The sequence below is a fragment of the Bos grunniens genome, chromosome 13 (genome assembly GCF_055505025.1).
Source record: "Bos grunniens cultivar Pamir isolate PY7600 chromosome 13, Bosgru_T2T1.0, whole genome shotgun sequence".
Taxonomy (NCBI): domain Eukaryota; kingdom Metazoa; phylum Chordata; class Mammalia; order Artiodactyla; family Bovidae; genus Bos; species Bos grunniens.
The window spans coordinates 56,383,855-56,528,033 of NC_141177.1; the positions used below are offsets into that span (position 1 = coordinate 56,383,855).

General features: G+C 41.4%; 1 long non-coding RNA gene across 2 annotated transcripts; it reads right to left on the bottom strand.

The window, feature by feature from the left end:
* Positions 1-9,773: 9,773 nt before the first annotated feature.
* LOC147361035 (uncharacterized) lies at positions 9,774-100,017 on the bottom strand. 2 transcript variants are annotated; one of them, XR_015138776.1, is made up of 3 exons: positions 99,530-99,952; positions 17,811-17,904; positions 9,774-13,516 (listed from the first exon to the last, which is right to left on the bottom strand). It is a non-coding gene; the product is annotated as an uncharacterized LOC147361035 (long non-coding RNA). The 2 variants fall into 2 exon arrangements; XR_015138777.1 differs by having other exon boundaries at positions 12,637-13,516; positions 16,852-17,904; positions 99,530-100,017.
* Between the last annotated feature and the right edge of the window lie 44,162 nt (positions 100,018-144,179).

The following is a 144,179-nucleotide window of genomic DNA, read 5'->3' on the forward strand; positions in this document are numbered from 1 at the left end:
AGCGTAAGCACATCCTAAATATTGCTTGCGGCATGCTGCTGCTGCTGCTGTGTCGTTTCAGTCGTGTCCGACTCTGTGCAACCCCCTAGACGGCAGCTCACCAGGCTCCCCCGTCCCTGGGATTCTCCAGGCAAGAACACTGGAGTGGGTTGCCATTTCCTTCATACTTATACAAAAAATTGTTCACTGTTTATCCAAAATTCAGGTATAATTTTGTATCGTTTTTATTTGCTAAATCTGGCAAATTTACCTGTGATACTTATGAAATAGGGTATGTGTTTTTTATATGCCCACTCCCCAAAGCACCCTGAATTCATATTTGAATAAGTTTAGCCAATACCTGTGTGTAGAACCATAAAGATTAAATATTATTTATGAGATGAAAATCCAGGCGAGGTTTTCTAAGAAGTTAATTATAAGAGTCACTTTGGGGAATTGAATTTCCTGAGGTTTGTGCTTTATAACTATCTGGGGAGTTTTAAAAATCCAGGTTGCAGCTCAGACTGATTAAACCAGAACCTCTGGGTGGGACACAGGCATCTGCACATTTTAAAACTCCACAGTGAATTACGGCTGCCAAGGCGAGAATCACTGCTCTAGACTGATTGGTCTGACCTGCCAATCTGTGATCACAAAAACAAAAGATGAAAACGGAGCTCATGCTTCCAGGCTGTCATTCAGGGTAGTGCAAGCTTTGGGGCTGCTTTTTCCCCTTCCTGCTTTAGAATTTATAAGAACATTCACATTTAGCTGCGGATGGGAGACACATGAAGAGCTGAGAAATAGTGAAGATGAGAAGATTTTTGAAAAGTCTACATATTCATCAAGTGCACATATACTTATATATAATGGAATATTACTCAGCTATCAAAAAGAATGAAATCATGCCATCTGCATCAACGTGGGTGGACCTAGATATGGTGTTAAGTGAAGTGAGTCAGAAAGAGAACAAGTACCATTTAATAGCACTTATGTGTGGAATCTAAAACGTGGCACAAATGAACAAAACAGAGAAAGACTCACAGACGTAGAGATCAAACTTGTCATTGCCAAGAGGGAGGGAGGCGGAAGAGGGATGGATTGGGAATCTGAGGCTTGCAGATGCAAACTATTACATTTCGAATAGATAAACAACAAGGTCCTATGTATAGCCCAGGGAACTATGTTTAACATCCTGTGATAAACCATGATGGAAAAGAATATGAAAAAGAATATATATATATAACTGAGTTACTTTGCTGCACAGCAAAAATTAGCACAACACTGTAAATCAACTATACTTCAATAATTTTTTTAAAGGAAAGTCTACATCTTCAAATATAGTAGCCTATGAACTTTGTCAGACTGAGTTTTATGGACGCAACTGTTAAGGAAAGTTAAACACCCATAAATCTCTGCTCTTATCGAGGGATTAAAACTATATGGAGACATATATATTTACATTTACAGGGTACAGATAGAAGTCACAAAGTATATATTTCAAGTACATACTTCCCCATTGTTGTTTTGTCTGCCAAAACATTACCTATCAGCATCAGCTACAGAATTCTGAAAATAGACCAAGAGATCCAAACAAATTCACTGCTTTTAATTCAAAGTATGGGCTCCTTCAACTCCAGTATGCACTTAAATTACTAAAAGTTACAGAGATCACTAAGATTGGGTTTTTCTGTAATTGTAGTTTTTCTGTTGTTTTTTCCTAACAATGAATTGCCTGAAGATGAACATAGAACCATTTTTTCTGTATTTGTCCTGGAAGTTGACTGATAAACAGGCTGCAGTGCTGCATGCTTTCACGTCTTCCTCGTCAGAAAGCCTGAAGAATTGTTATGTTATTAAAACCCCAATCCTAACACTTATAAGGAGAGTTCCAAAGCCAGCATCCATATCTTATCGCATACCACTGGCTCTCCACAGTGCATTTTGATACAGACTATATTTACTTTCAACACCGACAACATTCCCCTAGCTCTCTTCATATGCCATAAACTCTCCCAGATTTATGAACCCCATGTATACTTCTCAACAAATTACTTTTGTAATGTCAACCCTGAAAGGGATAAAGAGCTAACTATATGTTTCATTAATAATTAAGGACTGAGAGTCTATAGAAACATGATAGAGTTTTTAGTTCATCTGGCACAAAAGAGGAGTTAAAGACTAGAAATCTTAAAATTATTTCATGTTTTACTTCATCTCCAGTCCACTATGAATATTAAGCTCCACCTATACTTAATGCAAAGTGCTTTCCGTTGATGCAATTGTGCCTTAAATAGTAAGAAGCACATCTTGGTTAAGAGAAACAAGAATTCATTTGTCACCAGGTTCATCCCCCACAGCATGTGATCACTGTTGCTTCGGTTCCACATCCTCTGTATGTTCTTTTTTATTTTTAATCTATTTTTTAAATCTATTTTTCTTTTGGATTTATTCATGTATTTGGCTGTGTCAGGTCTTAGTCGTGTCACATGGGATCTTTCGTTCCATCTCTTGGATTCTCTGGTTGAGGAGCGTGGGCTCAGTAGTTGGGGCATCTGGGCTTAGTTTCCCCATGACAGGTGGGATCTTAGTTCCCCAAGCAGGGATAGAACTTGTGCTCCCTGCATTGCAAACCAGATTCCTAACTACTCTACCACTAGGGAAGACTCCCTCTCTACGTTCTTCACCAAATCTGTAATCATCTCCTACGTGTGTGTGTATTACCCTCAAGTGAGTATTTCCGTCTCAAAATTCTCTTTATTACAATTTCATTTTTCCTGTGGTCCACGGACTATATCTCAGTTCTGTAGACTCAAAATCTTAAGGAAGTTTGAATACATCACCGTTCACATTAACCAACAAGCTTCCTCACCCATTCTCCTTTCACAAGGGCTCCCATATACATCCTTTCATATACATATTCCTAACTGCCAACTCCCCGTGTCAGGCTCCATGAGCTCATAACCAAACTATTACTGTAACTTCCTACTTGGTCTCCCTTTATCTACCCCATATGGAATCCTGATAAGGACACTCCCAGGGACAAAGGATTTTATAATTTTAGGATATTCTGTTTATCCACTGAAGAAATAGCACCCTGCTTAAGATACAGAAACTAGAGTCTGGAAATAACAGTGGAGAAGGACTCTAGCAAATAGAATCTCAGTGAGAATGGTGAAAGTTTATATTCTAGGAGTGTGGAACAACCAGAAGTTGACTTAGTCATCAAAAACTGCAACCCACTCTTTGAGTACATCCAATTCCTGATCAGGTTAATGTCACCTGACCCTACTGTATGGTTCTAGCAAAGGCTAGAGCAAACCTTCTTAGGAAAAAAAAAGATAATATCCCCCAGAACCCATACAATACCATCATTTAATTAAAAATTTGCTTGGCATACCAGAAATCACAATCAAGAGAAAACTAAAAAATAAGTACTCAGGAGATATTTGGTAATCGAATGACTCAATCAATATTCTCTACAACTTTGCACCATATTTGAAAACCTTGGGCACTAATCAAGATAACTTTCAGTACCCAGATACATTCTTAAGGAAATGACAGACTGAGATGAAAAATCTATGCCTATTTGGGGGGAAGGGAAGAAGGGAGGAAAGGAGGGGATAGAAATTCACACAGTGTTTTGGCACTAACACCAAGGAAGAGAAGGGTAAGAGGTCAACCATATTGTACCCTCCAGTCCTGATTTGTTAGAAAAAAAACTTTGTAGCTCTGGTGCAGAAAAGGCAATCAGGTTTCCCTTTGGAAACATTTAGCCAGTTCCATTTCTGGACCAATACTTCTTACAAGCTCACAGTGACAATTTTAAGGGTAACACAGTAAGGTTAATAATGCCCCCAATGAGATTTATCATCAAGAAAAGGAATGGAGGATAGTGCATATGTTAGCAGGTTTGTAATCAGTGAGACTCGCTCTGTTATCCTGTGAAGTTGGAATGGAATGGCTGTTGCTGTAAGTGGATAATGTGGCTCCCTGCTACCATCACCTCAGGGTGCCAACAGCACGGCACTGCGATTATCATTCTAGGGTGGTCATGAGCTCTGCTATTTTCTTCTGCAAGTTTGGGGAAGATATATTGCTGTGACAACAGGGAAATAGTAGACAGGTGTCACAGTATTACACAGTCAGGCAGGGAAAAAAGAAGCAGACTTAGTTCTTGAGAAAATGAACCACAGCCTCTGTTATAAGTTTCAAAAATAAGTGGTTGGTGAAAAAGAGCTTAAAATTCTTAGGTCTTTCATTTAATTGAGTGTTGCATGCTTACTCTGGCATTTGGATAATAAGAAAGAATATGTAGATTACATGTTATGGAATTGGGCAGAAAATAAACCCCCAATAAGTGTAGTAGCTCCCTTTAAACCACTGAAGGTTCAGATAGTTGGTGCTCATGTTTAAATAATGCACCAACTTCATGCATAAAAAGCAAATACCTAACTGCTTCTAATATTTCTGGTTTAAGTTTAGATTATTTAAGAATTGCACACTAGTCTAGCATGAACTGAGCTCAAGTAATGATCGGTTCAGTTCAGTTCAGTCGCTCAGTCGTGTCCGACTCCTTGAGACCCTAGGGACTGCAGCACGCCAGGCCTCCCTGCTCATCACCAACTCCCGGAGTTTACTCAAACTCATGTCCATTGAGTTGGTGATGCCATCCAATCATTTCATCATATCCTTCCCTTCTCCTTATGCCTTCAATCTTTCCCAGCATCAGGGTCTTTTCAAATGAGTCAGTTCTTACCATCAGGTGGCCAAAGTATTGGAGTTTGAGCTTCAGCATCAGTCCTTGCAATGAATATTCAGGACTGATTTCCTTTAGGATGGACTGGTTGGATCTCCTTGCAGTCCAAGGGACTCTCAAGAGTCTTCTCCAACACCACAGTTCAAAAGCATCAATTCTTCGGCGCTCAGCTTTCCTTATAGTCCAACTCTCACACCCATACATGAGTACTGGAAAAACCATAGCTTTGACTATAAGGATATTTGTCAGCAAAGTAATGTCTCTGCTTTTTAATATGCTGTCTAGGTTGGTCATAACTTTTCTTCCAAGGAGCAAGGATCTTTTAATTTAATGATAATTCTTTCAAATTCTATTCTTTGCTCTATATTTCTGTAAACAGATTTTGGAAAGCACACACACACACACACACTATCCTGTATAAAGTCCCCACCTAGGATCTTCCTCATTAGTAACTGGCATGCTTTCATAATTCTTTCTCAACCAGTGAGCTTGGTAGATTAGTCATCTTAGACTCACTTCTGTCCTTGTTTGTCATGTCTAGGTCACAAGAGTGTTGGAAGGATTAATTAGTTAACATGCAAAATTCTTTGAAGATAAAAAGCCCAGTGAAATTGCAAGTGCTCGCATTCCTTCATAGGACATATCTTTCCTTTTATATTTGTAAAAATTCATCCACCTCCTTTTAACCCTTTATGCTAACTTTATGTACTCAGATTTCTTTTTTTACAAATTGACTAGCCTTATCTTCCCCCCTTCACAAAGCTCAAGATAGTTGTTTACCTACGCCCTCATCTCTCTCCTCCATATTGTTGTTGTTATTATTATTCAGTCTCTAAGCCATGCCTGACTCTTTGCGACCTCATGGACTGCAGCATGCCAGCTCCTCTTTTACTCCTCACTTTGACTAAATATCAGTTTTCTTTCTTACAGAGAGATCCTGATACCATTTATGAAATCCTATTTCCTAGTTATTTTTTCCTACTTACATGTTTTGGTATTCATTGGAACTGTGGACTGGTATGCCTAAAGGTCACTAATGAGAAGGAAAAGTCACTATTCCTAACTATCAGAGGCTTAGGACATGAGAATCATTCATTTGGATCAAATGTTAGAGTCCAAAGGGCAGGTGAGTCTGTGTAGTTTACTGAACAAGAAAGGGGAAATTGTTTTTTCCCCCAAATTGAAATGTTTTTATAATAAGGAATTGCTTTAAATGTCCTTTATGACATGAAATATACATTCTAGGAAATCTGATGAAGTGTGTCCCCTGAAGCCCCCACCTCTTAACAGCTTCTGAGCCTGGATGCAGCTAAGGGTACCAGCAGCCTGTGAGCTGAAGCTCTGAGTGTCAGAAGAGATCTTCCTCCAGCAGAAGAATCTGTACTTAAAAGGCTCATTTCCATTAAGAACCTAATAGAGAGACATTCTCCTAGAGCTATCACAATTATTTTAACTGCTGAAATCTGTAGAACAGATGTGGTCATCTATGATGAAATCCTGGGGTACCCTCCACAGTCTGGCTATGAAAAACCACAGTCATTATTTTTCCACTATTTTTTGACACTTTCTATTTTGATTATAAAGTCAGACCTTGAGATATTTAAATGTATCAGCTTTTTAAAAGAGCTGTTCTTCAAATGATTCCTAAATGATATCTTCTTCAAGAGATTATGGAACTGACTAACAAGGATGAGATGGTTGGATGGCATCACCAACTCAATGGACGTGAGTTTGAGCAAGGTCCAGGAGTTGGTGACGACAGGGAAGCCTGCTGTGCAGCCGTCCATGGGGTCATAGAGTCGGACATGACTGAGCGACTGAACTGAACTGAAACAAAGGTTACAAAACACCATGACACGCAAATGCTTTTCACTTTGTCGTGAACTTAATTCCGCTCATCCAGGTCTTTTGCGTTGCAGGCAGATTCTTTACCATCTGAACCACCAGGGAAGCCTTTTAAACAGATTAAAATGATATATTTCATATGCTTCCTATCTCAAATAGCATGAGCAAAATCTATGAAATATCCTCAAAATGAAATGAAATGGAAAGTGATCTTGGAACAATATATGTATTATTATTGTATATGTTATATATATATATATATATATATATATATATATATATATATATAAAGTATGCGTGTGTGCTTAGTCATTCAGTTATGTCCAGTTCTTTGCGACCCTATGGACTGTAGTCCACCAGGCTCTTCTGTCCATGCGATTTTCCCAGCAAGAATACTGGAGTAGGTTTCCATTTCCTCCTCCAGGGGATCTTCCTGATCCAGGAATTGAACCCATGTCTCCCACGTCTCCTGCATTGCAGGCGGATTCTTTACCACTGATCCACTGGGGAAGCCCAAATATAATATATGCATGTGTGCATGCCAAGTCACTTCAGTTGTGTCTGACCTTTTATGACCCTATGGATTGTAGCCCACCAGGCTTCTATGTACGTGGGATCCTCCAGGTAAGACTACTGGTGTGGGTTGCCTTGCCCTCCTCCAGGGAATCTTCCTGACCCATACCCTCACCCTTAATTATAATGTTATTATAAGAAAGCATATTTATTTTATTTTATTTTATTTTTAAACTTTACATAATTGTATTAGTTTTGCCAAATATCAAAATGAATCCATCACAGGTATACATGTGCTCCCCATCCCGAACCCTTCTCCCTCCTCCCTCCCCATACCGTCCCTCTGGGTCGTCCCAGTGCACTAGCCCCAAGCATCCAGTATCGTGCATTGAACCTGGACTGGCATCTCGTTTCATACATGATATTTTACATGTTTCAATGCCATTCTCCCAAATCTTCCCACCCTCTCCCTCTCCCACAGAGTCCATAAGACTGTTCCATACATCAGCGTCACTTTTGCTGTCTCGTACACAGGGTTATTGTTATCATCTTTCTAAATTCCATATATATGCGTTAGTATACTGTATTGGTGTTTTTCCTTCTGGCTTACTTCACTCTGTATAATAGGCTCCAGTTTCATCCACCTCATTAGAACTGATTCAAATGTATTCTTTTTAATGGCTGAGTAATACTCCATTGTGTATATGTACCACAGCTTTCTTTTCCATTCATCTGCTGATGGACATCTAGGTTGCTTCCATGTCCTGGCTATTATAAACAGTGCTGCGATGAACAGTGGGGTACACGTGTCTCTTTCCCTTCTGGTTTCCTCAGTGTGTATGCTCAGCAGTGGGATTGCTGGATCATAAGGCAGTTCTATTTCCAGTTTTTTAAGGAATCTCCACACTGTTCTCCATAGTGGCTGTAATAGTTTGCATTCCCACCAACAGTGTAAGAGGGTTCCCTTTCCTCCACACCCTCTCCAACATTTATTATTTGTAGACTTTTGGATCGCAGCCATTCTGACTGGTGAGAAAGCATATTTTAAAAGATATTTCCTTTCTTTTTCTTTTTTTGAGTTGTACATACTTAATATACACAATTTGATGAGTTTGGAAGTAAGCAAACACCCATGGACCCATCACCACAGTCTATGCCATAAAACCTATCCAAAACCTCCTCTTCTCACCTTCTTCTTTCTCCTCCTCCCCTTTCCTCCTTTATTTTCTCCTCTTTCTTCTACTATAATTATTAATGCTATTAGTATTAGTATTCTCACTCCTTGAGCAATCAAACCAAGCATTATATATGTAGTCTGTATCTTAGAGAAGGCAATGGCACCCCACCCCAGTACTCTTGCCTGGAAAATCCCATGGACGGAGGAGCCTGGTAGGCTGCAGTCCATGGGGTCGCTAAGAGTCGGACACAACTGAGCAACTTCACTTTCCCTTTTCACTTTCATGCATTGGAGAAGGAAATGGCAACCCACTCCAGTATTCTTGCCTGGAGAATCCCAGGGACAGAGGAGCCTTGTGGGCTGCTGTCTACAGGGTCTCACAGAGTCAGAAATGACTGAAGCGACTTAGCAGTAGCAACAGCAGTCTGTATCTATTACATGTATTGCTAGGTGGAAGAATATATATATATTTATATATATTATTTATATATATACAGATATATATGCATTATGATATACATGATATATATGTATTAATATATTATTAACTATGATATATATACACATATGTATTAGTATGTGGAGTCTAGAAAAATGGTACAGATGAGCCTAGTTCCAGGGCAGGAATAGAGATTCAGACATTAGAATGGGTGTGTGGACATAGATCGAGAAGAGGAGGGTGGGATGAATTGGGAGATTAGGTTTGACATAAATACACTACCATGTGTAAAATAGATCACTAGTGGGAACCTGCTGTATTGCACAGGAAGCTCAGCTTTGTGCTCTGTGATGACCTAGATGGGTGAGAATGGGGAATGGTGGGAGGCTCTAGAGGCAGGGGATATATGTATATATGTATATATATAGCTGATGCATTTCTTTGTACAGCAGAAACTAATACAACACTGTAAAACAATTATATATCAATAAATTTTTTTAATAAATATAGTCAACCAAAAAAAAAAATAGAGTCCATAACTGTGACTGCTCATGTTACCAGCCATTTGTGGAGAAGCAGAAAATAAAGATGCAACAAATGATTAGGTAATCTTGTTTCCTGCAGGATGTATTCTCAAGTGGGTTTATATGGCCCGTCTTGTTTTGAATGAGTCAGGACAGGGAGTCATTCAGCACAGCTACCCAGGGAAATCTACCCTGTGTCAGAAACAGAGCACCTGCAGTGATGCAGTCACACGTACGGGCCAGATGGACTGAGAAACAGAAATGACCCTTTGGGGAGAAAAAGAGAGACAGGGAAACAAGTTTCTGAAAAAGTATCCTTTGACACCAGTACACGGTGTCATTTCCCATGATGAAAAAGACCTCGACTCTGTAAGAGACTATTTTTTCCAATTCTAAATTCTGAGCCATTTCACCTTCATTCAAGATGGTCATGACACAATGGGGATTTAAGGAACAGTCAGCCAGACCCCCTAAATCCAAAAAGACTTTCTGGGGCTGTATAGAAAGATGAAAAAAATGATTCATACTGCAAAAATCAAGAAAATAATTTAATTCATCTACGTGTGACTAGGCAAACACAGTGAGCCACAATGCAAAAATCTAGTACTAAATTGTCATTATTACCAAATTCTGCTTCTTCTATACCAGGATGATCCTTCTTCTAAGATTCACTTCCTTTGATTTTTTTTTTTTAAGCAGCAAATAGATAGTGAAGGATGAACTTTTTAGTTGCTTGTCTCTCACCAACTTGAGACCTTCACATAGTTTGAGAGAAAGTCGCTCATTCGTGTCCAACTCTTTGCTAATTCTCTGGGCCAGAATATTGGAGTGGGTAGCCTTTCCCTTCTCCAGGGGATCTTCCAAACCCAGGTTTAGAACCCAGGTCTTCCATATTGCAGGCAGATTCCTTACCAGCTTATCCACAAGGGAAGCCCTAATCACATAGTTTACACTTCATTTATAGGGTGCTGTGCTATGCTCTCGGAGAAGGCGATGGCATCCCACTCCAGTACTCTTGCCTGGAAAATCCCATGGACGGAGGAGCCTGGTAGGCTGCAGTCCACGGGGTCGCTAGGAGTCGGACACGACTAAGCGACTTCACTTTCACTTTTCACTTTCATGCACTGGAGAAGGAAATGACAACCCACTTCAGTGTTCTTGGCTGGAGAATCCCAGGGATGGGGGAGCCTGGTGGGCTGCCGTCTATGGGGTCGCACAGAGTCGGACACGACTGAAGCGACTTAGCAGCAGCAGCAGCAGTGCTATGCTCTGACAATAACTGTAAAAATCAGATCATAATAGAGATGGTTAGATAGCATCACCGCCTCAACAAACATAAACTTGAACAAACTCCAGGAGACAGCGAAAGACAGAGGAGGGTGGTGTGCTGCAGTCCATGGGATCACAGAGAACTTGACATGACTTAGCAACTGAACAAAATACTACTGCTAATAATAGTTAATATGTTTGAATATTTACTATTATTCTAAATATTAAATTACCTTTTTTAATTCTCACAGTGAAATTCACATTCCTGGCTGTAGGACCTTGGGCATAACGGGTACCTCAATTCTCTAGTCTACAAAACAAATGAAGATGACTGTAGTTAGACAGTCTAACTCAAGAAATTGTTATGAAAAGTCAAGTTAGTCAATGTATATGAAGCCCTTAGAACAGTGCCTGTCACACAGAAAGTGTTATTGAAGTGTTAGCTATTATTATTATAGGTTATATAATTCAGATCCACAGGGGCTTTAGGTGTCATCTCTATGCTCATAACTTCCAAATCCAGGTACTAGTCTTTACCTCTCTGCATAACTTTATTCATATTTCATAACTTTATTCATATTTCAAATTAGCTGATTTCATCTTCCTACAGATGTATAGCAGCTGTCTCCAAATTAATATAGCCAACAACAGGATTCTGATTTCCTCTCCTCTTTCAAAGAAAAGCCCAACTCTTCTGCCAGTAGATCCAGTAAATGAGAGTCCATATAATGCAACATTGAAGTGTACAGATTACACGGCTGAGAAGCCTGGGTTCAAACCCATCTTGTAGCTAGTTGTGTAACTTTGGGCAAATTACTTCCTGTCTCAATGTCCTAGCTTCCTTATCTGTAAAGACTAGAAATAATAATAGTACCTTCATAGAGTTGTGATGATATTCAAGTTAGAATATGAACAGATGTTTTACTATTTTTTTAAGATTTCTTTTAATGTGGACCATTTTAAAAGTCTTTATTGAATTTGTTGCAATATTGTTTCTGTTCTATGTTTTAGTTTTTTGGCCAGGAAGCATATGCGATTGCTAACCAGAGATGGAACCCACACCTCCTGCACTGGAAGGTGAAGTCTTAACCTCTGACCACCAGGGAAGTTTCAATACACAGATGTTTTAAACAGTGCCTGGCACACACAATCAATACCATATGAATGTCATGTACTGTTGGGTTGGCTAAAAAGTTCATTAGGTCTTTTCTGTTTTCCATAAGGTGTTACAGAAAACTTGAACAAAATTTTTGGCCGACCCAATATCATCATACTCATCTATGAAGATGAACTATTAACCAACAGCTAATAGTTATCTTTGATTCTCTCCCTTGGTGGTGGTGGTGGTTTAGTCACTAAGTCGTGTCCAACTCTTGTGACCCCATGGACTGTAGCTAGCCAGGCTTCTCTGCCCATGGGATTCTCCAGGCAAGAATACTGGAGTGGGTTGTCACTTCCTTATCCAATTCTTTCCTTTACCTTCCCTAATCATGGATTACTGTTCCATCAGTAAATTTTATTTGGTTTGTTCCAAAGCACACCCCAAACCCCATCACACATGCATGCACTCTTACCATGGTCCTATATGGAGACCAGCATTCATTGTGTGACTCGGTGCTTGACCATCACGATCACCTCCCAGTGGAGAACATAGAGCCAGATTGCATGGTAAGCCCAGAACCCAGGTATTAAACATTCTGTATCCTGGTTTCCTCACCTTCACATTGAATGGGGATCATTCCAGTGCCCATAACACAGGCTGGTATGAAGATAACAGGGATTCATAGATGCAAAATGCTCATCATGGTGCCGACACATAGCCTGCTTAATGTTTCCATCGTGTTCCCTGCTTCCTCTTCTTCCAGCCCTCACTCTCCCCATTACCTGCTACTCTCCAGACACTTCTTTCCATCTGCTCTTTGAAGAAGCCAAGTTTGCTCCTTCCTTGGGACTTTTAAACTCGTTGTCCTTCCCACTCAGAATGTTCTTCCAGAGTCAGATCTTCATGCTCTTGGCTCCGTCTTGTCTGAATGAGCTAAAATGTGTCTACAAAGCCTGCTTCCCTGACCACCCAATCTAAAGTAGACAGCATTATTCCCCACCACATAATCCAATTTGAATTCTCTGGATAGCACTTATCTAATTTTATTTTTTAAGTTAATTAATTTGTAATTGGAGGATAATTGCTTTACAATATTGTGTTGGTTTCTGCCATATGTTAACATGGATCAGCCATAGGTATACATACGTTCCCTCCATCTTGAATCTCCTTCCCACTTCCCACCCCAAGTATCTAATTTTATACATAAAGATTTACTTGTCAGTTTACTAACATACACACACACACACACACAGACATACACAAAGAGGAATCCATACTATGTGAAAGCCAAGATTCTGCTTGTTTTGACTTGTCCTCTGCTATTGCTATATCTTCAAAGTCTAGATAAGTCCCTGTTCTATATTGAGTGCTTGATAAATATTTATATTTTTCTGACAGGACATTTTATTTCAGGATACCTTTAAATATTTAATACTAACATTAGCGAAGACTAATAATGTCTTTGAAAAGTTGACATGGCAATGGCAGGGGTTGATGAATGTACGGACAGTAAAGATGTTTCCATCTCGTGCATGTTTGGGGTGACTGTATCATACGGCACAAATGTCAAATATGCATCCTCTTTCTACTGAGGTGCTTTTTGGCACAAGATTTTACTTAATCCATGAGCTGCATAAAATCTCTCTCTAAACATAATGTCAATAGACAAATCAATAAATATGTAGCATAGTGTGTATGCATATCCAAGCCTATCTACTTTTCTTGCCAATTCTGAGTCTGAGCTGCAGTCCTCTGGGGTGGCTGACAAGCAAAAGGAATCTGCTGGGTGGTATTCCTGAGGCTGGATTCAGTTGCAAATGGTTTTCTGTCCTTGCAGATGTGAATCAGCCGAGGTGTGAAGTCATCCCCATACTTTGGCACAGGACTGAAGAGCTTGGTTGGAGGATTTCTAAAAAAGTAAGCAGAGAATTAAACTGTGGGACAGCTTGCAGTGCAGCTGGAAATAGCAGTCTCTGACGAGCTTGCTGCACCAATCACCAAAATTAAATAATGCTCTGAAAAGCCACCCTGCCTCAAGCGCTCCATTGCACGGCTCCTCTGACATCCCCTGCTAAGGTCAGGAGCCAGAATAGACTGAACGTTTATGAATACTGCCCTTCAAGATTGACATGGAGCCAAATTTAAAACTACATGCCTCCTTGGGAGGGAAATTAAGAGGCAGCCTGAAACACGTTATATGAAAATCTTATTTATTTGATCATGCATAACTGAAACTCCAACTACTTCAGTCTCAAAATTGTCTTGAGTCATAAGGAGGGATGCTGTGAACGGATCCAGCAGGAATGAAGTGAAGTGTTGTGTGTTGATACAAGATGAACAACCACACTGCAATATCTCATGAGGGTGTATAGAAAAAATCAAGAGTCAGTAATCTGCTAACCAAAAAGAGTTTTGCCTTTTAATGCTTTGTAGACTTTTATGGAGACATTAATGCTTTAGAAATCTCAAAATGGGCTCATGCATTCTGTAAAGGAGATATTTCCTGATTTTATCTTTTTGTGAGGAAAAATTTATTTTTATATTATTTATAAAATATTTTTATTTTATATTATATTTTATTTTAGTATAGTGAATTAACAATGTTGTGTTAGTTTCAGGTGTACAGCAAAGTAATACAGTTATACAAATAGATGTATGTATTATTTTTCAAATTGTTTTCCTATTTAGGTTGTTACATAATATTGAGCAGAGTTCCCTGTGCTATATAGTAGGCCCTTGTTGGTGATCCATTTTAAATATAGCAGTGTATACTTAATTTTCTAAGATGAACATCTTTCTTCAATAAAGGACCCTTGGAAAACCTCTTTGTTCTTGATAACTTCATTTAGAAACAACCCACCTAAAGGTACAGATGATAAGGGTACAAGATTTACATACATTCAATATCCCTGGCGGTCCAGTGGTTAAGGCTCTGTTTTCTAACGTGGGGACTGAGGGTTCAATTCCTGGTCGGGGAGCTAAGACCCCACAGGCCTCAGAGCCAAAAAATGTAAAACAGAAGCAATGTTATAACAAACTGAATAAAGACTTTTAAAATAGTCCACATCAAAGACTTATTTATAAAAAGAAAAGAAAAGCCCTCTTGGTACTAACATAATATTTGTAACTAAGTGAATTGCATTTTTTTAGCTATAAAACTTATAATACAGACAGAATATTGCCTTTTTCAGTGAAACTTATTTTCTCACCTCTAACATGCAAAAATGGGCTCTCATTTTACAAAGTACCACCTCTGTTTTCATAAAACCTTCCTCCACATCTTTCCCTGGAATGTGGGCCAGACTGCCTTTCCTCTAAGTAGGGGGAAAGTGGTTGCAATTTTTCCACTGAATTCTGGCCTGAGTGGGTGGAGAGGATCATTCAACCAATATCTACTTATGATTCTCTGTGCTCTGATGTGTTTTTAGGCATTAAGCACTATGACTAGGCACTGGGCTATATCGATTCTATACCTAGGTTTACACTCAGGCCTTAGACTTGATGGAGACTAGATATTTCTAGTCCCCAGGAATCTACATTGTATTTCTTCTGGTACAGCATAAATTTGAACCCACATATAAATGGACAATAATTATTAGCAAAACTGAGTGACAAAATCAAAAGTTCTCAATAAGGCTCTGCAATCATAATAATGTGTCAGAAACATTAAAATGTGTTTCCATATATAAAAATGAGTATGGAAGTGAGGGTTGAGGACATTTTAGGACATTTCTTGAATCCACAATCTTAAGTTATTAAATTTTGACAAGTTCAAATACAAGTCAAAACCTTAAAATTTATTGTGATTTATTTCCAATCATTTTCACAGAGCACCATTTGAATTATTATGTTTGAAGCTTATTAAAGACAAATGAATGGCACATTTATAGTCTATATAAATGCACAGCCTCTTTCGGGAAACAGAAAATCCACAGTAATTCTTTGTCACAGACTTCGTTTCTGAGCTGAAGGTGAGAGCTGGCCAGGATGATTGATCAAAGTGACCAAAGATGCTGGTGAAGTTCAGGGCAGGTAGACAAGTGTCTCCTGTTGTCTAGAAACACCTGCAAATGTCTAAACTGTGCTGGTCCTGGTTCTCAGATGCTGTTTCTTCCTCTTTCTGCATTAGGAATTCCTATGACCTGGTTAAGCAAATACTCAGTGGAAGGACAGTCCAATATTTCATGATGAAATGCAGGGGAAAATAATACTCACCTTGTCTTTCTATGACTAATGCAAAAATCTAATCATTCCCTCCATTCCATGACCCACACTGGGTTTAAACAGCTAGTCTGTCTGCCAGGTAAAAAGACTTAATGTCCCTCTTGAGAAGAAATTAACTGCTAAAACAGACTCAGGTGAAATGGAGTTCTGTCTTCTGTCCTCAATGCCACCATTTTTCTCTTTGAATCTGGCTCTTCCGTTCAAGTAGAATGAAAACTTGGATTTTTGCCTTGAGCAAATTTTACTTCCTAGGCTCAAATTCTGGGACTCTGTTTAATTGCAGAGGTGAGTTTGCCTTGTAGCAACTCTGAAATCACTCTTAAATTCACCATTTAAGAGCAGGAGGGGGCTGAAGTGGTATTCCACTTCCTTAGTTCTGTGTTGCTCCTGAGGGAACCCCCTGCCTGTTTTTCTTATTCAACACAACTTTACTGGATTAGTTAACACTGAAAAGTTAACAAGACCCAGGCAGCTGAGTAGTAGCAAACCAAATGGACTCAGGAGTGTGACTTGGGCTTCTCTAGCCAGCACGGCTCTGCTTCTGATCCTGGGATATCAGGAAGGAGGAAGCTGGGTTCTAAAAAACTAGAAATGTTTGTTTACTAAACAAGATTATAAAACAAAATTAAAAAACCAAAACAAAAAAGTAAACCCGATGTATTAATAAGAAACAGAACAAAAAAGATATTATTTCAATCCAACTGCATTCTAGAAAAAGTAAAGCTATTAATAGGATAATAGTTCAGCAGTTTCCATGAGTTTGGAGAATGGGTGAAGCATTGCAAGGGTGAACCTCGGGGGATATTTTACACCAGTGAAACTATTCTATATGATGATGTAATTTTGGATACATGATGCATTTACAGCACTAAGTGTGATCTCAACACAGCTAATTTTTAAAAATTGTTCAGGAGTTTGGCAGATACAGGATAGAATGCAAAATGAGGGAGAAAAAGAATCTAACTCTACAAATGTATGAAACAATTTCACTGAGGGGAGTGGAGAGGGAAAGATGCTGACCTCAGCAACTCTGGAAATGTGTGGACTCCGTGAGACTGAAGGCAAAGGAAACGACACATAAGTGCTGTACTCCGGTTGATGCAGTACTTTCACACAGGGGTCCAAGTTAACAATTCTGATGCTGCTATGCATGTTTACTGAAAGCAAACACACAATTGAATATGAACGGTGATGATGGAAGTCAGCTTTCTCTCCATAAGATTTAAAGTTTACAGGTAAGCGGGGAGAGGAGGTTGTAATGATCCATGTTGTAATAAACCAAAGCCAGAGACTTAAGCATGAAGTCAGATTTAGCTTAATATGGCTACATGTACAAATATGTATAAATATGTATAAATATGTATGTGTAAACAGTTAGTATACATACGTATGTTTCCTGCCTCTGTCATCTCAGTGGACCTAGAAGTAACAACACAGCGTAGCAGTGAACACATTTTCCAATAAAAGGAAGTGATTCTTGGGGGAATTACTGGTTTGTGGACTGAATCAAGAAACACATGAGTGAAGTATCTGGTAGTGCCATAAAGTAAGGAGTGTCCAAAATAAAATAAGAGATGGAAGTAGGTCAAAGGAACACAGAATCCAACCTACAGAGTTCCCAGTTACCAAAGCTGGAAAAATTTACACAAAAAATAAGTAATATACTACTGGATTTACAATAACTCAAAGCATAAAATAAATGTCTGTGAGTCTATTTTGATAAAAGTATTGTGTGCTTAGTCATTCAATCATGTCTGACTCTTGGATGGTCTATGGGCTGTAGCCTGCCAGGCTTCTCTGTCCATGGGGATTCGCCAGGCAAGAATACTGGAGTGGATTGCCATGCCTTAGTCCAGGGGATCTTCCCAACCCAGGGATAGAACTCAGGTCTCCCGCATTGCAGGCGGATTATTTACCATCTGAGCCACCAGGGATATAAGCATAGGATTGAAAAAACAAATGATGTAGAAGGAACATACCTCCTATGCAAAAGAATTCCAAATCATTTATATAGATACTCTGTTCCCAAGGAGGTGGCCTCCTGAAGTTTGAGTTGCACATTATAACTTCTCTCTAAAGAGGGAAAAAAAGAAAAAAAAAAAGAGTAACTTTGCAGTGGACGAACCTAACAAACATAATCTCAGCCAGGTGATCAAGGTCAACATAACAGTGATTAGTCATGTTGACCGTATGGGCCCAGAATGGGTAGTGGTGAAAACGGTATTTTATCTCTGTGACCTTCCTCCCCCAAATCCATAACCTCAGGCTGATTTTGAGAAAAACTAACAGACAAACCCCACTGGAAGTTTATTCTACAGAATATCTAACCACTACTCCTCAACTCGGTCAAGGTCATCTAAATAAAGAAAATATGAGAAACTGTCATAGCCCAGAGGAGCCCAAGAAGATATGATGATGATGTGATGTAGTGTCCTGGTTGAGATTCTTGGATAGAAATAGAACATTAGATGAAAACTGAGAAAAGCTGAATAAGAGATGGACTTTAGATAACAATAAATATCAATATGGATACATTTCATTTTAATAAGTGTACCAACAAGTGGAGGACATTTTTAATGGAGGAGACTGGGGTAACTGGGGACTCTCTGTGCTACCTTCACAATTTCCCAACAAATATAAAAATGTTCTTTAAAAAGTTATTAAAAAGAGAATTTCCCTGGTAGCTCAGCTGGTAAAGAATCTACCTGCAATGTAGGAGACCACAGTTTGATTCCGGGGTTGGGAAGATCGCCTGGAGAAAGGAGAGGCTACCACTCCAGTATTCTTGGGCTTCCCTGGTAGCTCAGACAGTAAAGAATCTGCCTGTAATGCAGGAGACCCGGGTTCAGTCCTTGGGTTGGGAAGATCCTCTGAAGGAGGTCATGGCAACCCACTCCAGTATTCTTGCCTTGATAATCCCCATGGACAGAGGAGACTGGTGGGCTACAGTCCATGGGGTTGCAAAGAGTCGGACATGACTGAGCAACTAAGCATACACATCATCTAGTTACATGTTCTCTTGAAATTTTATTCCAAGACTGCCATTGTAGTAATAAAGACTACTATCCAAAACTCTAATATTTTGAAATATTATTTCTTTTAAGGAGTCAATCACACTGATTAATTATTAATAACTCATCTTCTCCCAATTTCTTTTAGGAGATTATTTTTTAAAAACTAATTTCAAGGGAAAAATCTGAAAATTCCATTTATGTCAGAAGTTACCATGACTCCTGTAAATGGAAGAGACAATTTCAGACCAGTCATATACAAAAAAATTTTTTTTAATAATTCTCAATGACAATTTATTTCCCATGCTCTAATGCTTTTTAGTATTATGTTGCACAAAGTGAAATGCCAAAGGAACATACAATAGAATAAGTATAAGAAGCCTAAGTAATTTACAAAGGCTTTGAATTTACTTATCTAATCTTATTGCTGTCAGATAAGACCACATAAGCAACTAGGGACTTTTCTCGTGGTCCAGGGGTTAGTACTCTATGCTTCCAAAACAGGGGGCACTGGTTTGATCCTAGGTAGGGGAACTAGGATCCCACATGCCAGAGGTGGCATGTGCATGTGTATGTGTGTTAGTCGCTCAGTCGTGTCCAACTCTACGTGACCCATTGGACTATAGCATGCCAGGCTCCTCCGTCCATGGAATTCTCCAGGCAAGAATACTGGAGTGGGTTGCCATTCCCTTCTCCAGGGCATCTTCCAGACCCAGGCACTGAACCCAGGTCTCCTGCATTGCAAGCAGACTCCTTACCACTTGAACTACGAGGGAAGCCTAAAGGTTGCAAGGCCAGGCCAAAAAAAATAAAAAATAAGTAACGAAACAATGGCCCATCTTACCCTTGTTTAACCTCTAGTGAAGACACTCTGAGTCTCCTCCGTATATTTAATAATCCCTCAGTCAAGGTACTCTTTAAAGTATGAATTCAATCTTTTATGCTGCTGCTAAATCCCATATTTTCCTACTATTTTTTCAAAAATAGAAAACAGTTCTGGCCATTTCCTGTGTAGCAACCATGCATGTGTATATGAAGATTATCATTAAATAACCATTTTCTTAGGATTAAATGAGTATAGTCTCTTTAATCTTTTCAATTCAAAGCCAATAGTTTTGCCTTTTTGTGGGTGGTTATTATCTGAATACTTTTCTAATTTGCTATCATCTTGTCTTTAATCCAATACCAAAGACTTAAACTTGACATTCAAGACAATAGATTTGAAAACCTCTGTGAGATCTTGAAGGAAAATTGACTAGGAAAAGAAGAAGGTTACTCCATTTTAACATTCAGAATGAATTTTATGGAAAACATTTCTAATTAGAATTTTAACCTTCCTTTGGTACATTTGGATACAAAGAGAATGTAAAATCTGATATAACTTTTCAAAGAACATCTCCTGCATGTGACTATGAAGACACAGGATATTTATTGGGACACTAGTAGGTTGGGTTGGGTTGTGTTGTTTGGCAGTGTGTTTCAATATAAAGAAGTAATGGAAAGAAATAGTTGATATTTTGCCATCCCAGGCAGCTCTCATTTCAGGCAACAAGGTTCCTTGAGCCGTGAAAAGGCTTTTCTACTGCTCACAGTATAGCCTTAGGAACAAAATTTACTGCTTTTGTCAAATGGGCCTAAAGAGACACATCACCCTGTCCTCGGGGCTCTTCAGGGATCCTCCCCTTAGGAAAGCTTGGTCATTTCAGCCTCCGTGAATAGGATTAATTCATTGCTTTCATAAATGCAATGAGTTACTTTCGTGACCACAAAGGAAAATCTATGTAAAGCACTTAGCTCAGGCCTGGCATCTACTTAGGATGCTAAAGAAAAGCTACCTCCTATTTTAAAATGGAATTTGTGAATTATAAAATTTGAGGCTTTGTAACCATGGTAGAAAGATTTTCTTTTTATTCCATTTTGAAATAAGAATTTTTCTTCTTATAGTTACTCTGCTTATATATTTTAAAATATTATTGCAATATAGTTGATTTACAATGTTGTGTTAGTTTCAGATATACAGCAGAGTGAATCAGTTATATATATATTCAGGCTTCTCTCCTAACTCAGTTGGTAAGAATCTGCCTGCAATGCAGGAGACCCGGGTTTGATTCCTGGGTGGGGTGATCCGCTGGAGAAAGAAATAGCAACCCACTCCAATATTCTTGCCTGGGAAATCCCATGGACAGAGAAGCTAGGTGGGCTACCGTCCATGGGGTTGCAAGAATTGGGCATGACTTAGCAACTAAACGACAGTGCATATATATTCATTCTTTCTCAGATTCTTTTCTCATATAGGTTATTGCCTAATGGGTAGAGTTCTCCATGCTATACAGTAGGTCGTTGTTGGTTATCTCTGTCTGGTTATTATTTGGAATTTATTTCTGCTGTCCATGGGTCTGATATAACTCAGAGGTGAAGCAGAAGTGAAGCTAACTTGCCCAATGTCAGATCTCCATGGTGCCATACACTTAACCAGCTTGCAAAACCACATTAAAAAAAAAATATATTTATTTTAATTGGAGGCTAATTACTTTACCATGTTGTATTGGTTTTGCCATACATCAACATGCATCTGCCACGGGTGTACACGTGTTCCCCATCCTGAGCCTCCCTCCCACCTCCCTCTCCATACCATCCCTCTGGGTCATCCCAGTGTACGAGCCCCAAGCATGCTGTATCATGCATTGAACTTGGACCGGCGATTCATTTCACATATGATATTATACATGTTTCAATGCCATTCTCCCAAATCATCCCACCCTCGCCCTCTCCCACAGAGTCCAAAAGACTGTTCTACACATCTGTGTCTCTTTTACTATCTCGCATACAGGGTTATCATTACCATCTTTCTAAATTCCATACATATGTGTTAGTATACTGTGTTGGCGTTTTTCTTTCTGGCTTACTTCACTCTGTATAATAGGCTCCAGTTTCATCCACCTCATTAGAATTGATTCAAATTCATGCTTTTTAATGGCTGAGTAATAATCCATTGTGTATATGTACCACAGCTTTCTTATCCATTCATCTGCTGATGGACGTCTAGGTTGCTTCCATGTCCTGGCTATTATAGACAGTGCTGCGATGAACATTGAAGTACATGTGTCTATTTCAATTCTGGTTTCCTCAGTGTGTATGTCCAGCAGTGGGATAGCTGGGTCATATAGCAGTTCTATTTCCAGTTTTTTAAGGAATCTCCACACTGTTCTCCATAGTGGCTGTAATAGTTTGCATTCCCACCAACAGTGTAAGAGGGTTCCCTTTTCTCCACACCCTCTCCAGCACTTACTGCTTATAGACTTTTGGATAGCAGCCATTCTGACTGGCGTGAAATGGTACCTCATTGTGGTTTTGATTTGCATATCTCCGATAATGAGTGATATTGAGCATCTTTTCATGTGTTTGTTAGCCATCTGTATGTCTTTGGAGAAATGTCTGTTTAGTTCTTTGGCCCATTTTTTTGATTGGGTTGTTTATTTTTCTGGAATTGAGCTGCAGGAGTTGCTTGTATATTTTTGAGATTAATTCTTTGTCAGTTGCTTCATTTGCTATTATTTTCTCCTATTCTGAAGGCTGTCTTTTCACTTTGCTTATAGTTTCCTTTGTTGTGCAGAAGCTTTTAATTTTAATTAGGTCCCATTTATTTATTTTTGTTTTTATTTCCAATATTCTGGGAGGTGGGTCATAGAGGATCCTGCTGTGATTTATGTCGGAGAGTGTTGTGCCTATGTTCTCCTCTAGGAGTTTTATAGTTTCTGGTCTTACATCTAGATCTTTAATCCATTTTGAGTTTATTTTTGTGTATGGTGTTAAAAAGTGTTCTAGTTTCATTCTTTTACAAGTGGTTGACCAGTTTTCCCAGCACCACTTGTTAAAGAGATTGTCTTTTCTCCATTGTATATTCCTGCCTCCTTTGAAGAAGATAAGGTGTCCATAGGTGCATGGATTTATCTCTGGGCTTTCTATTTTGTTCCATTGATCTATATTTCTGTCTTTGTGCCAGTACCATACTGTCTTGATGACTGTGGCTTTGTAGTAGAGCCTGAAGTCAGGCAGGTTGATTCCTCCAGTTCCATTCTTCTTTCTCAAGATTGCTTTGGCTATTCGAGGTTTTTGTATTTCCATAAAAATTGTGAAATTATTTGTTCTAGTTCTGTGAAAAATACTGTTGGTAGCTTGATAGGGATTGCATTGAATCGATAAATTGCTTTGGGTAGTATACTCATTTTCACTATATTGATTCTTCCGATCCATGAACATGGTATATTTCTCCATCTATTAGTGTCCTCTTTGATTCCTTTCACCAGTGTTTTATAGTTTTCTATATATAGGTCTTTTGTTTCTTTAAATAGATATATTCCTAAGTATTTTACTCTTTTTGTTGCAATGGTGAATGGAATTGTATCCTTAATTTCTCTTTCTATTTTCTCATTATTAGTGTATAAGAATGCAAGGGATTTCTGTGTGTTGATTTTATATCCTGCAACTTTACTATGTTCATTGATTAGCTCTAGTAATTTTCTGGTGGGGTCTTTAGGGTCTTCTATGTAGAGGATCATGTCATCTGCAAGCAGTGAGAGTTTTACTTCTTCTTTTCCAATTTGGATTCCTTTTATTTCTTTTTCTGCTCTGATTCCTGTGGCCAAAACTTCCAAAACTATGTTGAATAGTAGTGGTGAGAGTGGGCACCCTTGTGTTGTTCCTGACTTTAGGGGAAATGCTTTCAATTTTTCACCATTGAGGATAATGTTTGCTGTGGGTTTGTCATATATAGCTTTTATTATGTTGAGGTATGTTTCTTCTATTCCTGCTTTCTGGAGAGTTTTTATCATAAATGGATGCTGAATTTTGTCAAAGGCTTTATCTGCATCTATTGAGATAATCATATGGCTTTTATTTTTCAATTTGTTAATGTGGTGTATTACATTGATTAATTTGCGGATATTGAAGAATCCTTGCATCCCTGGGATAAAGCCCACTTGGTCATGATGTATGATCTTTTTAATGTGTTGTTGGATTCTGATTGCTAGAATTTTGTTAAGGATTTTTGCATCTAAAGTCATCAGTGATATTGGCCTGTAGTTTTCTTTTTTTTGTGGTCATCTTTGTCAGGGTTTGGTATTAGGGTAATGGTGGCCTCATAGAATGAGTTTGGAAGTTTACCTTCCTCTGAAATTCTCTGGAAGAGTTTGAGTAGGATAGGTGTTAGCTCTTCTCTAAATTTTTGTTAGAATTCAGCTGTGAAGCCGTCTGGACCTGGGCTTTTGTTTGCTAGAAGATTTCTGATTACAGTTTCAATTTCCATGCTTGTGATGGGTCTGTTAAGATTTTCTATTTCTTCCTGGTCCAGTTTTGGAAAGTTGTACTTTTCTAAGAATTTGTCCATTTCTTCCACGTTGTCCATTCTATTGGCGTATAATTGCTGATAGTAGTCTCTTATGATCCTTTGTGTTTCTGTGTTGTCTGTTGTGATCTCTCCATTTTCATTTCTAATTTTATTGATTTGATTTTTCTCCCTTTGTTTCTTGATGAGTCTGGCTAATGGTTTGTCAGCAAAACCACATTTTAACCTGGTGGTTAAAGTACTTCAAGTGCTCTGACCTTTGACAATCCCTTCCCCTGAACAACTCTCCTGAGACCTCAGCTCCTGACTGTGGCCCTGGGAACCCCCTGCAAAGGCCTCACCCCCAATCTGTGTCTCGGCCTCCAGCTCCTCCCTCCTTCCCTCCCAAGCCCTGGAATTCAGCCTCTGCTTCTCCCTCCTGCAGAACCTCAGCACCTCACTCTTCTAACTTAACATGGTCCCACTTGGTCCACCATATAGGGAGACACACCACCAAAGCTAGTGCAGCCAGGACTGGGATCAGGATTATGTGTGTGTGTGTGAACAACAGAGAAATGAGCACTGGACACACTGATGGAACATAACATGCCCAGCAGAGTCCCTGACCAAACACTCAAATTGAGGATGTTTACCCATCTCCTCTTGGACTTAAAATGGAGTTAAAATGCCCCAAAGACATGACCCACGTCATTTAAGTACCCTGCAGATCCTCCCATAATATAGCATTTCACATCTCCAAGGATATGATAATTAAGGAGAAGCCATCTAATAGTGCTGCAGAGTGGGAAGGAAGTGATTAAGCACAGCAGTTCTCTAGGTCTCTGTTCATCAACATATTTACCTGTTAACAAGGTGAAGGTGAGGTAATAACTGCAAATCTACAAAATACTTCTGGCTAACTTATCCAGGTAATGGTGATAGACTTGACATTTGTTGCATGAGACATCTTGACAACAAAACTTTTCAGGAGCACTCACTGTGAATTTCCTCTTTAGAAATGTTCCTTTTTCAAGAATGGTTTTGTTTTTCTTGTTTAAAACTCATCTCCTCCAACTTCTTCCACAGGCACGGACATGCTCCAACTGGAATGCACAAGCCCACACCTGGGGCTGACTAATAAGTCTGCCCTGAGAATACTTTTTAAAACCATATTCAGACTTTATAAAAGATATATTTAAAGTTCATCTTTGGATTTTCAGTATATTTCAGTCTTCAAGATGGAAGGGCTATGTCACAATATATGGCTCATGTATAAGATTCTCAACAAGGCAGCCCATGAGGGGAGTTAAAAAAAAAAGAAAGAAACAGCTACAGCACCAGGAGCCCAAATTTCTGTTTCAGGGTTGGATTTCTAGCTTTGATATCACCCCTTGAAAAGCCTGATCAATGGAAAGGAACCTGGTGTGAGAGCCTGGTCTCCTCCTCGCTCCCAGGAGCTGTGTTTGGAATAGTGGTGTACCTAGCAGGAAATCCTGCTTTAGAAGCACAGGCAACTTCTGCTCAGAAAACCAAAATGGTACACAGGGAGCACTGCTCCCAACCAGACTTACATCTTTGTACAAAGAGATTGCATTTTTTTTAAACGATGCTAAGAAGGCATTTAAACCACCTGTCTCCGGCTTCTCGCTTACCTGTTACAGAGAGTCATCTGACTCAAGAAAGGAAGTATTTCCATTTTATAAATAGAAAGAGCATTACAAATAGATTCCGCCTAGAGAAAAATATTAATGAGATAAATAACCCAAATTTTGATAAAGTGTCAGCCAAAATATGTTCATCACTGTCAATCTGAGTCAGCCAGCCAGTATTCTCAAGTTCAGAACAGCTTGAGGCTGTTGCTATATTGGGATTGTAAAGGATGCCTTCACACTCAGAGGCTCTATTTCTATGTAAGAAGCAGGATGAATTTCCTCTGTATAAAAGAAGGACTGCAAATTACCTGGAGGAAAGGCTACTTCTGTTTTATTTTAGATGAAATCACTACCTCCTCCCTCCCCAACCACCACTGCCTCTGGAAGTAACTATTCTGCTCCACAGATGGAAGATACAATGATGACTTTGTCTGGAGCCCAGTTGCCTGGATTGGAATCCTGACTCTCCTGGGTGACTCTACGACGGGTAGCAAATCACTTAACTTCCCTGTACCTCAGTTATCATCATCTATAAAATGGAGATAAGAATAACAAACTCAGGGCTTTTATAAGGGTCAAAAGGAATAACCTGAAGTTCTTAGATGAATGCTTTGCACAGAGATCAATAAAGATGAGCTGTTTTTAATAGAAATGCACAAAGCATGTTCTCTGAGCCTCTCTAATAGAACACACCACTCACATGCTGGATTTCAGGTCTTATCCCCTCAAAACATTGTGAGGGTCTGCATTGAGAGCTTTTTGAAATCTATCCAGCCTTGGTCTCAAAGCCATGCTCACTCTTTGTGAAACAAACTGATGACTCTCTTTTGTCCCTTGCAGTGAAAAGTCTTAGTCAAATATTTTACAAACCTCTGAAAACATTTACTTAATGAGGACAGTATTCTTTTAGTCTAATTATTGATCACTTCTTCTAGGTCAAAATTCACCAATATGTGATTTCAAAATTGTTAGATTTTAAATTATTGAATTTTTGAGGCCAACATGAAACCTTTCTATATAATTATGAAAATTGGAAATGGGGACCCTGCTCTGTCCAGAATGAGTAGGGTGTAGAGAAAGGTGCCTGGGGATGAAATTCCTCACCAACCTGGCCCCAACATTGCAAAGTCTACACCTTTTCTGGAGGTGACTTTGCTGAGTGATGCTTGGGCAGGACAGTCAATCCTCAGTGCAAAGGCAGCTTGTCAACCACAGCAAGTATTTAGCAAATACCTACAGTTCTCTACAGAACTTGCTATGTGTCTAAGAAATACAGGGTTTATAATTAATGTATTCACCTTCATACTTAAAATAATATTGTAATAATAATATTTTTGTTTTATTGTTTGGAAACATAAATATTTCTTGGTCAGTATAGTCAACATATATGTCTTAACATATATGTTAAGTAACTAAGTTAACGCACTAACACAGTCGCTAACACAGCTCATTTTCTTGCTCACATGAATCAACTAAGGAAACAATGAGACAGATGCCTGAACACGTGTATTCCCTGATGAGAAGGGGAGGTTTGGACCAGGAAAGATTTCTGCCGTCGTTCTCTGTGGATTTTTTCCCATGAGGCATCAAAACTGTGTGAGAGAAATCCCACACAACTCAGGAAATAGAATACTCTTTACTCATACTATAAATAATTTTATCTTTGGGGGATAGGATTTTGTTTTTAATTTAGAATAAATAAAGCAGCATAACAGGTTCCCTGGTTGCTCAGTGGTAAAGAATCTGCCTGCCAATGCAGAAGACACAGGTTCAGTCCCTGGGTCAAGAAGCTCCCCTGGAGTTGGGAATGGCAACCTGCTTCAGTATTCTTGCCTGGGAAAGCCCTGGACAGAGGAGCCTGGTGGGCTATAGCCCATGGGGTTGCAAAAGAGTCAGACACGACTTAGCAACTAAAACAACAAAGCAGCATAATGCAGACTAGCCTACCCGGAAAGAAATGAGATTTGGTGGCAATCGTTAATTAAATTTTATTTTTTAAATAAAACCTATAACTATAGTATAAACTATAGTTTATACTATAGTTATAGGAGTAATTATGAAAATTCTCACCAATTTACTCTAGAAAGTTTCAGTTAGGCCTTTAGACCACTAAATATTATTTTTAACTTAGTTTAAAGTTCATGTGATAAAGGGGAAGCATGGCCACTTTTTTTGTTTGTTTTATTCATTCTTTTTCTCAGAAATATCCAACACCTGTTTGAAAGCTCAGTTGATAAACAATACTTTCTCCCTAGTAACTTGATACTTTGTACATAAAGCAACCAGAGGACTATTACTTATGCCTTTGGATAAAATAAGAAAATACACAAAACACACAGACAGAGATACAAACACACAGAGTCACTGATCAAGAGTTCAGTGCTGGCCAGGCCCAAAGTCAGAGGACGAGTTGCTCCAATTTTCCAAAATTAAACCAGGCCAGGGTTGACACCAACTCAGCCGACAGCTGTCATCAGAGGCTTTGAAGACGCTCTACTGGATGTGTTCCAAATTGTTCTCTGCTGCTGCTGCTGCTGCTGCTGCTAAGTTGCTTCAGTCGTGTACAACTCTGTGAGACCCCAGAGACAGCAACCCACCAGGCTTCCCCGTCCCTGGGATTCTCCAGGCAAGAACAGTGGAGTGGGTTGCCATTTCCTTCTCCAATGCATGAAAGTGAAAAGTGAAAGCGAAGTCGCTCAGTCGTGTCCGACTCTTAGCGACCCCATGGGCTGCAGCCCACCAGGCTCCTCCATCCATGGGATTTTCCAGGCAAGAGTACTGGAGTAGGGTGCCATTGCCCTCTCTAGCCCCTAGCAAAGGCACACTGAATGATCAGTGGGGTTTAAAAGACATTTTCCTGATGATATAACCTTTAAAGGACAGGGACATTATTACTTTGGCCTTTAAAACCCCCTCCAATTACCCAGCTCAGTGTGATGGCTGTTCCAGGTGTCTACACTGCCCAACAAATCGTCCAAAACTTGGTGGTTTAAAACACAGTCATCATTTCCCCATCTCAGCTTCTGGAAGTCAGACTTCCAGGGCAGCTTGGCTGATCCATCCTGCTTCTGGTGCCTCTCTGGTGATGCAGTCAGGTGGTCACTCAGGCTAAGATATGGCCAAAGTTCTCATCTGACTGGTGTCAGGGCTGGGAAGACCCAAACAGCTGGGGTACCTCTCTCCAGCCTGGTGTGTTCAAAGGAGCAGGACTTCTTGGGTGTTGACTCAGGGCTTCCAAAGTGTGTTTCCCCACAAGTTCAGGAGCTCGCAGGTCACACAGCATCACTTGCATCATGTTCTAATCATTAGAAGCAAGTCATGAGTTCAGCACTTGTTAGGAGAGAGGAATCAGACTCCATTGTTTTGAAGGTAGTGTGTAAAGAATACCCAGATGTATTTTACAATCATTCCAGGGTTATGCTTAATAATTACCTATTTTCATAGTTATTGGTTGGGTTTACCCAACATAATAGCAAGTACAGATGTTTCTTCCCTTAAAAAATTCAAGTTTAAAATACATATGTCAAACCAAAGATTGAGAATTCTCCATAGGACAACATCATCACTCAAGAGTGTTGTATTTTTCTGATGGGTAGAAAATTTAGCTACTCATATCCATGACTGGTGATGTGGGAAAGTAAAAATGAATGCAAATGTTTTCCAAGTTAAAAAAACATATGTGCCATATTTCTTTATTTTTTAAAGTATTTTTCACACTCTCATATCTTTTCTTATTTTTCTTTTTGACCACACCATGCAGCATGTGGGATCTTAGTTCCCCACAAGAGATGAAGCCTTTGCTCCCTGCAGTGGAAGCAGGAAGTCTTAACCACTGGACCACCAGGGAAGTCCCTCTTTATTTTTTATTATATGCTGAAATAATTCTTGAGCAAATCCTTTGTGAAATAAGCAGAGCTATAAATACATAGAATAAATAAAATACGCACATAAATATATGGATGAAGTGTTCATAAAGATGTCAGAAGGATGGCTCAGAAAATGTTCTAAGTCCCATGTGCCACTCTTTTACTATTCCTCTGAATATTATCTCTCAGAGAAGATAAAGGCTGGTGCCTTAAGCAGTAATATTCACAATTTTAGGCATGGGTAGAATGATGGATGTTAAAAATATGCATCCTTCTACATTCTTACAAAATCATTGCCCCCAAACCACTGAGACTCTTTCTTGGACAGCTTGACTTTGAAAATCATTCTCATTTGATGCTGATGGAAACTAGAGTAATTGTTCATTCAAATCCAGTAAGCAATAATTAATTTTTGCCTTCTTGTTTATGCCTCATAAAGAATTTCTGCAATCAACCGATATGCCACCACCTGGGTTTAGCACTAAGATGTTTGGTTGGTATTCGACAGGTGTTAACATTGACTAAGAATCAGAGCCTTTTAATTAGCAAAACTCATTTTGTGGAGGGCAAGTTAGGCTTTTATCAATTAAAAAAAATCCTTTTTGAATAATAATGAAAATTTAGCCCAGCGCTTGAATTTTGCCAAAGAGGTAACAGTAGGAAAAAAATCCGGTAACCCCAGAAAAGAAGAAATTTAAGCCAGTGTTCATATCCCTTCCATGGTTCTTCCAGAAAGAACTCTGGAGAATTTCTTACAGGGAGGTTAAAACCTAGAATTCTAAATAGGGTAGCAAAAAGCAGACAGGAAATATGGAAACGAACACCAACCTACGATTATAAAGAGTTTGTTGAAAGGAAAATACACATACTGAGAATTTTTTTAACATTTTATTTTGAAGGTGATATTTGCCACAGGTCATGGAATCCACGTACTGATCTATTATTTCAGGTCATTTCCGAATTTTTCGACACTAAAATCTGACCAAGAAATTAAGGAGGGAGAAGTTCTCAGTTCTAAATGTGCTTTACATTTGCCAATGTCAGCCACACTAAAACAATCAAAATAATTTAAGAAACAAAGAAAGACTCATGTCAGGGGGACAGACATCCTCACCTGCCAAGTCTTACTGAGGAAACAGTACTAGCTCTTGTGGGGAAGTCAGGGCAGTGGTCAGAAGCCTCAGAAGAACTGTTTAGTAAAGGCTTTTGGTTTTGATAGAAGCAAAAGAGAGAAATTACAGAATTAACTTGCCAACTGTACCAAATAAGTAACCTTGTTCCTATTGTGGATAATGAAGTTATTTCCAAAGCTCAATATTTCCTTCAGATGTATCCTCTCCTATTCTCCACAGGTAGGAGGCAGGTTGGATCCAGTGGCTCTTTCACATGGCATGTTAGAACAAACAGGCTCCTGATCTCTGAATTCATACACTGACATAAAGGTCCCTACCCCCCAGAGACTTTGTCATATATCTAAGGTTTTAATTAGTATCCTTTTAAAATCCAATCAAAGCTGAAAATATATTTCTAGCTATCTCCAGTAAAAAGCCACCATGGAGCCAGGACTAAAATGAGAAGAGAGAGACTCAGCTCGGTTCACTTTTATTTCCCACGTAACTCAAGAGCCCCAGAAAGGAAGTGATGGTTCCAAGTTCTTAATCTTCTGGACATCAGCAAGCTCTGGGCCATGGGACCAGACTCACCCTCCCAGGTCCCGCAGCTCTGAATCTGTAAACTTGACCTAATCATCGAAGGCCCCCTCCAGCTCTCAACTCTCAGGATGATTTGAAACTAATCCTTAGGACTTCTGTCATAAACTCTAAAACCTAAAATCAAATACCAAAAATAAGATCATTGAGAAACAAACTTTATTTAAATCCCCCTTTTGAGATTCTCTCCGACTCTGACACCCGGGGCCTAGCACATGAAGACCAGCAAGTGTCTATGCTGAGTAGATATTTTTACAAGGTAACCATTATTTCAGCCATAAAACATTAATCGAGATTCAGCTAGATATAAAACATGGCAGCAGATGCTCAGAAAGAGGCAGGTGTGAGTCTCAGTTCCTCCCAGGAGTTGCTGACAGCACTGCACAGCAATCTGAGATAAGCATACCTCAAAAGATAAAACAATTAGAAGATAAAACAAATGGTTGTGATACTGGGGTAGTGATGCACAGAAGCAGACATGTCTAATCTTTTTGTTAAAGCAATAACTGAGGCTGGGATCAGGGCTTGAGTCTACATGTCATTTCCTTCTGCTCCCTGAAAAGTCGTTGCAAACATCAAACCTACACAAGACACAGCGCGCTTGCCGGGCAAGTGCAGTTTCACAGTGAGACCCGGGTTTCCTGCTTCCAACCAATTAATCATCCCAATGGCATGATCCACAAATAAAAATACTGGATGTGGTCACCTTTTAAAGAAACAAAGTTTAATTGGTCAGTGACTGATCGATTCACAATTCCGGGCTTGTAACAACTAGCCTGACTTAGCATGCATTAAAAACAGTGAGCAGGATATTGAGAGTGCCACCTAAAGTGAAAAATGGATAGTTGTGTCCCTGTGACAAGGAAGATTTATGAAACCGGGTCAGGAATTTAGAGCAACGCATTAGACACAGGAACCCAGTCAAAAGTCTCTCCTTCAGTCACGAAGGTCCTTTTCCACACAGCTGCCCTGTTTCCAAACTGTGCAAATTATAAACACATCGTGACTGACTTACCCAGTCTGCCCTGACGAGATGAACAGGTAAATTCTGTGGAAATCGAGAAAGGATATTTTTGTTCACGTTCTAGTTTTTACTGTGTGTGGTCCACTAGCTCATGGAGTGTTTATTCAAATAGTTGTTTTCACTTTCTTCCTCCTCTTTCCTCTTCTTTACCCTGGGCCACAGACCTCAAGGGCCCCAACCAGAAGGGCTCGTTTGTGGGACAGGAGGAGCAGGGCTGGGATACAGGAGGCAGAGAGACAGGACAAGCCTGGCTACAGCCACTGAGGATGTGATATCCTGTCCCATGGGCAACCAGAGCGCTTAGATGTCACGGGAGGGGAGTGGTGGGGATGGGAGGGCGAATCATCTCTAGTGAGTACCTCTCCTCCATCTCTCAGACCTCAGGATGGAGACTGCCTGGTTCTGGTCCACAGGGGACCATGGAGCTGTCTCCTCGGAGGGCAGGCAGATTGAATGGGACGGTGGGGAGCTTGAACTTGGCAGATGACTTGGAGCGGGGTGGACAGAGCAACTTAAGAGAGGCTTTGGAAGCAGAATCAACAGGTCTGTAGACAGACTGCATTGTGGGCAAGGGGGGTTGGTGAGTTATAGGTAAGTCACTCTCTTCTAACAGACCTCCTCGCCCTTGCTCTGTTTGTGGGGCCCCCTCAGTAGAAAGAAGCTTCCCAGTGGTTCAGCAGTAAGGAATCCGCCCACAATGCAGGAGACACAGGTTCCATCCCTGGGTAGGGGAGGTCACTTGAAGGAAGGCATGGCAACCTACTCCAGTATTCTTGCCTGGAGAATCCCATGGACAGAGGAGCCTGGCAGGTAACAGTCCATGGGGTCGCAAAGAGTCAGACATGACCAAAGCAACTTAGCATGCATGCATGGCATCGGTGGAAAGAGGTGCAACTTGGATGTAAGATGTGGAGGTGGGGCCCACCTTTCCATGTAAGACCTAACGTCTTACATCGATTTTTAGCATGAGGACCCAACTTTAGATCGAACACAGGATCAAATCCTTCTTATCATTAAAAGAAAATACTTTTTAAACGATTCACAACAATAAAGCCCTCTGTTTTCATCTGCTATCACCATGCCTGTTTCTCAGAAGGTTTTGAAACTGAAATTTCAAAATATCCTGAGTAATAAGACTCTCTTCTGTTACTGACCACATGGAAGCAAAAATAATGAGAGGGCTGAGAATCATCATGTTTACAGACCAATTCTTAAAAAATAAGATTAAGTATTTGATGTTTTGAAGCTCTTTTCAAAGGGAGCCACATTACTTCCATTTAGAAATCATGAACTTTGGAGGACTTCCTAGTTAATGTTGGCAGTATTCAAGTCTATGTTCTACAACCCGTTCTCTTTGAGGGCTTTATGCCTGTTTGTTTTTCATGGTGCCTAGCCACAGTTCAAATAGCCTGGATTTTGACAAATAACACACGTGTCTGGCATAAGAGTTTTAAGGGAGAGTGCATTATCACCATTGCTCTATGGAGATTAATCTCCCCCATTGAAGTTTTACATCCAGAAAGTATTTACTTCCATCAAAAATGTAAACAGTATTAATAACTAAGTAATATGAGGATGAGATTTTGGTGAAATAGTCCTAGAAGATGATCACATTCTCCAAGCATAAACTCCTTGAAACTAACAAAGCACGATGGATGTAAATTCTCAAAGTGTCAAAGAATTATCCTCAAATAACATAATACTAGGAAGTAGAAAGAGCGAAACGGTGAACAAATCCAATTTTCCCTGGAAAAATCTTAGGAGGTCATTTTCCACGGGCACTTTTCATGAGAAAGATTTGAAATGGTTTACAAACACACACGAAGGCCAAAAACTACATCAAAGCAGGATGAAGAAGATAGATAGCAAATGTGAAATGCACGGCACTCCCGGGAAGGTACCAGTGGTGCTCCAGCCCTCCTCCTCCCCTTAGGGGCCTGTGGAAGATCCTCGTCTCAGCCCCTTGAGGAGAGCAGTCCACTGAAATAAGAGGGAGGTGGTCTAAGCCCTTCCCAGTTGAGACAATGAACACCCCACATGAAATTCTCAGGGTCTTCTCCTTCCTGCCAGGTCATACACCGAATAATGGAGAAGTTAATCAATACATCTAATAATGTCATCCATTTAACAATGGAAGAAATATATCTCTAATAATGGAGAAATTTCAAGTAATAAAGAAATTATTGTTTATATGTGAAATTTGGATAGCAAGAATCAAGTACTAATATGCCAAGGGACAAAACCTTGAAAATTATTTTTTTCTTGAATTTCTTTGCAACAATTAGTGTTTGATTAAATTCACATGCCAAGCTAGAGAGAAGTAGAAATTTAAGCGTTAACTAGGAGAAATGACATGGCATTTTCCATGGAAGATCAATAATGATGTAATATAATTACAACATTTAGAGAAAGGCTCCAGGCTCTATAAGAACTTGCCTCACATCACTAGGATGACCGCAAGCTTCAGTCACACTGACATTTGGCTGACTATAACTGTTTTTGCTGGGGGTACAATACAAATATTAATGTAATTTTTTCACCATGTTAGGTGGTTAGGGTCAGATATCCCCAGCAGGCACTAGAGCATTTGCCCACTGACCTTCACTTTTCTGAGCAATGTGAAGGAGCCATGATAACTAGATATCCACTGAGCTTTGATCCTGACCCTTCACACTCCCCAAACCCCCACTCCCAGCAGTGCATTTAAATCCCAGCCATTAAAAGAAAAATGAACCTCTACCAGTGGATTGACATCATGAGATTTGTGCCAGCCTGAAGGAAAACTTGATCAATTCTGATGGAGGAAAGATGTGGTAAAAAGCCATGGGTAAGATGGTCAGCAGAGGAAGAGCTGACCAAATCCAAATAAATCTTGGATTTATTTTCTCTCCAGCTTTAACTTATGTTTTCTTGACTTTGACTTGACTTATGTTTCTTTGACTTTTTCTTTCTTTCTTTAAATTTTATTACATCTTGCGCTTATGTACACTTTCAGTTTATGAACTGCGTTTACATAGATGACCTTGTTGATACTCCCAACTACTCTGTGAGTTAAAGAGTCAAGGTCAATTTTAACCTTTTTTAAAATGAAACTACAATTTTTGTCCTTAATTATGAGGAGGGAACATCAGGGGTTGTGGCATGATGCATCAGTCCCAGCCCTGTACATAATAGGGTGAGCTCCCCAGACCATGGGTTGCTCTAGTGCCATTTTGACCATTCCCAACCAGTACTTCCAACCATGGGCAGGGAGCTGAGTGATGTCCTCTAATTAACGTCTGAGCATGAAATATCGAAGTTTCCCTTCACACTGCCTCATCTCACACCACAGACAACTTGCCATAGGTCAGGTCTTCTGCTTTCCTTTACGCATCAGCTTCTTTCTAAAGCTTAACATGTGGGGGATGCAGAGAGACCTGTTTTCAACTGATTACTATGGACAGACCTCACCTCTGTCATTTCCCACAACTCTGAGAAGACACAAAGGATATAATGCAGAAGCAATTACATGTTTATCTCTCTGTGATTTGGCTTCCTTGTCTTTAAAATAAGGAATTAGGGAGACTTCCCTAGCTGTCCAGTGGTTAAGATTTCACTGTCCAATGCAGAGGGTGTGGGTTCGATCCCTGGTCAGAGAGCTAAGATTCCACATGCCTTGCAGCCAAAAAAAAAACAACAAAACATAAAACAGAATCTATATTTTAACTGTTCAATAAAGACTTTAAAAATGGTCCAGATTAAAACAAAAATTCTTGAAAAAAATTACAATGAGGAGCTGGACCAAAGAAATCTCCAAGATCTAGGCCAGTTCAAACATAAAAGGTTTGCAGTTTGGTAAAAATATTGGTAAGTCAATAGTCTTATGAAACCTAAGAGAGAGTCTTTAGAGGTTCCATGAATTTGTACTTTCACGGCCAATGAATATCGCCCTCCAAACTCACATCTCAACAATCCCAGAGCTATTATTTCAGATTCATAAAGGGTAACCGATGTGCTAGGAGAGACACCCCCTACCTATAAAAGACTCAGAAATATCAACAGCGTGTGCAAACGCCCCTTCCTCCCTGGTCTCCTCACCTTTGGACCCCCTGGTGCTATTGCCAAAAAAGCCATCCAGGCAGGCAGAAAGCTTTAGAGAAATTGGAGGTTCAGAAGTAAAGAAAGGAATGAGACTGAAAAAAGGAAATTCAGCATGGAGCTGACCAGGGACAGGTGCACAGAACGAGCTGACCTTCACCAGCCCAAAAATATCTTTCCCCCACTGTGCCTGGAGTTTTGACTTCACTTTGGCTGGCTGGCTGAAATCACCTCACTGAGACATGCTTGTGGGATAATAAGCAATTTTTTTAAAATGCCACTAACTCTAGGAGAGTTCAGAGACTGTCAAGCCCTTCCTGCATTTGTGTGGGTTGATTCAAACAGATTGTTTTTTGTCCTAACAGCCAGCTGAGAGCAACAAGGCTGAGTTAATCAGAGCTTTGAATAGCTGGAAAGGAAAGGCGGGTAATTTGGGTGAAAGATAATTTGAGGGAATGGGCTCCCTTTGGCTGATGGAGATAGAGATGTGGAGATGTCTGTAAATTAGAGCACTGGAAAATGGAGCAGCTGCAGAAAGTTCCTGCTCAAGAAACAGGACTGGACGACACCAGATGCTGTTTGCTTACAAGACTTAGGAAATATTCTCTCTTGCACAGTGAGGAAACTGAGACTCAGAGAGACACAGAAACCTGCTCAGGATCAGAGTCAGACCACATTACTGCCACTGTTACATGTTTCTGCATTCTCTTTCTTACCTTTCTTTTTGTTTTCTTACCATTTTCCTCTTCATGCCCACCAGGACTTAAATGTCAAGACCATTGAAGAGAAACATGTCATTCAGCTGCAATTTCTATGATCGAAGAAAATATATTGAGGGTTTCAAACAGCTAATTTGCAATTGAGCTATTAAGATACAGTTGTTCGTAAGCTGAGTAATTCATATACTTTAGTTTTTTACATAAATAAACTGATATAGACTGTAGAAAGAATTCCTTCTTTGTAATCTTCTCAACCGTTACCTTAGATTGTGGTTGGTATTGACTTGTGGTACTGCTGGGCTACAAACTCTTCAAGCAGAGACTCTCCTGCACTGGCCATACTAAGAATGCAGTAAATATTTGGACAGAATTAATAAATGTGAATGACTAAAGCCTAATCAAAATGGCCTGCTCAATGACATAGTTGTGTGTACTTATTTGTGAGATCAGACAACACAGGAGCCCATGGACTGTCTTTGACTCTGGCTACCAAAAAAAGGTCAGTCAAAAGCAACTACAGGAAGCCTAATCTTTTTTTTTTTTTTTGGTTTAAAATGAACAGTCAGGACTTGAATCTGTTTAATATCTTACTGGATTTGTGTTTCCCCTCCTTTTTATTGGGTTTATAGTTTTTATTTTTCCAAGAGTTTCTTTTGACCATAGAGTTGACAATAAAGGAATAATTCTGGGACCAAAACATGAAGAATTAAACTTGGCACCTTTTGATAATTTTGGAATCAGGAAAACACACAGAAGGAACATTAAATCATTCATTATGAATTTTAAAATGTCACATTCAGTCAGGTTACTGAGATGTTAATCAAACAATACAATTTTAGATCTTTGGTGGTGGGGCAGGCAAAGCTTAAATCTTCTCTTTCCTTGATCAGCCTTGGATCTGGTCTTTGAATTCAACAAGAGAAGGCTGAGCATTGGGCGATGGTAGATCTTCTGTCAACTGAACTATCTGAAGCAGCAGCTCAGAAACCACGCTTAGGAATTAGGAAGTGTCTGGAGTAAAATCAATATTTCCAGGGCAAGATTTACATGTGGGAGAACAAGACAAAGGTGATTGGAATCATGACACTCATGCCTGAAGGAAGGTACAAAGATGCTCCATCAGAATATAGGAACTGGGTGGAGATGAAAGAATTCCCGGAAACCTGGGAATAGATCTCTGCGTACTTAGGAGCTAGGCAGAAGAATGGCATGGGTTCAAGCCCCAGGCCTACCCCATTCTACCTGTGCCATCCTGGGGCAAATTATTTAAACTATTTCTAAGTGGGAGCTAATATCCTGAGAGAGAAATCTTGAGGCCTAAAGTAGTAAATAAGTGGAAAAGTACATAGAAAAGAGTTTGAATAGAGCCAATATCACATCTCCATATGCCTGAGTCCTCAGTCAAAATCTCTGAACTGCATTTGTCCCATAAAGATGATCCAGTGATCTTAGCATAGCCCAAGGGCAAGCTCTCCAAACAGAATCAGTGACCCTTCCGAGGAGAAGAGGTGAGAAGTAATAGCCTAGCCTGCCAGGCTCCTCTACCCAGGGATTCTCCAGGCAAGAATATTAGAGTGGGTTGCCATTTTCTTCTCCAGGGGATCTTCCCCACCCAGGGATCAAACCCGTATCTCCTGTGTCTCCTGCACTGGCAGGCGGATTCTTTACCACTGAGCCACCCAGGAAGCCCCCTCAGAAGTACAATGAAGGATTAAAGCGAGGGAGATTATAAAGCTCACAGCAAATATTTCCCTGTTCACCAGGAAGGTTTCTGAGCTGTTGCCTCAAATAGTTCAATTACAAGACATCTACTCACTGGTGGTCAGACTGTTTCTCCCTTAGTTTGGAAATGTGAAGTCTTGGCCAAAGATTGCCCATGGAACTGGAAATTGAAGCTTTTACTTCTAAAATAGTTCTAAGATGGTATCATTTAAATCAACGCCTCGGCTGCTTCACCGCGATGACTGACGTGTGACTGTATTTTTTTAATTCCTGATTTATGATTCAATGCACCCACTGAAATTTTCTATGCCCTTAAAATTCCAAATTTAACTCTCTCTCTTTGCCTCAGTAATGTCCTTCCCTGAAAGCATTCCTTTACATACCCGTGAATTTCACCTCCAGTCACAATCCGTTGCCCTTACAGTCACTCCAGAGGCTGAGTCTGTCATAACCTCTCTATGTATAACTCTCCCATCATCATTTCAGCTCAGAAAATTCCAGTCACAATTGCCTTCTGGGGCTCTAAATCAGGTTATGGTAATGTGACAGCTCATTCAACATCCCCAAACTCCCTAGCTTCTTGCTATCAACTCCCATTCACAAATTCATATTTCACAGAAAAACTTTAAATGAAAGTTTAAATTAGGCAAAGATTGTAGTTTGGTCCAGATATCTACTGAGATTCAGATTCTCCTTGGAGGAATCTAAGTTCTGTACAGCCATTAAACACATGCACTATTACTTAGAAGTTGGGGTTTCTCTGGAAGGACAGTTTGACTGAATCTGGGCACAGTCAGTCTGGAACTTCTGTTTAGAACACTCCAACTCACAGATTTCAGCTTTCAGATTTATCTTCCAACAATGTGGCTGTGCCCCAGCGCTTTGAGTCCAGGAAGAAAATGTCCATGTCTAGATACTCAGGTGGGTCACACTTTTGAGAATCTTGGGATAGTTGACCAGAGAAGGAGCATCACATGTGGGCAGACTGCTGGGTGGACATCCTGAAGTTTGAATCAATGGGCTTTGCCTCTAAACCACTACATGGCTGTGTGCCCTCAGCTTGTCACAATCTCTTCGCATCCTCCTCCTCATCAGTGTGATAAGGATTAGGACAAGATGGGTTCAGGGTCCCACCCCTATATCCTGCGTTGAAGGGCTTTCTGCACATATTCAGTGTCCAAGTCCAGTGGGAAAGTCCTAAAAGGCCAGAATGTAAATTTAATTCTCTTATTGAAACTTGGGTCACCCTGAAGGTTTTATGTTTCTCCACTCTTCTTTGGATGTGTATTTATGAGACACAATCATTGTCTTCCTTACCTTAACACCAAATTGGTATACATTATTACCATAGTTTTCTCTTTTATAGGAGCAACAAGATGGGTTTTCAGTTTTGAAAGCATATGTGAACACAGACTTACTGGTTGTATCCAAAAAGCCCATGACAATGGAGCTTCCTGAAAGAAAGTGAAAGTCACTCAGTCATGTCCAGCTCTTTGTGACCTCGTGGACTATACAGTCCATCGAATTCTCTAGGCCAGAATACTGGAGTGGGCAGCCTTTCCCTTCTCCAAAGGATCTTCCCAACCCAGGGACAGAACCCAGGTCTCCTGCATTGCAGGTGATTTCTTTACCAGCTGAGCCACAAGGGAAGCCCAAGAATACCGGAGTGGGTAGCCTATCCCTTCTTCAGTGGATCTTCCTGATCCAGGAATTGAACCAGGGTCTCCTGCATTGCAGGCAGATTCTTTACCAACGGAGCTATCAGGGAAGCCCATACTCATGATATCGCTATTTCACCAGGACGCTAGCAACTAAGGGAGACACGGGTATGGTAGAAGCGACATAGGCTGAACTGTAGAAAATCTAATCCTAGTTCTTCATCCTGGACAAGTGGCTTCATAACTGTGTCACTCAGCTTCCCAGTAGAGATGTCAGGATGATCTTTAATGTACCTTCCTGCTCAAAGATTCTCTTAGTCTGGAAATGAAATTCCGCTCACTTCAGTCTTTTTTGTTTGTTCGTTTTAATTTATTTTAGTTGTACTGGGTCTTTGTTGCTGCATGAGGGCTTTCTCTAGATGCAATGCATGGGTTTCTTATTGCGGTTGTGTCTCTTGCTGTGGGCTCTAGGTGCTCAGGCTCAGTAGTTGTGAAGCACAGGCTCTAGAGCGGGTGCTCAGCAGTTGTGCACAGGCTTAGGTTGTCTTGAGGCATGTGGGATCTTAACCACTAGACGGATTCTAAACCACTGGACCAGGTATCAAATCTGTACCTTCTGCATCAGCAGGCGGATTCTTAACCTGGACCACCAGGGAAGCACCCCTCTTCATTTCAGTCTTGAGTCTTGGTAATCTCAAGTGGTAAGAAGGAGTCAGATACATAGAAAGCTGCTATGTATAAATACTAGTTTGATATAGAGCAAGTGGAGAAGACTTTTCCACACATTTTCCCCTGGCTCAAACTCTTTATAATCACTGAGGAAGAGGTTTCAGAAGAGAAATAGAAAGGTGTACCATTGCTTTTTCTGGTGACTCATTCACTATGCACCTACAAGTTCCTTTTAGGAGTGTATCTCTTCCACAGTGAACTTAGATGACTTGCATGCTATGTTTGCAGCTAAACTGAATATTTTCTGGAAAATTATGTTGTGTGCTGTGATTTCTGCATTATCAGAAGATGGTTCCCAGAGCTCTGCCCCTTGAAATCTGCACCTCCTGTCATGCGTGGCTGCTGAAAGATTCAAGGAAGCTTGTTGTAGTGTCCAGGGTTGTTCAAGAAAAAAACTGACCAAACCAGAACTGAAGCCAAAGAAATCTTAGCTTTCAGAACGGGTCCTTTTCATGGTCTGGTGAAAAGGTCACCTGTAAAATTTCTTGTGTTTTCTGGGGAGAGACGCAAACAGGCTGTGTGACCTTGGGCAAGTCACTTACCTTCCTGTGCATAAAATCAGGAACTTAAACCAGATACTGTTCCCAGCTTTAAAATTCTGTATATCTTCTTGGAGATGAAGTTTAATCTTGTCATAGATGGGCTTGTTCTTATGATACAGTCAGCTCAGATATAACCCAAACAAAATCAGGTCTCCCACAGCACAAAAACAATGTCAGAGCAAGCTTGATTTACATGGGAATTAGACCAAGACTTAGATTTCAGCATTACGATGATGGGTTCCCACCAGTGCCCTGGGTTATCCCCCACCCTGTTCAACTGTGCAGTAAATTTTCAGGATGTGAGATCAGGACTTGCTCAGATAAATAAATGAATCAACCTTAAGCAAAAGCCGTAAATCATCAGCTGCCCTGTCCTCCGTCTCCCTTCCCTGCCAAATTCCTATGGAAACAAACAAACAAAAAAATCCAGAAGAGAAAGGACAGCAGAAAATCTTTTCGGCCCACTGCATGACGTGCTGGACCGAGACTGCCCTACATTTTATCAGCCTGGCCTCTACCTGCCTCCCACCTAGCAGGACTATTTTCAGCACACAGGCCAGGGCTGATTTCTGGGGATGTATTAAACCACATCTTCTGTCAGGCAAGTTTTTGTGAAGGAAGTTATTCTTTAAGCCCATCCAGCTGTTTTCTCAAGTGTACCTTTAGGAATAACGGGACAGGAAGCCCAAGACATAGCTAGCTCTGCACAGCTCCTCACAACTACAACCCAAGAAAAATAACTCCAAGGAACGTACCTTGAGAATTGCAGAGCCGCAGCACCTCCTTGTATGAAGGACGGTCATCGCGTTTCTTTCCTTGGCCATTGTAAGTCCCGGATAATTACTTTTCTCATTCTCATTTAATTTGCATTAAGCCTAGTGTGTTTAGTTTTTGAGACCTAACACTCAAATCTGGCCTGTGGTTAGGAATGCAAGACTCCTGGGAAAACATCTGGTCTTATTCGGAATTTACTTTATTCTCCTCAAAAACCCCCTCTGAATGTCCTTCCTAATGAAGTCTATGCTGCACAATACATTATTTAAAAATAAAAATATATTCACAAATGACCATTGAGAGAATAGCAAGAGGAGAATGTTTGCTACTGTATCACGAATCAAAAATTAAAATGATTCCTAACATGATGCTATTTTTTGAAAGAACCACATGCCAACTCAAGATATTCCAATTTGACAAATGAATTTTGAATGAATTACAGCCCTTTTCAACTCTCTCCTTTATTCTCACATTGTCAGCCTTTAACTTGATTGAGCCACTGTTATAACTGCAGAGGGGAAGGTGTGGATAAACTTTCTATACAGTACCTTTGGGTCCTGAGGGGTACAAACCATAATGGAAAAAAGTATAGGAATATTTTAGCTGTAAAGTAACTAATAGTCACTTAATATATACTGTTAATATATACTGTTTGCCTTTTGCTAGCAAACATGTACACATATGTATAAGGTATATACGTGTGTGTGTATATATGTATGCATCTGTGTATACATACAAGTGGGTGTGTACATGTACACATTGAACAATAAATTGGGAGTTTTTCTATCTTGATTTGTGGGCTATGTTTGAGAAAAACCACTTTCTCTAAACACACATTGATGCATCTCTAACTATAGCAAGAATACTGTGTATCTACCCCCTCTATTGTATAGAGTTAAAACCTCCAAGAAAACACTCACTTAATTCTAAGTATTTACTTTTGCTTAGTGCTGGAAAGCTGAGAGACTCTACATGCTTAAGTGATAAAATGTTGCTGAACATCATCCGACATAAGTAGGCGCAGAGCTTACTGGAATTTATTGAAAGCAGGCATGGTCTAACCCTTGTACTTCTAGATTTATTCAGTAATTCTCAGGAGTTAACATCAGTTCTATTTTAATTTGATGTGGGCTTATATTTTATGGAGTGATATTTTATTATTTTATTTATTTATTTTTGCAGAAAAAGTAAATAGAGTAACATTTTTTTACTCCATTCTGTTTTTTCAGGAAGTTTCCACAGCAGGTACTCATGTGAAATACCACCATGGCATATGTTATATTCATCTTTTCTAGCACTCCTGGAAATATTTAAAATATGTAAGAAGTTACACAGAAAGACCTTATTAACAGAAATCCAAGTACTACATCTTCTAATATTTAGTGTGGACTGCAAAGAATGACCAAGAATTCCTGAGTGACTTAGCTCATGAAAGTCATCTCATCTCAGCACATCACATCTCATCTCAGTGTGTGATGCTGGAGACACATGCCTGTTTTCTCATTTTCCCCAGACTTCCCTGAAGTTAGTCCTCTTCACGAGGTACACTGACCATCTCATTGGCATGCATTTCTCAATCCTTCCTCTCCCTCATCTAAGCCACTGAAATCTAGAGACTGTCAAAAATATCCTCTCTGTGGGACATGCTTGTAACTTTTCTGACCTTGTGTTCCTACTGCAGTCATTTCAATATCAGGTTCTTTGACACTGCCATAGGGTATTTTGATTACAGACATTTTGACCCAACTTAAAAATAATAAAATATTGTAAGATAAGCTTTTATGTTAGTTGCATATATACTTGAGCATTCCTTACCCATTTCAGTCTTACAGCCTGTAAGTGAGCATCAGAGGTCTCTGAGATAGCAAGAACATGGAAGCAACCTAAATGTCCATTGACAGAGGAATGGATAAAGAAGATGTGGCACATATATACTATGGAACATTCAGTTCAGTTCAGTTCAGTCGCTCAGTCGTATCCGACTCTTTGCGACCCCATGAATTGCAGCACGCCAGGCCTCCCTGTCCATCACAAACTCCCGGAGTTCACCCAGACTCACGTCCATCGAGTCAGTGATGCCATCCAGCCATCTCATCCTCTGTCGTCTCCTTCTCCTCTTGCCCCCAATCCCTCCCAGCATCAGAGTCTTTTCCAATGAGTCAACTCTGCGCATGAGGTGGCCAAAATACTGGAGTTTCAGCTTTAGCATCATTCCTTCCAAAAAAAAATCCCAGGGCTGATCTCCTTCAAAATGGACTGGTTGGATCTCCTCGCAGTCCAAGGGACCATCAAGAGTCTTCTCCAATACCATAGTTCAAAAGCATCAATTCTTCGGCGCTCAGCCTTCTTCACAGTCCAACTCTCACATCCATACATGACCACAGGAAAAACCATAGCATTGACTGGACGGACCTTTGTTGGCAAAGTAATGTTTCTGCTTTTGAATATGTGACCTAGGTTGGACATAACTTTCCTTCTGAGGAGTAAGCATCTTTTAATTTCATGGCTGCAGTCACCATCTGCAGTGATTTTGGAGCCCAGAAAAATAAAGTCTGACACTGTTTCCACTGTTTCCCCATCTATTTCCCATGAAGTGATGGGACCTGATGCCATGATCTTCGTTTTCTGAATGTTGAGCTTTAAGCCAACTTTTTCACCCTCCACTTTCACTTTCATCAAGAGGCTTTTTAGTTCCTTTTCACTTTCTGCCATAAGGGCGGTGTCATCTGCATATCTGAGGCATACTCTGCCATAAAAAAGAACAAAACTGGGTCATCTGCAGAGATGTGGATGGACCTAGTGACTGTCATACAGAGTGAATTAAGTCAGAAAGAAGAAAAAATACATATTTTAATGCATATATGTGGAATCTGAAAAAACTGATAAAAATGTTCTTATTTACAAAGCAGAAATAGAGACATAGATGTAGAGAACAAATGCATGGACACCAGGGGGAAAACTGGGGATATGTGATGAATTGGGAGATTGGGGTAGACATATGTACACTATTGATACTATGTATAAAATACATAACTAATGAGAACCTACTGTATAGCTCAGGATACTCTACTCAGTGCTCTGTGGTGACCTGAATGGGAAGGAAATCCAAAAAAGAGGGGATGTACGTATACATATAGCTGATTCACTTTGCTATAAAGTAGAAACTAACATGACACTGTAAAGCAACTATACTCCAATAAAAAAAAAATTTAAGTCACTAAAAAATAAAACAAATAATATGGGCATCAGCCAAGAGGTGTGAGTGAATCAAGGAGTGGTCAGAGGTTGGACAAACTACAGGTCACTGGGAGTCAAATTCAGCCACAGACTCTCACCCCCAAAAGAGACCACCACCTGCTCTGAACAAACTCTCTGTTTTTTGTTTGTTTTTTTTTTTCTGAAAAATCGCTTATATTTTGAAAGCGCCACATCACGACTTCTCGGATTTCTCCCTTATATTCAATAATACATAACTAGAAGGAAGAAGCTAGAGCAATGCCATTTGGGTTGCACAAGAAATCTGCAATAACTTCTCTCTCAATAACATAGTTCATGTATAAAAAACATCTTTGGTTTTCGAGAATAGGACTTATAACCCATCTGGAGGCAAATCCACTTTGCAAATGAGATTCCACTTCTGGCACAGTGTGAGACCCACTCCCCAGCAAAACTGGTCAAAATTATTAAATATATGGATATATATAAAACAAGACAAATTATTACATTATTTCATGGTTATATGTAAATTATTAATATATTTAAAATTTTATACTTGTATGTATATACACACATGAGTCTTCTTTTAAGATTTTTTTTTATTTTTTGGTGTGGACCATTTTTTTTAAAACTTTTTACTTTGTACTGGAGTATAACTGATAAACAATGTTGTGATAGTTTCAGGTGGACAGCAAAGGGACTCAGTCATACATATACACATATCCGTCCTCCCCTAAACTCTCCTCCCTTCCAGGCTGCCACATAATGTTGAGCAGAGTGATATGGGCCATTTTTAAAGTCTTTATTGAATTTGTTATGATATTGCTTCTGTTTTTATGTTTTGGTTTTGTGGCCCCAAGGCATGTAGGATCTTAGCTCCCTGACCTGGGATCGAACCCATACTGCCTGCATTGGAAGACAAAATCTTAACCACTGGCCCATCAGGAAAGTCCCCACACGTAAGTCTTAATTTCCCTTGTCTCAGCTGTAAAGATGGAGGTTCCACACTCAGCGAGAAGCCCTCAAGACCTGAGGCTATTACCCTGTGTTCTGCACTGAGTACTAGTTATGGTGTGATACAGGGTGATGCATGCACTGTCTGGTTCCCAGCCCTGGAGCCATGGCACAGCGATTCTGCCTGAAAGGAGAAGGAGACCCTGGAACAGCTTATATTCTCTTCGCAAAGAACTGACCTCTTTTGAAACAAAGAGCTGAGAAGTTCAAGCCTCAGGACCGTCTTACAAGCAGTAGAGGTTGCAGTGATGGGTGACTGGGAGGAGGTCAGTGCTCCACATCACTAATCATCAAATACAAATCAAAGCAACAATAATATGCTACTTTATCCTCATTGGAGAGCTATAATCAAAATGTCAAATAATAACAAATGTTATAAAGGATGTGGAGAAATCCTTTACACACTCACGGTGGAATTTAAAATGGTGGAGCCACATTGAAAACTAGTCTGGCTGTTCCTCAGGTGGTTAAGCTTAAAGCTAATGTTGCTGCTGCTGCTGCTAAGTCGCTTCAGTCGTGTCCGACTCTGTGCGACCCCATAGACGGCAGCCCACCAGGCCCCGCCGTCCCTGGGTTTCTCCAGGCAAGAACACTGGAGTGGGTTGCCATTGCCTTCTCCAATGCATGAAAGTGAAAAGTGAAAGTGAAGTCGCTCAGTCGTGTCCAACCCTCAGCGACCACATGGACTGCAGCCTACCAGGCTCCTCTGTCCGAGGGATTTTCCAGGCAAGAGTACTGGAGTGGGTTGCCATAGCAATGTCACTCTGAGATGTAGACCCAAGAGAAATAAAGTATGTCCTTGCAAAAACTGGCGCACCCATCTTCACAGCAGCATTGTTCAAAGCAGCCTGAAGGTTGAAACAATCTGAAGGCCATCAATGGATTAATGGATAAACACCACGTGTCTAGCCATAAAACGGAATATCGTTTGACTGTGAGAAGTAACAAGGTACTGGTATATACTGTAACATGGATGAATCCTTCTTTTTTTAGAAAGCAGGTTGTTGTTTTATTTTATTTTATTTATTTATTTTTGCCTGCGCTGAGCCTTTGTTGCTTTGCTCGGGCTTTCTCTAGTTGTGGTGGGGGGTGGAGGCTACTCTTCATTGCAGTGCTATGGGCTTCTCACTGCAGTGGCTTCACCTGTTGCAGAGCACAGGCTTTAGGCGTGAGGGCTTCAGTAGTTGTGGCACTTGGGCTTAGCTGCCCCTCCACATATGAGATCATCCCAGGCAAGGGATCGAACCCGTGTCACTTAGTTGGCAGGCACATTCTTTTCCACTGCTTCCACCAGGGAAGTCCAACATGGATGAATCTTCAAAACATTGTTTTAGTGAAAGAAGCCAGTTACAAAACCCCACACGTCACATGATTCCATTAAAAAGAAATTTCCAGAATGGGCAAACCTATTGAGAGAAAAATTTAATTTGTGGTTGTGGAGAGCTGGGAAGATGAAGCATGGCAAAAGGTAGCTGAAGAATAGGGTTTTCTTTTTGAGATAATGAAAATTTTCTAAAATTGATGGTGATATCAGTGATAGCAGTTTCAGTATCTGTTAATATACTTAAATCCCTAAACTATATATGTTAAAAAGGTGAATTTTATGGAATATGTACTATATCTCAATAAATATATTAAAATCTATGAACTCCAAAAGATATTTTTTGTTGTTAATGGAAAAGAGAATATTATTTTAGTCATATTTGTGGATAATTGTGGATATTCCTCTTTATTTTCAGTGTAACCAACAAGTCAGTTCAGTCAGTTCAGTTGCTCAGTCGTATCTGACTCTTTGCAACCCCATGGACTGTAGCACACCAGGCTTCCCTGTCCATCACCAACTCCTGAAACTTGCTCAAACTCATGTCCATCAAGTCAGTGATGCCATCCAACCATCTCATCCTCTGTCATCCACTTCTTCTCCTGCCTTCAATCTTTCCCAGCATCAAGGTCTTTTCCAATGAGTCAGTTCATTAGAACCAACAAGTATTAACTTCTTAAAAAGTAATTGAAATGCAGACTCTGAAACCATATCCATGAACTTTTCATCCTCTTTAAAGCTTACTTGCCTATCTTGCATTTTCAGTGGTTCTTTAATCATGAATGATTTTTGTGATCATCAGTCTTTTGGAAAATATTGGTTTTAGTAAGTTATGCAAATTTTCCATATCTTGTCACAATTTATTATCTAACAGCAAATATAATATTTAATATTTTTTTTAATCATTGGCCATAGTGGATCTTCACTGAAGGCTTTCTCTAGGCAAGAGCGCTTCTCTTGTTGCAGAGCACAGGCTCTAGAATACAAGGGTGCAGTAGTTGCTGTGCCTGGGCTTTCTAGCTGTGGCGCACAGGCTTAGTACCCCTCAGGACAAGGAATCTTAGTTCCCTGTCTAGGGATTGAACCTGTGTCCCCTGCATTGGAAGGTGCATTCTTAACCACTGGACCAGCGAGGAAGTCCCATGGTGGGACATTTCAAACAGGTTATAGCAAGTCAATGTAGTTTCTCACTTTAGACACAGGTTGTTATAAAACAATCAGTGGTATGTTACTCAATTTGGGTTGTAAAAAATATCTTTATTGTCTTTTCTGATTATAAGTTAAAGTATTATATTATGATTGTGTTATATAATTCAGTATTGGTAATAAAAATAGCTTTAAATATCTTTAAAATGAATAAAATGTAGTTAAACTAAAAGAAAGCAATAGTTGTAACAATACAAAAATGAATAAAAAGGTGCATAATCTTGGTGGGTGTGGGTAGGTGAAGTGGCAGGGTTATAACTTTAAAATGTAGCTTTATACCTTGATGGGGTCATTTTCATACAGTAATGTCAAAACTGATGGTTTAAAACGGCCTTGTCAGTATGCCCCACATTGCTATGGAATTGCCCTCTTTGTTGCAATCAATTCATCTCCTGGATTTTTGATCTGCTAACAGCTATTGTCGCCACCTCCCAAGAATCCATGACCTGTTCTTTCATTTCAGGCCATTAAATCAGCTTTTTAAAACCCACGATTCAGCACCATTAAATTTCTACTGATTTTATTGAGGAAAGAGAGTGAGTTGTCTTACCCTAAAACCTAATCATTCTCTCTTCTCTTTGCTTTTCTGGCCAAAGACTCACATTCTGTTTGCTTTGAGTTTTGTTTTTTTTCTTTCTTTCAGTCTATCCTCCAGGACACTCTGCCCATATTTTTCTAATTCTATTTCTCTTTATTGCGAATATTTACATATGTATTTTAAAATAAAATATTAAAATTTTAACATCTTAATTAAATAATCATAGACATATTTATATAAAATTGTTATATAATTCTATTCAGTAATAACAGTGTACATTTTAGCAATGTGTTCTATTAAAATAGAACCCTAGACTAAAGGGAAAGGCTAGACTAAAGGAGATGAAAAAAAAAAAAAGAGCATAAATCCAAAAGGTCACACAGTTTGTCTTTTTATAAACCAGGAAAAGACTCGTTTGGATTTAGCTTGTAAAACTTTACATGTGGCATAGTTGCTTGCAAGGTACACTTCTCCTGTCACTGGACACTTACAAGGACTTTTTCAAGAAACCATGGCTAAGCATGTTCTCAGCTACTGAGAGAGTTTCGTTTGGTTTGTTTTTGGCTTTAATTGGTCTTTGGAGTTCTTTCTCCAATTACCAAAAAAATGCATCCATTGCTTAACTCTTATGTAAAAATGCTACCAAGATTATTTCTGCTCTGATAGCATTATTTAACATGATTCTGAAAGTGTTGCAACAGTAAAACCAATTGCATATGATTTCAGAGCTAATGCTATGGAAAGGACACAAATTCAAGAAAGATTATAGGCGAATGGGAAGAAACCCAACACAGGTGTTTTAAATAAAAGTACTTTAATGAGGGAGTTACACGGAGAGCTGCAGCCAGGAATACTGAGATATCCAGACTTGAAATTGTTAATACCAGTAGAGCTGAAGGGACAGGAAAATGGGGGTGTGCTACTGAAGCCCTGGCATCAGTCTGTAGTGCAGAGACACCCAGAAGAACTCCGATCACTCAGGGACACAGACAAAGGAGAAAGGAAGAGGGACGTCATCCCAGATCTCCTTCTTTCCTTTGGTCTTTGACTTCTGGCAAGTGTCTCCCACTGCTCAAGTATAAGGGGAAAAAAAACTGCCAACCAGGGATCCCAGGGAATGAACCCTATAAGTCCATATTAAGAGAGGTCCGGGACAGGACATTTACCCGTGAAGGTAAATGTAGACTCAGATACTCAGGGACTGGGAGAAAGGAGCCCAGGGACCTCAAGAAACATTCTCGTGCCAAATATCCAGGACCCAGATGAAACTGCCAATTTTCAGCTCTTCTGCAAAAACAGCATAGCTTTTAAGATGTATTGCCACTGGTGAGTCGAACCTGCATTTCCCTTTGCTATCTCCTCATGAGTTCATTTCTGGGGAAGATCCCTTCTTTCAAGGTGATCTAGTTACCTAGATTTTGCATTAAAATTTCCTCAGGAAGAGATTCAGAAATGGAAACAGGCAAATTAGCATTCTTTTCACAGAGTCTGCATAGAAAACTGGAATGCTCTACTGGGCCAGGGAAGTCAGTTTATTGGTCAAGAGGTCACAGCCTACCCTTTTTCTTGAGGTTGCTGCCTGTACATGGAATAATTATCTCTGGCATCCTTACCTCATTTTCATCTCAAAAGGTAGGGCTACTAGTCAGTTCAGTTCAGTTCAGTTGCTCAGTCATGTCCGACTCTTTGCAACCCCATGAATCACAGCATGCCAGGCCTCCCTGTCCATCACCAACTCCCAGACTTCACTCAGACTCATGTCCATTGAGTCGGTGATGCCATCCAGCCATCTCATCCTCTGGCGTCCCCTTCTCGTCCTGCCCCCAATCCCTCCCAGCATCAGAGTCTTTTCCAATGAGTCAACTCTTCACATGAGGTGGCCAAAGTATTGGAGTTTCAGCTTCAGCATCAGTCCTTCCAATGAACACCCAGGGCTGATCTCATTCAGAATGGACTGGTTGGATCTCCTTGCAGTCCAAGGGACTCTCAAGAGTCTTCTCCAACACCACAGTTCAAAAGCATCAATTCTTCAGTGCTCAGCTTTCTTCACAGTCCAACTCTCACATCCATACATGACCACTGGAAAAACCATAGCCTTGACTAGACGGACCTTTGTTGGCAAAATAATGTCTCTGCTTTTCAGTATGCTATCTAGGTTGGTCATAACTTTTCTTCCAAGGAATAAGTGTCTTTTAATTTCATGGCTGAAGTCAACATCTGCAGTGATTTTGGAGCCCCCCAAAAATGAAGTCTGACACTGTTTCCACTGTTTCCCCATCTATTTCCCATGAAGTGATGGGACCAGATGCCATGATCTTCGTTTTCTGAATGTTGAGCTTTAAGCCAACTTTTTCACTTTCCTCTTTCACTTTCATCAAGAGGCTTTTGAGTTCCTCTTCACTTTCTGCCATAAGGGTGATATCATCTGTATATTTGAGGTTATTGATATTTCTCCCGGCAATCTTGATTCCAGCTTGTGCTTCTTCCAGCCCAGCGTTTCTCATGATGTACTCTGCATAGAAGTTAAATAAGCAGGATGACAATATACAGCCTTGACGAACTCCTTTTCCTATTTGGAACCAGTCTGTTGTTCCATGTCCGGTTCTAACTGTTCTTCTTGACCTGCATATAGGTTTCTCAAGAGGCAGGTCAGGTGGTCTGGTATTCCCATCTCTTTCAGAATTTTCCACAGTTTGTTGTGATCCACACAGTCAAAGGCTTTGGCATAGTCAATAAAGTGGAAATAGATGTTTTCTGGAACTCTCTTGCTTTTTCCATAATCCAGCAGATGTTCAGTACCTTATAGTTATGGTAATAACTAAGGCATTATTGTTGAGTGGTACCACCGTCATCAGCAAACAGATTCAAATCTGTATAGTGCTTACAGCCCTGATTGTAAGGGAAGTGTTCATGAAGTACATCATACTGCCTGGTCTGTCATATGACATCAGTATCATGTGTCTGTGTCAGCCAGGGCCACAGTAAGAAAAGAATCCCACTCTGATGACTCATCAGAAGAGTTTTTAATGAGATTATTTCAGGGGTGTGCTCAGAGTTAAGGGTACCTACAAAGGATGCTGAAGCACCCAGAAGTTTAACCATTGGAAGCTGATGGGACAAAGGTAGGTGGTGTGTAATGCAGCAAGATCCTTGTGAGAGTTGCTTGTAGATAAGAAACAAGGAACACACTAGCTCCTTCTGCTGCCATCTCTGGTTGATCCCACCCCTGGCTGCACCTCACTACTGGCCAGTGGCAAAGGGGCTCAATCTGTGTGGCATTGGGGCAGCCTGCCTTGTAGGAACAAGGCAGAGAACAGCAATTTGGGAGAAGAAGGTGTCAAACTGAAAACAGCTAGCACAGATAGCAACTCTCCATAATAACTCACTAATTTGCTTAGTCAACTGTTCAGTCATGTCTGACTCTTTGGACTGTAGCACACCAGGCTCCTCTGTCCATTGGATTTTTTCCTCTGTCCAGGCAAGAATACTGGAGTGGTTTGCCATTTTCCTCTTCCAAGGGATCTTCCTGACCCAGGGATTGAAACTGTGTCTCCTGCATCGCAGGCGGATTCTTGCAATGGATTCATTGCAGCCATTATATAACAGGGAAAATATTGGGAGAAGTCTTAATTTGCATCGTTTTCAGGGGGACTCAACTACTGAAGTGCCAAATGATCTTGCTATTTATATAAAAATACCTAGCCAGACTGGAAAACAACATCAGAGTTTCCATCTTAGTGCTAACAGTATGGTTCAGGCACAGAAAATACTACTAATACAATTTGTTTTGTAGAATTTGCTGTATTAAATACATATATATCATATATCTTCCATCTTTGTCTTATCAGCAACCTCTTTCAAAAATGCTCAGCTTTTTCCCATAAACCCCCTAAAATCTAGTACATGCTTTCAAAAGAGTAGGATTGTTAATTTATGGAAAATCCTTCAAATATAAATTGAGTACTATTATTTAGCATCAAAGCACAGTGGCTAGGGATTTGCTGTGCCACCTTTTTTTCCTAGTTAGTATGCACAAATTTATATCTCCTCCCCATTCTAGTTTCATTGTATTAATATCCGTCACATCACAAACAATATGGTCAATCACAGACTGTCCCTATGGTCAAGTGTATTGTTTTTCTTAATCTGGTATTTTAATTGCTTTTCATTTTAAAACATGAACAGAAAAATTGATTCCAGACCCCCAAAGTAAACCATATTAGTAACTTGTAAGAAGAAACATCACTTTGCAAATGAAAATTTCACCAAGTAAAGTTTCACTGAATCATAGCCTTTGTAAGGACAGCATCCTTCCAATTCAATCTTCAGATACAATTGTTGCCATGCCTTCGGCTCTCTTGCTGTTAGAACTGCATCTAATGAGGTTAACTCTCCCTTTGATATCATTTGAAGCAAGCTATTTACACAGTTGTAGCTATAATGACTCCAGAGACTTTCCACTTCTCCATATTTTTATTAACGTTGTAATATCTAGGACTAAAAGTAAAATATATTTTACATTTTAAATATTTACTTGGATCTTTTATGATTGGTAATTTTACAATCTCATGTGTTTTCAGAGAAAAAAAAGTAATTTAAATATATCTTTCCTTAGAACACAATGCAACTTTATAAATGGCTTCTCCTTCAAGACGTCCACATTCACCTTTCCACTTTTCCCAAATCCCACTGACTGGTACCTCTCAAGCACACACACACACACACACACACACACACCCCCATTATAGCACTACAAAAAAATGAGCGGATCAGGCTCATATTAATGATTCAGAAACTGTAATTTCTATAAAATAAAAACAAAGGGATCATATTGCCAGGCATCTAATTATAGATGAATGTCCTAAGACTCAATCCAGGTCAAAGAAGGGAATTCGGGATAAGGTAAATAAATGCATTTTCTGAACTAAACTCCAACAAAGGTTCCACTTTGAGCCTGCCCTGGAACATTCTGCAAGCCTGGGGCTGTGTTCTGCTCTGCTCTGCGTGTCCAGGGTGCAGCTGAAGCATGTGTCACATATTGACTGGCTCCTTTCTGTAAAATGAGACCCATCCCAGTGACCCACTACATGGATGGGTGAGGATGGAGATGCATGAAGTGGTCATCCATCTAACTTGAGGCTTTTCATACACCCGCCCTCAGTGAGCAGTAACTTGCCAGAGACGGTAATGAAATCTCTCAAGCTTTCCTTGTGTAGAGGCCCTTCCCCAACTATCAGCATGCTCTCAACCCTAACCCTAACCCTTTCAACACCTGAAGAGAAACAAGCCAACCAACCAATCACCAGGACTACAAAGCCACCTGTAGGCTCAGTCCTTACACTTGTTCTCCATCTACATTTTGGTGACTCCATAGCTTTAAACACTATTGTGAGTATATCACTTACACATTAACGTCTTTACCCTGGTGTCTCCCATCCTCACATGTACATACCCAAATGCCTTTGGTATATATAACTATATTTTAAAACAAATGAGCATACTACATTATATTTATGCACTCAGATATTGTAAGATTGATTTATAATTGCTAATTAATCTTGTACGTTAATTTGAAACAAGATCTATGTATTTAGCAAATGGAACCTGGCTTATATTAACGATTGTGTGAGAAAGTGTGAAATAACTGTAATTGAAAGAATAAATTATATACGTATGTGCTATGCTTAGCCACTCAGTCATGTCCAATTCTTTGTGACCCCATGGACTGTAGCCTGCCAGGCTCCTCTGTCCATGGGGATTCTCCAGGCAAGAATACTGGAATGGGCTGCCATGCCCTCCTCCAGGGGATCTTCCTAACTCAAGGATGGAAGCCAGATCTCCCACATTGCAGGCGGATTATTTACCATCTGAGCCACCAGGGAAGCCCAAGAATATTGGAGTGGGTACATGATCCCTTCTCCAGGAGAGCTTCCTGGCCAAGGAATCGAACCGGGCTCTCCTGCCTTGCAGGTTGATTCTTTACCAGCTGAACTACCTGGGGAGTCCATATATATGTTTATGTATATATATCTTATATACCTCCTTATTGCAAAATTCAGACTTAAATTGAAGAAAGTAGGGAAAACCACTAGACCATTCAGGTATGACCTAAATCAAATCCTTTATGATTATACAGTGGAAGTGAGAAATAGATTTAAGGGATTAGATCTGATAGACAGAGTGCCTGATGAACTATGGATGGAGGTTCATGACATTGTACAGGAGACAGGGATCAAGACCATCCCCATGGAAAAGAAAGGGAAAACCACTAGACCATTCAGGTATGACCTAAATCAAATCCTTTATGATTATACAGTGGAAGTGAGAAATAGATTTAAGGGATTAGATCTGATAGACAGAGTGCCTGATGAACTATGGATGGAGGTTCATGACATTGTACAGGAGACAGGGATCAAGACCATCCCCATGGAAAAGAAATGCAAAAAAGCAAAATGGCTGTCTGGGGAGGCCTTACAAATAGCTGTGAAAAGAAGAGAAGCGAAAAGCAAAGGAGAAAAGGAAAGATATTCCCATCTGGATACAGAGTTCCAAAGAATAGCAAGGAGAGATAAGAAAGTCTTCCTCAGCGATCAATGCAAAGAAATAGAGGAAAACAACAGAATGGGAAAGACTAGAGATCTCTTCAAGAAAATTAGAGATACCAAGGGAATATTTCATGCAATGATGGGCTCAATAAAGCACAGAAATGGTATGGACCTAACAAAAGCAGAAGATATTAAGAAGAGGTGGCAAGAATACACAGAACTGTACAAAAAAGATCTTCACGACCCAGATAATCACGATGGTGTGATCGCTCACCTAGAGCCAGACATCCTGGAATGTGAAGTCAAGTGGGCCTTAGAAAGCATCACTATGAACAAAGCTAGTGGAGGTGATGGAATTCTAGTTGAGCTATTCCAAATCCTGAAAGATGATGCTGTGAAAGTGCTGCACTCAATATGCCAGCAAATTTGGAAAACTCAGCAGTGGCCACAGGACCGGAAAAGGTCAGTTTTCATTCCAATCCCAAAGAAAGGCAATGCCAAAGAATGCTCAAACTACCGCACAATTGCACTCATCTCAAATGCTAGTAAAGTAATGCTCAAAATTCTCCAAGCCAGGCTTCAGCAATACCTGAACCGTGAACTTCCTGATATTCAAGCTGGTTTTAGAAAAGGCAGAGGAACCAGAGATTAAATTGCCAACATCCACTGGATCATAGAAAAAGCAAGAGAGTTCCAGAAAAACATCTATTTCTGCTTTATTGACTACGCCAAAGCCTTTGACTGTGTGGATCAAAATAAACTGTGGAAAATTCTGAAAGAGATGGGAATACCAGACCACCTGACCTGCCTCTTGAGAAACCTATATGCAGGTCAGGAAGCAACAGTTAGAACTGGACATGGAACAACGGACTGGTTCCAAATAGGAAAAGGAGTACGTCAAGGCTGTATATTGTCACTCTGCTTATTTAACTTATATGCAGAGTATATCATGAGAAACACTGTGCTGGAAGAAGCACAAGCTGGAATCAAGATTGCCGGGAGAAATATCAATAACCTCAGATATGCAGATGATACCTCCTTATGGCAGAAAGTGAAGAGGAACTCAAAAGCCTCTTGATGAAAGTGAAAGAGGAGAGTGAAAAAGTTGGCTTAAAGCTCAACATTCATAAAATGAAGATCATGGCATCTGGTCCCATCACTTCATGGGAAATAGATGGGGAAACATGTCAGACTTCATTTTTGGGGGCTCCAAAATCACTGCAGGTGGTGATTGCAGCCATGAAATTAAAAGACACTTATTCCTTGGAAGAAAAGTTATGACCAACCTAGATAGCATATTCAAAAGCAGAGACATTATTTTGCCAACAAAGGTCCATCTAGTCAAGGCTATGGTTTTTCCAGTGGTCATGTATGGATGTGAGAGTTGGACTGTAAAGAAAGCTATGCGCTGAAGAATTGATGCTTTTTTGTGTGTGTGCAAATACTACTTTTTTTATAATATTATACATGTTTTAATGCCATTCTCCCAAATCATCCCACCCCCTCCCTCTCCCACAGGGTCCAGAAGACTGTTCTATACATCTGTGTCTCTTTTGCTGTCTCACATACAGGGTTATCGTTACCATCTTTCTAAATTCCATATATATGCGTTAGTATACTGTATTGGTGTTTTTATTTCTGGCTTACTTCACTCTGTATAATTGGCACCAGTTTCATCCACCTCATTAGAACTGATTCAAATGTATTCTTTTTAATGGCTGAGTAATACTCCATTGTGTATATGTACCACAGCTTTCTTATCCATTCATCTGCTGATGGACATCTAGGTTGCTTCCATGTCCTGGCTATTATAAACGGTGCTGCGATGAACATTGGGGTACACATGTCTCTTTCAATTCTGGTTTCCTCAGTGTGTATGCCCAGCAATGGGATTGCTGGGTCATATGGCAGAATTGATGCTTTTGAACTGTGGCGTTGGAGAAGACTCTTGATGGTCCCTTGGACTGCAAGGAGATCCAACCAGTCCATTCTAAAGATCAGTCCTGGGTGTTTTTTGGAAGGGCCGATGCTAAAGCTGAAATTCCAATACTTTGGCCACCTCATGCAAAGAGTTGACTCATTGGAAAAGACTCTGATGCTGGGAGGGATTGGGGGCAGGAGGAGAATGGGATGACAGAGGATGAGATGGGTGGATGGCATCACCAACTCGATGGACATGAGTTTGCGTGAACTCCGGGAGTTGGTGATGGACAGGGAGGCCTGGTGTGCTGCGATTGATTCATGGGATCGCAAAGAGTCAGACAGGACTGAGCGACTGAACTGAACTGAACTGAACTGATATATATCTTACCAATTACTTGGAAGTTTCCCTGTATTTTTCATTCCTCTAAGTATCCCATGGAATTCCACTGTCCTGAGATCCCCTTTTCTTATCCATTGATAACCAACAAAAGACATGGTTAATGGGCAATTATGTTCCCAGGGATTTTTGCTTTTGTAGATATCTATTAATCAAGATTGCCGGGAGAAATATCAATAACCTCAGATATGCAGATGACACCACCCTTACAGCAGAAAGTGAAGAGGAACTCAAAAGCCTCTTGATGAAAATGAAAGTGGAGAGTGCAAAAGTTGGCTTAAAGCTCAACATTCAGAAAACGAAGATCATGGCATCCGGTCCCATCACTTCATGGGAAATAGATGGGGAAACAGTGGAAACAGTGTCAGACTTCAGTTTTTGGGGCTCCAAAATCAGTGCAGATGGTGATTGCAGCCATGAAATTAAAAGACACTTATTCCTTGGAAGAAAAGTTATGACCAACCTAGATAGCATATTCAAAAGCAGAGACATTATTTTGCCAACAAAGGTCCATCTAGTCAAGGCTATGGTTTTTCCAGTGGTCATGTATGGATGTGAGAGTTGGACTGTAAAGAAAGCTATGCGCTGAAGAATTGATGCTTTTTTGTGTGTGTGCAAATACTACTTTTTTTATAATATTATACATGTTTTAATGCCATTCTCCCAAATCATCCCACCCCCTCCCTCTCCCACAGGGTCCAGAAGACTGTTCTATACATCTGTGTCTCTTTTGCTGTCTCACATACAGGGTTATCGTTACCATCTTTCTAAATTCCATATATATGCGTTAGTATACTGTATTGGTGTTTTTATTTCTGGCTTACTTCACTCTGTATAATTGGCACCAGTTTCATCCACCTCATTAGAACTGATTCAAATGTATTCTTTTTAATGGCTGAGTAATACTCCATTGTGTATATGTACCACAGCTTTCTTATCCATTCATCTGCTGATGGACATCTAGGTTGCTTCCATGTCCTGGCTATTATAAACGGTGCTGCGATGAACATTGGGGTACACATGTCTCTTTCAATTCTGGTTTCCTCAGTGTGTATGCCCAGCAATGGGATTGCTGGGTCATATGGCAGAATTGATGCTTTTGAACTGTGGCGTTGGAGAAGACTCTTGATGGTCCCTTGGACTGCAAGGAGATCCAACCAGTCCATTCTAAAGATCAGTCCTGGGTGTTTTTTGGAAGGGCCGATGCTAAAGCTGAAATTCCAATACTTTGGCCACCTCATGCAAAGAGTTGACTCATTGGAAAAGACTCTGATGCTGGGAGGGATTGGGGGCAGGAGGAGAATGGGATGACAGAGGATGAGATGGGTGGATGGCATCACCAACTCGATGGACATGAGTTTGCGTGAACTCCGGGAGTTGGTGATGGACAGGGAGGCCTGGTGTGCTGCGATTGATTCATGGGATCGCAAAGAGTCAGACAGGACTGAGCGACTGAACTGAACTGAACTGAACTGATATATATCTTACCAATTACTTGGAAGTTTCCCTGTATTTTTCATTCCTCTAAGTATCCCATGGAATTCCACTGTCCTGAGATCCCCTTTTCTTATCCATTGATAACCAACAAAAGACATGGTTAATGGGCAATTATGTTCCCAGGGATTTTTGCTTTTGTAGATATCTATTAATCAAGATTGCCGGGAGAAATATCAATAACCTCAGATATGCAGATGACACCACCCTTACAGCAGAAAGTGAAGAGGAACTCAAAAGCCTCTTGATGAAAATGAAAGTGGAGAGTGCAAAAGTTGGCTTAAAGCTCAACATTCAGAAAACGAAGATCATGGCATCCGGTCCCATCACTTCATGGGAAATAGATGGGGAAACAGTGGAAACAGTGTCAGACTTCAGTTTTTGGGGCTCCAAAATCAGTGCAGATGGTGACTGCAGCCATGAAATTAAAAGACACTTACTCCTTGGAAGGAAAGTTATGACCAACCTAGATAGCATATTCAAAAGCAGAGACATTACTTTGCCAACAAAGGTCCATCTAGTCAATGCTATGGTTTTTCCTGTGGTCATGTATGGATGTGAGAGTTGGACTGTGAAGAAGGCTGAGCGCCGAAGAATTGATGCTTTTGAACTGTGGTGTTGGAGAAGACTCTTGAGAGTCCCTTGGACTGCAAGGAGATCCAACCTGTCCATACTGAAGGAGATCAGCCCTGGGATTTCTTTGGAAGGAATGATATTAAAGCTGAAACTCCAGTACTTTGTCCACCTCATGCGAAGAGTTGACTCATTGGAAAGGACTCTGATGCTGGGAGGGATTGGGGACAAGAGGAGAAGGGGACGACAGAGGATGAGATGGCTGGATGGCACCACTGACTCGATGGACGTGAGTCTGAGTGAAGTCTGGGAGTTGGTGATGGACAGGGAGGCCTGGTGTGCTGTGATTCATGGGATCGCAAAGAGTCAGACACGACTGAGCGACTGGTCTGATATGATCTGATTTCACTCTATCTTATATTCTTCAAATCATAAAAGATTCTCAGGCATATCATTCATCATTTATTTCTACCTATTAATATTTATGGCTTTAGTGAAGTGTTTATTTTTAGGAGAATATATCTTCTCAGAATATTTATTTTATATCATACATATATTGGAATCCCACTAGACATAGTGTAGGTAGAAAAATCATTTGTAACACTATGTACACCAGTATAAAGCAAAAGAGCAGTTACTCTTGTAATGTAAATTTTAAATATTCAAATCAAATGACATAAGTTTAACTTATTTTATTGCTTACAATGATGGCTGTCACAGTGAATAAAACACATTTCACATATATGTTCATTCACTTATTTAGTTTTACAACAGACACACCTAATACACATATGTACACATACTACCCTTCCTAGTTTCTAGTTCTTTTTTTGTTTGTTTTGGCTTTATTTTTTTTTAATTTCAGTGGACTGTCGTTCATTTACAGTGTTGTGTTAGTTTCAGGTATACAGCAAAGTGATTCAGTTTTACATATACATGTATTCATTCTTTGTCTCATATATTCATTCACTCTTTTCTCATATAGATTTTCACGGTTCTTAATTCAACTGAATTAAAGTCAGCATTTTAACAATTTCACAGCTACTCCTTTACACAAAATAGAGATAATTGATTATACACTAGTGTCACAGTTACTCAAGGCTTCCCAATATAAGGTGACTGGATGAAAGAATCCATAGTTTTACACTTTAAACATTTAGGTGAAAGATACACTATAAGATCAACGCCAAATTGCTGGGGGAAAATAATGTATCGAATAGTTTTCCATCTATGGATCTCCTGTGATCATCTCAGGTAGGCAATCTCACATCAATCCAGTCTTCCTTTCTCTATATAGTATGAAGAGTCTCTTGGTGCTGGAACACTTCTTTGAACCAATGTTCAGGTAAGACCCTCATGCTTCTCGACGGTTTTGTCTGATCATTGAACACCCACTGAGTGTAGCCTTTGTTGTCTTTCCATTAGCAAAGTCCATATAACATCCATACTCAGTGACAGTCAGCATCCCCATCAGATTCTTTTCACAATCTTCCGAGGTAGGGAAGAGGTCACCAGGTGTACATTTCCCATTCTACATTGTTTTAAAGCTCTCTTCACTTGTAATAAATACTTTCATATCTTTCGGCTTCTTTAGTAGAGTGAATCTCTTGAGATTTCTTTGAAAGAGGTATCCTCAGATTAAAATCAGTTCTTTCAGTGATTCACTAACAGAAGTGAAAGGAATTAAGTGGTGAATATCATCTAACTTGGCTGAAAATATAGCCGGTGACTTCTGAAGTGATCCGAGTGTTCTGTGCTCAGACCCAGTGCATACCATGTGCTTTCCCCCAAGGTCAGAGCTCAAAGCAGAAGAGCCATAGTCTAAGTTTTGTGTGTGTGTGTGTGTTTTTCAATTACAATAATTTCATGGAATGTGTGCAAATTACTAAAGTAATTACAGCTTATACTATCCTTCCTCTGTTATCTTCCTTGAATAAACACTTAGATGGTTGCTTGGAGTGGGGAGAATAGGGGGAAGAGATAGGGAGCCTGGGATGGACATGTACAGACTGCTATATTTAAAATGGATAACCTACTGTATAGGACTTACTGTACAGCACAGGGAACTCTGCTGAGTGTTATGTGGCAGCCTGGATGGGAGGGGACTTTGGTGGAGAATGGATACATGTATATGTATGGCTGAGTCCCTTTGCTGTCCACCTAAAACTATCACAACATAGTCAATTGGCTATACTCTATTGTAAAGATAGAAGTTTAAAAAAAACACAGATACATTTTCTGTTTTGAAAACAACTCATTTACTCAAAGAACAGGTTCCAATTGCTTCCCAAGGATATTTAGAGAGATGGTGAGGCCCACTGACCGACAGGTGTGATTTGACACCGAGGGAACATCAAACTGTGTTTAGTTGTTGCCACCTATTGTTCACCTAAGGTGGCCGGATAATATACACGTACAAGAGAAAAGCAGAGAAAGGGAGTCTGCAGTGTGGAAAAGAGCCTGCCTTAACAGATAACCCAATATCAATCCTCTCACCTTTTCCTTGTACATTTTTAAGTTCCCTGGACATACACTTCTCTCATTCCACAAAGAACCATTGAGCAGCTACTCTGTCAGAGACTGCACCTCCTGAAGATACGCAGAGAGCAAAGACAGGACTAGTCATTTTCACAGGATCGCTGGTGCCCAGGTGACAGGGCTATTCCTCTGGTCGCTCCTGTGAGGCCCTGATGGGCATGACCATCACCATGGGCCACACCTGGTGTGCACATTAAAATGTATCTGGCTCAGCAGCCGGGAAACCTGGTATCAAGAGACTTCAGTAAAAAGGTTAAAATATAAATTTAGGATCTTTCTTCTCTCTCTCCAAAAGCTGCCTGTCAGATGATTTCTACAAAGTTCTAGCAAATCCCAGAAACCAGAGATAAACAACTTTCCCATGAGATCCATAAATTTTGAGAAACACTAAACTGGAGAAAACTGCCAAGTTTCCAAAAGTTACACATTTTTCTAAGCTTTATCTGAAATTCTGATCATACCATGAGGCCGGATAGAAAATTAAAAATAATCTATCCATTAGACCTAGAGACTGTTATACCAAGTGAAGTCAGAAAGAAAAAAAAATATTGTATAATATTGCTTGTATGTGGAATCTAGAAAAAATGATACAGAAGAACTTACTTACAAAGCAGAAATAGGCACACACACTAGAGAGCAAATTTATGGCTATCAAAGGGGGAAGAAGAGGCTGGGATGACTGGGAGATTGGGATTGACGTATACACACTATTGATACTATATATAATACAGGTTGGAGACGGGCATGGCAACCCACTCCAGTATTTTTGCCTGGAGAACCCCCCAGACAGAGGAGCCTGGCAGGCTACCGTCCATGGGGTCACAAAGAGTCAGACACGACTGAGCAACTAACACACACACACATGTGGTTTAATTAAGTGTGTGTACATCTGTTATCACTGTTATAATATAGGCAGCTAATGAGAACCTACATTATACCACAGTGAACTTGACTCAATGCTCTGTGGTGGCCTAAATGGGAAGGAAAATCCAAAAAAGAGGGGATATGTATACACATAACTGATTCACTTTACTGAATAGCAGAAACTAGCTACCAACGCTGTAAAATGACTATATTGCAATAAAAATTAATTTTAAAAAAAGATTCAGTTAAGAAATGCTGGTGTAATATTGATGGGTGTAGCTTTACTTAGGGTGGTTTTAAGAATTCCACATCTGGAAACTGTATACACTAAGATGCTAAACATGGCACCGTTGAACATAGCAAAAGCAATTTAAAAGCTAAACATCTACCACTTAGTTATATTAAAAACTGAACAAAGTCATGCTTTGTTCAAGGCTTCAAAATGTTTAACTATTATGATCTTACATATATATTTAGCATTTATAATGAGGAACTATTTACCTTGCCAAGCAGAGACATATTTTAAAACTATTTCTATAATAAATCAACGTAAGAAAAGTGAAGAGAGAAAGCAAGCAAAATAGCAATGTTTCTGGAAAGATGCTTGCCAAACTATTAACTTACAGGTGTTCATATATTTTAGTTATGTAAATATTATGACATTCGAGTGATCACTAACTACATGCATTGCCTTTTCTGATACACAGCCATGTTTGCAAGCCAGTGATTTATAGAACAAGATCCTCACGTGTGCATGTCTATAGACTTAACTGCAGTGCAATGATTATTTGCTGGATACAAACATACATGAGTAAGTGAAGTTTTGAACAACATTATAAAAACATCATACAGTTTATCTGGAGAAAAAGCAGCTAATTGTCAATCATGGTAGATAAGAAAACCTGACACGAGGCAAGATCGCCTTTTGAGTTGAGAAGATGAACAGCCAGACTAAGCTATGGGTTGTTTTTTTTTTTTAATTTAATCTTTATCTTACATTATAGTTGATTCACAATGTTGTGTTAGTTTTAGGTGTACAGCAAAGTGATTCAGTTATACATATACATCTTGAATAAAGTTTAGAAATAGATAGAGGTGTATTTTGCATCCTGCCTTTTCTCCACTCAGTTTCATATTCAAACACTCAGGGCTCTCCTATTCTCTCCCACTTTTAACAAAACCTGCTTTCAGGAAAGTATTAGGTACCTGTCATGTCCATGTTGACATGAATCCCATTCATTGTTCCCCGTCCCAGGTGTCGTGGTGAGATTTAGTTTGAATAATCTCCTTCCACTTTGTAGTTAGGCTCTTTGGTCATCAGACTTCCAAAATCATGCCGATGAGCCTAAGATGTAAAGCTGGCTGATGCAACTTGCTTAGAAGACAGCAGCTTAGGCACTAATGCTATGTTTGAAATGAATGGGAATAGATGGTTTTCAGTTATGTGTTTTAAAAGAATTGATGGGTTTGTTCACATAAGCAGCCTCAAGCTTAGTGCTTAGACCCCACTGATGTGAAAAAATGGTTTAGTAACTACCTACATGGTCCCTGCAAATGATGTTGGATGATCTGACCCCTGACACCTGACCACTCTCACCAGAGGTGAGCTGGTCGGGAGTAAGTCCAACTGGTTGCATGGGAGAGAAGGGGAAAAGACTGGGTTTCAAAGCCAGTTGAACTCCACAAGACCTACACCAGAGCCCAGCTTGCTATGCCATGCCCTCACTGGAGATTTACCTGAGCATTCTGTGTAGAATAACAGTCCCTCAGCCACTAGGATTTTCTATTTTCCTTTTGCTGCCTTAATATTCTTCATAACACCCCTTAGCATGTGATCTCCTCCATATTTTTAATTCATCTTATTTATTGTCCATTTGCCTTCATGGAAGCATAAGCCCCATGAAGGCAGGATTCTTTGTCATTTCATTTACCATTGTGATATCTGTGTCTTAAACTGTTTGGTACATAATAGGTGCTCAATATTGAGTTCAGTTCAGTTCAGTCGCTCAGTAGTGTCTGACTCTTTGTGACCCCATGGACTGCAGCACGCCAGGCCTCCCTGTCCATCACCAACACCTAGAGTTTACTCAAACCCATGTCCATTGAGTCGGTGATGCCATCCAACCATCTCATCCTCTGTCAACCCCTTCTCCTCCCACCCAGGGTCTTTTCCAATGAGTCAGTTCTTCGCATCAGGTGGCCAAAGTATTGGAGTTTCAGCTTTAGCATCAGCCCTTCCAATGAATATTCAGGACTGATTTCCTTTAGCACGGACTGGTTGAATTTCCATGTGTTCAAGGGACTCTAAAGAGTCTTCTCCAATACCACAGTTCAAAAGCATCAATTCTTCTGTGCTCAGTTTTCTTTATAGTCCAACTCTCAATCCATCCATGACTACTGGAAAAACCATAGCCTTGACTAGATGGACCTTTGTTGGCAAAGTAATGTCTCTGCTTTTTAATATGCTGTCTAGGTTGATCATAACTTTTCTTCCAAGGAGCAAGCATCATTTAATTTCATGGCTGCAGTCACCATTGGCAGTGATTTTGGAACCCCCAAAAATAAAGTCTGTCACTGTTTCCACTGTTTGTCCATCTATTTCCCATGAAGTGATGGGACCAGATGCCATGGTCTTCGTTTTCTGAATGTTGAGCTTTAAGCCAACTTTTTAACTCTCCTCTTTCATCAAGAGACTGTTTAGTTCTTTGCTTTCTGCCATAAGGGTGGTGTCATCTGCATATCTGAGGTTATTGGTATTTCTCCCAGCAATCTTGATTCCAGTCTGTGCTTCATCCACCCCAGCATTTCTCATGATGTACTCTGCATATAAGTTAGATAAGCAGGGTGACAATATACAGCCTCGAGGTACTCCTTTCCTGATTTGGAACCAGTCTGTTGTTCCATGTCCAGTTCTAACTGTTGCTTCTTGACCTGCATCCAGATTTCTCAGGAGGCAGGTCAGGTGGTCTGGTATTCCCATCTCTTGAAGAATTTTCCCAGTTTGTTGTGATCCACACAGTCAAAGGCTTTGGCATAGTCAGTAAAGCAGAAGTAGATATTTTCCTGGTACTTAGTAAGTGCTCAAAATAGGTGCATTAAATAAACTGTTGACAAAATAATTCATAATTGCCATAAATAGTCCCTGGTATGAGTATGATGATGGAGAAAGCTAAATCAGTTTGTTGGGAGGGGATGGGGCACTTGGCAGAGTATGTGATAGTTGAGGATGAGTAATTGACAAGAATTAGCCAGGTGGAAGGGTAGAGGAGGTACATTAGTTAAAGTGCGGCTGTGAGGCTGGGAATCTGTGGCCTGAGACCCAAAAGAAGGTGGCTGCTTCCAGGAAGTGAGCCAAGCAGAAGGCAGCTTGGATCTGGATAGATATGTGGGCGAAAGCCAGACATGAAGGCATGTCAGCCATGTAGGAATTGTGGAGTCTGTCCTACAAGGAAGGAGGGGTCAATTCATCATTTTAAGTGGAAAAGTCATGTGATTAGATCAACAATTTCACTGTTTGACTTTGACTCCAATATGGAGAAAGACTGGAGGAGAGCAGGACCAAGTAGGAGATCCCTACTCTCATAGAGCATATGTTCCCTGCAAAGAGAGAAAATGAATAAAACAAATTTTCTATTTCATCAGTTCATTGCTTGAGCATCCTCACAACATGATAGCTGACTGCAAACACTGTATCCTCTTTAGAATGTAGTCTTGGAGGTCACACAGCATCCACTTGTTGCATTCTATTCATGAGAAGTGAGTCACTAAGTCAAGCCCACATCCAGAGGGAGGAGAATCAGATTCCACCTTCTGCAGGGAAATTTTGTGGGAAGGTTTAAAACCACTGGAACCACACTGATAATAAAGACCATCTTTCAGGTACCTAACAGATGTTAAGATCTGTGCTATTTTATATACATTGTCTAATCTTCATCCTCAAACCTGCATCTTGCAGATAGGGTTACTGACGTTCAGAAGGTTCACTGACTTGTCACTGTATCAAGGCTGGAAAGTGACAGAGACAGTGTTTAAATCCAGGCAGTCTAACTGGGATTCCAAAGTGGCTGTTGTTTTGCCCCATAACCAGCAGACCTTCACCCTTTCCCCAGACCACACAGAGAACTTTAAGAAAAAAATGTGGCATTTTGATCATGTATAATGCATCAGGTATTTGTTTTAAATTATCTGCTATTCAGAAACAATGACCACTTTGTTGCAAATATGAAATTATATTAATTTGAACTTCACTATTTAGAATTTGCAATAATCATTAAAGCTTGTGACATCATTGAAACCTTTCAAACAAGTCGATGGTATACATAAGACTGCATTTTATTTATTTAATTTAAAATGTTTATTTATTTATTTATGGGTCTTCGATGCTGTGCAGTCTTTTCTCTCATTATGGAGAGTGAGGGTTACTCTTTAGTTGCAGTGTGCTGGCTTCTCATCATGGTGGCTTTTTTTGTTGTGGAGTACAGGCTCTAGGCAATGGCACCCCACTCCAGTACTCTTGCCTGGAAAATCCCATGGACAGAGGAACCTGGTGGGCTACAGTCCATGGGGTCGCTAGGAGTCAGACACGACTGACAACTTCACTTTCACTTTTCACTTTCATGCACTGGAGAAGGAAATGGCAACCCACTCCAGTGTTCTTGCCTGGAGAATCCCAGGGACAGGGGAGCCTGGTGGGCTGCTGTCTCTGGGATCGCACAGAGTCAGACACGACTGAAGCGACTTAGCAGCAGCAGCGGCACAGGCTCTAGGGCTTTTGGGCTTCAGAAGTTGCAGCACATGGGCTCAGTAGTTGTGGCTTGCAGGCTCTAGAGCACAGGCTCAGTAGTTATGACATATGAGCTTAGTTGCTCCGCAGCATGTAGGATCTTCCCGGATCAGGGATTGAACCCATGTCTCCTGCATTAGCAGGCAGATTCTTTTCCATTGAACCATCAGGGAGCCCAAGATTACACTTAAAATGTGATCATTTTCACAGATGTTTATTACGCAAAATTCAAAATCATATTTTTATTAAAGCAGCTTTGGCAAAATTCATATGCTCTAAAGCTTCTTGGATGAGAATTTATGTCTCTTTTCATACCGGAAATGATTAATGTGAATATTTTCCCTAAGATAAGCGTTTTGACTGGTTCACTGTTTCCAGCTGATAGTCTTCTTTATTCCCAAAGGGATATGGAGTCTTAGACTTTATGTTTTTCCTATTTTTATTTAAATATGGCACAATTGAGAATATCTCGGTGCTCACCCTGAATCCAAACTACTAAAAATAGGGTGCTAATAAAGAAGTGTCTTTTTAGGGGTACCTTCGACACTTGTAGGGCTTCCCTGGTAGCTCAGATGGTAAAGCATCTGCCTGTAAAGCGGGAGACCTGGGTTCAATCCCTGGGTCAGGAAGATCCCCTGGAGAAGGAAATGGCAACCCACTCCAGTACTGTTGCCTGGAAAATTCCATGGATGGAGGAGACTGGTAGGCTACAGTCCATGGGATCACAAAGAATCGGACACGACTAAGTGACTTCACTGGTTCCCTGGTTCGACACTTGTAAATATGCAAGAAATATAAGCTACAGCTGCATACAGAAGCCACGCTAAGAGTCTGTGATGTGCTTGCTATAAAAAAAAAAAAAAAAAAAGCTTAGTTTGGAGGATCCTGAACCTCTGTCCTGAACAAGCCTGACACAAAGGAAAATGCAATGGAATAGAGACTCCTTTGCTCTGAGAAGACCTTGATGATGAGAAAGAATGAAGGCAACAGGAGAAGAGGGCAGCAGAGGATGAGATGGCAAAATAGCATCACTGACTCAATGGACATGAATTTGAGCAAACTCTGGGAGATAGTGAAGGACAGGGAAGCCTGGTGTGCTACAGTCCACAGGGTTGCAAAGAGTCAGCCACAACTTAGCGACCAAACAACTACAAGCTCTGAGAAAATGAGTTAGAGGCATGCTCTCCCATTTTGCTCTCCCTCTGCCAATGGCAGGCACCTGCCTTACAAATCAGCTCAGATCTATGTCTGCGTGAGGCCCAGGCTGGCTTGGGAGAGGCCAGAGTCAAGCCCATGAGCTTCTGGGGTTCCTTTCAGGATCAACCACTGGAAGTTTCCTGTCTTGCCCAGAATGCATTTTCTTCTGTTTTCTGCCAGGTCACTACTCTCTCTCCTCCCTGAAGTTTTACCTAATTCATATATAGTACATATTTTGTCCTTTATTTTCTGTCTCATACTCTGTCTCTTATCCTTTACTTAAACACAAACACAAACTCACTATTGGGAAAGAGCTGCTTTTGTCTGCCTGCTTTAGTTACAATATCTACCAATTATGTGTTTATTTGGCATTGGGTCTTAGCGGCAGCACACGGGATCTTTCATTGTGGCACATGGGCTCTCTAGTTGCGACTCTCAGGATCCAGAGCTCCTGCGCTCAGTAGTTGCAATGAACGAATTTAGTTGCCCCAAGGCATGTGGGATCTTAGTTCCTGGACCAGGGCTTGAAGCCACGTACCCTGCATTTCAAGACAGAGTTTTAACCACTGGACCACCAGGGAAGTCCCCAGTATCTACTAATTTTGAAAAGAAAATCTATTCTGGAAAATCCTGACTACAACTAGCTAACACCTCACCCTCTGTCATAGAACTCACAGTGGCAGAGCTGAGGTTCAAACCCCCGTTCTTGATATCTCTGCCCCAGCTGCCTCGCCAGCAGCCTCTGGCCTGCATGCAGGCAACATGATATCTGAGTGCTAAAAGGTTTTAAATTTGATCTCCAGGGGACAGATTATTTTTGCTCTTTCAGCTCTACATTAAAGAAAAGTTATAATCCTCTTATTGTGTGGCTCATGATTCCATGGATTTGAATAGAACATGGATCAAATCAAACCCCTCAAAACACAATGACACAAAAGCCAGTTAAAGACTAGTATACATGGTATATGTTAATATCAGCATTGCCTTCAACGCTATAGCATCTGATATGTGTATTTTACATCAGAGAGAAAGAAGCAATTTGACCTGAGCAAACATCCTGTGAAATCTTGGGGAGGAGGTGGACCGATGTGGCCTTGGAGGCAGAGGGCCTGGGTTTGAGTTCCTGTCCCACCACGTTCAAGTTGCTTGCTTTCTGTGCCTCAGCTTTCACATCTGTAAAATGGGCATAATAAAAAGACCTATTTTGTAGGCTTGAAGATTGAAGGAGTTCATCTATATCAAGCTTCTGGGACAATGCCTAACATGTCATAAGCTCCTAAAAATGTTAGCAACTATTTCACTTGAGCAGGAATTATTCTCACCACATTGTTTAGATAAGAAGACAAGGGGAAAGTAAAGTTGGCTGATTTGCACCAATCCCACAGCAGTCAGTTAAAGCAATGTTTGACTTCAAATATGCTTTTTACGACCCACAGTCTTTTGGAGAGGCTAACAGGAAGCAACTGCATTTTACAATTTGCCCTCATAGTCTCACATTTCCCTGGTCCTCCCTCCACTCCATCTCCTCAAACGCCACGTGATGGTGTCATTTCACCCTCAGAATCATCGTAATGAAGGCAGGGAAGTTGCTGATTTACCATGTACACTTTCTGGAAATCCCCAGCAAGGCTAACATTTAACATTTCCCAAGAATATAAGCTCCCCCAGATTGAGATCCACTATCTTAAATTATTAAATAGTCCACAGCGAATTCCTTCCTTTCCAACACCATTTTTAGAAACTCTGCTGAGTGACAGCCTGTCGTCAGAGGCAGCCAGAGGATAAGAGGTGGAGAGAGCAGCCCAGCCTAGGGGATGCTGACCTTTTCCTCTTGCCTGTGGCTGGGTGGTGACTCCATCCGAAGATCCCTGGTAGAGGCAGCCCATGGAGCAGGGGTTCATGCTCCACCAGGGCTGCAAGTACACTCAGGATCAGCTGATAAACCCCTGAAGCAAGTTTACCCTCACTAACATATATCAGGCAACTGTGGGAGACACACTGTCCCCTCTAAGCTGCTTATGCCTCGAGCCTTTTGATTTCACCTGGGCACAGATACGTGGGCTGGGGTGGGGGGACAGAACAGGAAAGCCATCAGTTTTCAGTACAGCTCTATATAAATCATAGATCTTTAAAATGTGCCACGTTCAACAAGGATAGAATGTTAAAGAGTGCAAATTCTCCCCTAGAAACTTACAGAAGGCTCGGGGCAATGAGACTAAATTCAATTTTGCAAAAATGGAATCAAACAGAAGCTGAGTTCATGTGTAAACAGGAGAAGTACTTTGTAGAGGGTAGACCTTGAAATTTGACCTTCATATTGAGGGAGGAGTGGGCACCAAAAGATTGTTCCCAAACGGGAAGAATGAACCTTGGGACAGAAGGCTGGACCCAAGAAGTTGAAGTACTTAGGAGCCAAGGCGCTCGTCAGTGGTTTGGATGTCAATGGTGAGGAACTAAAGATGCAAACGGGGACTTTCCTGATGGTCCAGTGCCTCCACGCTTCCAACAGAGGGGTCACTGTCCCATCCCTGGTCAGACCACACATGTCACACAGCTTATCCAAAAAAAAAAGAAGAAAATGCAGAAGTGCACGGTTGTGGGAAAACAAATGGATGATTTTTCAATGGAAAATCAATTTCATTTGGAAGCCTTTAACACTAAAAAGCCTTCAAAATGCTAAGTCGAGACATTCCAAAGATTCCTCTCTCCTTCGGAAGAGCTTCATGATATGAGTGTTACCCAGGGCAGGCCAACATCCTGCATCTGAGAGAATGATCATTATAAGTTCATATAAATGCTTCCTAATTCCACATTCCATCTTGACTAATTGTGAAAATGATATTTTTGTTAATCCAATAACTTAAAGAGAGGATAATCAAACATTCACTGACATGGGCTTTGTGATTTAATTAATTCAAACAGAAGAGATGCAGCCGCTTCCTGTTTTTTAATCTATTTCTGAAAAGCCTTCATTTGATTTGATACCTTTAAATCCATTTGAGGGCATGTTTTACATAGCTTTTCTTAGACACTGGGTCAGAAGATTACCTCTCAAAATCAACTGAGAGAAGCATTCTCTACCCCTCACAATGTCCTAAGATATATAAATATAAAAAACATTTATATTATATATGATATATATAATATATATAAATATAAAAAAAAACCAATGTCCTAATATAAATAATAGTGTACAAAATAGAAATCAGGGTTAAAAAAAAACACAAAACTGAATCTTAACAAGAGAGGGATATTCCACAAATGATAAAATTCATCAAGATGTGATTCAAAAATCTTTGTATTAATAGTTTTCATTTTAATATGGTTTCTTTGATTATTTTATAATAAAAATAGCTTCTATTTTCTCCAAATAAAAGTAGAATGTGATTCATATCTGAGAGTATTTCCTATACGCATGGATTTTGATTTAAGGGAAAAATCCCTACTTGGGGATAAAAGCTGGAAAAGCCATATAAATGCACTAGAGCTAATATTCAATTTATGTATCCATTAAAAGTATGTGTGTGTGTGCGTGTGTGTGTGTGTGTGTTAGCCGCTCAGTTATGTCCAACTCTTTGCGACCCCATGGACTGTAGCCTGCCAGGCTCCTTGTCCATGGAATTCTCCAGGCAACAATACTGGAGTGGGTTGCCATTTCCTTCTCCAGGGGATCTTGCCCACCCAGGGATTGAACCCGGGGTTTCCTGCATTGCAGGCAGATTCTTTTACAGCTGAGCACCAGGGAAGCCCCATTAAAAGAGCAAATTTGTGCATAATGTTCCATGAAGCTAAAAAATCTTACACAAGTACATTCTTTGTACCACTCTATCTAATAACTAAACCTTAAACACACACACTCAGAAAACGAAGATCATGGCATCTGGTCCCATCACTTCATGGGAAATAGATGGGGAAACAGTGGAAACAGTGTCAGACTTTAGTTTTTTGGGCTCCAATTAAATTAAAAGACGCTTACTCCTTGGAAGGAAAGTTATGACCAACCTAGAGAGCATATTCAAAAGCAGAGACATTACTTTGCCAACAAAGGATCATCTAGTCAAGGCTATGGTTTTTCCTGTGGTCATGTATGGATGTGAGAGTTGGACTGTGAAGAAGGCTGAGCACCGAAGAATTGATGCTTTTGAACTGTGGTGTTGGAGAAGACTCTTGAGAGTCCCTTGGACTGCAGGAAGATCCAACCAGTCCATTCTGAAGGAGATCAGCCCTGGGATTTCTTTGGAAGGAATGATGCTGAAGCTGAAGCTCCAGTACTTTGGCCACCTCATGCGAAGAGTTGACTCATTGGAAAAGACTCTGATGCTGGGAGGGATTGGGGGCAGGAGGGGAAGGGGACGACAGAGGATGAGATGGCTGGATGGCATCACTGACTCGATGGATGTGAGTTTGAGTGAACTCCGGGAGTTGGTGATGGACAGGGAGGCCTGGCGTGCTGTGACTCATGGGGTCGCAAAGAGTCAGACATGACTGAGCAACTGAACTAAACTGATCTGAAGCACATACACAAGTCCCAAAGTCATATAGATAATTAACCATCCGGTTATATGAGTTCCTCTTCTCAAATCCTGACCTTCCCCTCAGCTCACACTAACTTCATTTTTAGGATATTTTAGGCCAAAAGAAGAATCGTTTTTGGCTAGCTTCTCAAAGATCATAGGCTCATTTCCCGTCCCTCACATGACACAGCCCCAGGTTGGTTGGGCAGGGCAAGTGACAGGCTCAGTGTCACCTCTCCTTTCCTGATAACGATCCTCGGTACCAGCTTAGCTGCCTCCTCCAGAAACCCGCGGTGTTTTGCCTCAGGCTCTCTCTTAAAGGAAATTGGACACAGCTTTAAGATTTGATTATTCTGACTTCCACAGCTCATTAAGATAACACCTAAAGCACCGAGTCCTGGAACCTCCACGAGCGTCCTGAGTCCTTACCGGCGTTTAGCTTCAACTTCCGGTCATCTGCATTTTCCGGGACGGTGGACCGCATTGCCCAGTGGTGGGCATCACACGCAGCAACCCTTCATTTGATAGAACAGAGATGGTCCCGTCGCTGCTCAAATCTGGTAATTATCTCCTCTTCCTACACCGCATGGTCCCTTCTCATGCCATGTCAGATGAATAGTCAAAAGAGAAAAAGAAAGCGACAAAGCGGCATGCATAGGGCTAACAGGTGTTACAAGCAACTTTATGTTCCCTGTCTGTCGGCAACATCAGAATCTCCTCCAGTGTGATGGGCTGGCAGGTACGATGGACCAGGGGGCCGGAGAGCTTCACCTGCTCGCCAGGGTCTGTCTTCACTGTCCTCTCCTACTAGAATCTGTTGACAGTTCTTCCGAAAAACACTTTTTTGAAGCGAGAAAAGGGGCTTAATACATCATCAGTTCAAAGCTCTAGTCAAAGTACATACACTGACAATTCTTCCAAACCATCACTTCTCCTCTGTTTATTGCTTTCCACTGATATTTTCATTGCTATCTTTTCTCCAAAATGGCACACTTCAGCTCCCTAAAACTGGATTGTTGCCAGCTCCCTGGTTACCTCCCTTTCCCCCATCAGCTGACTACACAGGAAGTAAGTGCCCTGGTGAGGCATCACTGACCTATGGCAGAGTCAGTTTCCAGTTGCTCTGGAAAAATGAGAGAACTCAATTTATCAGAGTTCCAGCCTGCAGGGAAAACAAATTCAGACCCTGCCAGAAAGATCCAGTCCCCCGACCAGTCGTGTTCTATTAGCTAGTATATTTAAATGATCGCTCAATATCTTGGCGAAAAAAGGGGAAAAGACCCCCTGATTTTTTTTGTGTGTGGCAATTCCACAGTTAAAGAGAATCACAGACCAGGATGCAGGAAGGTCTCCTGGCTGACCTTCTCTCCATTTCCTGCCAAAGGAGGAGTGGGCTCCTGAGACCATCCAGCAGAATGAGGAGGAAGTCAGGGCTGCACGGCTTCAAAAATCTCAAGGCTGAGCAAGCTTTCTCCACCGGGACAAATCTTGGTGCGTCTGACCAGGTCATTGTTTTATTAGAAAAGATATCAGTGCTTGAAATTTCACCATGGATTCAGAGTTAAAAGGCAAGAGGACCAAAAAAAAAAAAAAAAAAAAAATTCCTTACAGACAACAAGCTTTAGAAATATAAAGAAGCTCCTATGTAGAGCAGGGATCTTCCAGATGAGTCAGTAGAGAGCGGAACTTGATAATTAGTCAGTGTTGGACGTGAGACAGAACTTTTACTATGTGGCTGCTGTACAGGATAGTTTCATTGCCTTTCCTATAAAGGGAAAGGAACTGAATGCCTTTCTGGTACTATCATCTCCCACCCTCCCTCTGATGGTGCCTTGGTTTAGTTAAAAAAAAAAAAAAAGCATAAGCATTTATTTATTCAACAGAATTTTAATAGAATCACAAAGCCAGCATTTATATGGTAGATTTGTCCTTGTAAACAATATGACCTGTGAACAACTACAACAACTACAATGCTGTTTTAACCATTGAGGAAATTATAAAAGGAGGCTGATTAAAGTCCAATTTCAGGTAAAAGGAATGGATCTGCCCCCTGCCTGGAATTGGAAACGCAGCTGATTCGTCCCTTCTCAAAATCTCTGCTGACCAGTGTCCACTGACTTCCGAGGAATATCCCACTGACCTCTTCAGCAAAGATTATTTTGGTTTCCTAAGTGTTTGCATATCTTCTTCCTCCATGTCTCAGTGTTCTCCCTCCCTAAGCACCAAACTTGAGTCTGGATCACTCTATTTTTAGTGCCTGTATACAACCTAAGTGGGCCTTCCCTGGTGGCTCAGTGGTAAAGAATCTATCTGTGATGCAGGATATGCAGGTTCAATCCCTGGGTTGGGAAGATCCCCTGGAAGAGGGGCACGGCAACCCACTCCAGTATTCTTGCTTGGAGAATCCCCATGGACAGAGGAGCCTAGAGGGCTACAGTCCATGGGGTCACAGAGTCAGAAACAACTGAAGCCACTTAGCACACCCGGACACAGGTTGCTTGCTATCCTTTGTTGATAATGAGAAACTTTATTGGTAAGGACAAGTTAAATCTACCAGCAGTATTTTGAATTAAAAAAAAAAAAAACTCCTAGTGAAGAATAAAAAAATAGTAAAAGAAATAAAAAAGCAAGTGATAATAAACAGACCTGAACATCTTACTATCACTAAACATGGGTGGAGTTTGTTTTAAAAAATGTTAAATAACCATAGTATCATCCTATTTAACAAGTGGGTATGCAGCTTTGATTATAAAATGTAATATTTTCAGGAGGGCAACTTAGAATCGCTGACTATACAGTAGATCCTTGTTGATTATCCGTTTTATACACAACAGTATAGTAGTGTGTGTCTGTAAATCCCCAACTCCAAATTTATCCCTCCCCATCCCTCTACTTTGTGGGGTTTTTTTAAAAACTCAGGCTTGTAGTAGTAGTGCTCAGTCACTCAGTTGTGTTTGAGTCTTTGGGAACCCCATAGACTATAGGCTGCCAGGATCCTCTGTCTATGGGATTTCCCAGGCAAGAATACTGGAGTGGGTTGCCATTTCCTTCTCCAAATACAGGCTATAACCCACCAATTTATTTCAGGACCCACGTTTTGATCAACACTGACTTTGAGGGGGAAAAAAAAAAAAGCCCTAATAATTTAGCATGATTAGGACCACCGAAAATTCTGTGGTTCCTCTCCTATTATTATCTCTCCATCCATCTTACTCTCTAGTCACAGGAAATCATTTGCCAGCCTCCAGTATTTGTCCTTCATGTCTCCACACAGGGTCCAGATCTCCTGAGACTGTTCTTATCTTCTTATTCTAGGCAAACAGTCATTCTTTAGTATTAACTCAGGGCCTATTTTCTAACACCTCAACCAACCACATCCTCTGACTCTCATAGCAGCTTGCACCCACGTATCAGTTCAGTCATTCAGTCGTATCTGACTCTTTGCAACCCCATGGACCACAGCATGCCAGGCTTCCCTGTCCATCACCAATTCCTGGAGCTTACTCAAACTCACGTCCATCAAGTTGGTGATGCTGTTCAACCATCTCATCCTCTGTCGTCTCCTTTGCCTTCCACCTTCAATCTTTCCCACCATCAGGGTCTTTTCAAATGAGTCAGTTTTTTGCATCAGGTAGCCAAAGTATTGGAGTTTCAGCTTCAGCATCAGTCCTTCCAATGAATATTCAGGACTGATTTCCTTTAGGATGGGCTGGTTAGATCTCCTTGCAGTCTAAGAGTCTCTCAAGAGTCTTCTCCAACACCACAGTTCAAAAGCATCAATTCTTCAGCTCAGCTTTCTTTATAGTCCAACTCTCACATCCATACGTGTCTACTGGTAAAACCATAGTTTTGACTAGATGGACCTTTTTGGCAAAGTAATGTCTTTGCTTTTGAAAATGCTGTCTATTTGATCATAGCTTTTCTTCCAAGGAGCAATCATCTTTTAATTTAATGGCTGCATTCACCATATGCAGTAATTTTGGAGACCAAATAAAAGTCTCTCATTGTTTCCATTGTTTCCCCATCTATTTGCCATGAAGTGATGGGACCAGATGCCATGATCTTCGTTTTCTGAATGTTGAGCTTTAAGCCAACATTTTCACTCTCCTCTTTCACTTTCATCAGGAGGCACTTTAGTTCTTCTTCACTTTCTGCCATAAGGGTGGTGTCATCTGCATATCTTAGGTTATTGATTCTCCCAGAAATCTTGATTCCAGCTTGTGCTTAATCCAGCCCTGCATTTCGCATGATGTACTCTGCATGTAAGTTAAATATGCAGGGTGACAGTATACAGCCTTGATGTACTGCTTTCCCGATTTGGAACCAATCTATTGTTCCATGTCCAGTTCTAACTGTTGCTTCTTGACCTGCATACAGATTTCTCAGGAGGCAGGTCAGGTGGTCTGATATTCCCATCTCTTTTAGAATTGTCACAGTTTGTTGTGATCCACACAGTCAAAGGCTTTGGCATAGTCAATAAAGCACAGCTAGATGTTTTTCTGGAACTCTGTCGCTTTTTCAATGATTCAACGGATGTTGGCAATTTGATCTCTGATCCTCTGCCTATTCTAAATCCAAATTGAACATCGAAAGTTCAAGGTTCACATACTGTTGAAGCCTGGCTTGGAGGATTTTGAGCATTACTTTGATAGCATGTGAGATGAGTTCAGTTGTGGGGTAGTTTGAACATTCTTTGGCATTACCTTTCTTAAGGATTGGAATGAAAACTGATATTTTTCCAGGCCTGTGGCCACTGCTGAGTTTTCCAAATTTGCTGGCATATTGAGGGCAGCACTTTCACAGCATCATCTTTTAGTATTTGAAATAACTCAACTGGAATTCCATCACCTCCACTAGCTTTGTTTGTAGTGATGCTTCCTAAGGCCCACTTGACTTCTCATTCAGGATGTCTGGCTCTAGGTGAGTGATCACACCATTGTGGTTATCTGGGTCATGAAGATCCTTTTTGTATAGTTCTTCTGTGTATTCTTGCCACCTCTTCTTATATCTTCTGCTTCTGTTAGGTCCATACCATTTCTGTCCTTTATTGTATCCATCTTTGCAGGAAATGTTCCCTTGGTATCTCTAATTTTCTTGAAGTGATCCCTAGTCATTCCCATTATATTGTTTTCCTCTGTTTCTTTGCATTGATCACTGAGGAAGCTTTCCTATCTCTCCTTACTATTCTTTGGAATTCTGCATTCAGATGGGTATACCTTTCCTTTTCTCCTTTGCCTTTAGTTTCTCTTCTTTTCTCAGCTATCTGTAAGGCCTCCTCAGACAATCATTTTGCCTTTTTGCATTTCTTTTTCTTGGGGATGACCTTGATCACTGCCTTCCGTACAATGTCATGAACCTCAGTCCATAGTTCATCAGGCACTCTATCAGATCTAATCCCTTAAATCTATTTGTCATTTCCATTGGTAAGGGATTTGATTTATATCTTACCTGAATGGTCTAGTGGTTTTCCCTACTTTCTTCAATTTAAGTCTGAATTTGGCAATAAGGAGTTCATGATCTGAGCCACAGTCTACTTCCAGTCTTGTTTTTGCTGAGTATAGAGCTTCTCCATCTTTGGCTGCAAAGGATATAATTAATCTGATTTCGGTGTTGACCATCTGGTGATGTCCATCTGTAGAGTCTTCTCTTGTATTGTTTGAAGAGGGTGTTTGTTATGACCAGTGCGTTCTCTTGGCAGAACTCTATTAGCCTTTGCCCTGCTTCATCTGTACTCCAAGGCCAAATTTGCCTATTACTCCAGGTGTTTCTTGACTTCCTGCTTTTGCATTCTAGTCCCCTATAATGAAAAGGACATCTTTTTTGGGTGTTAGTTCTAGAAGGTCTTGTAGGTCTTCATAGAACTGTTCAACTTCAGCTTCTTCAGCATTACTGGTTGGGGCATAGACTTGGATTACCATGATATTGAATGGTTTGCCTTGGAACTGAACAGAGATCATTCTGTCCTTTTTGAGATTGCATCTCAGTACTGCATTTTGGACTCTTTTGTTGACTATTATGGCTACTCCATTTCTTCTAAGGGATTCGTGCCCACAGTAGTAGATATAATGGTCATCTGAGTTAAATTCACCCATTCCAGTCCATCTTATTTCGCTAATTCCTAGAATGTCTATGTTCACTCTTGCCATCTCCTGTTTGACCACTTCCAATTTGCCTTGATTCATGGACCTAACATTCCAGGTTCCTATGTAATATTGCTCTTTGCAGCATTGGATTTTACTTCCATCACCAGTCACATCCACAACTGGGTGTTGTTTTTGCTTTGGCTCTGTCTCTTCATTCTTTCTGGAGTTATTTCTCCACTCTTCTCCAGTAGCATATTGGACACCTATCAACCTGGAGAGGTCATCTTTCAGTGTCCTATCTTTTTGCCTTTTCATATTGTTCATGAGGTTCTCAAGGCAAGAATACTGAAGTGGTTTGCCATTCCCTTCTCCAGGGGACCACTTTTTGTCAGAACTCTCCACCATGACCCGTCCATCTTGGGTGGCCCTACATGGCATGGCTCATAGTTTCACTGAGTTAGACAAGGCTGTGCTCCATGTGACCAGTTTGTTTAGTTTCCTGTGATTGTGGTTTTCAGTCTGTCTGCCCTCTGATGGAGAAGGATAAGAGGCTTATGGAAGCTTCCTGAGGGGAGAGACTGACTGAGGGGGAAACTGTGTCTTATTCTGATGGGCGGGGCCATGCTCAGTAAATCTTTAATCCAATTTTCTGTTATGGGCAGGGTGGGTTCCCTCCCTGTTGCTTTACCTGAAGCCAAACAAGGGTGGAGGTAATGAAGATAATGGTGACCTCCTTCAAAAGATCCCATGCAAGCACTGCTACACTCAGTGCCCCTGACCCTGCAGCAGACCACCGTCAATCATGCCTCTGCCAGAGACTCCCGGACACTCACAGGCAAGGCTGGGTCAGTCTCTTGTGGGGTCACTGCTCCTTTCTCCTGGGTCCTGGTGCACACAAGATTCTATTTGTCCCCTCCAAGAGTCTGTTTCCCCAGTCCTGTGTAAGTTCTGGCAGCTCTGTGGTGGGGTTTATGGCGACCTCCTCCAAGAGGGCTTATGCCTTACCCAGGTCTGCTGCACCCAGAGCCCCTGCCCCTGAGGCAGGCCACTGCTGACCTATACTTTGACAGGAGACACTCAAACACAATTCTGGCTGCATCTCTGTGGGGTCTCTGGGTCCTGGAGTGCACAAGGTTTGTTTGAGCCCTCTGAATGTCTCTGGTGGATAAGGGGTTTGATTCTAAACTCCTTTCTCATGATTTCGCCCCTCCTACTATCTTGCTGGGGCCTCTACTCCATTTCGTCTGTTTCATCTCCCAGTCATGTCTGACCTTGCCCTTCAGAACTCAGCAGTGCTTGCTGGGAGACAAAAGGCATGCTCAACCTTGGGTGCCCAGGACTTGTACAACCTTGGGACAGAGTCTCTCAATACATGCTGAACAAAGGAGTGAGTAAGAGATGGAGATGGGAAATACGTCAGCCTTTGCCTACTTTTATCTATCTTCTGACTGAAAACTAGTGGGACAATCTCTATGGAGGTCTTTTGTGTACGTTAATCACATTTGAGTTTATTCTGGTACCAAACATGTCTTCAATGTAGAAAATTTAGAAATACAGCCAAGTTAAAAATTAGAAAAGAAAACCACCATTAATCTCACTCCCCAAAGATGATCACCACTAATATTTTGATGTTTTCTTAAAGTGTTTTTATGGTTTTTATAATATATATATGCATATATATATCCGTATATATGTATATGTATCTTTTTTTCCAAGATACATTTAATAATAAACATCTATTCATGATAAAAGCTTTTTGAAAACTAGGAATAGAAGAAAGTTTCATTACTTTGATAGGAAGAGTATTTTCTGCTTTTCAATTTCTGGTTGAGTAAGGTATTCTTCCATTTTATTTCTTTTTCTCTTGCCTTTTTTAAGGCTATTTTTCTCTTTCTGTGTTTTGTTTTGTTTGCTTTTTATTGAAGTGTAGCTGACCTACAATGCTATGTTACTTCCACGTACACAATATGTGCTTCTAATTCGCTTCAGTCATGTCCAACTCTTTGGAATTGTGTCCGACTCCTGTCAGGCTCCTCTGTCCATGGGATTCTCCAGGCAAGAATACTGGAATGAGTTGCTGTGCCCTCCTTCAGGTGATCTTCCCAGCCCAGGGATCAAACCTGTGTCTCTTAAGTCTCCTGCATTGGCAGGTAGGTTCTTTACCATTAGTGCTGCCTGGGAAGCCCAACAATGCTGTATTACTTCCAAGTAATTACTTCCAACATAGTGATTCACTATTTCTATACATTACAAAATGATCACCACAGTACCTCCAGTTACCATTTGCCCCATACAAAGTTATGACAATGTTATTTTTTTTTTTGACAATGTTATTGACTGTATGTTTTATCTCCATGACTCATTTATTTTGTAACTGAAGTTTGCATCTTAGTCTCAGTCGCCTATTTCACTCAACCCTTCCTCCTCCTCTTCTCTGACAACCACCTGTTTGTTCTCTGTGTCTATGAATCTGTTTCTGTTTTGCTATGTATATTTGTTTTGTTTTAGATTCCACAAGTAAGTGAAATCATGATATTTTTACTTCTCTGTTGGACTTATTTGACTTACCTTAATACTCTCTACGTTCATTTATGTTGTCAAAAATAGCAAGATTTCATTCTTTGTATGGCTGAGTAATATGCTACATTACTTGGATATTCTATATTACTTGAATATTCAATTAATATTGAATATGCATTGGAAGGATATTTGGCCAATATACTTTGGCCACCTGATGTGAAGAACAGACTCATTGGAGAAAACCCTGATGCTGGGAAAGATTGAAGGTGGGAGGAGAAGGGGAAGACAGGATGAGATGGTTGGATGGCATCACTGACTCGATGGACATGAGTTTGAGTAAGCTCTTGGAGTTGGTGATGGACAGGGAAGTCTGGTGTGCTGCAGTCCATGGGGTCGCAAAGAGTCAGACATGACTGAGCAACTGAACTGAACTGAATATTATATATATATATTCCTCCTCCAGGGGATCTTCCTGACCCATGGATAGAACCCATGCCTCTTGTGTCTCCTGAATTGACAGGTGGATTCTTTAACACTAGTGCCACCTTTAAAGCCATACCTTTATATATATATACATATACAAATGTATATGTATATATATATAAAATTTTCTCTATTTGTCTATCAATGGACACTTACGTTGCTTACATAGCACGGCAATTTTAAGTAATGCTGCCATGAACATAGGGATGCATGTAGCTCTTCAAATTAGTATTTTCTTTGGAAAACTAGCCAGAAGTGGAACTGCTGAATTATATGCTGGTTCTATTTTTAGTTTTTTCAGGAACCTCCATACTGTTTTTCATACTGGCTGTACCAATTTACATTCTCATCAACAGTGCACAAGGGTTCCATTTTCTCTACATCCTCATCAACATTTGTTATTTGTTGTCTTTTTGATAATAGCCATTTGGACAGGTGTGAGGTGTTACAGCATTGTGCTCTTGATTTACCTTTCCCTGATGATTAGGGATGCTGAGCATCCTTTCATTTGTCTATTGGCCATCTATTTGTCTTTTTTAAAATGTCTAATCAGGTCTTCTGCCAATTTTTAACTGGATTGTTTGTTTTATGTTAAGTTGTATAAGTTCCTTCTATATTTTGGAAAAATGTCTAATCACAGCAGCCACAGGGACCCTCCAGGACTGGTTCAGTATGAAAGAAACACCCCTAGACCCACTTTTCCTGCTAGGCAGGAACCAGATACCCTGAGAGCACTTGGGCAGCCTCACAGGTGAGAAGACCCTGGAATTCCACCTGCTCCCAGGACCCAAAGCAAGGATGAAATCAGCTACCCCTAACTTCTCTCTCTCTCTCTTCAGAGGACCTGTTCCTCCTTCCACAGGCAAACATAAACACTACCTCTTTCCTGGTTAAAAGGAGAAGATAAATATCACATTGGTTTTTAAGAGTATTGAAATAGGTGTTAGGACTGGGTTCCAACCATAGGGCTGCCATTCCTTAATTGTGTGAGGACAGACACAAGACTGGATGTCATTATTTCTTCAAGATTTCTTTTGCCCCCAAAGGATGATATTCTTTGGTTGTAGTTCAGTCACTAAGAATTGTCCAACTTTTTGTGACCCCGTGTAGTGCAGCACACCAGGCTTCCCTGTCCTTCACCATCACCTGGAATTTGCTCAAACTCATGTCCATTGAGTCGGTAATGCCATCCAACCATCTCATCCTCAGTCATCCCCTTCTCCTCCTGCCCTCAATCTTTCCCAGAATAGGGGTCTTTTTCAATGATATTCCTAGTTTTTCAATGATATTCCTAGAACAGAATGAGAATGACATGAGCTCATCATGATAAGCATACCCTGCAAAGAGGTAGCATTGTCGCACATGACAGACAGTCACAGGTGGAGGGTAGCATTTTCACAGGTCGGGGTTGCATCGCAGCAGGTACGCAGTAGCATGTTCCTCCACATCGTGCACACACCCCTTCCCAGCCTGGAACCCCGGCTGGGATGGGAAACACCCCTCGGAGCCACTGCAATGGGTAAAGAATGAACGCCCACATTCACATCCCTTGTATCTTTGCTGCCCAGCACACTTATTCTCCATGTGGTGCTGACTGTCATTGTGCCCAAAAGTAAAAATAGCTCCACTTCTCAGCTTCACCTCAATAAATTAGGACAAGGGTCAGAGGCCAAGGATCTCACAGAGGGAACCTTGGTAGCGACAATGGGCGAGCCCTTCAGACCAAGGAGAGGTTAGTCCTGGGGCACAACCTTCACTAATTTGCCTTCACTCACTTCATCTCTCTATGACAGCACCACCCACCTAAAGATCAGATGCACGTTCCTGGATACTGAATGGTCTTTGAAAAAATGAATATGTTCAACAGAGTCTATTTATCTTAGGGGGAAATGAATATAACTCCAGTCAGTTTCAAAAGATATTATTTTTTTTAACCAGTACAGTAGCCTATGCTTAAGGTAAGGTAACGTGTCAAACCAACGTCTTTTGTGAATCCAGGGCAGAGCTCTTTTTTTCCCAATGACATAAGGTAATTATGAATAGAAGGGTGATCCTCCTTCAAGTCCAGCAGGAGCTCAATTCTGACTATTCATATTGGCCATACCCACTTGGAATGACAAAATCATTTGATGGACGGTGGATAGACATGCATTATTCACAGAGGCATCTTCAAAGAATTCCATAAATTATAGGTTTCTGGAAACTGAACGTTCCATTGAGCTGGCGGTGAATGCCAGGGGTGAAGAGGTGTAATCAGCATGAATATTGTTCCTGGTTAATTTGTCCCTTATAGGTGGCTGCATTTGATGCCCCAGGAAGAAAGACTGTCTTTGTGCTTTCTCAGCACTGCCTTTCCCTCTGGAAAATTCACTGGTCCTTGACCCTGGCTTTGCACTTGGATAGCCCTGGAGCTTTTAAAACCCCAGTCCTGGATCAAACACTAGAGATTCTTCATTTTCTGGTGTGGGGCCTAGGCATCAGAATTTTTAGTCTCCCCCGTTGATTCTAATATGCTGCCATGGGCTTGAAATATTAAACTCATCACTACAATTCCTTAAAAGATGTGCATAATTTTTTAACCTAAAGAGAGTTGTTGTGAGAACCAAATAGTAGTTTCCCAGTAAGCTTAGATTCCAGTGCACTTAAGTTAGGGTTCAGAGAAACCAGCAGAACCAATAGAATGTGTCCATGTATATATGTTTATGGAGAGAGAGAGGGAGAGAGAATTATTTTAAGGAATTGACTCCTGTGATTGTGGAGGATGTCAATTCTTAAATTTACAGGACAGAAGACTCAGGGAAGAACTGATATTGCAACACAAGTCCAAAGGCAGACTGAAGGCAGAAATTCTTCCTCCTTGAGAGACCTCAATCTTTTCTCTTAAGGCCTTCAACTGATTGGATGAGATCCACCCACGTTATGAAGGCTAATTTAGTTTACTTAAAGTCTACTGATTTCAATGTTAATCGCATCTAAAAAGAACCCTCAGGACCCTCACAGCAAAATATATAACTAGTGTTTGACCTAACAACTTTGCACCATAGTCCGGCCAAATTAACTCAAGATTAACCACCGCAGTGACCTTCAAATGGTGTGTCTAGCTAACAACAGAGATGTCTCAGCTCTGGGTCCATCCATAAAAGTGCTTCAATTCTGCTCCTCCCACCTTTATTCAATTATTTAAACTATTTACTAGCATTGGAAAAGACCCTGATTCTGGGAGGGATTGGGGGCAGGAGGAGAAGGGGACGACAGAGGATGAGGTGGTTGGATGGCATCACCAACTCGATGGACATGAGTTTGAGTGAACTCCAGGAGTTGGTGATGGACAGAGAGGCCTGGCGTGCTGTGATTCATGGGGTCGCAAAGAGTCGGACACCACTGAGTGACTGAACTGAATTGAACTGAACTGAATTAATCAATGTGTTTACCTTCAGAGAGGACAGATGTTGTTAACCAGTGAGTCATGGGCACCACCAGGAAGGCTGAGGGAGCTGGGGAACAAGCAGGAAATATTTGAGACTGAGATCCTGAAATCATCTGGAGAGAGAGACTTACCGAGATCTCAGACAAATGGAGGCATGATGCCAGGATCAGAAAAAAAGTACCAGCCTCCACTGCCATTTAGGAACTTCAGGTGGAGAGTCCCTGACACAGAGTCAGTTGGGGAGAGGGGGAAGGGGTACAGAATGGGCTGGGCTTCCCTGGTGGCTCAGAATTTGGTAAATAATCTGCGTGCCAATGCAGGGGACCAAGGTTCAATCCCTGGGTTGGGAAGATCCCCTGGAGAAGGAAATGGCAATCCCTTCCAGTATTCTTGCCTGGAGAATCCCATGGACAGCGGAGCCTGATGGGCTGGGTCCATGGGGTCACAAAGAGTTGGACATGACTGAGCAACTAACACACACATACACACAGAGTGGGCTATGGTTCCCAGGGGCAGGAGGATTGTTCCAAACCCTGTAAAGCAGGAACTAAAGGCAGCCCTGTAGGAGAAGCTCTGTTTGCCTTGACAGGCCCCTGAGAAGCATCATCATGTCTGAAATACATCCCCAACACTGGTGTGGACAAATAGTATATCTTCCAGCTGTTTGAATAAAGCATAAGATGTAAACCAAGTTGAAATACAAAACATGCCTATCAAGGAACTCTTCCCCATCCACCTTCCAGACCCACACCCCACTTTCTCCCCATCATGGGCAGCTCCATCAGGGAACACCCTGGCTCTTGGCTCCAAGCAGAAGATGGAGTAGGAAACCAGAGGGATGGAGAATGCTGAGGTTGGGGGACACATATCACAGGCTGGCTGACAGCATTCCCCACTCCAAAGGTCCTCAGGAAGCTTTCTCCACAAGGCCCTTCTCCTTCCCTCCAGGCTGAACCAGGCTTGTAGAAGTGCACATTATCTTGGGACTGCAAATCACCAAGGGTAGGGAAAGGGCAGGTGGATGCTGAAGGCAGTGGAGGTCTCTAGCACAAGGAACTCATAAGAATCCCCAAAGCCAATGCTTTTGTCTGCGGTTCGTCTTTCCTAGCAGGACACTGGCTGATTATAGATTACTGACTACACTGATCGCACATTTACTATGAATGTGGACTGGAGCTGCAGCCACCAGCCCTGGGCTCCATGCAAATGACAGTTATCCAGCCCATCTCAGAAGCAAGGCTCAGATACCCCTGGATGGAAGCCAGATGAGGCCTCTGCTGCGTCCCACCTGTGAGACCTTGGACAGGTAACCTCTGGACCTCAGTGTCCTCCTGGGTAAAGTGGGAGAGTAATATCGCCTCCTAAAGAGAATCATCGTGAGAACTAAATAATTTAATATGTTTAAATCACAGAGAAGTGCCTGGTGCATAAGATACACTTAATAAAGCTAAGTCAGTAGTTCTCAAAGTGTGTTCTACAGAGCCCTGAGGTCTCCAAGACCATTTCAGGGGGGTGATGAGGCCAAAACGATTTTCATTATAACATGAGGCATTATTTGCCATTTTCATCCTGATATTTGCACTGATAGTGTAACAGCAGAGGTGGGTTGAATTCCTGTACATGAATCAAGACTCCAGTGGCGCTGGTGATCTTTCCTGGGAGTCTTCACTGTCACTGAAAAAAGTCAGTGCCATATAAGAACTTAAGAATGTCCTTGATGTGATGAGGTCAATTATTAGTATTATTAAACCTCAATTCTTGAATGAACACCTTTAGTGTATTGAACAATATTTAGCATAAATGAACAATATTTAGCATGACAAGACAAGAAGTATACATATGGCACTTCTGCTGCCTAAGGAAGAAAACCAAAGTGCAATCATCTCAATTGTGAGCCAAACAAGGCTCTTTTTTCATGGAATAGACTTTTACCTGAAAGGACTGTTGACCAGCAAACAATGGTCCTTCAGACTCAGGTATTTGTGAGGCATTGTCTCTCATGTCAAGAATGATATGACCTTGTCACTTCAAGGAATAATACTTACAGAACTATCTGCCAATGATAAAAATCTCTATCTGCCACCATGAGCTTGAGAACTTCCCAGTATTTAGAGACCTTGTTAATGAGATGGAGGGACATGTACCCGATGTAATCTTTTGATGCTTTTTAAGGGAATATGGCAGCATTTGGAAGATCTGTACAACTCACTGAACCAATATTTTTCAATGACCAATGAATGAAGTTACAAAACCACACACAGGTTAAAGACCCAACCTCAGTGCACAAGAGACCAATGGATTACAACATGGCAAAATTCATTGATAAGGTTTCAAATTCCACAACTGCAACCAACCTTTAAGAAATTACTTCTTGTCAAATTCTAGTGTAGTATCAAAGAATATTCACAAGGATCTGAAAATGCTATTCAAATACTTCTACCCTTTCTAATAAATCTAGGTGAGGCCAGATTTCCTCCAGCTATTTTGACCAAAACAAAAAACTGCAACAGATTGAATGAAGAAGCAGATAAAAGAAACCAGCTGTCTTCTACTAAGATTTGTAAAAACAATGCCACTCTTCTTACTAAAATGTTTTGTTTTAGAAAATAGAATTATTTTTCCCCAAAATGTTACTTATATTGACTTATAAGAGTATGCTATTATTAAGTCAAGTAATAAATCTTTCCAATATCTCATTTTTAATTTCAAATCTAGTAAATGTGGATAGAAATTACTCACATATACAAAAATTCTTTGACATGTTAAGTAATTTTTAAAAGTGTCAAGGGGTCTCAGGACCCTAAAGTATAAGAACCCCTGACTCAAGCCCTGATGCTCTACAACTGAAGCTGGGCTGGGAGATGCCACCCCTGTGTGTGCTCCATCGTGTCCGACTCTCTGCGACCTCATGGACTGCAGTCCACCAGGCTCCTCTGTTGTGGAATTCTCCAGGCAAGAATACCGGAGTGGGTTGCCATTTCCTTCTTCAGGGGATCTTCCCCACCCAGGGATTAAACCTATGTCTCCTGTGTCTCCTGGACTGGCAGGTGGATTCTTTACCACTGAGCCACGTGGGAAGCCCCAAGCAGCCTTTTATAAGGCAGCACATCTTTGCATCTCTGCTATAATTGGCTCCTCGACTTGCCCTTCCTCTTTCTCTCCATCCTCCCAAATCTTGCCAGTTCTTCCAGGTGTATCTGAAGGGCCTCATGTCCAAGCAGCCCTCCCTGAGAACTGTAAGTCATAAATCTCACTGGCACCGACTTTCACTGCTCTTACAAATGCCTGTGCACTGTATTGTATGTCCTTCAGTTGTCCAGGGTTATGTCTCATCGTGCCACCTTGATTATTATCTTTAAGAGAAGAGACTCTGCTCAGTGACTATTTTTAAATGTTTATAGTTATTTGTTTATTTGGCTGTGCCAGGTCCTGGCTGCTCTGCACAGAATTTTGAGTTGCAGCTGTGAACTCTTAGTTATGGCATGTGGGATCTCGTTCCCTGACTCTGATCACAGAGTCTTAGCCACTGGACCAGCAAGCAAGTTCATTGCTCAAAGATTCTTTATCTTCTATACCCAGCCCGTGGATGCATATCTGCACCATTTAGTGTAATTGTGATCATCTGATTTGAATGGACGCATCCGAATAAGTCATGACCAGGCTTTTGTCACACACCTTCTCCCTTAGAAACCCACCTTTTCTTTTAGAAACCCACCTTCCCTAATTTTCATTTTCATCCTTGTGTAGTTGAAGACTTCTCTGCACACAACTTTTCCTTTATCTGTGAACAAAACTTTTCTGAAAGTAGGCTGCCAGTTTTCTCAATGAAAGCTAATTGGGCAAGGGAGCAGATCAACCTTGGTCCTTCATTTTCAACATTTTTAAAATAGATCCCCCAGAATCTTGTGAACAGCTGTGTTCCCTGGGAGAGCTGTGGTCAAGTAAGCTGGATGAGACATGAGGATAACTAGGAATGTGTATAGTTTTAAAAAGGGAATATAAAAGCCACAAACATAATAATTATATTAGAATGGTAGGTTATAGATCATTCTTTTTTGTTTCACAAATTTTCTGTAATGTATTTTGTATTAATTTTTTTTAATCATTCTATATTGAAAATCCAGTTGTACATTTCTTAAAGGGGATTTGTGCCAGTTGCAACTTGTAATTACATGTATAAAAAGCCAATTGTGAGAATTGTATGGTATATAAATAATATTTCAATAATGCTGATATTAAATAAATGTATCTGTGAAATACTGGGTAGCAGAAAAGAAAATTCTGGGAAGTCTCAAGAATGCACTAAGGATATAGACAGGAAACAGAACAAGCTTGAGAGCCCGGAATCCATCCATATTTGCACCAGAAAATCTGTTTAGGGCTCCAGAACTGATGACCACCCTCCCTGCCTCCACCCCCACCCTGGGCACTCATCACTGCTGTAAATTTCCGCAGACAGTTTCACAGTATTAGCCAGGAGCATCTGACTGGCCAAGTTCATGTTGTGGTCAATGTCAAGAAGCAAGGATAGGGGAACTTTGTCCCCTTCTGCAGCTTCTGCTGGGGTTCTTGGCCCTCCCTCCCACCAAGATCTGCACAATGAAGGCCTCTTCACTAGGAAAGAGTTTAAATGTTTGAAGCCAAAAGCTGACACATGATCACCACATACTGTATAAAACTGCAGCACTGGAAAGGGCCACGGACAAAAATGACAGTAAATGCATTACAATGGATTAAATGAAAAATGCTTTCCATTCACTTAAGAAGAAAACCATCTTCTGTCTTTTGAAGACTATGTTGAAAAGACCCAGTTTATCCAGACTCTACCACGTGGTAGCAGATAACTCACCATCATCATTCCTTTTATTTATTTATTTAGATTTTTTGTGATGTGGGCCATTTTTAAAGGCTTGATTGAATTTGTTACCATGTTGCTTCAGTTTTATGTTTAGGTTTTTTGGCCATGAGGCATGTGAGAACTTAGCTCCCTGACCCAGGATCAAACCTGCACCCCCTTCTTTGGAAGGCAAAGTCTTAACCACTGAACCAATCGGAAAGCCCCTATCACTTCTTTTTAATCATTCTGAATCCTGCCCATTCTTTAAGACCAATCTTAAGTCTCCACCCTTCCTTCCAGGAAGTGACATAGTCCTCTTCTGTTAAACCAATCACCTACCCTTTGACTGAAATGCGTGTATTTGCCAATATCCTAGAATTTAAATAAAAGCAAATGTTAAGAGAAGTAGAGTAATCCTCATGCCAGTGACACCTATTGAGAAAACTGTGTCCCAGAAACTGATATTAACCAGTTAGTAGCCAACAGGTGTAAGTTTATACTCTTTGTGACCCCATGGACTGTAGTCCACCAGGCTTCTCTGTCTATGGGATTTTCTGGATAAGAATACTGGAGTGTGTTGGCATTTCCTTCTCCAGGGATCTTCCTGACCCAGGGATCAAACCTGGGTCTCCTGCTTGGCAGGCAGATTCTTAAGTTTCAACCTCTCACAATCTATCTGAAAATAGGACAGTGCTTGGCTTACTGTACTTATTGGGAGCAAGTGGACAGCAGCTGGAGTACCACCCTCTCTATGTCCTGGCTATGCAACCTTGGGTCCAGTTACTTAAAACTCTAACCCAGAGTTGCCTCAACTGCAAAATAATAATAGTAATAGCACCTACCTCTTAGGGACATTGTTGGAATTGCACAAGATAATGCACATAGAGTAATTACCAAGTACCTAACACATAATCACTTGATAAATGTGAGCTATGATTATTATACATTGACCTCAACTCTGATCTCAAGCTTAATTTTTCATATAAAGTAATAATCATTACTTTCAATACTTCTGGTTTCAGCATCAGTAGCAGGCAACAGACCCAGCTTGATGTGTAAGTAGTTACTTAATATTAGGAGCTAAGATAACTATTAGGTAATTTATCATTTAGAAAAAAGCTGGGTTGAATGTGATTTTCATCATTTTGTCCCAACTTTTAAAAAAATTTATTTTTTAATTGGATAATAATTGCTTTACAATGTATTAATTTCTGCTTACAACAATGTGAATCAGCTATATGTATACATACATCCCCTCCCTCTTAAGCCTCCCTCCTTCTTAAGCATCCCTCCCACCCACCCCTATTCCATCCCACTAGGTCATCACAGAGAACCAAGCTGGTCTCCTTGGGCTATAGAGAAGTTTCCCTCTAGCTATCTATTTTACACATGGGCAGCGCGTATAAGGCAGTTCTACTCTCTCAATTCATCCTACCTTCTCCCAACTTTTAAATGGTTAAAATTCAGAGTCCTGTTCAATGGTTCCCTCAAGCATTCATAGTGTGGAGCTAAAACACAAGGACAAAGATTTGATCCCTCCCTTAGAGAATGATGCTCGGGCAAGCAGGAAACATTACCACGCTGGCTTAGGAAAAGGAAGAGGAAATGAATTCACATGCTGGGGAGGGAAGGAGGGACCTATCACAAATAATGCACTGCATTCGTGAGCACCTCCAAAGGGTTCTGAAATGTTATTCACCGCTGAGAGAGGAAATCTGAGCTGACATGTTATTTTCTGAGCTGTTTATTAATGCATTGACTGTGGAAGAAGCAGGAGCAGCCTTCAATCCCATCCCCCAGTTCAAAATCAATGCCTTGTCACCAGCTCTCCTGGCTGGCTGAGGGGAGAAGGGGAAAAGGATGAAGATTCTGAAAAAGCTGTTAAGGCCTGTGCAGAAAAGAAGAAACCTGATCTTTTCCCTCCTTGCATGAGTCTAACAAAGCTGATGCTTCCAGTGGGAGCATCTGCAGTGGAATTCCCATTAATTGGGGGCCAGAAGAAATGACTTCTGTTCGGCCACCGATCAGTCAGCCCCAATGAAGGAGGAGGGGAATGTTTTCAATCAAGAGAAATGCTTTGTCTCTGACAAATGTGAGAGTAAAGGAAATTAATCAGACATGTACTGATGACCAAGCCTCAAAGTTGAATCTGTGTTGATGGGTCCTAACTCTGCAGTTGACCAGTTCATGGGAAAAAAACCAACAGATGATTCAGCCCAGCCTCACTAAGGGCCAAGAGCTAATCTTGCTATCATGGTAAAAAGCATAAATGATCTTTCCACATAACATAGCAAAGTGACCGAAATTCATCTCTCCTATGAGAAGACAAAAAAATAAAGGGGATTAAAACGCATTTTGTGAGACTGGAGTTATCAAGAAGCTTTTACTGTTACCAAGAGGTGTCCAGAATTAGAATCAGTTATCAGCTGATTTCAACTCTTTTGATTCCTTCTCTTGGGGCCTTTTCACTATCAAACTGATTTGGGTACCAGCCTCAGCTCCTGACCGGAAGTGCATTCAAACAACTCAGTCAAATGCAAAATAAGAATCCATAGACTGAAACAAAAGTTCATTTCAAACTCTCTCAGGCCAAGTACAAAGCCCACCTCATGTCTCTCCTGCGCTTGTCGCCAACTGAACCATGGAATACATTGACAGGGTACCAGATATTTGAAAATTCAATTCAACCCGCCTTTATTAAGCAACTATTACTGCAAAGTATTGTGCGAAATGCTAAGGGATTCACTGATGAATACATGTCTCATTTAAGTCCTGACACAGCTTAAAATCTTACTGGAGAGATAGGCAAACAACTAGAGTAAAAAAAGCAAACTGACGTAAGGAGTAGAACTGGAGAAACAAGGAAAGGCTGTGGAACATAATTGGGATGTCCCCTCCCCCGCAGTCCTGTCACCTGCTAATGACCGTTGCCAAAGTAAATGACCCAACGGTTGAATCGCTGCCACCTTCCTATTACGATTCTGCACATGTCACCTTCCTGCAGAGCCCTTAATCAGCACTTTCACTTCAGTCACCATGATGGCAAAGACCTGACTGCAGAACAACTGCAGAAAAGTCACTTTTTTTCAGCCTGACCAGTGTGGTTTGAAAAGTTACTATCTTCAGAGAAAGTAGGAACTCATTAAAAAAAAAAAAAGTGCAATTTTCCTCTTCAAGGTCTTTGCCAAAGTACATGATATCATAGTATTTTGCAAAGCAACATATATGAAAATCTCTAATTAGCATATCATGGGATCATATACCTCATCTCTTTTCTTTCCTCTGATCTCTTCCTAGTTGTAATTAAACCAGCTGTGGCTATTTAGACCTTTTTCATGCTCCGAGAATAACCTTCCCCTTTCTCTATCAGAACCATTAGAAAAAAGTAAAGTCTTAACTTTGCCTTGGATAAACACTCCAGGATCTTATCTGAACCCATAATTAACATTCAATTTAATCCACAGCAAATAATTAATCTAATCTAGCAGACCCCAGTGAGAGGCTCCCATAGAAATTGCTCTTCATGTACCTGATGGAAATAACTAAAAAGAACTATCCCACCAACCACCTTCCTCAGCTTCCAAAGATCCATGAAACAGAACCATCAAGGATGTTTGAACCCACATATATACATTAATATACAATAAGCATTTTTCTTTTTCTGACTTACTTCACTCTGTATGACTCTCTAGGTCCAAATGAATCTATCTGCAAAACAGAAATAGAGACTCAGACATAGAGAACAAACATATGGACACCAAGGGTGGGGGAAAGGGAGGGGATAGATTGGGAGATTGGGACTGACACATATACACTACTGTGTAAAAACAGACAACTAATGAGAACCTACTGTATAGCATGGGGGGCGGGGAGAGAAAGCACAATCTGTGGGACATATATTAAGGTAATCTTAAAACTGCATTCCAATATACAATCAGTTCAGTCACTCAGTTGTGTCCGACTCTTTGCGACCCCATGGACTGAAGCAGACCAGGCTTCCTTGCCATCACCAACTCCCAGATCTTGCTCAAACTCATGTCTATCGGGTCAGTGATGCCATCCAACCATCTCGTCCTCTGTCATCCCCTTCTCCTGCCTTCAGTCTTGTAGGTGCAGACAAATACTGTTCGATTCCACTTATATGAGGTACTAGAATAGTCAAATTCATAGAGTCAGAAAGTATACTGGTGGATGCCAGGGGCTGTGGGATGAAGGGGTAGGGAGTAGAAAGGGAGATTTAGTGGTTAACGGGGACAGAATTTCAGTTTAGAAAGGTGAAAAATTCAGGAGGTGGATGATGATGAGAGTTGTACAACCATGTGAATGTACTTAGTGCCATTGAGCTGTACAGTTAAATATGGTGAAAATAATATTTTATGTGACTTTTACTACATAAAAAAAGTTTAAAAAAAAAAGGATCTTTGAAGGCTCCATTTTATAATTCAAGACAGAGTAACTAGGCACTGTGCTAGAAAATGCATCACATTTAACTTACCTGTCCCTAGTGAGGCTTACCTCACTGTCCTTATCTTATAAACATGAAGCAATTCAGAAGGGAGAATCAGGATTTGAACCTAGGTCTTTTGAACCAGTTCTCTCTAACCAGTGATCTGTTCCCCAGCCTGTGCTAACTCCCAAAGGTGAACCATATTCATGAACTGCGGTGACAGTGCAGCAGCCAGGGGTCCCATGGCCATGCAGGCACGGGAGAGGCACGGGTCTGGACTCAGCAGCCTTGCTCCCAGTCTGCTGCTGCTGACCAAGGAACTCGTGTGATTCCTTCAGGACACATATCCCATCTTTATTTCTCCTTCCTTCTTATTTCTTACTCTAACATTATCTTTCTTCCCAGGCTGCGGTGGGATTCTCTATCCTGGCTTAAATGTCACTTTTCCAGGACAACCCATAAAGTCATCTTGGGGTCTACTTTCCCCCACCCCCACTCCTCAGTTTATTTCTTATATTCCTTCCACCAGGAATGCCATGCTCTCTGGAGACTTAATACCATCCTAATCCCTATGTCATAAAAGACAAAACCTGTCAATAAATGCTGCAGCTGTGCTTGTGGAAAGGGAGGAAATTCCCTTTAAATCACCCATCCCTGAAATGAAAAAAATGCTGATCCAGTGGGACATGGTAGACAATCTGGAAAGGTCTTCACCCAAGTCACACGGGAAGTGGTGGTGCCGCCTGGCTGTATACTGACAACACTGTCAGTATTGTTCATGCTGGGGAAGGGTTTCAGTTCTCACTATTATGAAATTCCACCACATGGATGTCCTGGAAAACAATCGCGAACTCCAAGAACAATACAAGCCAGAGCTTACTGTCAGGCTGTCCAAGGAGATGTAATCTATTGACCCCTTCATCCCCAAAGCTGTGGGCACTGTGGGATTTCTCACCCACACTGGGACAGGTCTGAGATTCAAAGGAGCTCTGCTAACAACCACACTGGCCACCAGGTGCAAACAAGACTGCTGGGACCAAAGAAAACATCCTACCAGAGAGAAATGCACTTCAGAGCCAAGTCTCAGCATAAATCACTCTTCCTGAATATTTCAGTTCAAAGGACTGATCAATTCCTCTTGCTGTTAGAGAGGAATATTTATTCCCCACTCTTCAGCTTGCACAAAGAGGCCCTTAAGCAGGACTCACCCTCCCTGTCCTTCTTCCCTGTTCCCCCACCTCACTCAGCATCAGGTGATGATGCTTGTCCTCCAGGGAACCTGCCCGACTGCAAAGGGTGTGATGCTGGTCCTCTCTCTGCTCTGTAATCACACTTGGTTGGTGGTGGCAGCTTGGAGATGTTGGGGCTGACAGAACCAAGGGCTTCAACCCTCAATCCAAGTGGGATGTGTCCACAAGCCCTTTCCTCTACAAGTTAAGAGCCACATCACCCAACTGGCTTCATCAGTAACGAGGTGACTTTGTATCTCTGACTGCTGGTTCTTAGTTCTCAGCTGGTTCTGAATTTGGATGGGGAAGCCATCTGAGTTACATTTTGACCCCTAAGATTCTCATCCTTGGGCTTCCCTGGTGGCTCAGATGGTAAAGAATCTGCAGCAATGCAGGAGACCTAGGTTCAATCCCTGGGTCAGGAAGGTCTCCAGGGGAAGGGAATGGCTACCCACTCCAGTATTCTTGCCTGGAGAATCCCATGAACAGAGGAGCATGGGGGGCTACAGTCCATGGGGTCGCAAAGAGTCAGACACGTCTGAGCGACAAACAACACTAACATACTTGATTCTCATCCTTGTTGTTTGCGTAGCTGGTGGAAACAGCTGCTGCTAAGTCGCTTCAGTCGTGTCCGACTCTGTGCGACCCCATAGATGATAGCCCACCAGGCTCCCCCGTCCCTGGGATTCTCCAGGCAAGAACACTGGAGTGGGTTGCCGTTTCCTTCGATGGAAACAGAGGCTGATGAGAATCTCAGGGATGTATAAGAAAGAAGACAAGCAAGAAATTAGGAGGGCAAACATCTCTCATCTTTGATGGCAAAAAGAACTACCCCAAGTTTTACTTCAAAAGTAACTTGGATATATAAAATTTCTTTAAGGAGTTAGCATCATATTAATTTTCACACACACAGTCTGGAAAAGATGCAGCCATAGGAACTTTTCTTTTGAACGATACTCCTCTTTAAGGCTAGAAAGCCTGGCAGGAGTGATGGAAAGACTACGTAAATATCTTAAAGTATTTCTGGAAGGTGGAAGATTCCAGAAACCCCAATCCATAGTATGCCATAACAGACTCTGAGGATACTTATCTTGTACACATACTCTCTCTCTCTCTCTCTCTCTCACACACACACACACACACAGGTACTTACACTATTTTGAACATCTCAACAACCAGGGATCAAGCTTCTCTTATTTTTCTTTATTTCTAATGTGAACAATGGCTGAAGTCAGAAATAGACTTGGAAAGGAAACCTCCCTAATCAGCAGTTCCTAAGGAAAGAGCAGACAGACTAGAGTCCAGACTAGTCGTTTTTCCACATCATGTCACAGGGTGCAATAATTTTCAAAGTCGGATACTTCTAACTAAATGTCAGCTCTCTTGTTGACGGGCCTGAAAAAGAATACCACTTTAAATTGCTGCAGTACACAAACCACCTTCTAAAACTAGTGGGTTTTGCTAGGCAAATAATTCCACCTAACATTACTTCAACACACAAATGAAATATAAACTACTTTTGGGAGATATGCTTCGGATAGTTCTGATGCTTTCATTTGCTGTATGATTTCTTCAAGTTGAGAAAGGCCAACTAGTTAGCAACTGTTTGAATTAAGAAGACTCCTAATTTTTCTTGATAAGTTTGGGCAGTTGTAGCACTAATATTTTCGCCTGCCTGATGTCCCACCAATTGGGATAGCAACTGGCTTTTAAAATTTTTTATTTATTTAGTAATTTACTCACTTTTGGCTGTGCTGAGCCTTCATTGCTGCTCAGGCTTTTCTCTAGGTACAGCAAGCAGGGGCCACTCTCTAGTTGCGGTGTGCAGGCTTCTCATTGGGGTGGCTTCCCTCGTCGTGGAGCACAGGCTCTCGGGCACGTGGGCTCAGCAGTCGCGGCTCCCAGGCTCTGGAGCTCAGGCTCAGTAGTTGTGGTACACGGGCTTAGTTGCTTGGCCTCATGTGGGCTCTTCTGGGAACAAGGATTGAACCTATGTCTCCTGCATTGGCGGGTGGATTCTTTACCGCTGAGTCACCAGGGAAGCCCAGCAACTGGCTTTTAGACAGGATCAGTTGGCATTAGATGTCACCAGACCCTTTCAGCCAAGTGCTCAAATTAGCTGTTGTGTTCAGAGAGCAGTAGGTAGGTGTTAGCTTATATAAATCTACCAAAAAGTTCACATTTTAAAAATGTAACAAGGGTGGGAAGAGGAAGGCAGTGTACTAAGAAATGAGTCCAGATTTAGATTTGTGCAATCCTGCAGTTCTTATCTTCCCAAATCTTTATGTTTCTGCTAAAATATTCACCCCTGTTGGTCTAATTATAGCCCCAGAGGAAAACAGAGCGCACACAGAGAGTGGAGAGTGCAAATACTCAAAAATCACCCATGTGGAGAGAAACGGGAACATTTGACTTTTTGCCAGCTTCGTCACTGAGCAAAAACCACGTACTTTTCACTGAGCCAAGGTTTGCCAATCTTGCCATCAGCAAAACACGTTCTGATTGCATCCTGAGTCATTTCCCATGATAGAAAAATATTTCCACTTCAATTTAGGATTTTTGTCTCACAAAACACTAAAACTTTGTCCAGAGGTAAAATGCTCAACCCCCAATTAATTAGTGAGAAAAACTGCAGGAGAGAGAGGAGAGTTTCTACAGACTTTCACATCATTCTCCTGAAAATGTGAAGGACGGGGCATTTTGGGAACCCTGAGCAGGAGCCAGGTACTGTCTCCTGGAGGTTTAGGGGGGTTCCAAACCACAACAAAATATAACATCTGAATCAGGAGCGAGGAAACCAAATTGCAGTTCTCCTGACTTTAGGTCCAAAATGAGTCACATCTGTGATTCCCTGCACACAGCACTTCAGCTTACTCAGCAGACCTGTCCCCACCCATCAGCAGCCACACACACCATTTACTGGACAAAGATACAGGCCTAAGGGATGTCAGAGCCCCTAAGGGTGTCAGAGTCTCCCTAAGCTGAGCAAGTTTACTAGAAGCACATCAGACCAAGCCTTCTTCCTGCATGGGGGCAAAGAACACAACCCTCATCCATGTCTTTCTCTAGGACTATTCTGTGAAATTCATGAACACACAGGCCAGGTCTTATTTATACTCATACTTAACATGTGTGCTAAGTCACTTCAGTCATGTCCAACTCTTTGCAACCCCATGGACTATAGCCCTCCAGGCTCCTCTGTCCATGGGATTCCCAAGCAAGAATACTTGAGTGGGTTGCCATACCCTCCTCTAGGAGAATCTTCTCCTGCCAAGGATCAAAACCATATCTCCTGTGTCTCCTGTATTGGAAGGCAGGTTCTTTACCACTGAGCCACCAGGGAAGCCCTATTTATACTCACTTGTCCCCAGATGGTGAGGAGGCTCTAGTACTTAACACGCAGTGGTTCCAGTTTCTGCTTTGTCCTTTTTTATGCATGTCTTTTTGAAAAGATTAATCAATCTTTTTTTGAAGTATATGTTTTTTACTGAAGTATAGTTTGTTTACAATGTTGTGTTCGTTTCAGGTATACAACAAAGTGAACCATAAATATATATCTGCTCTTTTTTTTAGATCCTTTTCCCAGTTGGCCCCTTATGGAGTGTTGGATAGGGTTTCCTGGGCTAAACAGTAGGTTCTTATTAGTTATCTATTTAATAATCGTGTGTATTTATCAATCCCAATCTCCCCATTTATCCCCTGGTCTCCATCAGCTTGTTTTCCACATATGTGACTCTATTTAGGTTTTGTAAATATGTTCATCTGAACGCTTTAGACTCCACATGTAAGCCATGTCTCATGGTATTTGTCTTTCTGTGCCTGACTTACTTAATCAATCTTAAAAAAGACCATAGGCTTCCTGAACTTGACTGAGACAACTGACCCCAGGCCTTCTGAGGATTTACCTCTTAGACGTTAGTCCTACTGAACAACCCAAGATAATCTTCACAAGCACGTTTCCAAACCGCATGTTGCTGTTGTTGTTAAGTCCCTGCATCCTGTGAGACTCTTTGTGACCCCATGGATTATAACCAGCAGGCTACTCTGTCCATGGGATTCTCCAGGCAAGATGGTTGCCATTTCCTTCTCCAGGGAATCTTCCTGACCTGGGAATTGAATCTGCATCTCCTGCATTGCAAGTTGATTCTTTACCACTGAGCCACCAGGGAAGCCCCCAACTACAGATTATGTCCCTGCTTTGATGGATTGAACTGAGTCCAGGTGCCTCTGCTGGTGGGTGACTTCGCCCACAAGGACAGACCCACTGGAGTCACCACCTCATGTTTGACTCCCAACCCCAATGCCTTTGTCTCGCTTAGTGTTTTCTTCTCATTTTCCCTTATCATTTGCCAAGCCAGCCTTCTATCTAATTCACAAGCCTCGAAAACCCCACATCCATGCAAAAAGCCTACCTGGTTAGATGAGTTGAGAAAAATCACCATTTTCCTAAAATTCCCACCAACTATTGACCTGATCTATCCTTTCCCCACCTCCTTCATAGGGGGGAATTCCAAATAAAAGCAGGAAGGGACGGAAAGAGAAATAGGGAGGGAGGGAAGAAGGAGAGAAGAAAAAAGATAAGAAGTCCAGAAAAGTGTCAGCTCCATGAATGCCCAGGCAGAGACGCACTCTAAAGCATCCCATTAGACTCTCTCACCACCAGTCAGTGCATCATTGGGTCTTTTCTGTATTTAGATGCGCTATTCCCCACCCACAACCTTATTACCTAGTTCTCTTCATTAGGAATTATTAGCAAATCAAAAAAAGACAGCTTTACAAAGGAGCAAGGAAGCTGTTAACTAGAGTAAATGTCAGCTAACAAAGTTAGCTGATGAGTCCCTAATGAAGACAGAGCACGTCTACCGAATCAGTTGTTCTACTAGTAGAAATGATGGTGGAGAAACAGCCCACCTGGGTGTGCACGCCTCCCCTCTCCCATTGTTTGTTATGTATTCTGGACCCCTGGGTAAGGTATGTGGTTTGTCTCCTTGGGTATAACCATGTCTGGTGGAATTTGAGTCGCCTACTTTTCTGGAAAAGGAGGTAGAGTGAAGTGACCCTAGTGAATAGGGCTTGGATTCAGGCTCTAAGGCAAACAGTGGCCTGCTAAATGCAGAATTTACCACTTTTAGATTGCCATGACTTCTTTTTCTTTTGGCCATGCATACAGGATCTTACCTCCTGGATCAAGGATCAAACCCATGCCCCCTGAAATGGAAGAGCAGAGTGCCGACCACTAGACTGCTAGGGAATTTCCTGCCATAATTTCTTAACAACTACATATATCATGGGAAGGTCCAGTGTACCTATAGATAAATGTATACATTGAGTTCAGCTTTTGAATACCTTAATTATTTGTATGGCAAATTGTCCCTGTTGACATATTAGATTAAGTCCTAAGTGATACAGACAAACAATAGGAGCCGTCTGTATGATGTCATGTAATTTGTGAACTCCTTGGTCCTTGTATCAAGGTATCAGACACCAAGTCAAGGATCCTGAACCCAGCGATGCATCCCTCCCTTCTTTGTACCAAACCATTTCATCATGTGTTTACCAAGGCCTCCACCCTGTGCTACACTGGGTCTTACCACAGTCTATAGCCCATGCTACCAGAAAGTGTTCAAATGTATCACCACAATACAATAAAATAATAGATAATTAATTAAGTACTACATCTGCAGTCAATACAGCTACTACTACAACTGGGAAGGGAGGTGGGAAAGATATTAACTTCCAGTGCTTGATCAAGATCCAAACAGATGGTAATAGGAATAGCAGGACTCAAGACCAAAGGACCCCGAGTGATGGAATTTCTGCAGAACATCTGTACACCTCCAACCAAATTGGTGGTGGGTTAGGGAAGGATTCACAAACAAGATCATCAGCTGTCCCTTGAAAGGAGATGTAAAAGAGCATGAAGTGCTCAAGAAATGACAAGCAGTCAGCAGGGCTGAGCTTCATGTTGTAGGAAGAAGAATTGGAGCAGTGGGAGATGAGCCTGGAGCAGAGCCTCAAAGCATCAAATCAGAAGGTCCTTGAGTGCCATGCTCAGATAGCCAGTGATGTCCAAGCTTCTGAGGAGATAAGTTTTGCTTCAGGGACTGCTAACAGGAAGCAACAGAAGAACAAAATCAGCTTCAGTTCAGTTCAGTTCAGCCGCTCAGTCGTGTCTGACTCTTTGAGACCCCATGAATCGCAGCATGCCAGGCCTCCCTATCCATCACCAACCCCCGGAGTTCACTCAGAATCACGTCCATCGAGTCAGTGATGCCATCCAGCCATCTCATCCTCTGTCATCCCCTTCTCCTCCTGCCCCCAATCCCTCCCAGCATCAGAGTCTTTCCCAATGAGTCAACTCTTCGCATGAGGTGGCCAAAGTATTGGAGTTTCAGCCTTAGCATCATTCCTTCCAAAGAAATCCCAGGGCTGATCTCCTTCAGAATGGACTGGTTGGATCTCCTTGCAGTCCAAGGGACTCTCAAGAGTCTTCTCCAACACCACAGTTCAAAAGCATCAATTCTTCGGCACTCAGCTTTCTTCACAGTCCAACTCTCACACCCATACATGACTACTGGAAAAACCATAGCCTTGACTAGATGGACCTTTGTTGGCAAAATAATGTCTCTGCTTTTCAATATGCTATCTAGGTTGGTCATAACTTTCCTTCCAAGGAGTAAGCGTCTTTTAATTTCATGGCTGCAGTCACCATCTGCAGTGATTTTGGAGCCCCAAAAAATGAAGTCTGATACTGCTTCCACTGTTTCCCCATCTATTTCCCATGAAGTGATGGGACCAGATGCCATGATCTTCGTTTTCTGAATGAAAATCAGCTTAGATCTCAGAAAAGCCTCCTCCTGTCTTGAGCTCCTATTACATCTCTATCACTCCAGGGAATATACACCAAGAAAACTAGGGTATCAAGGAGTTCAGTGGTACAGGCAATCTGTGGATGGTAGGTGGGGGAGAAGCCACAGTAGGGCAGAAATTGGATGCACAAACTTAGGCTCATCCTGCGAGGACTGAGATCCAAGAAAGAACCAATCCCAGAAGAAGCTAAGGTACTGAGTCAGACCAAGAGAATAAAACAGGAGTCTGGTTTCTGCCCTAGGTTAAAAGCAAGTTTGCAAGCCAGAAGCCCAGATCTTAGACAAGAACAAGGGCTTGAGTGCCATGTCTGAGCAACTGCAGCAACCAAGATGAGCTCTGTGAAGTCAATGGGTGAATGAACCTCCAAGAGATGACCCCATGCATCTATGATGAGATTGAATCCACAGTGCCCTGTGCATGTGAGAGCGCTGTGCTGACCTGTGCTCCTCAGTAGGGTGCACACTGTTTGGAGAACTAATGGCAAAAAAGCTACCCGATGGGTCTGGGGTGTAAAACATGAAGCACACTGCAGGGATAAGGACCAGCTTGAAACAGGAGGTTAAAAAAAAAAAGCCAGACTCATTTTGCAAAATCTATCTACACAACCACTATGGGTCCATATTTTTTTTTTCTTTTTAGAGCCCGAGTCCTGCTGTGGAATGTACGTGTTGTGAAATTCCAGCACATCACGAGAACACAAACTTTTTCTCTTACCAGTGGGGTTTATCAGCACAGAATCTTTTACTTGAAGCCAGCAAAATTTTCAGTGTAGGCAGGAGCGGGTGTAATGAATCTCTGTTCATGAATAAAGGCGTTTTTTTCACCTGCTGAGGCCATTAGTCATTATCTGGGGTCTCACTGTGACATGCACGGTGGAGAAGCAAGGCCACTGAAAAATAAGATAAATTGGTAATTTCAAGTTTGCAGGATGAGTGAGTCTCCCTTTTGACGTTTTTAGGTTAAATGAACAGGTGTTCTCATTGGCATCTATACATTTATGAGCACACCTTTAAAAAAAAAATCTATTCATTCCTCTGGGGAACAAGCCAGGACGCAGTGTGAAAGAACCAGCATCTTTGGGCACTTTGTTGGCATCTGAGGTTCGCAGTGCAACTCATGTTTCCTCCTGGTGGGGATCTGAGGAACACAGACACAAACAAAAATAAATCCCGGTTATTATCAGTTCTATAAGAATCTACAACTCCAGCTGCAGGAATGGTGGGTAAACGTTTGGAAAACACAACTTAGGATAAGGAGCTCCTTGAATATTTGCTTTGGAATCAGCCTACTCGGTCAAGTCTGCAGAGACAGGACAAAGATCTATCAAACTCTGAGACCAGTCTGCTCTCCCCTTCAATGCAGGGGTTGAGCCCATGGGGAGGAGTGACCCAGTGAATGTCATGTGCTGACCCAAAAACCAATGCCTGAGGGGCAGGGTGAGGGGGTGGAGAGAAGAGGCTCCTCCTGCATCCTCTCTCTTACCCCTAAGGGAAGAGGAACAATCATCTCACTCTGTGTAGACCAGAGTAGGAGAGTGAGAAGAGGATGAAAGTGAATTCTCTATGGCAATTTACTTGTGCTGCCAGATTTAATCTGCACATATAGATGGTGTTATCTGTATTTATACAAATAAAGAGACTGAGATTCAAAGGTTAGGTTACCTGTGTGAGGTTAGACCATAAAGGAGAATGTCCAAATGTCAACTTGTGTTCATGTTCATTTCATTCTACCTTGAAGACTGAAGCAACAAATAACCACAAATTTGGTGGCTAAAACAAGAGAATTTGGGGGAATTCCCTGGCAGTCCTGTAGTTAGGACTCTGCACTTCCACTGCAGGGGGGCCCTATTCGAGTCTTGTGCCCATTTTTTAATGATTAAGATTTTTTTGGTTTTTGTTGTTCAATTTTAAGAGTTTTTATACATTTCTAGGTAAGTCCTTTATCAGATACGTCTTTTGCAAATATTTTCTCCCAGTCTGTAGCTTACCTTCTTATTCTCTTGACAGTGTCTTTCACAGATCAGAAGTGTTTAGATGAAGTTTAGCTTATCAAATATTTCTTTCATGGATTGTGCCTCTGGTGGTATATTTTAAAAGTTATGGCTGTACTGAGGTCACCTGGATTTTCTCCTACATTTTCTCCTCAGAGTTTTATAGGTATGCTTTACATGTAGATCTATGATCTACTTTGAGTTCATTTTTTCTTAAGGATATAGGGTCTAGATTCATCTTTTTGCATGCAGAAATCTAGTCATTTCAGCAACAGTATCCCCAACAAAGAGGAGATGTAATTTTATATGCAACATGCACCAATAGAAAGTCACATTTTAATTTATTTTTTAGATTTTTTTGATGTGGACTATTTTTTAAGGTCTTATTGAATTTGTTACCATATTGCTTCCATTTTACATTACTTTTTTTGGCCTCAAGGCCTGTGAGATCTCAGCTCCCTGACCAGGGGTCGAATCCATACCTCACTACTACAGATCCTTTCAGCCCCTTCCTCTGATGCAGAAGCATCACCCAATTATCTTAATCAAGTATTTGAAGAACACGAGGAATCAGACTCCTTGTGACCCTATGCTTTTTATTCATCCAGGGTTAATATCAAAGGTTAATGGAAAGGCCTCTGCTTCTTGGAAGAACTGAGAGGAATTCCCACCATGGTGAAATTTCACCATTAGATATTAATGCACTACAGACCCAGTGTGAATTGACTGATTTTCTGATTTAGCAATTATAATGTGAACACTCAAAACTATATCCCAAGAGTTCTTCTTACTTAGCTGAGCCCACTTAGATGATGTAGTTGAGTTCTAATTGCAGTAAATTGGAAATAGGGCAGTACATCTATTAGATAGAAAATTTTACTCATGGCAGTTTGCCTTGGTCATAGGGTCCCGTCTTCATTCAGAACACCCCTCCTTTCTTTTCCAGCTTTCACTGACCCTCTGTTAGAGAGGATCCCAATTAGACTGGGAAATCTACTGAAATGAGCAAAAGGGTCAGGGGAAATGAGGGAGAGGTGAGATCAAAAGGGAAGGAGAATAAAAGAGAAGCAGGGGGACAGGAACACTTCCCATACTTCGCCCAGAGGGGATCTTTTGCCAGACATTGCATTTCACTCCAAGTAGCTTTAGCAAATGTGGGTCCTTTTCACACGGTACCTCAAGAGATTTCATGTGTGACTTTGAAATACTTTGCTAGTACAGAATTTCACAGCTTTGCTACAAACAAGAATCTGATCCTTATGATGACCACTTTCACAGAAGCTCCGGGCCACAGACTGTCAGTGATCACAAACAGAGAAAAGGAGTCTCTGAACTGCAGGGTCTGTGTGCTGCCCTGAAACCATGCACTGTCTGGACCACTCATCAGCTCCTAATTGTCTTGGTATAGTTTTTTTTTGTTTGTTTTTAACATGTGCATTGCTTCTTATCCCTAAATTAGAAGTTTCTTGAAGGCAGGGACTGGAATCGACCCTACAGCCAATCTCCTTGGCTCACTTCCAGCTTACAGGATGTCTCCTTAACAGATTCGCCTGTCCAGATGCTCTTGTGTTTAAATGTGAGAAAATAAAACATGCAGATCTGAGTGTATTGGCCTTTCTTCTCCAAATTATTGATGAAGTCCTTGGGAAAACACTTAATCCCAAGTGGACTCCAGTTTAGCCCAGAGACAGTGCACCTGCTTCAAAAGCTACTCAGTTCAGTTCAGTTGCTCAGTTATGTCTGACTCTTTGCGACTCCATGAACTGCAGCATGCCAGGCTTCCCTGTCCATCACCAATTCCTGGAGCTTGCTCAAACTTATGTCCGTTGAGTCAGTGATGCCATCCAACCATCTCATCCTCTGTTGTCCCCTTCTCCTCCCACCTTCAATCTTTCCCAGCATTAGGGTCTTTTCCAATGAGTCAGTTCTTTGCATCAGGTGGCCAAAGTATTGGCGCTTCAGCTTCAGCAAAAGCTACTATCGTGTGTTTTTTCTATTTATTTCCAGACTTGAAAACCTGGGAGAGTTACACACGACTTGATGTTGTCAATCTGTCAATGGCTGATTTAAGGCTTAAAAGCAGGCAGGATCCTGACAGTTAAGTGCATGCAGATCTAGCTGGAGCCTCTCCCGAGGCTGGGGGTCATGTTCACTCAAGGCTGAATGAGACTTAGGGCGCTGCTAGAGGCAGATTAGCAAGAGATATCTGAGAACAGGAAAAGCTGTCGGAGTAGGTGTGTGTTTCCCCAAGTCTTTAGAAGCAGGAATATTAAGAAGGCCCTCTTGACAAGCTACAAGGCTACAGGAAGAAGATTCTCTTTTTTTCCTTTAAATATGTCAACTAATATATGTATATATATATAGTTTGATAAGATACATGGGGAAAAGAATTTTTTCTTCTCTTTTGCAAAGAAGGGTCAAAATAAACCTGGTAAAAGTCCCTCTGCTGGGGGTTTTATCTCTGATGCAGGCTGTGCTGATTACATGAAAGACCCTAAGGTTGGGGTAACAGGCCTCAGCCTGACCCCTAAGAGGGGATTGGAAGAGGCTGTAGGCAGGGCATCCTGGAGGTCAGGTCTCCTAACAGGACTGCATTCCTTACAGAAGCACAGAGATGTAAATATACACTGTGTCTCATTAACAGTCTCTCCAGAACTGAAAGTGGTGAAGTGTTTCAGGGTGTATAGGTTGTCCCTAAATATTTCTCTGTCAGACCCTCACAGAGATCTTGCTAACATTAAGCTCTGGGATCCCTTTGGGAGGAGACATGCTGCTCACAAATTCCTGCAAGGAATGTGAAACTTCTTCTCAGGCCTCAGGTGCCTGTGTGCAGAGATCTACTTTCAGAGATAAGAGCAGGGAGCAAGACATCATGGAGCTTCCAGTTTCCTTTGGGCAAAACACAAGGAGCAGGAGGGAAGAAAAGTATGCTGGGCACCTGGCACCTGAGAAGAAGTTTCTTGCAGGAATATGTGAGCAGCATCTGTTCAGTTTAGTTCAGTCGCTCAGTCGTGAGCAGCATATCTCCTCTCAAATGGGCCCCAGAGTTTAACGTTAGAGAGATCTTTGTGGGAGTCTGACCAGAGAAATATTTAGGGACAGCCTGTACGCCCTGGAACACTTCCAGTCTCTCCAGGCAGACAGTTACCACTCCTGTCCCAGAAAAGCATCGCCTCACTCAGGCAATCACAGGAGCACCGCTTAGCACCTGGCCAGATGCGGACAGAGGGTGGAGCCCCGCCAGTCGGCCCCACCCACTTGGACCACTGGAAGGAAGTGGAGTAGAACCCATCAAATCACTGCATCAAAATCCACAAGTCAGGCTTCCCAGGTGGCTCAGTGGTTAAAAAAAAAAAAAAAAAATCCGCCTGCCAATGCGGGAGACGTGGGTTCTATCTCTCATCTGGGTGGATCCCACATGCCGCCAAGCAACTAAGCCCGTGTGCCGCAACTAGGGAGTAGCCCCCACTTGCGGCAACTAGAGGAAAACCCTCGTAGCTCCTACCCAGCACAGACAAAAATAAATAAATGAGTAAGTAAATAAACAAACCACAAGCCATTTCTATCATAGAAAAGGGGTATGATGTTCGGAGAGCATATTGCATGCAGGGTCCCTATAAGTAGGGGTCACACAGAAATGAAATTTGCTTCTGACAGTGAAAAATACTGTGTCTTAAGGTGAGACAGCACCTTCTAGACTCTCTGATAAAATGGTATCTGTGTTTTTTGTTAAGGAACCAAATGCTTCAGCTGTGGTCTTTAGGACATGTTAAAATGACTCTAACCTTCCCCTTCTCCCCCAGTAAATCTAAGCAAGACTGATGACTACTATTTTAAACATTTCCTAACAGAATATTTCAAGCTCACATCTCTAGTGTACCTTGAACTAATTAACAATTTAGCTTAAGTTGAGAGAAAGTTCACTCCAGGCACTTTTATAGGGAAGACCAAGTACAAAGTTCTTTTGCATGTCTTAACACATTTTTTAAAAATGAATGTCCTGAAGGAAATGGAATACCAGGAATAATTTTATAGAGGCAGAATTTAATTTTAACCTTCACATTTTTATATGTTGAAATGCTTAACGAATTCTGATCCAGATCAGTGAAATATCAGACATGGGCCACAAAAGAGGAACAATGAAAAATCAGTATTTCTTGGTCTAGTTCCTCAGAGTCATTTATGGTGATTAAATGAGTTTTGATTAGATAGCAGTTACAGTAATATCAGGCATTTTAAAGAAAAAAAATCTGAATGATGTTTCCATATATTTTGTCCTATATACACAAAATATTTATTCCCTTGCAATTTTGAAAAATGCTAATAGCCCACTGACAGTTCCTGTGGTCAATTACAAAGATGATTTCATTCTTCACCTGCCCTGTGTCCACACTCTGCCATGTAACTCTGTTTGCCCTTATACTTTGATGTCTTCCAGCTGTGGACATCCAGGCTTAGCTGGCAGCCAGCAAACCCCAGACATGTGAAAGAGTCCGGGTAAGACCAGCAGACGTGTGAGCAATGAAAGCTTACCACTGCATGCAACTGAAGACCATGGTTGCTCTTTGAGTGGCATTATTGGGTCGACACTAAAGCAACTACTATCCTGCATATAACTGTCTTCTTTCCTGCATATTCTGCTCTTTTGCCTCCATGCTTTACATTACCTTCCTGATAAATTCCATCCATTGATTAATCTACCTTCTGCTTCCTCCACTGTTACACCTGCCTGGCTAAGGATTCCTGGAGGAAACCACAAAGCTATTCCTATAGAGGCTACTAGAAACTGATGCCACCTTAACAGGTATCTCACATGCTGAGCAACCCTATCCCACATCCCTTTCAAGAACCTTTCCCCATCTCCTTAGAAGCGCCTTCAAACTGCCCTATGCTCCTCAAGCTCCCGACTCCATCACTATATCCTTCACCAAGATAACTGCCTGCTTTTTCCTTATATCCTCAGATAAACATAGAAGCCCATGTGATCCAGTTTTCGAGGGCCGTCTTAGTAAAACATTGTCTGCCTCCGTAAGAAATTATCAGGTGACTACGATCCTTCCCTTTTATTTCTCTTCTCATGTAAAAAGGGAATCCAAACATGTAACTTACTATTGCACTTATTAGAATTCTCTTTCCTCACTTTCTTAATTATTTAGTTTCTCTTAAAAACAAACAAACCAAACACTCCAGAAGCTTTCACTAACTCCCTAAATGTGTTCTCATCCACACTAGACAACCTCTTCCTCTAGTTCTTTTTGTCTGTTTGTTCAAAATATACAGTCTTAGACCCAAAGCTAGACTCACTGAATCCAAATTCTTACGGAAGAGGCCAGGAAATGTATGTAGTTAAATAGGACCTGGGCAATTCTTATAATCAAGCAAGTTTGAAAAACTGGATCTTGAATTCTGGTTCTCAGTCTTTGACTGCATGTTGGAATCCCTGGGGAAGTTTAAAAAAAAAAAAAAAACTCCTGATGCTTGTGCTGGCCCCTCACTCCCACCTCAGGTTCTGATTTAATTGAAATGGAGCCAGTCCTGGACATCTGTACTTTTAAGAGCTCCCCAGGTGATTCTAATGCGCAGCACAGTGGTCCTGTGTCATATGGTACAGATATAGCCCCAGGTGTGCAGGGGGGAGACACTGCAGGCCTAAGTAACTCGGGGTAGAATTGGAGGAAACCAAAACCTCAGATATGCAAATCTTTCCCCACCCCCACACTCCAGAGTCCAAACAAACACACTGGAAATGATGTCCCTTTAAAAACAAGGAGCCAATGAAAATTATGCGTTTCCCACTTGCATCCAGAGTAATTCCCAGAACTGGGGATGTGGGAGGAGGAAGGAAAGAGAACAGAGGAAAGATGAGGTGGAATAATGAGATACATTATAAACAGGTTTCTTGACACAGAGTAGAGACCAGAGCAGTCTTTTTTTCTGGTGGCTCTGTGGCAAAAAGAATCTGCCTGCAATGCAGGAGACATGGGTTCAATCCCTGGGTTGGGAAGATCCACTGGAGAAGGAAATGGCAACCCACTCCAGTATTTTTGCCTGAGAAATCTCATGAACAGAGGAGCCCGGCAAGCTATAGTTTATGGGTCGCAAAGAGTCAGACACGACTGAGTGATTAATCAACAACAAATAGTTGCTGTACAAAGTTGTGTTAGTTTCTTCTGTACAGCGAAATGAATCAGCTCTACATATACTCTCTTTTTTTAAAATTTCCTTCCCATTTAGGTCATCACAAATCATTGGGTAGAGTTCCCTGTGCTATGTGGTAAGTTATCAGTTATCTACTTAATACATAATATCATTAGCTAAAACAAATACCTCACAGTTGCACATTTCCCCACAAAGTACACATAGAGAATATAGTTTCTTTCTTTCCTTCCCCTTCCCTCCTCCTTCTCTCCTTCCCTCTCTCCCTCTCTCCTTCCCTTCCTACCTTTCTTCCTTTTTTCTTCATTTTCTACAACAGATTTAATCTTCCTCTTAAGCCTCTTTATTGAAGGAGGGCATGGATAGAGGAGCAGGAAGATCTTTTTAGACAATCCGACAAACTCATATTCACTCAAAATGCAAAGAATTCCCTGTAGTAGCTAATCTCTTTGCCAAGGTCAATTTAAAGGTCCCACTCTTGGCTTACATGGTCCGTGAGATCACGAGGAAGAAGATGGTGTGGAATCCATGTACGCCCATTGGATCTTGGGTGCCCTTTGCCTTTTGCCCTCTGGTCTGGTCTCTGACCTGTAACCATTGAGTTATGTGGCCCTGTGCCATCTACCCATGCCAGAGTGACATTCTGGCTCCCATGAGTGGAGTCCATTGTCCCAGGCTCCAATCTCGAGTCTCACACACACTGTGAGCTTCTTCGTTCTAGCCCTAGCCTCCATTCACCCCATGATGCCTCAGTGGTCCTGCGTTCCTCAGTGGGCATGCAGACATCTGAGCCTTCTGCCTGCCATGTACATGCTGGGGGAGCCACGCTGCTGCCCCAGGTTCACTGCTCTGACTTCCTGCTGCATACCGACTGAAATCTCAATCTGGCCACATATTTTGTGGAGCCCAGTGCAAAATGAATATGAAGCCCCTTGTTCAAAATCTTGTTAAGAATTTCAAGACAGTGATGGAGAGTGTCCAGCCTTGTGGGATCTGTCTGAGTCTTTGCACAGTCTTTTGCACATTCACAAAGCAAGCCCCAATTGCAGTCACCCTAAAAATAACCTCTGTCCCTCGCCTGCCAGATTTGTGGCCAGATCTGATGGGGGGAAGAAAATCAAAGGAATCAACCTGTAGAATGTCACATATGATTCACTTCCAGATGCTAGGAAAAAAAAGAAAAACTGTAAGTTTTTTTTTTTTAACATAACTGTCTTATTTTCTAAGAATGTCTTTCAAAAACAGTCATTTACATTCTCCATTCTTCAACCCTCCTGCTCTATCCATCTTCCAATTAAAGGGGAGGTCCCTGAACTCATCAAAATGCAAAACACCAGTGTGTCCCCTTTTTCCTCCCTCCTTCACTTTGATATTTGGAATAAAGTATGTTCATCTCAGCACACCTTTACTTGATCCTCCAGTTAATTATAAGGCTTTCAGAGATTCCCCCTTATGGAGAAGGCTGTGGATTTCCCAAACTCAATCCAGGCGTGACAACCCCTCAAATTATAGAGCAAAGGGTGGCTTAAAGAAAAATGACAACAATGTTTTAACAACGACTTATACCAGTGTCTCAAGATTTGACTGTTCTTCCTATTCTTATGAAGGGTATGGCGCACACACACAAAGGATAACATTGCACAATCCCAAGATACTCTTGTTTCCTGCAGAGCAGATTTGAGAGTATATTCCTGTTGTTATAATTACCATTCTGCTAGGAGTGTCTTCCAATCAGAACATACAATTAAAAGAGAATTCACTTTATACGACAAGGGAAATTAAGCCGTGGAAACAGCATAACTCTTTTTTTGTTTAATAATATCTGTAGTGAGTGAATCGTGGAGAGTATCCAGCCCTGTCAGAGGAATGTGAATGATATACATATGAACTGGGCAGGAATAGTTTGGGGTTCTTCAGCTCAACACAAAGAGCTCAACATATAACAATGGATGGATCCATCAGTGGGTGTCTCATGGTGGTACAGACTTTAACACAACTCACCTTTCTAAATATCAACATTAAAGGTGATGAGATTGGATGCTTTACTGTCAGAAGGACAGACTGCTGACTTGGCTTTTGTTCAGCAAATCGTAAGTCCAGACGGACTCCTGCCCACTGAGAGCCATAGGTGGAGATGTCATATCTAGATGTCTCTACCATAAAGCTTTGAGGCAAAGCACCAAGGCAATGCACGAAAACAATAGCAACAGCTAGTGTGTATTGAGTTCTAAGAGTTTTGGATACTATGGAGGTAGGTACTATTTTTACATGAATTTTACAGAAGAGGAAATTGACATTCAGGGAAGCTGACCCCACAGCCATTAAGTCACAGAGCCAGAGTTCCAAGACTCCATCTCAAAAGTTTGCACTCTTATCCATAGATGCTACTTCTCATCAGAAAGCAGAAGGCAAACCTAAGCACTCTATCAAATATAGCATAAAATGTAGAAATCTAAATTCATTCTGGCTGAATATCTTCATTATTTTATTCAAAACAAATGGCCTGGTCTTAAAATACTAATCAGATGCACAAGCAATCATAGCCAAAGGACTTGGCATTCAAATTTGAATATAATCTGTTCTTCACCTCATGTTCTAATCATAAACACAATTAGTTTGTAAATAATACAACTCAGTTTTATAAACACGTTGCCCTCAAAAATCATTTGAACAGGTATACGGTGATTTGAAGAAATGAACAAAAGTGAACAATTGACTGTAAGATTTTATGAACTGTTTTCACACGTGATTGCTAGTGATTTGTTTCCTATAGTAATGCACAAGCTTGCACATCGTTAACCAGATGCTAAAATGGGCAAGGAAACTCTTAACCTACTCTCATTTTCCAAGTTAGGGGTGAATCAAATCACCCTGAGAATTGGGGTCAGCTGCCTTGCTAGGGATCTGAATCATGACAGAAAACTACCCGTTGTAAAGTGATTAAGTCTGACCAGTTATGATGGCCATTTAATGAGCCTCCTTATGGCAGAAAGGAGTTCAGTCTACCTGTCTCAAATAGGTTGTGATATGCCATAAAGCTCACGTAATAAATAATTTAAATGTCAAAATATTCCAGCAGAAAGGCTTTCTTGCTGACTGTGTAATACCTGGCAGTACTGTCATAAGTGGAGCAGTCGGTGGTTAGGAACCTGCCCACTGATTGGTCAACTAAGGGATGGGAAATACACCATCTCTTTTGATGGACAAAGAGTTAAAACACTGGTTAAGAGTTGCAGATACTGGTGCTTGTACTTCACATCCATTTATTGGGTGCGATGGACAGGCCCTGTCTGCTGTGTCAGGCACCTAGAAGGCCTGGCCCTGAGATTGAATTAATGGTGAGAAGGAGGATATCCTATAATTATGGGAGAAATCACATACTCTGCTATTTAGCCAGCAAAGCTGAGTGGTTTCTGTAGATGGTAAATTAATCCAGTGGGGATTGGGGGCATATTTCTGTGCAAAATATTTCTTTATTCATGAGAATAATTGGATATTGAAAAACCATCATGTATTGTATCTTGATTTGAAACTGTCAACTGATGTGTGAAGCCCTCTCCCTCCCTGCCTCCTCTCCTTGGCCCTGTGCGTCTTTGCTCAGCCAATTATGGAATCTCCTCGTTGCAGTGAGCCCCGGGAACCACGATGGCTCCCAAACCACAGAGGCCAGGGCACAAACCCTCTGGCTTGAGAAGTCTCTCCTGACTGGCATTGTCCATGCAGGTCACCCAAGTGACCTCGAGACCAAGAGGAATTATATATATATATATATATATATATATATTTTTTTTTTTTTTTTTTTTTAAGGAGATGAAAGAACAGTCCACTTTTCAGGCAGCCGTGTGAGATTAGCTTCCAAGTAGCATCCTCCAGGAATGAAAAAAAGGAGGGCTTATTTTTACAGTGACTGCATTTTTCAAGCATTTTCTCTCCCCAGTCACATTCCAAAGATATCATTTAGAGAGAAAAGACCAGACAAACGCACTGGAAGTTCACAAGTTATGAGGTAATTGCATTAGCACATAGGAAAAAAAAAAAAAAAAAGGGAAGTATGCACGAAATCCTGATTGGCATTTCTGTGTTTGAAAGGCATTATTTTCCAATACCTGAGCATGCCCAGAGGAGCTGTCTAGGAGCAGCTGTGAAACAGAACCTTTTTACTTCAGGGTTAGTGCAAGGAGCTCATTAGCACGGCTCTACCCCCAGCTAAACAGCCTTGTTTGCATATCGAAGCAATAGATAGTGAAGGTGTTAAAAAGGAAGAATTGCTCCCCTACTCCTGACTGACATGTCTATCTGGGCTCTTGTGTTTACAAGAGAATAACGAAGCTGCCCCAAAGCCCCTACTGGGCCTGATTATTATGCAGAGGCTTCTTAGATTATGTATAATTGATATCCTTTTTCCCTCCAGCTAACCAATGGCAGCTCTCAAGAGTAATGCTAATTCTCCTGCATCTTACCATCCAAGCAAACACTGGAAATTGCCAGCTTTCTCACTGCTTAATAATTTTTAAAGACCAAAAAAGTGACATTTACGTTTTTTAGAAGCACAATGACTGTGCAGTTGGTGTGGGTTTACTGCTTAATAACCATCATTGAATCAAACAGTTGAGAGACAGTATTCAGGACTAGCTTAGCCCATGTGTATACGTGTGTGTGTATGTGTGCATGTGTGTGTGCACGAATACGTACTATGGGCTTGATAGAAATACACTGAACAACTGTCACTCTTTCTTGAAGGCAAAGTATTGCTTCAAACGATCCCCCTTATTGGGGGTAGGGGGAGGAGGGCACTGGGATCCCAGGTTACATGGGAAATGGTTTTTGGTGCTTTAAGTCTTGGAAATTAATTTTCAAAGGAGGAAGTCATATGTGTGCGACATGGTTAGGCAAAATGGACAGAGTTTAGCTGGGTTGCATTTCTGATCTCAGTTTGTTCAAAAGGAGCAAATGGAGGGAGGTGGATTCGAGGTGTGAAGGCTCCATTCTCCATTTATGGAGATGCCCAGGTCTCCACTGCAGTCATACTCCCCAACCTCTTGCAAATACAGGTATTGGTGTGCTACTTGGAGAATGGAGCCTCTCAGCTTAAATATCCCTCCCTACAAAAATTGAGCTAAAGAGTCCACCCAGTACCTGGGCAAGTGTCTGGACAACAGAACACCCTCAACTTGTGGATGCATCCAGAAACAGCTCCAGAAGCAGTTTCCAAGGAAACAAGGACATTTGGATTCAAACTGGGGAGACTCAATCATGTTATGAATTTTATTGAGTGACTGTTAACTGCCAAAGAGAATTCAAATGCTAATTGAGAGCAGGTCAGTTTCCTGCCTCCTAGGGCTCACTCTCCAGGGAGGGAAAGATATAATGCCACTTACAGTTGCAAGGAACTGTGATGTGAACCAAAATAAAGGAGGCACAGGATACTGTGAAGCATCTGAGGGTCAATCCTGGGCCCCATCAACTTTTGTAATCAACTGTTACTCCAAGCCAGAAATTCAGGAAGACCCCTCACGTTTCCAGATGGCTCCAGCTCAAGACCCCACCTATAGGAAATGACCAAGACCAAGGGAAGAATGAGGCTATTCTGAACTCAGCTTGGGCTCACCCTGACAGTCCCTCTGCCCAGGAAGATGGTAAGGGAGAGGTGTGATCTCCTTAGTGGTCAACAACAGGCTCCCTCCTTCTTCTTTGGGAATGTCAATAAATTTTACTTAATTGTTTCAAACTTATTTGTATTTCACTTGCTATCACTTGGGGGAACAGCATTCCCCCAAATTGCACAGTGTGAGGAGGGGCTGCCCCATGAAGAGAATGAAGCGGGGAGCCAGCTAAGAGGAATTCCATTTCCTTTTTCCCGACTTGGATGCTTGTTCCCCTCTGTTCTCAAAGGAGAATTGGGTGTGAGATATTAAGGGCACTAGTGATTACACAGGGAGTGCTAGTGGTGAAGAATCCTCCTGCCGCCAGAGACACAAGAGAACGCAGGTTCAATCCCTGGGTCAGGAAGATCCCTTGGAGAAGGAAATGGCAACTCACTCCAGTATCCTTGCCTGGAAAATCTCATGGACAGAGGAGCCTGGTGGACTATGTCCATGGGGTCACAAAGAGTTGGACGTGACTGAGCACATGTTATTGACCACTATTAAGGGCATTAGGGGGCTCAGTTCATCAGAGAAAGAGCCAAATTATGAGGAAAATTAAAGATAATTATATTTTCTTTGAAAATAATTTCGTTCACAGCCTTTGTACTAGGCTCTTGACACCCCGGAATTTCTGATGCTTCATCAGCCTCTTAAATTTAAGAGGAAGTTGGAACATTCATCTTGATCATTACCCTCACCAGTCTACATGCACCTTGAAGAAATATCAGAACTTTGTGCTTTGAGTTGGAATGGTTTCTTTAAAAGCCCATTTCCTAGTGCTATGACAGTTCTATTTCTAATACAGACTTACGGCAACTGGGCCTAAGACTGGCCTTAGGGTGAGGCCATGGGTGGGTGTAGGGCTCCTTGAAATGGCTGGAAGGAGCAGGTCAGATCTGGCCTTGGTTTCTCCCCACTGGAGCACACTGCTTTTCCAGGGCTCCCTTTAGGGAGGAAAGAAGAGGAGATACCTCAAGGCTGCCAGCTGCTTTGTTGCCAGTTTTCCTCTAAGTCTTCATCATCCGCAGAGCCTCCTCCTTGCCTGCAATCCAGTGGCTAGAGCCACCAAGGATGGGAAATCTCAGCAAAGCTGGAAATGGAGCATTTGAGAAGACAGCTCAGGTGTGAATCCCATCAGCTGTCATTCTGCTTTGAGACTGCCCGTCAGCAGCTGAAGTCTATGTTTCTTCCCTCTGTTTCAAATATTCCTCTCTCTTTGTTTAGTTTTTCCTGCACATATTTTGTGAGATTTATTCCTAGGTGCTCGATATTTCTTACAAAAATTCCATTTCCTCCAAAAATTCCATTTCCTACTTTTCTGGTACATAAAAATAAAATAGATTTTTGCTCTTTGTATACAATGACATCGCTAAATCCATTTATTACCTCTAGTGGTTTGACTGTAAATTATTTTTGGATTTTCTAGGCACGCCTTCATGTCATTTGTGAATAAAGAAAGTTTTATTTCTTCCTTTCCAATCTTTGTGCTTTTTATTTATTTTTCTTGCCTCATTGCATTTGGTAGAACCTCCAGTATAATGTTGAGGAGATGTGATTGCAGGCATTCCTGTCTTACTTCTAATCTCAGGCTGAAAATTTTTCAAATGTTATACTGAATGTATTCCTTTCTTTGGATGAACCTCTTCAGGGTTAAGGTTGATGAATATTCCATTGTGTTGCTCTTATTTTAAAGTCAGTTTATTTATTTATACCCTGGTGACTGGGACAGTAAAGAATCTGCCTGCAATGTAGAGTTTGATCCCTGGGTCAGGAAGATCCCCTGGAGAAGGAAATTGCTACGAACTCCAGTATTCTTGTGGAGAGAAATGCATGGACAGAGGAGCCTGGCGGGCTACAGTCCACGCAGTTGCAAAGAGTCAGACACGACTGAGCAACTAACACTTTCACTTTCAATTTATTTTTGCTAAATTTTTTTCAGATCTGTTCTCTCCAGTTAGCTTCAAAAACAAGACAGTTTGTCCCCGTTTAATTACAAAAAGAATTAAATAGTCACCTGCATGCTAGTGTCTATCTGGTCCCTGTCTTCACTGGGTTGCATCAAAGATATCAAAATCCTTCTCCTTCCTTTGCAATGACTAACAGGTTACAGTAGGCTGGTTCAGACTAACCCAGGTTAGAGGTGCTTATCGTCACTTTGGAATTTCTTCCCAGCATCTCATCTACAGAAAGCTAGTTTCTAGGAAGGAAAGGAAGGGAAAGATTGCCTCTATTTCAATCAAAGAGAAACAGTAATGATGGCTAGATCTTTTAACCATTGGGCCAACTATTCAATATGGAGAGTTTCCTTCAGGAACAAAGAAATGTATCAGTATGAGGATGCTGGTTTGTCCTGAATGCAAAAATGAGGCAGACTGGTTTGAGTTGAAGGTAGCTGTGTGAATACCAACAGGAGCCTGTCATATGGAGCATTAGTAGCATGTCTGAGCCGACAAAATTGCAAAAGACAAAGGCCCCACCCTCCAGGAATGCCCAACTTACTGAGAGAGAATTGTGCAAAGAAACAAAATAGAGTGAAGAAAATGTTAAGTGGAGAAGTGCTCAGAGGTGAAAAGCAGTCAGAGGAGGAAGAGAGACTTCAGGATGGTTTCACAGAGAATCAGAGAAATGAGGCTTTGACATATGAACAGGAGTTTGCTCCACAAAAGAGGGAGACACCAGTCTGAGCAGAAACAGCAGTCTACAAGAAGGTAAAGAGACATTAAAGAAGGTAAAGTCAAGACCGGAGCCTGACAGGAGCAAGAACAATAGGGGGATTTGGTGGTGATGGAAATGCCTTCATGACAATTAGTAAGAACACAGTGATGGAGTTTTACTGGGGATGTGTCCTGAAAAGAGTATTCTAAAATTCAGAGCACCAGTCAGTTCTGGACTCGGGTGATCACTTAGCCAAAGTTCATTTCCTGGTGACCTTGGCTCTTTAAAATTTAGTCAAGATCTAGGAAGATTTGTGAGCAGTTACCTGGGTTTGCTCAAAGTTACCTGCCCAAAGACCTTTCAAGTTATTAGTTAGAGAGTGCCTCCAGCTCTTACAGAGAATCTATTTGTGCTTAAGTTAAAGATAATTCTAATAATAAATTGGACTATTTTCATATATGTGATGTAAATTGAAGGGAAGGGAAAGCCTGTTAAATGGACTTGAACAGCATCACTAAAATATTTAAACTGAAGGGAAAAACATAGCCTACAAAAAAGCCCAGTGATATGACATCATGAGCCTCAATTTTCTTGACTGATGAACATCCAATTTTTAAGGTTTTAAAGCAATAGAGTGCTAAGTTTCAGTGTCAAAATCTAGATAAATATTTAAAAGTAACACCTTATTTTCTTGACAGCACTGATAATAAAGTTGTACATGTTATTAAAATCTGTCTCTAGCACCACAAAGCACCACAAAGTCTGTACTGGTATAATCTGAGAACTGAATCTTAAAAAAAAAAAAAAAATACATGTGATGGCATGGTAGTAGAAACACAATTATTTAAATCAATATTCCTCAAGTGGGGGTGATTTTGACCCCAGGGTGGGGGCCATTTGGCAGTGCCTAGGGTTTTCTTCGGAGAAGGCAATGGCACCCCACTCCAGTACTCTCGCCTGGAAAATCCCATGGGTGGAGGAGCCTGGTAGGCTGCAGTCCATGGGGTCGCTAAGAGTCGGACACGACTGAGTGACTTCACTTTCACTTTTCACTTTCATGCATTGGAGAAGGAAATGGCAACCCACTCCAGTGTTCTTGCCTGGAGAATGCCAGGGACGGGGGAGCCTGGTGGGCTGCCGTCTATGGGGTCACACAAAGTCAGACACGACTAAAGTGACTTAGCAGCAGGGTTTTCTTGGTGGCTCAGATGGTAAAATGTCTGCCTGCAATGCGGGAGACCACAGTTCAATTCCTGGATTGGGAAGATCCCCCTGGAGAAGGGAATCGCTACCCCCTCCAGTATTCTTGCCTGGAGAATTCCACGGACAGGCTACAGTCCTGGTGGGCTACAGTCCATGGGGTTGCAAAGAGTTGGACATGACTGAATGACTAACACTTAAGAAGTATTTTGATTGTTACAATGGGAGCAGAAGAATGCTACGCTATTTGGGAACCAGAAAATCTGCTAACTTTCCTACTGTGCGGAGAACAGCCCCTTACAATAATTCTCCAGCCAAAATCACCAACAGCACCAAGGTGGGGAAATCTTGGTTTCAGTGCAGGAAAAGCTGTGAGGTCCTAACAGTTCCATATTGATAATGTCAAATTTATTTTCTCCTGGAGAACTTTGAACAACAAAGAAAATTAGTAGTTATATATAGTTGTGTATATATTTTAATTAATAGTTAAAATAATAAACTGTTTGTTGTTGTCATTGTCTAGCCATTAAGTCTTGTTCAATTCATTTCAACTTCATGAATCCATGAACTGTGGTCCACCAGGCTCCTCTGTCCATGGGATTCTTCAGGCAAGAATACTGGAGTGGTTTGCCATTTCCTTCTCCAGGGGATCTTCCCAACCCAGGGATCAAACCCACATCTCTTGCATTGGCAGGTGGATTCTTTACCACTCTGCCACCAGGGAAATCCCTTAAATTTATATGAGCTTCATTTAAACTCATCTCCAAGTGATCATATACTAGCTTTAATAATCCTGAGATTTCAAAGTATCCTCATGAAAGCAGTCTGTTGTGAGAATTACCTCAATTAAATTATTTCAAGATTTGTTGACTTTTTGATGAAACAAATTCAATAAAGACTTTAAAATTGGTCCACGTAAAAAAATTTTTTTAATTTCTTGAACATACGGGACTCTGCCATTAATATACTTATTCAAGAGAATCATGCACATTTCACAATAATCAACCAACAAAATGTCCTGTTCATTTATTTTCTACTGATCATACTCCTGTAACACCTTATTTTATAAGAAACCTAAGGATGCAGCATCACACATCTATCACTTGTACTGGCTTCCCTGGTGATTCAGTGGTAAACAATCCATCTGCCAATGTAGGAGATGGAGGTTTGACCCCTGGGTTGGGAAGATCCCGTTAGAGAAGGAAACGGCAACCCAGTCTAGTATTCTTGCCTGCAAAAATCCCACGGACACAGGAGCCTGGCAGGCTACAGTCCATGGAGTTGCAAAGAGTCAGACATGACTTAGCAGCCAAACAACCACCAATTGTACTATTATGTCAATTACTTTATTTAATGTAGCCCTGAAAATGAAAGAAGAAGCAGGCATAAGAGCAGGCTGGATTATCCTCCCAGGATGCATTTCACATTGCACTAGATGAAAAAAGGTGTTTCATGAGAATCTCTAAGTCATAATGTGTCCCTAACGCAGGAGCTAAGGATCCAAAAGAAACCTGTACTTTCGCATGCTGTCAGGGCAGGACTGAAGTTGTGGCAACCCTGTGGAGAAGGCTCCAGATGGTTTGGATGACAGCCATCCTGTTTGAGGGACTGTAGCCAGTTGTCATCAGGTTCCAGCACTACTGGACATGAGAAAATTCAGGGACAAGAAACACTGAAGAAGAGCCTCTTGCTCATACGCTAACAGCCATGGGTTTTATGCATCTGGTTTATCCATGAGGTTAGAAAGTTTTTACACTGCAAACCAGCAGATCATCCATGAGGTTAGAAACTTTTTACACTGCACACTAGCAGAACTTCAACTTCTATGAAGACTGAGACTCAGCTATATCCTTCTGATGATATTGAGATCTACCTTCACCCTCTTTCCTAAATTGATATATAATATTCAGTAACATCTCAATTGATCATTAGAATCAGCTTCTCTCTTGTGCTTGAAATCCTCAACACCATACAAATCTTTGAGTGACTGGGTAACTTGCTTGAATTTTTCCAAATACTTATGACTGACCAAGAATTCTTGGAAACATTAGGTTTTTATAATATATTTCAGCAATATGTCCTCTTCTGAGATAAGATAGTGATTAGGAATAATGAGTAGATTTTAGAAGTAAAATGAGTTTATTCTTTTTCAAATTAATCAAGAACTGTTTCTCCTCTTATCCTGTTCGTATCCAGCTAACTTCTAGTAAAACATTCTTAGAATTTTTTTCTAACATGTATGCTACTACCAATTATATTTATCTCTCATCTGCATCTGGACATGTTGCCTTGCCCTTGTGGACAAAAGAATTCATAATCCTGTTAAGAATCGTTATTCATTTGGATTGCCTTTCAATTCCCTCTCATTCTAAACCAAAAGTCCTTGATAAATTGAGGCCAGGATGATGATAACTTTGGAGATAAACACGAGGTAAAGCCAAGGCACCACTGAGATCACTCCTTTCTTCTTCTTCTTCTTCTTTCTGGTATCCTAGCTTAGCAATTTTGGGTGAGTTCTCCCTACCAGAAAAAGTCAGAGAGCTATAGCACTGGTAGGTTTCTTAGAGGTTATTCATATTCAAAACTTTTAATATTTTTCCTTATCTCAGAAAGGAGCTGGAGTCTGGAGAGATTAAGCAACTCCCAGAAGAAGCCACTGATAACCAGCAACACAATCAAAACTCCAGAGCTTGGATCAGCCCCAAGGTTGTACCCTGCCTTCCAACTCCCGGGTTCTTTTCTTACAGGCCCAGCGATCTGTTAAAGGAAGAAACCCCTTCAAATCTCTAAGTACCCAAGGAAGACAGGAGGCAGGTAGTAAGAGGGCAAAGTGGGATTTCCTCTTGGGCAAGCACAGCTGCTGACTACAGAAGGTAGGAAGGCAGGTGCCCATCTCTGCAAGGTGGCAAAAAGGAGTCCAGGCTTTTCTGCAGAGCTGAATTGTGACAGATCCCTGCTCACCTCTCAGGGAATGCCGTCTGATTCATCTGTCATGAGTGACAGCTCTGACAGGTGTAAATACCCCTTGTGTTGCAAATTTCATGAAAGCAATACACCTGGGCCATCTGGCTGTGTGCTCCTCCTGGACACCTCAACTGCTGGGGAAACGCAATGCACAGCCCAGGCCTCAGTGGGCAGGAATCACAAGGCTGGGGGTGGGGGGGGGGTGGGGGGCAAGATCAGCAAGATAATCACAAATATTAATAGTCACAGCCACTCAATAGCATCACTGATGGCCCCAGACTACTTGGATGCATTTTCTAATTTATGCCCACTTGTGTCCATTCATTGAATCTTAGATAACATCTTCACATCGCTGATAAAGACACAGAGAGGTTAATTTTTTTGCTCCGTGTCCTGAGCTAATCAGCAGCTGACCCATGATTTCAACCCACGTCCATCTGTTGACTCCAGGGCTCAAGATTTTTATGACTATGTTAAAACATTTTTATCCTGTTTCCTCTCCTGTTCCTCTGCACCACTGCTCCAAGAGGTGGTAATAGGGCTTTATTAATGTAAGAAAAATCAGAGCTCTGTAAACTCTCAGCTCTTGAAAGTCTAAGCAGAGCATTTTAGAGGCTGCTGAAGGGCCAGACATAATAGTTAAACAGCTGGAAGAATCACTTTAATGACTCACCACAGCTGTAGTTTCTTTTTTTTCTCTTGGCATTGGTTGTTTGGATTAAAACATGGAAAATGTAATGAAATCTTTTAAAGAGAGGAGTGAAAAACTTACAACAGAAGCTGAATTCTGAAATGCACGGAGATACGATGACAGACAAAAGCCATCGTGGGGTCAAGGGTAGCAGACTTTTCGTATCTCTGCTGGTCCTGGAAACCACATGGCTTTGGGTGCCAGACACCACCCCTAGCACCTCACCGTGGCCCCCAGCCACCAGTCCACGGAGCTACAGAACTGGTGACTCAGATGAACACTGTTTTAGAGATGAGGCTGCCACTGTAAATTACTCCCACACACGAATCAGGATTTGGATGGCATTAGGAGGGTGTTTGAAACAACAATACCTAAGAAACTAAGGATAGAAGACAACTTTGAAAGGCATGCTAAAGAATCCACCTGCAATGTAGGAGACCCAGGTTCGATTCCTGGGTCAGGAAGATCCCCTGGAGAAGGAAATGGCTACCCAGCCCCGTATTCTTGCCTGGAGAATTCCATGGATGGAGGAGCCTGATGGGGTACAGTCCATGGGGTTGCACAGAGTTGGACACAACTGAGTGACTAACACACAACACTTGAAAGGCATGTATTTTCACAGAGTTCTCAGGAGCCCATTTGAGTCCTGCTACAGTTTTACATACCTGGCGACGACAACATCCATCTTGGCCCAGCTCATATCCACGGATGAGATCATTGACAGCTGGCTGTGCTGCCCTGGGATGCTTGTGGTTTGCTCCCCTCTCCTGCCCATCTGTCTGCCCTAGAGTCTCTTGGCTGCCAAGAGCGCAGCCTGGTTGTCAGCCTGGTTGTCAGCCTCCATGTTGCCTACATGGAGGTTTCTAGAAGATGTCTGTTACTTCCGTAATGAGTGTTCCAAAATACCCCTGCTGTGCCTATTAAGCTGTGTATGCCTTATCTCTTATGCTGTGCTGAGCACACTTAGTCGCTCAGTTGTGTCCAACTTTTTTTGACACCATGGACCGTAGCCCACCAGTCTCCTCTGTCCATGGGGTTTCCCAGGCAAGAATACTGGAGTAGGTTGCCATGCCCTCCTCCAGGGGGTCTTCCCAACCCAGGGATCAAACCTGGGTCTCCCACATTGCAGGCAGATTCTTTATTGACTGAGCCAACCAGGGACGTCCAAGAATATTGGAGTGGGTAGCCTACCCCTTCTCCAGGGGAACTTCCCACTCTGCCCCAAGACTTAGTGGTCCAGAATAACCACCCATTTATCTGGTCCTGATTCTTTGGGTTCACAGTGAGACTGGGGTACAACTGGGAGGGCAGGACTCTGCCCCTGTGGTACTGGCAGGTCAGCTGCAGACTGGTTCACCCCAGGTGGCCTCACTCACACTTGGCAGCTGCCTGGGGTGGTCAGCCAGGGCACCCAACTTCTCTTCCACAAGCCTCTCATCCTCCAGCGGGCTGGATGGAGCTCTTTTTCATGATAGTGGGAGCATCCAAAGAGGATAAGAAGAGTAGCGAGAAGCGCTCTCGAGGGCTTGCTCATGTGGTACAGCATTCAGTGTGTTCTTTTGGGGAAAACCAGTCACATGGTCAGTCCAGGTTCAAGTGTTGGGGAAATAGACTCCAAGTCTTGGTGGGAGGAGCTGCAAAGAATTTGTGAATATGTTTAACCCACCACATGCTCACATTATGTAACACCCTCTGCTATGTCTATCCTTTAACTGTGGTGCTATTTTCTGATGGGCATTGGTTACTCTGCTGGGTCCAGAGTCTTATCCTGAGCTTCAGTCTATTGGGTTGTGACTGTCCCCTGTCCCTCAGGAAACAGCTGTACCCCAAGGCACTAGCTGGTATCCAGTTCCAAACTTGTGCTCCAGTCATGGTAAGAAGCTCTTGTGGTTTCTAGCTTTCTTCATAAGATCAGACACCAGAATATTCAATTCTGGCCCAGAATATTCATCCAATAAATGTTTACTAGGTTTCTGCTTTATGTCACTGGACACTAGATACTTGAGGAATTACTGATGTTTTGGAAAGATATGTATAAGTAAATTGCATTGTAATGTAGTAATTTTTGCTCCAGAAATATGAATGACAAGTTAGTGGGTACCAAGGGCTCAGGGAAACTTGGCCAAACAGGGGGCATTTAAACTGAATCTAAAGGATGAACAAGAGTTTGTCAGCTGATGATGGTAAAGCAAGGAATTTTAGATAAAAGAAGCTGCAAAATTATGAGGAGATCTCAGTCACATTTAGAAAAGTCTGAGTCCTGCTGCCTGTGGATCTGAAGCTTAGAGGGTGAGGTGGAAGACTAGGTTCAGTCCTATGGGAAGGCAGCTAAGCCGAGAAGTTTGTTTTCCATCCTACAGGCTGGAATCCAGCTGCGAGGTGTGCCCAGACTTGCTGATCCTCAGAATAACCGGGATCTCAGCCCAGACCAATGAATCAGGAGAGCCATGGAGCCTGGGAGTCTGAGTTGTTAAAAACTACCCCCGTCATGCTGATGACCAGCCTTATTGGGAAGCCCTGGCCTAATCTAACACAGAAGGGTTTAAGTAAAGAAAGTGATGTGACAGCGTTTGGAGACTGGAAAAGTGACTGCCGAAGCAGTATGGAGGGGAATGCAGTGTGGAGGGCGAAGAGAAAGCAGCTGGAAGGCATTGCAAGAATCAGGGAAAGGAGTAGTGATGTGGATCTGGTCTGGAACATGGCTCTGTGGGGAGACTGAAGAGAGCTTTCCATGGAAGAATCACCTAAATGTTATGGGAAGGAGGTGGGGTCAGTCAGGAAAAACAGAGGGTAACTCTAATGTTTCTTGCTCGAAAGTCTAAGTAGACAGACATGCCACTGACTGGGTTTCAGTATTTGGAATATCAGTTTCAGGGAAAGGATGATAAAGTGTTTCACTTTAGACAGGTGGGGTTTAAGATATCAATAAGACATCAAGGTGGATCTGTCCATATGATAGTTGGAAAAGTGTATTTTAAGCTTAAAAATAGTGAAGACCCCTAAACTGAAAGATACCAGCAAGAGACAGGAGCTGAAGCCAGGGCAATAGATGAATTAACCAGGGACCATGCGGAATAATAGCTCTCAAACTTTAAAAAGAATAAGAATCAACTATAAAGTCTGTTCAAAGATATATCCCTTGAGCTATTCCTTAGAGATTCTGATCTAAGAGGCTAGGATGTGGCTCAGGGATAAATATTTGTAACCAGAAGTACAGGTGATTCCAGAGGCCATATTTTGAGAAACATTGATGTGGACCCAACATAAGAATAAGCCTAAGAGAATGCCTCAGGACTGAACTGTGAACCCTCAGAATTAATATGTTGAAGTCCTACCTCCTCCCCACTCTTTACCTCAGAAAGGGACTGTATTTGGAGATAAGGCCTTTAAAGAGGTAATCGAAGTGTATCAAGGCCATATGTTGTGGTCCAATATGACTATTGTCTCCATAAGAAGGGAAGATTAAGACACAGACACACACAGGATGGCCAAGAGAGGACTCTGAAAGAAGATGGTCATCTACGAAAAAGGAGAAAGGCCTCAGAAGACACCAACCCTCCTGAAAACTTCATTCTTAAATTCTTAGCCTCCAGATCTATAAGAAAATCAATTTCTGCTGAGTAAGCCACCCAGTCTGTGGTGCTTGTTATGGCAGCCCTAGCGAAGGAATGCAAAAGCTAAGATGGACTATCACAAAGATGAGAACTGAAAACAAGAGAAGCTACACCCCCAAGATAAAGGAAGGGAACAATCAGCAATTGTCTGATTCCACAGGAAGGAGACATGAAAGCAGGGTAACTGCTAAGTGATCCTTGCAAAACCAGCAACAGCAGGGTAAGGAGGCAGACAGCAGGTTGCTGAGGGTCCAAGCTGGCCCCAGCAGTGGTGAGGTGGGCATTAGGATGATATCTTAAGGGCAGATACATTCAAGCGGAAAGAGTAGGACACATTTGAGATTAAGGAGAAGAACCGAGGAAGAAGGCTGTATTAAAGGTGAACAACATTAGGGCAGGGAACAACCAGAAAAGTAGAGAGACGTGAGACCAGGTTTAGATGAGGGAGGACAGGAAAAGGAAATGATTGGATGAGATAGAGAGGAAGAGGAAATGGAGGGGGAGAAGGAGAAGGGATGGAGGGGGAGAAGGAGAAGGGTTGGAGAAGCTTACACCTTTCCTCAACAGAGGAGGAGAAAAAGATGGAAGGTTGGACAGGGGGTTGACCGTCTGTGTTTTCCTGGAAAAGCAAATGGTGTGGTTATCAGCCTAGAGTTAGGATTTGGGGTGAGCTTTTAATCTAGATTAAGCAAACATATAGGATGCATCCCAAAGGAAGCACAATGCTGCTGAGGATGTGTGATGAGACTGGGACTACCTAATTTGATCCAATTTACAAAATACACATAGGAGACTTGGAGCCAACCCTTTCTTTCATTCTCTCTTCAGTTGACTGATGCATCTGAAATTAGTCCTTTTGGGTTTACGATTAACTGTGCAGTCCTTAAATTGGGGGGTATGAGATGGGAGAAACAAAGATCAGACCAACTCTGATCCATGTAGTCATTTCATTGAGTTAAGGGTTGGCTTCAGGAATTCTGTGTATAAGGCTTTACCAAGTTTCTTATATGAGTCAATACAGTTCCTTAGTGACAGGAGATACAAAACCAAGTAAAACCTATTACTGCCTTTGATCTTAGATCCTAATCTAATATGATATATACAAATTGCATTCAGCACTTAGGCTGAAAGATAGGTAAACACAAGGTGGAGAGAGAGGAAAGGGAGCAAATGACATCAAAAGAAGAGGTCCTCACTGGTTCTTTACTAGGATACGGGGTCAATCCAATCGGATTCCAGGCAGTGGGGATACACATACACGGAGGGAGGGAGCAGCCTGATTTGTGGAAAGAATATGTCATGTAAAAGTGCTGTCATTTTGGAGTAGTGAGGGGTTGATCAGAGAGAGATGAAACTGAAAGTTAGACAAAAAGACATAACATGAAGGCTTCGTTGGCTTTGTCAGGGGGTTGCAGCTTCATTCAGAAGGAAGGAGAAGCCACAAGAACATGTGGAATCCCTCAGGACAGTGCAGTAGAAAGGAGAAGAAAGAGCCCAATGGGGACATGAAATCCCAGGGAATACCAGTATCCAGAGTCTGAGAGGAAGCCGGTAGAAAAGCCTGGAAAAAGCAATCATCTCAGTAGAAAGAGAACTAGGCAGAGATGGCATTAGATATCTCAGGAAATTCACTGAAAAAAAAAAAAAAAAGCTGAAATTCTATTGGACTTTGCAAATAGGAGGCAGTAGAGACCTCAGCAAGGGCAGTTTCAGTGGTGTGGTGACAACTAAGGGGTTAGTACCCAGGTGGCCTTTTTTATTTTCAGTAATGTCCTCACACCACAGCCAACATCAAGGGCCCCCAGGTGACCAGTGATGTCTTATGGTCTAGGCATTCACTTCACACGGACACACTTACCTAAATGAGAGAATACAGAATACAATACTACCAAAAAAAAAAAAGAAAGAAAGAAAGAAACTATCAAAAATATTCAATATTCAGTTGAAGACCATTTAAAAAAAAGTTTCTAGAAACACCCTGAAACTTTGGAATAGATTTCTTTTTTTCTTAGTTGTAGTAAGAACATTCAACATGAGATCTCCTCTCTTTTCAAAGGCTTAAGTGCCCAATTCAGTCTTGTTCCTATGGGCATGATGTTGTACAGCAGATTTCTGGAACATTCTCATTCTGCAGAACTGAACAGTGACCTTGACAGACTACTAATCTAAAAAGTGTTGACATTTTCCAACGAGCTGCATGCAACATTAATTCAACTAAAGTTGAATTTCCCTTGATCTGGGTGATGCTCAATGGTAAGATGTGCTTTTTTTTTCTCTCAAGGAGCTTCCACGCCCCCTTGATCATGTAGGTCTGATAACACAGACCCTATTACTTCCAACTCATTTGAGACAAAGCCCATGCATGTTCTGAGCACTTCTCTGATTATAGTGCAGATCACTTTTGCCCCATGGCAAAAGAAAAGTGCAGAAATGACGTAACAGCCGAAAATTGAGTTTTGTAACATTTGATTCTACCCTACCCATCAATCATTTCCTATACTCTGATTAGTCCATCTCTTCCTGTTCTCCCCACATCAGGCACTGGAAATCTTACTATCATTGTCCTGGTCACAAGGAAACCTGGAAATCAGCCTCTGCTGAAAAGCGTTACATATGGTCTAACATTTTTAAACAAAGTAGATAGTGTGTATTTTTTTTTTAACAAAACAGAATCTAAAATCCTGTCTTTTCTTATTAAAAAAACTTTGTTTCAGTAAGGTCAGCAAATTAATTGGAATGGCCTTAGATGAGGTACAGCCATGGACTAGACTTTCAACGAGGTAGTTTTTCTACTGTTGACTGATCAACCAAAACTTTTAAATGACTTTCTTCCACTCCTGGTACCATTTGCCCTAATGAGAAATTTACTCTCTGTGAGTCATGACTTACGAAGTCAGCTATTATAATAGAAGGTCTTGAAAATTTTACAAAAGACTTCAACATCCAAGAATTGAATTTTTTAATTTAATTTTTCATGTGGACCATTTTTAAAGTCTTTATTTGATTTGTTACAATGCTGCTTCTGTTTTATTTTTTGGCTTTTTGACGGAGAGGTATGAGGACTCTCAGCTCCCTGACCAAGAATTGAACCCACATTCCTTGCATTGGAAGTTGGAGTCTTAACTACTGGACAGCCAGGGAAATCCCAAGGATAAAATTCTTAATGATGGAATTTCAGACCTGTAACAACCGAAAGGGCTTCCCTGGTGGCTCAGTGGTAAAGAACTATCCTGCCAATGCAGGAGACACGGGTTCAGTCTCTGAGTCAGAAAGATCCCCTGGAGAAGAAAATGGCAACCCACTCCAGTATTCTTGCCTGGGAAATCCCATGGACAGAGGAGCCTGGCAGGCCTCAGTCTATGGGGTCACAAAGAGTCAGACACGACTGAGCAACAGAACAATAACAGCAAACAACTGAAAACAACTTTGAGGAAAGAAGTATTGCTCATGGGCTGTCAATCAAGCTACATGTGTGCCCTGGTATAGGGGACACAGGGATGGGCATGTCGGTCACACAGTCTGACAGTGTCCACAGTGGTTGAAATCAGGACCACCCAGGCACTCCCAGGATGTGTTGGTGACTTTCTCTATCAGGGTGGCCACACTTTTCTGGTTGTGCAAAAAGCATCTGGCTTCTCAGACCAACCCCGTCTGTAGCTGGCCCATCTATTTCTTGGCAATCAGAAAGCAAGTTGTTGCATCTGCCAGCCTTGCCCACCTGTCATGTGTCTCGGTCTCCAAACAGCTGGTGAAAACCAATCTTGCCCTGAGCGCCAGCCCCTGCTGCGGAGGCGGACGTGGCTGGGGATTAGACACACACATGTTCACTCAAGCTCTCTCGGACTTGGCAAACATATTGTGACAAGTCGCACACTATTCTGAACAGAACCACAAAGCCTTGGGTTTTGATTACAAGAAACGTCTCTGGTTTAAAAAAAAAAAAAAAAAGAGCTCTTTCTCAGCCACATGTGGTCCCTGACTCTGGATTTGGGGTAGAAAGGACCCTGCCTGTAGAATGTCTGTTCCACTCCCACAGACTCTGAGCTGAATTCTGTCCCGAGTTAGACCAACACTCCCAGCAGCAGGGAAGCCCAAGCAGGAATCTTTTCCCAGGCAAGACCCAGCAGGGATAAGATTTCCCCAGGCAGAGGAAAGAAGATGATTTTCCCTTGTCACTGGCTTCATTTATCTGGAAGGTAACTACTTGACATGTTGCATTTCTCTGTTGTAAATAAGCCTGATGATATGAGCCTTCCAGGCTGTGGCTTTACTGGCAAGTATCAGGTGTCACAATCCATGTCTTGATACAATGTATTTAAGACTCTAGATCTAGTTGGGACTATCTGTCAAAAAAGCTGGGCTGATCCAAATGAACAGTTCAGTGGGACCGATGCTATGGCCTTAAAGAGAAAAGAACTGTAGAATCAATAACACAGTTTGGGTTTATTCATCATGATTCTTTATGATTTCTTGCAAGCAATTAAGAAAACAGCAAAGGACAAAGACATGGAAGACTTTTTTTTTAATCACTTATAATGCCTAAGTGTTACAACACTCTCTGGTAAGACCTACTTATTTAAGTATTTTTTAAAAGATTCCCAACCTAATTTTCTGCAAGCAGATATCCTTCTCCACCCTCCAGACTTCTTAGATTTATTTTGTGGCATCTTTATTCTAATCCAAGCAAAACTGCATGTAGGAAATGACTAGTTATTTGCACATAAATGTGCAGTTAAGTCAGTGTGATCCGTATGTATTTCCACTGGATTCTATACCTGACCTCTGATAGGGAGAAGGGTGAGGAAGACTTTGACATTGTCTCATTGGACCTTTGATTACTTGGCTTTGACTGTGGAGTAAAGCCCGAATTCCTTAACATTAACAAATCAACAAATATTTGAGTGCCTAATATTTTACATTGTACAGTCCTAATAGTATGGAGGAAACAAAAAATCATCTATCAACAGATGACATGCTAGATGACCCACAAATGTTTGCTAAAAGAACAAATAAGTGAATGAACCAGGGAGTGGACAAAGTACATATTATTATTCTGATTTGTGTTTGTGGTCTCATTGCAGAGGTAAAATATTTATTTTCAGGTGACCATATTATATTCTGAACCAACTATGAAAGAGGCAAGGAGAAGGAAAATGAAAATCAAAATAATACCTCCAGCACTGAGAATGGCTGGGCTGGAAAATATGCCCTTGGTATGTGGCAATAATGGGCTTCCTAATAAGAAACCCCAAAATAAGACAAAATCACCCAGTTGTAGACACAGTGGACAGCCACGGACATTTGTGTTGAAGTTATCCCCAGAAAACTTTTCAAGCAGAGCAGCAAGAAATGATGTGTAGGAAAGTCTGGCCCCCCAGGGAGGATTAGAGAGTAAGGGGCCAAGCAATGGACCATCCATTTTCCCATCCCAGGCTCACCAATCAGGGCAAGAGGCAGTATGCTCAGGGAAGCATTTTCCTTCCTGGAAACAAGAGGAGTTGAACAGAAGTGTTCCTCTTCCTTGACAGTTCACCTTGGACATCGTCCAGCACCATATGGGCAATATGACACTACATGACAAAGAACTAGCATGAACAAGAATTTTAGAAGAGGGAGGCATCATCTAACACTTGGGAATAAAAGAACAGTCTTGACCTGAGTCTTAGTGGAAGGATTTGAGTGGAGGAAGAGGCGTTCCTGGAACTGGAGGGAGCATCTGGGGATGGTGAGTGGGGAAGAATACCCCAGGAGCAAACGTGGAGTCTCCCAATCTTACTTCCCCTTTTTACTCCTGTTTCCAAGATCCTCTCCTCATTACTGACATGTGACCTCAGATTTCAGCCTCTGCACCTCTGTTCCCTCTAATCTAGCCAGCTGGCTGCCCTCACAGCCCACCTCTATCTGGAGAGACCCCGAAGACCTCTGCCATACGCCTCATACACTTGAGAAGACCTGCTTCCATCCTTTTTTCAAACAGAATTCTTTCTCCCCCCTCAGTCTCTCTTCACTTTTTATTTGGGCATATATCATATTCTATACTGGTTCTTAGTTTTTCTTAAATGCACCAGCCTCTTAACCAGATTATAAAGTTCACTGGGTCTAAAACTTGCCTTTTTATCTCTCAGCAGTCTAGGATAGCTAGTGCTACATGAATGTACTTTTCATTCTAGGAATCTCAAACATTGGTGAGTAGTGTTCCTTTAAGTAAGATTAATCTTTGTCTTCAGAAAAATCCTTCATAATCTTGCATCTTAAAAGAGAAAATGGGGACTTCCCTGGTGGCCCAGTGGTTAAGAATCTGTCTTCTAATATAGGGAACGTGTGTTCAGTCCCTGACGGGGGAACTAAGATCTCACATGCTGCAGGACACCTATGTGTGCACGCTGCAACTAAGCCCCGATGCAACAAAAAACAAATAAATATTTTTAAAAAGAGAAAGAAAATGTAACTTCATCATTCCAGTCCTATTTGTTTTATAACAAAGATCAAGGTAGACTTTAAAGAAAAAGCAACAGCCAGGTGGGGCCACAAATACTTAACTGACAACTTTAGTTCAAACACCACAATTAATTTAGGTGTCGTTGATGGTGAGTTTTAGGTACAGAAAAGGCTATAGTTCCTTTGGACTTTAAGCTTTATCACAGTCATTAATTCAAAACTCTATTTCTTACCCAAGCTTTTATTTTTAAAAAATTTTATTGACGTATAGCTGATCTACAATGTTGTGTTATTCTATTTTCAAGCATACAGCATAGTGATTCAGCCGTACATACACATATATGTGCATGTATTTTTCAGATTATTTTTCAGATTCATCTCCCATACAGGTTACCACAGGACACTGAGTAAAGCTCCCCATGCCACAGAATAGGTCACTACTGGTCACCTACCCTATATATATTTAGTAGTGTATGAATGTCAGCCCCAAGCACCCCGTTCACCACTCCCCACCACATTTCCCCTCTTGGTAACCAGGCAGAAGATCTAAATAGACTTTTCTCCAAAGAAGGTGTATAGATGGCAAAAAAAAAAAAAAAAAAGTACTTGAAAAGATTCCCAACATCACTATTCACTAATTTATCAGAGAAGAGCAAATCAAAACTACAATGAGGTATGAACAAAAAGCCATCATCAAAAAGCCTACAAACAATAAATGCTGGAGATGGTATGGAGAATAGGGAACCCTTTTACACGTTAGTGGGAAAATAAATTGGTATAGCCGCTATGGAAAACAGTCTGGAGCTTCCTTTAAAAAAGCTTCCTTAAAAGAGCTAAAAATAAAACTACCATATGATCCAGCAATCCCACTCCTGGGCATATATCTGGAGAAAATCATAATTTGAAAAGGTGCATGCACCCTAATATTCATTGCAACAATATTTACAATAGCAACCAAATATTCATTGACAGAAGAATGGATAAAGAAGATGTGGTACTTATTCTATATACACAATCCAATGTTATTCAGCCATAAAAAAGAATAAAATTATGCCATTTGCAGCAATGTGGACAGACTTAGACATTATCATACTTAGAAAAAGACAAATATCAGGTGATGTCACTCATATTTGGAATCTGACTAAAAATAAATTATATAGATGGACTTGTGTTGTGGGACAGAGGCAGATTCACAGATTTCTAGGACAGACTTATGGTTACCTAACTTTTAAGTTTAATTTATAACTTTATAACTCCTGGTCTACAACACTATATTGAATTCCATATTGCTTAATATTCCCCTCTGACTTGCACCTACTCCCACCTGCTTTACAGGAACAGTTAACCTCATTCCCTGCCTGTTTGGATCTAGGAGGTTTGTTTGTTGGTTTGGTTTGGGTTCACTGCTCTTTCATGACATTCTAATGTCTGCCTGATTCTAAAAACTCTCTTTACTGGGCATTTCACTTGATTCCTCATACTCTAAGGTATTTCTTTTATAATTTTTACCACCTAATTTGAGAAGATCAGATCTAATAAACATTTTTCCTCTCATTTTTTCCTTCTTTTGCCAAAGCCACAATTCCTAAGGATAGCACTATGACACCCAGTAGGTTTCTGTGCTCTCTGTGGCTTTGTGAGACTCTAGTTATAATACTAAAGTCACATTAATGACAACAAACACATGGAAAAGCCATCTTACACCCCAGCTCCTGGCCTAGCTTATAACTGCAATCTTCCTCTGAATTCTCCTGACCTCCTTTTACCTGGCTCTGTTTTTTTTTTTGTTTTTGTTTTTTCCTTAGCATCTGTCATCTTCAGGCATGACATATAAGAATGGTTTATTGCGCTTGATTTTATTGTCATCTCCTGGCAACTGGAATGTACATTCCATGAAGGCAGGAAACTTTGATGCCTTGTTCCCCGAAATATTTCTGCACCCAGAAGAGTGTGTGGCAGTTAGCCCTCAAAGAGGCATGTTGAATGAGTATACAAATATCAGCCAAGCAGGTTCCATATTTGTGGGACCCAATGTAAAATGAAAACACAAGGAGTCTTATTCAAAAATGAGGAAGACTTGCAAGATAGTAACAGCAGAGTATTAACCAGCACTGGCTACACCTCAGCATAGGATGCTGTATGACAACACAGGTCACATACCCGTAAAGCTGGCCCCAAATATAAGCGTATGTGTGCTTGGTCACTCAGTCGTGTCCGACTCTTTGCAACTGCATGGACTGAAGTCAGTCAGGCTCCTCTGTCCATGGAATTTTCCAGGCAAGAATACTGGAGTGGGTTGCCATGCCCTCCTCCAGGGGATCTTCTTGACCTAGGGATCAAACTGCATCTCTTACATTTCCTGCAATGGCAGGCAGATTCTTTACCACTAGTGCCACCCAGGAAATACAAGTGTACAAAGACTCATGCTAAAGTGGCAAAGGGAACATGGAATTCTAGTCCAGTTGTGGATCTGTCAGACCCACTTGGTTATAAACTCCTTGTGGGCAAGATTTGTATGCTCTTCGTGTTTGTGTGTCCAGTCTGTGTATCCTTGGTTATGTCACGAAGGCAGCATATGAGCAGTAAGTGATCCAGTGCCCAACATAGTAACAAACAAATTGTTACTGGTAACAAACAAATAGATGTTTGTGCTTACACAAGCACATGTTCACAGAAGAACATTCTGACCAAGAGTAGAGTGTTTCAGATTCAGAGTACCCTTTCATCTTCTGTGATCCCGTGGATGGATGCAGGTGTCACTGAAGGCACTCAGTACTTTCAGTATTTATGTCTTATCTGGGGACCCTTGAGTCTGGAATTGTACCCTCAAGCCTGGTGCTAAAGAATCATCATCTCATACTTACAGCATCTGTATTTTCTCAGCAGGTACTCTGTCCAAGCAAGAAGTGTGAGGAAAAACATCAGCCACAGAAAATGCATCCTCAGGTCACATTCTGGGAAGCTAGCGCACCAAAAATCCTGACAGAAACTACAGAAATAGGTCAACTGCAAAGATGCTATGAGAGGCTATATTCGTTCTTGAGGAATAAATTTCATGTAAGATTGGAAAACAAGTTTTTATAGAATAAACAATTTTTAGCTTGCATCTTAAAATTTGGTTGGAAAATAAACTCATGAACAAATCAAGGAGAAAAAAAAAACAATTGCTACGGATATTTTGTTTTGCTTTTAAATACAGGGCATAGTAAGATTTCTTTCTGTTAGAATTAGTCAATAAGGAAGTTTAAACCAAGCTGGAAGGGTGTACAGCACTGGATGAAGGGCAGGGATGTTATTTCCCTTGGTGAAAAAGAGACAGCGGCTTTGCATCACCAAGGGTGAGTCTGGGTGACCGCGAGGTCACCCCGTGATGAGTGGAGATAGAGTCAAGACCAAAAATACAGTCAGGAAAGTGAGCGCTGCCGGGGAAACAAACACACGAAGCATAACTCATAGTTTTGGAAAGCCCCCAGCGTTTTCAGCAACAGTCAGGATATAAATCAGATGAGCACTTAACTATTTGACCATTTACCTGAAGCCAATAAGTTTCAGGGAGAACATGTCTATACATGCCTCCTCAGTGGGTTCTAGAATCTTCCCTCCCTCCCTTCCAATTCTCAAATACACACCAGTCTAAAGTCTGAGTAGGGTATTGTAGAGCCAACAGGAAATACAGATGGGCCCCAGGAAGGGAAGTTTCTGTAGCTTTGGCTGTAGCACTAAGACAGCAGTAAGCACTGAGGTGCGATCTTTGAAAGCATGGGCTCAGTGTAAGAAAAAGCCTCTTAAGCCACTCAGAACACGATCAGGCTTCCAAGGCAGATCCGACAGACACAGCACTGTGAGAATAGAAAAAGCAGGAAGGAACTTGCAGAAGTCACATAAAGGGGATGATAGCAGCCTCAGGAGGGACACAGGGACACATTGGTGGGGAGGTAAGGGACACGTCATCACTTTCCCAGTGTCTGCAGCTGTAGAAGGACTGGGAACTCTCTACATGTTCTTAACTTAATAAGCATAAAGGTTCAACTAGAGTTAGCTAGTCAATACAATCGGGTGTTAAATTGGCTTTTTCCTTTGACAATGAAGTATTTTCATTAGATGCAGTAAGGAAAAACAAAAAACTGGCTTCTTGCTGTTTGAAGAAAATGGCCTTAAACAGCTTGCAGTTTCTGAAAACATAAAGGATTTTTTTTAATGAAGAATTTGTTTCAAAAGTGAAGACATTGTCTAACATGTCTTTCAGAACCAATTGGAAATAAACATACAAAAATAATTCATCTCACCGATGAGGTTAAGCAAGATTTGAAAAGAAAAAAAAATCAAAGACTCAAAATAATATGACACAGAGAAACAGTTTGGCAAAGCAGAAAGAAAATATGGAAGTACTTTGTCTCTCCTAAAACCCAGCCCCGGGCTAGACATGAGCATCCAATAATGATAAATTAGGCCAAACCAATAATGAGTGTGTGTCCACCTGACTTTGTATCAATGGGACACCTACTAGACACAAACTGTTGTTTAGTCGCTAAGTCGTGTTTGACTCTATTGTGACCCCATGGACTGCAGCCCGCCAAGCTCCTCTGTCCATGGGATTTCCCAGGCAAGAATACTGAAATGGGTTACTATTTCCTCCTCCATGGGATCTTCCTTACCGAGGAATCAAACCCATGTCTCCTGAGTCTCCTGCATTGGCAGGTGGATTCTTTACCACTGCATCACCTGGAAAGCCATACATATATATAATATATGTGTGTATATATATGAATCATATATATATATATTGCTTCCCAATGGGCTTTCCAAGTGGTACAGTGGTAAAGAATCCACCTACCAATGCCAGAAATGTGGGTTTGATCCCTGGTCCAGGAAGATCCTCTAGAGAAGGAAATGGCAACCCACTCCAGTATTCTTGCCTGGAGAATTCCATGGAGAGAGGAGCCTGGTGGGCTACAGTCTATGGAATCCCAAAAGAGTCAGACACAACTTAGCAACTAAACAACAACAAAATATATCTAAATATGCTATACATACTCTCTCTATATATAATCATATATATATGCATAGATACACATATATATAGTCATATATATGTTTATATACATATATATACTGGCTTTCCTGGTAAAGAATCCACCTGCAATGCAGGAGACTCGGGTTCGATTCCTAGGTCAGAACAATCCCCTGGAGAAGTGACAGGTTCCCACTCCAGTATTCATGGGCTTCCCTGATGGTTCAGATGGTAAAGAACTCACCTGCAATGAGGGAGACCTGGGTTCCATCCCTGGGTTGGGAAGATCCCCTGGAGGAGGGTATGGCAGCCCACTCCAGTATTCTTGCCTGGAGAATCCCCATGGACAGAGGAGCCTGGTGGGCTATAGTCCATGAGGTTGCAAAGAGTCAGACACGACTGAGCTAAAGTATTTATTTTATTTTGGGCTTCCCTGGGGGCTCAGATGGTAAAGACTTTGCTTGCAATGCAGGAAACCTAGGTTCGATCCCTGGGTTGGGAAGATCCCTGGAGAAGGAAATGGCAACCCACTCCAGTATTCTTGCCTGGAAAACCCCATGGACAAAGGAGCCTGGTGGGTTAAAATCCATGGAATCGCAAAGAGTCGGACACAACTGAGCAACTAACACTTTCACTTCACATATGTAAAACTGAATTACTTTGCTGTACACCTGAAACTGACACAACTTTGTAAATCAACTATTTTCTAATAAAAAAATTTTTTAAACAAAAAAAGGTCATCATTTTCCAAGTTTCTAGCTCCTTAAATCTCTGCTACACAGCACTTCTGGGTTAGAAGGAGTGGTTTTATTTCTGAACAAATTGGGATACTCTTTCTCTAACAAAAGTTGTACAGCATTCTTGCATCAGGCCCTCGATCAAGAAAATCTATTTTAATTGTTTCATCATTTACTTTTCATCCATTGTACTTATTTATCTGGTCAACAAACACCTATGTGGATGGCACTTTTTAAAGTTATTCCTCTCTCTTTTCCACTCCAGAGAATGTCAGTAAACTGGAAACCATGTCATCTGATCTACCTAGAGTTACATAAACACATGGGTGCGAATTACAGAGTAGCAACAACAAATGATGATGCCCGCTCCGGGGTGTGGATAAGACAGCATCTCGCCACTCAGACTTCACACATTCTGAGTTCCAGCTGCGACGACTGAGTTTGAGCTGTGTCTACAGCAGAAGGTGGCACAACAGCATGTTGACAAAATAGGTTAACGAATGCATTTGGCACTTTTTCTCTCCACCCTTGTCTGCCTTTTGAAGTCTAGAAAGGTGTCACGTGTTAACCAAGTTACCACTTTTGAAAGAAATGCCCCCTGATGTGGAATTCTGTGTGGCCAGACTTGCCTTCCTTCCTGCAAGTCTACTGAAGTCGGGTCTGGTCTCTCACCTCAAGGCTGAAACTTCAAGGAAGTGGACAAGGGGAGGGAGGGAGGAAGCAAACCTGTGATGGCATCTTCCCTGCACTTAAAGGCCACTGGAGCAGCGTCTTGGTCCATGAGTATGTTTGTTTTCTGTCTTAATTTTTCTTCTCTCTCTCTCTTACCAATCAGTCCCTGAACTATTGAGGATGGAGCTGCTGTTTTTTAAAAGAGTAATCCCACTAGATACAGGTATGATTATTCAGAACCTAGCCCTTAAGGAAGGGAACAAGGTAGCCTGAATTCCATCCCTGGCTCTGTCATAGACCAAAAACAGAGCAGTAGCTAAGGCAAACATGGTCATTCTATATCATTTATGCCATTAATTTGACTTTCTCTCCTTTAAAAACAAAATAATTTTTTAAAAAAAGAAAGAAAAACAAGGAATTGAGGGGATTTACAGAGGTACCTAAAACAAGTTAAAAATGAACACGGATAAGGAAAATGTTAAGATGAATAAAATAAACAATTTATAAGACATATCTACATGAGTTTCCCAGGTGGCTCAGTGGTAAAGAATTCGCCTGCCAAGCAGGAAACTCAGCAAGACAGTAGGAGGGGTGAAATCGCGTTTAGAATCAAACCCATAGCCGCCAGAGACACTCAGAGGGCTCAAACAAACCTTGTGCGCACCAGGACACAGAGACCCCGCAGAGACTGAGACAGAACTGTGTTTGAGTGTCTCCTTTGGAGGTATGGGCCAGCAGTGGACTGCCACAGGGGCAGGGGCTCTGAGTGCAGCACCTAGGTATGGCATAAGCCCTCTTGGAGGAGGTCGCCATAAACCCCACCACAGAGCTGCCAGAACTTACACAGGACTGGGGAAATAGACTCTAGGAGGGCACAAACAGAACCATGTGCACAAAAACCCAGGAGAAAGGAGCAGTGATCCCACAAGCAACTGACCCAGACTTGCTCGTGAGTGTCCAGGAGTCTCCAGCAGAGGAGTGGGTCAGTGGTGGCCTGCTGCAGGGTTGGGGGCACTGAGTGTAGCAGTGCCTGCATGGTACCTATTGAAGGAGGTCACCATTATCTTCATTACCTCCACCATAGTTTGGCCCCAAGTAAATAAAAGGGAGGGAACACAGCTCCACCCATCAACAGAAAATTGGATTAAAGATTTACTGAGCATGGCCCCCCTCATCAGAACGAGACCCAGTTGACCCCTCAGTCAGTCTCTCCTATGAGGAAGCTTCCATAAGCCTCTTATCCTTATCCATCACAGGGCAGACAGACTGAAAACCACAATCACAGAAAACTAACCAATCTAATCACATGGACCACAGCCTTGTCTAACTCAATGAAACTATGAACCATGCCATGTAGGGCCACCCAAGATGGATGGATCATAGTAGAGAGTTCTGACAAAAAGTGGTCCACTGGAGAAGGGAATGGCAAACCATTTCAGTATTCTTGCCTGAAAGCCTCATGAACAGTATGAAAAGGCAAAAGGACAGGACACCGAAAGAGGAACTCCCCAGGTTGGTAGATGCTCAATATGCTACTGGAGATCAGTGGAGAAATAACTCCAGAAAGGATGAAGAGATGGAGGCAAAGCAAAAACAACACCTAGTTGTGGATGTTGACTGAGGATAGAAGTAAAGTCTGATGCTGTAAAGAGCAATACTGCATAGGAATCTGGACTGTTAGGTCCATGAATCAAGGCAAATTGGAAATGGTCAAACAGGAAAGAGTGAACATTGACATTTTAGACATCAG